This window comes from Lytechinus variegatus, chromosome 6 (genome assembly GCF_018143015.1).
Source record: "Lytechinus variegatus isolate NC3 chromosome 6, Lvar_3.0, whole genome shotgun sequence".
Taxonomy (NCBI): Eukaryota; Metazoa; Echinodermata; class Echinoidea; order Temnopleuroida; family Toxopneustidae; genus Lytechinus; species Lytechinus variegatus.
This window is the reverse complement of record NC_054745.1, coordinates 43,412,321-43,556,499: the sequence shown is the minus strand read 5'-3', so window position 1 is coordinate 43,556,499 and position 144,179 is coordinate 43,412,321. Positions and strand designations below refer to the sequence as shown.

General features: G+C 36.6%; 7 protein-coding genes and 2 long non-coding RNA genes across 9 annotated transcripts in view; all 9 read right to left on the bottom strand.

Annotated features, from left to right (window-relative positions):
* The window catches only part of LOC121417879 (MAM and LDL-receptor class A domain-containing protein 2-like), a 38,675-nt gene extending 35,302 nt beyond the window's left edge, over positions 1 to 3,373 (bottom strand). The window contains exons 1-4 of the mRNA XM_041611613.1: positions 3,368 to 3,373; positions 2,480 to 2,648; positions 1,698 to 1,832; positions 1 to 231 (exon numbers count right to left, since the gene is read on the bottom strand). The exon at positions 1 to 231 is cut by the window's left edge and continues 32 nt beyond it. Coding sequence (XP_041467547.1) covers positions 1 to 231; positions 1,698 to 1,832; positions 2,480 to 2,648; positions 3,368 to 3,373 — 541 coding nt within the window. The remainder of the gene's footprint in view (positions 232 to 1,697; positions 1,833 to 2,479; positions 2,649 to 3,367) is intronic.
* A 565-nt stretch (positions 3,374 to 3,938) lies between these two features.
* Positions 3,939 to 24,990, bottom strand: LOC121417878 (MAM and LDL-receptor class A domain-containing protein 1-like). Its single transcript, XM_041611612.1, has 21 exons — positions 24,945 to 24,990; positions 24,424 to 24,662; positions 23,235 to 23,325; positions 22,324 to 22,470; positions 21,071 to 21,327; positions 20,351 to 20,576; positions 19,360 to 19,601; positions 18,338 to 18,542; positions 17,018 to 17,155; positions 15,769 to 15,894; positions 15,166 to 15,296; positions 14,489 to 14,573; positions 13,751 to 13,873; positions 12,424 to 12,570; positions 9,783 to 10,048; positions 8,314 to 8,566; positions 7,206 to 7,434; positions 5,952 to 6,123; positions 5,110 to 5,212; positions 4,573 to 4,719; positions 3,939 to 4,188 (listed from the first exon to the last, which is right to left on the bottom strand). Exons 1-21 carry the CDS (start codon positions 24,988 to 24,990, stop codon positions 3,962 to 3,964), a joined length of 3,600 nt encoding a protein of 1,199 aa, XP_041467546.1. The 3' UTR covers positions 3,939 to 3,961.
* An 853-nt stretch (positions 24,991 to 25,843) lies between these two features.
* On the bottom strand, positions 25,844 to 27,949 carry LOC121416712. Its single transcript, XR_005970244.1, has 3 exons — positions 27,864 to 27,949; positions 26,813 to 26,945; positions 25,844 to 25,985 (listed from the first exon to the last, which is right to left on the bottom strand). It is a non-coding gene; the product is annotated as an uncharacterized LOC121416712 (long non-coding RNA).
* A 3,801-nt stretch (positions 27,950 to 31,750) lies between these two features.
* LOC121417877 (MAM and LDL-receptor class A domain-containing protein 1-like) lies at positions 31,751 to 45,253 on the bottom strand. Its single transcript, XM_041611610.1, has 13 exons — positions 45,218 to 45,253; positions 44,322 to 44,578; positions 43,669 to 43,759; positions 42,479 to 42,616; positions 41,763 to 41,963; positions 40,591 to 40,740; positions 38,999 to 39,139; positions 37,422 to 37,544; positions 35,721 to 35,854; positions 34,783 to 34,900; positions 33,525 to 33,937; positions 32,533 to 32,620; positions 31,751 to 31,773 (listed from the first exon to the last, which is right to left on the bottom strand). Exons 2-13 carry the CDS (start codon positions 44,568 to 44,570, stop codon positions 31,751 to 31,753), a joined length of 1,869 nt encoding a protein of 622 aa, XP_041467544.1. The 5' UTR covers positions 44,571 to 44,578; positions 45,218 to 45,253.
* Positions 45,254 to 46,219: 966 nt separating this feature from the next.
* On the bottom strand, positions 46,220 to 75,858 carry LOC121417876 (MAM and LDL-receptor class A domain-containing protein 1-like). Its single transcript, XM_041611609.1, has 23 exons — positions 75,855 to 75,858; positions 74,981 to 75,118; positions 73,405 to 73,527; positions 69,342 to 69,575; positions 68,335 to 68,529; positions 66,497 to 66,667; positions 64,072 to 64,254; positions 63,121 to 63,258; positions 62,064 to 62,189; positions 60,822 to 60,907; positions 59,922 to 60,081; positions 58,684 to 58,973; positions 58,196 to 58,306; positions 57,603 to 57,804; positions 56,665 to 56,940; positions 55,902 to 56,023; positions 54,015 to 54,222; positions 51,502 to 51,758; positions 50,588 to 50,752; positions 49,631 to 49,877; positions 48,745 to 48,861; positions 47,244 to 47,513; positions 46,220 to 46,224 (listed from the first exon to the last, which is right to left on the bottom strand). The coding sequence occupies exons 1-23, from the start codon at positions 75,856 to 75,858 to the stop codon at positions 46,220 to 46,222; spliced, it is 3,828 nt and encodes a 1,275-aa protein (XP_041467543.1).
* A 376-nt stretch (positions 75,859 to 76,234) lies between these two features.
* Positions 76,235 to 82,053, bottom strand: LOC121417510. Its single transcript, XR_005970364.1, has 5 exons — positions 82,011 to 82,053; positions 80,904 to 80,997; positions 80,403 to 80,534; positions 78,067 to 78,320; positions 76,235 to 76,288 (listed from the first exon to the last, which is right to left on the bottom strand). It is a non-coding gene; the product is annotated as an uncharacterized LOC121417510 (long non-coding RNA).
* A 5,243-nt stretch (positions 82,054 to 87,296) lies between these two features.
* LOC121417875 (MAM and LDL-receptor class A domain-containing protein 1-like) lies at positions 87,297 to 95,944 on the bottom strand. The gene is made up of 7 exons (XM_041611608.1): positions 95,699 to 95,944; positions 94,720 to 94,804; positions 93,793 to 93,942; positions 91,617 to 91,768; positions 89,012 to 89,210; positions 88,196 to 88,336; positions 87,297 to 87,313 (listed from the first exon to the last, which is right to left on the bottom strand). Exons 1-7 carry the CDS (start codon positions 95,942 to 95,944, stop codon positions 87,297 to 87,299), a joined length of 990 nt encoding a protein of 329 aa, XP_041467542.1.
* An 896-nt stretch (positions 95,945 to 96,840) lies between these two features.
* On the bottom strand, positions 96,841 to 131,877 carry LOC121417874 (MAM and LDL-receptor class A domain-containing protein 1-like). Its single transcript, XM_041611607.1, has 20 exons — positions 131,547 to 131,877; positions 130,733 to 130,967; positions 124,891 to 125,120; positions 122,933 to 123,065; positions 122,352 to 122,501; positions 121,558 to 121,808; positions 118,721 to 118,811; positions 116,503 to 116,640; positions 115,587 to 115,735; positions 114,623 to 114,742; positions 113,522 to 113,759; positions 111,212 to 111,438; positions 109,926 to 110,058; positions 108,974 to 109,117; positions 108,208 to 108,488; positions 106,684 to 106,774; positions 101,572 to 101,724; positions 99,979 to 100,116; positions 99,051 to 99,272; positions 96,841 to 97,457 (listed from the first exon to the last, which is right to left on the bottom strand). The coding sequence occupies exons 1-20, from the start codon at positions 131,619 to 131,621 to the stop codon at positions 97,033 to 97,035; spliced, it is 3,624 nt and encodes a 1,207-aa protein (XP_041467541.1). The 5' UTR covers positions 131,622 to 131,877; the 3' UTR covers positions 96,841 to 97,032.
* Positions 131,632 to 134,235, bottom strand: LOC121417873 (MAM and LDL-receptor class A domain-containing protein 1-like). The gene is made up of 4 exons (XM_041611606.1): positions 134,057 to 134,235; positions 133,541 to 133,672; positions 132,726 to 132,908; positions 131,632 to 131,666 (listed from the first exon to the last, which is right to left on the bottom strand). Exons 1-4 carry the CDS (start codon positions 134,061 to 134,063, stop codon positions 131,632 to 131,634), a joined length of 357 nt encoding a protein of 118 aa, XP_041467540.1. The 5' UTR covers positions 134,064 to 134,235.
* Between the last annotated feature and the right edge of the window lie 9,944 nt (positions 134,236 to 144,179).

Here is a 144,179-nt window from a genome sequence, read left to right as displayed (position 1 = left end):
CTACCCGTGCATGGACCCATCTATCCCCTTGATCCCCATTCTTAGTCCAGCTGGGACTAACAAACAGCTCTCCATCATCCTGCTTATAGACCGACAGAGTTCCTGGACCAGACCCACTCATATGGTAATAGAATGATACACATCTTGGACCGGTGTGGATGTAATCATGACTTGATAAGATAGCAGTGTCACCCACATTATTCGCATTAGTATCCACATACACGTAATGACCTGGTAAAAGAATAGAATGAGGAAAGTTGCTGTCAAGTGTAGTGTAGTAGACAATTCCTTAGAAAAAAATTATAGTTTATATGATGTTCCTATCTATCTTACTTTTGGGAGCCCACAGTATACAAGCTTTATTTTCAGTGGGATCCTTCATTTTCGCAGACTATAAATCACACACTGCAAAAAAAAACCTGTAGTTTTGATATAACACCAGCCAAGAATATATATATATATATATATATATATATATATGATAATAATAATAACAATAATAATGATGATAATAATGGGTATCTAGAGGCGCTAAAAACATAAAGTACCATAGCGTGTACAAAGTAGGAATAACAATTTAACATTTGCAATAATTACTACAATATTCAAGAGAAAAAGGGAAATATTAATTATTGAGGAAAAAGGTATGTCTTAAGGGAAGATTTGAAGCCAAGAACACCGGAAGCATTTCTTATTGAAAGAGGGATAGCATTCCAAGTCTTGGCAGCTGCTACAGCATACGGTTTTTCAGCAGAGGAGAGTTTTGACAAGGGAATGCAGAGTCTGCATGTGTCAGTGATTGAACGAAGATTACGAGAGGGTGTGTATACTTTGATGGTATTATTAAGATATTCAGGTGCTAATTGATTTAGAGTTTTTTATACATATAAACAGACTTTAAAATAAATGCGTTGGAATAGAGGTAGCCAGTTGAGTTCCTTAAGTAAGGGTGTAGTATGAGTTTGGGATCCAAAGCCAAAAATTAAACGAGCGGCACGATTCTGTATAACCTCAAGTTTTCTTCTATCTCTTGCTGACAAAACAGTATAAAAACTATTACAGTAATCTAATCGAGAAAGGATAAGTGCTCGCACAGCATGGTGACATGTCTTAAGATCATTGAATCTACGAATCCTCCACAAATTGCTGACATGATAATTACAATTACGGACAACCTGATTTACTTAAGCAGACGGTGTGAACACGTTATCACTGCATACTCCAAGAACAGTAGTTTTAGTGGAGATGGGGATGCATTGACCATTAACATTAAGCTGGAGATGTGATATTGATTGCAGATGGCGGGCAGAAGAACAAAGAGCTATGAATTCAGTTTTGCTATTATTCAGCTGGAGATCGATGAAAAAACAGACCAAAGTTCCCATCCGAGAGGGAAAAAAAATCTGTTAGCCTTTCTTGATTTCCTTGAAATGGAGTATCGTGAATTTGGGTAGCTATTCTATTCATCCACATCAAATGCTTTTTAGTACTTAATACAATGTTATTGACTACATAGGTTGCTTTACAGTAAACCATCTTGTATGATTTCCCTACGATTTCATCAAATAATACAGTGGCCTTGTTGATTAAGAATTCAAGCACAAGCACAAACTTTCAATCAGTTTAAAAACTACTGTTAGGATCGTATCATGTAGTGTTTGTTTTACATTAAACAACATTTTTATTTTGTCAATTACCTGCGTTTGTGCTTAATGTGTGATCTACTTGAGGACCCTTTCCCTGTGATGAGATTGGTGTTCCCCAAATCCAATCAAAATCATCTCCATCAACGTTCTTCCAGTCGCAGAAGCCAACCTCAAAATCACAGTCAACTGCAAACAGGAAACCAAATAGGATAAGCATTTGAAGTGAAACGACCTGTCGAAACTAAACCTTAATAAAATCCAACTCATATAAAACTTGTTGCAGAGGAAAAAGAAAAATTAGAGAAGTTGATAACAATATCGGACAAACAATAGAAAAGTTATGAATTTTGAAGTTGTAAGAATCGGTAATCACTACCCCCATTGAGACTTTAAATTGGCAGCATATGTCATGTCATAGTTATGTAAGGCAAGGTCTACTCTTGAATGACTCAAATACATAAAATGGCCAAAATGTCAATTTTCCCCAAAGTTACACTTCAAATTATCATTTTTTTTAATGAGAACATAAAACTACAACTAGCATTAGTTGAAATTGTAATGGATTAAGCCTATTTCCATTTCTTTCTTCTAATTTCATTTTGCTTAATAGGAATCCAAGGTAGAATTCAATTATGATCAAAATCTAAACTGGTAAATAAAATAACATTTTAATCATAGCAGTGTAAAAAGCTTGATTCTCTTAAGATATGTGACGCATTTACTGACTAAAACGTCCCATGAAACTTGTTCCAATCCAAATCTAGCTGATGTAACACATATTATGAAATTATATTATAACAACATTAATCCATGGAAGATGACAGTATGCTCACGTGACCCTGGACATGCGCCGGCGGAGAGGGCGGTATCATCAACAGCAATATCGCCGTAAAATTGAGAAGACCGTGTGGCTTCTAGGATAATCTCATAGTTTGAAGATGTTATGATATTCATCTGGGCTGGTAACCATACACTAGCCTGATTGCCAAGCTTATACCACATCTATAAAGAAAAACATACATAATGATAATATGATTATTATGAAAGGAAGCGGTTAGTATTTCCTTGAAATAGGAGATGAAATTGAAAATGATTACAAAATACAGGATTTATATCAGATTAAGAGAAATCCATGTAAAAAGAAGCATACGAACCAAAAGTATTCGATTGAAAAGTTTAAACTTAAAAGATTTAAAGTATTATCTATACTCTATTCCATGTTAAAAGGTGCATTTGGAATGGATGCCACTTCTATTTGTAAAGTGGGATCCTGTTTGATATTCACTGTATTGAAATTCAACTTTGGGCTTTATGATTTGATTATAATTCAATAATGACAGAAACGCAAGCCGGGAGAACAGTTTTCCCTACTAAAGTGGCTACAGTTCGTAAATACGCCTTTGCTAGTTATTACACTGTATCAACATTATTACTACTACTATTATTATCATTATCATCATTCACATTATTCTGTTAGTTTTAAATCTTGTTTTCAGTATTGGTTTGATCATTTTCTGGTGAAAAAAACACAAAGCCATACATCGTATTCACACAATGGACTATTCGATAGTGTTTTGGACATAGTCAAAAGTCAATAGTGTGTGTATCATTTCCCACTGTGGACATCTCCACAGTATGAAAGCCCACATTGTATTCAAATACTGGACTTTGAGATGTGATTTATGTTCCAGGATGTTAATATAATTTAATACTGTAGATACTTCCATGGTGAGAGTATTAATGGTGTGTTCCAATGATGGATATCAACTTATGATGTAAAGATGTGATTATGTGAACACACTGTAGAAGACATCATGGGTCACATTCTGGATAGATTTTGAGGAACACACTCTGGATACATTGTGAACATACTGTGAAATACTTAATGCATTTTGTATGCCCTTTGACAAACCCTGTGTGATACACCATTGGACACACTGTGAAACACTCTGTGTAACACAATGCACCTAACACCGTGTAAAATACCATGGGATGTCCACACTGTGACTTAAATAACACTCTATGACCAACATCGTGTGATACACAATGAAATACACTGTGAAACACTCTGTGTAACACAATGCACCTAACACCGTGTAAAATACCATGGGATGTCCACACTGTGACTTAAATAACACTCTATGACCAACATCGTGTGATACACAATGAAATACACTGTGAAACACTCTAAGCAACACAATGTAGCCAACACCTTGTGATACACTGTGTGTCACACTGTGAACAGACTGTGAATCCCTCTGCAACACTGCGTGGGTAACACCGTGTGATGCATAATGGGACACACTGTGACTACACTACTGGACAACCGTGTTGTATTCATCAGGGTTTATACTCACAAGAACCTCATCTTCGGTGTCCGTATCTCTCTTGAAAACCTTGAACGTGCCAACAGTAGAACCATACATTAGATACCAGAACGAAAGACAGTACGGTTGATCATCAGTCGATCTGAGGATACCAGACTCCAAACGAGCAAAGTCGCCATTTACTAAATAAGATGTCTCCAAATAGACATAATAGCCTAAAATCAGAGAAAAATAGGAGGAAGATAAAACCGTGGCATGTAAGTAAAGCAAACATATTTGCTAAAGCCACCTTGATTTAACCTTAAACATATTTTTTACACATGGGTCACGTGTATCAAGGGAAGTACCTGACACCTGCTCCTCTGCACAAAATTTGGTAAGTTTTAAGCACTTTTTATCAATTTGATTGAATGGCAGAGACTACGATAATAAGATTTATTACAGAACCAGGAGTTTCACTTCTTGACGAATACAAGCGTTATACATCATTTCCTGATATTTCAGTTTGATTCCATATAATGGTAAATGTAATCAAACACAGAAAACAACTGTGCGATCAACTGATTAGGTTTTATGTCATCGGCTCCAGTCATACTTACCTAGACCATCAGTATGATCAAACTGTGGCCCAGTGTAGCCCGTTGGTGTCCTTCCTTTGAACAAGGTCCAGTCAACTGTATCGGTATCTACATTCTGGCTCCAGCCGCACAGTGTTCCTGCTGCCTCTCCAAAGTTACAATCGAGGTCTTGAGTATGGAAAGAGAAGGGAAGTTCATGATTTCATCATTTTTCCTCCTATACAGCTTTGAAGCATCTTTCAATAAAGGGAACTTCCATGTTCTTCCCACAATGCTAAAAAACGTTATATTTCATTTGATAACAGAAAATTATGTTTGAAGATTTACAAAATCAAAGATGGTTCACCTTTGATATAGAAAAAAGTGTGGTTTAGCTTAGCGTACATATGTTCCAAGTCTGTGCTAAAATACTGTATTGGCAGCCAAAAAGACGAGAATATAGTTTTCATTTTATTTTTATCATGTGTAATGTATTATTATCTAACACAAGTCGGCAATAATAGACTTTTATTATGACTTGGATAGATATTTTTTTTTCCATATTATTGCTTTATTTACCTGCTGATTTACCACAGTTAATAAACCTGATATCATCGAGGGCAATGTCTGTTGGTTCAGTTGTTTCATCAAAACCAACTCCTGGTGAGGCCTCAAAACGAGCCTATATAAATTACAAAAAAATATTTGAATAAAGAAAAGTTCAACAAAATAAACAAATGTAAATATATGGTATCCATATTTTGAAAAATTAAATTTTTAATCCATGTAGAAGACAAAATACTAAATTTGAAAGAAATAAAATTAAAACTTTGGCAATCAGTTTTGTTAATTTGAGGTGCATATCACTATCATTTTGATTCATATGATAATTGTATTATCTGTTACTATTGCTACATTGCTATATCAACACCATAAGTATTTTACTAATTTATACCTCCACTATTAGTATTACTGTTATCAGTAAGTACGATTCTAACATCTCTTATGAATAATTATAACTATAATTTTTTTGTTATCACATTCTCCTTCCCCTCCTTTTGTTCTTCCTGTCTTGTCAACTTCTTATACTTCTGCTCAATAATCAATTTATTTTCATTTTTGTTCATTTTCCCCTTTTAATTACAAGCACATAAACCCTCTACACGCTGAAAAAATTTTGCACATTCGTACAATTAAATTCAACAGCCGTAATAATTAGTGTCTTCCCTACCTTCATACTGATAGAGAAGCTAATAAATGGCAATTGTTCTTGGATAACATTTCATTAATATCAACATCGCAATGTGGATATTCTTCGTTTTAAAAAAATAACATGGAAACAATCATTATTATCCCCCTAATTAATTCAGCAAGCAGAGAGTTGATTACGATATAGATGACTTCATTTGACCATTACTTACATAATACTGCCCTGCATCGTGTGGTCCAACCATTAATGACCCTCGGTTCCAGCTTGACCCTTGATCACCTGCCATTACCCATGATGCATCAGGATAACCATTTTCATATATGATGACGCTTAAAGACCCCACCTGACCACCAAGCATGTGATAATAGAATTCCAACTCACACCTGCAATGTAAGCAAGGAGTGGTATGTCATCGATGGCAAAGCACAGTATCATGCATTTTTTTTCACAGTATCATGCAGTATAAGATTATGCTCACACGGTGCATTATATCCTAATGAAAAGAAAACAGTGTCCCACAGTATGTTCACAGTGTGGAAATATTTTCACACTGTTGAATTTGAGCATTTTAAAACTGTGAATGTTTTTTCATAGCCCACTATGTCAACACACTGTCATCAAACTGTGGGACACTGTGCTGTTTCCAGCAGGGAATACTCCAATATAACAGTGTGAAGATAATTTCACATTATCTTGACTTTGTGAGTGCTTATAGTTTGTTCACATACATGTAAACTACTATATATACAGTATATGGTTCACAATATCATATTATACAACTCCCAAGAATGTTCTGTAATATAATTGGTCCAAATCGGATCACATGATATTCAGCGAATTGCACTATTGCATCAAAAATGCACTCTGACGTCAGAGTGCAGGATAGTGCGAGATCTGGAATGATCTACAATTATCATAATTTAGATCAAATATGGCATTCGGGGGAAGGGAGGGGGTGTATCCATTAGCTCCTCTCGCACATCGTTCATTTTTTGCCCTGCATGCACGCGCTTACGTGCATTATCTGTATGCTCTGTAAATTTATCAGTAAGAACTGAAGACAGTTGAAACTACAAACGCCTTGACATTGGATCTTTCATTTGAACATTGTGAAATATGGTTCACACTATTGAAATGCTCAAATTCATCACTGTGAATGTAATTTTTTACTGCTGGCAGTGTGAGTGTTCCCATGCTAGACATGTTGTACATATTTTTTCGAAGTGCTAAAACGCCCAATTCTAACAGTGTGATGGCGATTTTACATTGTGTTGCACATCACCAAGACCCTGCAATCCACACTGTCGGAAATTGTGTTGTTTGCAACAGGGTTAGATTGACTTAATGTGAGAAAAAGGTAGTTGTTGAAAAAATGTAAACTGAACTATGCGACTTTCAAAATTTACTGTTAAGTAAAAAAAGGAATTACTGTTGAATACAGTAGATATAAACAAATTTTGAATACCTGGAGCCAGCTTCGCCAAGAACAACAGGGCTGATCAGAAGTGCAGTCATTCCAAATAATCCGTAAGTACTATCAACGAACATGTAATAACCATCTCCACTATCCTTGGTATGGTCTACGGATGGACCACGCCCACTAATTGCGTCACTCGCTTGGATTCGTGTCCACAGGTACTCTCCATTCGGGATGCTAGTGTATCCACATGTATCAAGCTCAAAGTCACAGTCACCTTTGAAATATAAAAATAAATATGCAGATACATCCTTTTTATTTGGCGGGTGGTTACTTTTATTTCAATATGTAAGTAAAAAAGGACATTATATTTGCGAATATTCTCTAGTAATGATGTGATATTAATTCCATTGGATAAGTAAGTATGCAATAACTGAAGAGAAAGAGAGAGAGACAGATAAGTGGGGGGGGGGGGGGGAGAGAATCGATTCTTTTATATGTATGCCTTTCTAAATTTCTACTCCCATTGAAGTTGAATATTGATGATCACCTAAAATATATTAACTGTTAAACCGAAAAACTTCCATTCTTTTCATCTGCTATTTTTCTATTAATTTCATTATTCATTAAGTTATACCATCTTTTGAACACCCCTTCAAATTTGACCAGTAAATTGAACACGTAAGCTCATGGAGATAATTTCCATATTCATACACAGAGGGTGTCATTGACAAAATAACGATACATAATAGAACACAAAATACACTGCCACCCCCACTCCCCCCCCCCCAAAAAAAAAATATATATATATATGAAAAAACCCAATGGCCCGTATTCTGAAGTCGGGTTTAAGTTAAACTCAGGTTTAAAGTAGTGGTTTAAGTATGGGAAGCCAAAAGTATCAAATTTGTTATTAAGTTGTATGTTTCTTACGTTTACTGTGCTCTTTCCTGATTCATCGATGGTGAAGCCAAAAATCTTTTTATACTTCCTAGACAATTATGAATGTTTTGAGAGCCAAATGAGCTGAAGTATGATATCTCTACTGTTAGTGATTTATGTTACAATTCGCTCGCCATACTTAAACCACAACTTTAATCCTGAGTTTAAGTTAAACCCGACTTCAGAATACGGGCCTATGTGTTTAGCAACTCACCGCAATTAATTTCATCTTCCCCCTCCAGGCAATCGTTCTCGAGATTGCACCTCTGTTGAACATCCAAGCAAGTTCCATTGTTACATTGGAATGTGTCGGGAGGACAGTATGGCAGGGTAGGGGGTTGGGTAGGAGCCACGGTGGAGACGGTTGCCAGGGGTGTGTCACTAAAGACACACCCAGGGGTAAAGCTTGTATCGTCAATAGCAATGTCACCGTATATACCAGCCCCTCGTGTAGCCTCAATGATTACCTATATACACACAAAAAATATATAAGAGTATGTACTGGAAGAGACTGGAAGAGCCTATGTACTACAAAGACACAACGACACACAGCAATACACTTTTGGCTCTATGTGGAAATACCCCCCACAAAATGTGAAAACAATGTTAACACAATGTAAAAATACTAGAACACTGTGCAAATACAATGTTAACACACTGCAAAAATACTAAAACACAGTGCGATCTCACTATTAACACACTGTGAAAATACTAAAACACAATGCAGATGTGTTTTAGCATTTTCATAGTAATGTTAACACACTGTGTAAATACAAAAACACAATGCAAATACCCTGTTAACACATTGTGAAAATTCTAAAACACAGTGTAAATACATTGTTAACACAGTGTGAATACTGTAAATACTAAATACACTGTAAACACTAAAACACAATGCAAATACCCTGTTAACACATTGTGAAAATTCTAAAACACAGTGTAAATACATTGTTAACACAGTGTGAATACTGTAAATACTAAATACACTGTAAACACTAAAACACAATGCAAATACCCTGTTAACACATTGTGAAAATGCTAAAACACAGTGTAAATACACCGTTAACACACTGTGAAAATACTAAAACACAGTACGAATACACTGTGAACACACTAAGAATACACTGTTAACACATTGTCAAAATACTAAAACACAATGCGTATACAATGTTAATACATTGCAAACACATTCGGAATATACTGTTAACACACTGTGAAAATAGTAAAAAACAATGCGTGTACACTGTTAACACACGGCAAATGCATTGTTAACACACTGAGGAAATACTAAAGCACAATGCGTTTTACACTGTGAACACACTACGACTACACTAATAACACTCTGTGCACACTTCTAACACACCTGGGGGCCGTTTCATAATGCTGTCCGTAAGTAAAGAGTGACTTAAAGAATGACTGGTGAACTTTTCTTACACGCGTAACCATCGCCAATAAATATACCATTTACCACAAGGATCACCGGTCGTTGCTAAAGTCGCTCTTAACTTTGAAACACCCACCTGATTGAAATCGCGCTGTGAACACACTGTGGACAGACTGTAAATTTATTGAAAAACACTGCACATGCACTGTGAAAACACAAAACACACACTATGGATAAGATGTGAACGCATTGTGGATACAATATAGCACTATGTTCTTTCTAGAAGGGATATCACGAACCTGGACAGGGTACTGAGGAGAATCAATCTCAATATCAGCTCTCAAGTAATAGTCCCCAATATCTCCTTCTCTGTTCCAGATACGTGTCAATGGACCATTGATTGCTTGCCTTGTGTACACATTCAGCTGGTCAATATCATCTCCAAACATGTGGTAATAGAATCTCAAGAAACAACCTGATGACGTCACAGAAGTGAGTGTTCTAGATGCAAGTCGTGCCCTATCGCCGGGTTGGGCGTCACTTGCTTCCAGGTAGATGTAGTAACCTATAGAGAATAACAATAATACTCATCTATCTATCTGTTTACCTACCAACCTACCTATCTATCAATGTAGATTCTGTCAAAAGGCCTACTAAAATATTACCAGTACCATGGATTTAGCTACACTGTTAAAAAACTGTGTTTATACATAAAAATGAAGATTTTGCAGAAAACAATAACATAATCATTGTGTAAATTCATAAAACATGTCAATATCATGTCCAAACATAGAACAGGTCTGTTTAAAAAGGGGAAAGGGGTGTTAAAGGAAATGTGCAATATTCCATACACCAAAATACCAATTTCCTCTAAGATTACACAATCTAGTAAGATTACAGGTGTTCTCGATACTTTGCTGCAGGAACTTCTTTTATTTTAAGGATAAACATAGTACAGCTGACTTATCCAGTGCTAAGAGAATTCAATGAATCCAATATAATTATTATCAATCAGGGCATATTAAGGTTATCAAGTGCTTAAGCATAGTATGTATAACCATTCACCACACCAGGGTTGAGTGCAGCACAATTTCGGTAATTTCTTGCATAACAGGCCATGCATGGGATTTGAACGTACAACCCTCCCATGCATGGGATTTGAACGTACAACCCTCTGATGAAAAATGAGCGTCCAACCAACTAGACCAAGACCATATTGCAGAAGATGTTTTTGAAGGACGTGACACCATTTTGGTTTTGTAAAAGTAAAAAAATCTGATTGGGTGAACGCAATAGTAGATGTAGAACTCTAAAGACAATAAAACCTGGACACCTTGGCAGTTGTTGAAAGATGAAATGTACCATTCTTTAATGTATTTCATAATAACAATACAATGATTAAATAAAATTAAACAAAGAATAAGTATAAGCAAAATGACTGGGTGAACGTCATAGTAGAACTCTAGAAACAAAGCTGCACAAGAGTAAGAATTTAATAAAAACAATGATTCCTTGGTAGTTGTCAAAAGATGAAATATCATTTTCTTCAAGGTTTTGTTATTATTGTATGATAATGAAATAATTAAACAATTGAGGTTAATTAAACATAATTAAACGGAGCATCGTGACTAAATGGATTAGTCTCCGGACTTTGAAACAGAGGGTCGTGGATTCGTGGAACAGCCTTCCAAATGATTTAAAAGAGTCAATCATTAAACATATTTAAGAGAAAATACAAGCATACTCTCTTACATACTATACTGTAGCTTACTCTGCTTCTATATCATACAGCATGTTGGTGCAAATAATTTTTTTTTCCTTTTTCTTTTAAGAGTCATATTAATCACAAAATACAGAATATTTAAGTGAAATTCTAAATGCTATATTACTTGGTTATATATATTTATACATCTGTATCAGTATTTTTATGTGTATATACGCAATAATGACCTATTGCAATACAATATCAAATAATTAACACTTGTGTGTCCCCTCCTTTGCCTGCCACTTCCCCCCCGCTAATTAGGATTTTAATTCCCTTGTTTTTCCCCCTTTCTTGCGTTATGTTTGTTTGTTTGTTTTGTTTTGTTTTTTTTTTCTTTTTCTCTTTCCTTGTAAACTGTGTAAGCGTTTTCCTGTTGTACGGTAATCAGGGGGATAGACCTCGATAGGCCAATGGCTTTCTGTCCTTCCCCCACATCCACCGTACAGTGGAAATCATTTTTATTTACTGTGTTTTACTATCTGTTTATACTTATTATTGTATTTGTTCTGCTGTATAATAATTTCGTTTGTATTTATATATTTATGTATTTCTGTGTATTTTAAAGAGGTGTAAATAAATGAATCTGAATCTGAAATTCCAGCCATGTTGTAATTTCCTTCAGCAAGGAATTCATCCACAGTGTGCTGCACTCGACCCAGGTGAGGTAAATGGCTACCGGCAGGAAGTAATTCCTAAAAAGCTGTGTGCACCGAATAGGCAACCTGGCTTAGCCGGGCAATAATAATAGCAAGGCCCACTGGGAGAAATAAAGTGGCTTCCCTGGGTAAATATACCGTTATTGTTAATATTTTCATTAGTATAAACAAAATAAAACAAAGAAAAACAAACTTAAAAAAAAATAGTGTGGGCGCGTCTTGGTCTAGTTGTTCTGACTCTCGCTTCTCAAACAAAGGGTCGTGGGTTTGAATCCTAGCCATGGCGTGTTTTCCTTCAGGAAGAAATTTATCCACACTGTGCTGCACTCGACCCAGTTGAAGAGAATAGGTTACCGGCAGGATTAATTCCTTGAATGCACCAAGCCACTTTAGCAGCCAGAGCTACAGCCGGGGTAATATATAGTGCGCCATTGAATAGGCAACTAGATAGATCGGCGCCTCATAAATGCTATATATCATTATTATTAAAAATAAATGACAAAAAAAGTGAATTGTTACCTGCAGGAAGACCAGTGGTGTGATCCCTGGCTGGCCCAGTCCATGGGGTACGTGTAATACCAGAGTAATACCTCCAGTCATATTCATCGGTAGTTAGCTGAGTCCAACTACAAATTCCATTCTCAAAACTGCACCGCTCATAGGTTTCTATCATTGTGTAATACAGGGAAGAATAACGGCAAAGGCAACAATAAAATAATCTTTAAGAATATTTACTGGTGATAAAATATCCAGGTATACACCATATCAAGTCATGAAAGTAGTAGTAATTAGATTCAGCTATTAATAATAACTGTGATTGTAACAAATGTGATACCGGTGACGATAACAAAAATACAGGCTGCAAAATGAAAATAAAAAAGATAGTACTTGCAGGCATTATTTTTGGTTTTATTTGTGATTGTAAATATATTAGAACTTTACAGATAAAGCCAACTCATGTGTATCAAAAACAAAATTCAATAATAATAATAATAACATTTGTAGGGTGCTTTATACCGGAGTTTCAAAGCGCACAGGTTGGCAGATAACAATAATATACAGTCAATCGGTCAAAAAAAGAAAGAAAAAGAAATCAAGTTATGAGAAAAGGTGAGTTTTAAGTGACGATTTGAAAATTAATACGGAGGGAGCATTTGGATATGAATTGGGAGTTTATTCCAGATGGTGGGAGCAATTACAGAAAATGCACGATCACCATATCGTGTCTTAGTGCGAGGGCCAAGAAATCCTAATACCTCGAAACAAAAATATCTCAAGAAATTTATATACCAAACTAGTCGTGATTTGTTTTCTAAGAAATATTATGAATGTGTAAAACCAAGTGTTTACTTCATTAATTTTCCATAGCGATAATATCTGCATGTATCTCCTTTCATCTGTCATATGTGTTATAAAATCAAATCATCACTTTTAACTGCCTTCGACTTGTGTATTGGGGGTGCAAATGCCTATTATGCGACAGAATTAATGTAGTTGAAAATGTCGATCCGCATTCCCTTTTTTGTCTAGGTGATAAGAGCGCATATTCCGTTATCAGAAAGGTTGGTGTGTTTGGTCAATAAACTGTCAGAGTTTCATACTAATAACATAAGACACCAGCCTTTTGGGTCACTGGCCACTAACGTACAAATAATCGCTACCGCACACATTTAAAAGAAAAATATATATCTCCTAATGCATTCATGTGCACTTGCATCTTCTTAGCTATCATAACAGAATCATAATGTGAACTCTTCTTGACTGAATTTATGGGATTCTATTGTTTAGTTCAAGGTTTAATTCATATGGAATAGACAAACTTTATATAAATCTAAAATGAACTTACCGCAATTGATTTCATCCGACATATCTCCACAGTCGTCTGTGAGATCACATAATCGATCTCTAACGATGCATCTCAGATTGGCACATGTAAACTCATCTGACGTACAACCCTCTGGAGGAGGATCTAACATATTAAACAAAAATAGTTTTAAACATTTTTAGGCAATTTATGAGTTTAAGACAACACTCAATTTCAATCCTTTGTTGATTGATTATGAGTAAGATTCAAAGTCAATTTTTTTATGACCGCCTTTATCCGTTGAAAACTTTCAGAGGCGCATCCTCTACAAATGTAAGCTAGTTACTCAAGTTAAAGTCAACAAAAATAACCCTACTTCAGCAGATTGTTGGCTATTAATCAGTTGCAAGGATTTTCTCACCGAGATAAATTTTTAAAACATTTCTGTATTTCGAGGATGACAATAATGTATGTGGCTTTTATTGCAGAATAATCGAAAAGTTGGTTGACTAAGACAAGAAGACGGTGTTTTCAATTAATCCGAATAAATTTTAAGGCGAAATTGCGTTATTCGGTAAAAGTTCACACTGGTTCAAATGCAATAAGAATTTCGGATATTCTACAATTCCCATCTCTTAACCCAGCAGACGAATACAAACAATTCATATTCTTGAGCAGCATCAACAGTATAACCCTGTTGGTTTGAACATCATGAATTGAAGTGTTTCCTTTGTTTCTACTTTACATGGGAATCTTTAATTCTGTGGGGGTTTATCTTACCTGGAAATCCACAATCCCGGAAAGTGATATCATCGATTGCAATGTCTCCTATAACATCAAATGATCTTTGGGCAAGGATTTGAATCTAATAGATAGAAAGAGAAGAGAAACATATGATATATGTATAATTTCCATGATATTGAATGAATTAAAGGGTCAAATTTATACACAGTTGTGTCATCATTTCTGATACATGATATTAAATTCTATATTTATTTTTGGGAAATCCCACAGAAACACCTAACACTGTTCAACTAAATCGAAATCAATATTCATATCTTTATTGAAAACAGATACAAAGAACTTTAAAATATAACAGAAATATGGTTGGTTCACAAACATAATGATCACTTTATTATTTAAATACTTGCGCAATTAAAGAAGTACCATGGGAAGAGGATGACATAAAAAGTTCAGATTTTATAGCAAAATTTACGTTGACTTGACGCCAAAAAAAATATATCGCATGCATATTTTTTCAAAATGTTTTCAGGTCGTACTGCCCCTCTGCCGTTATCAAATAACACGGGCCACCCAAGAAAGGAATTTAATAGTAATAGCTACAAGTGTATGTAGGAAGATCTATAAGCACGTAAAAATGACTTGAATGTACATTTGAAAGCAATCGTAATCCCTCAATAAACGATAGAGAAATATATGAATTAAAATGAATGTACCTGAAAAGTTCCCCTGATTCGACCAACACCAACAGATGATCTAAACCACTCATCTCGATTAGTTCTCTCATCCCAAAACAAAAGAGCCCTCTCTAATCCAGATACGATGTATGTACCAAGAGATCCAATGTCTAAGAAATGGATCAATAACAGAAGTTTCGTTAAAACAAAGCTACGCTTTAACACCGAAATTCAGGGGCTGGGGCGGATCTAGCCGGTTTAGACACAATATTTTTTTTAATACGGCGAGTATTCGGCATAAGCATTATGGACTATGAAATTGTATGGTTATATAATAAGCAAGCTAAATCAGTCACTGGAAACCGCTAACTGGTATAATTTAAACACGCTGTGATGATTTTGACTTTCTTAGAAAAAAAATCGAAAACTTGACAGAATCTTACGAATTATGACTCAAACCTTAGCTGATATATTGCCATTAAAACGAAATCACTAAAGGAGAAGGCTTGGGCGACATGTACTAAGGGGATGGTCCAGTTGAATACAAGTTGCCATTCAGGCATCTTTGCTATTACCTGTATTTAATCGGAGAGAGAATGTAATGACACTAACAAACGCTTAATTTCGATATTACATAAATACCTTTTCCATACATATGAATCCAGATCTCAAGAATACAGGTAGGACTAGCCTCATTCATTTCAGGGGACATTAGACTAGCTTCACTGTAACTGGAACCCTGGCTAGCATCAATGTATAGATAGTATCCTGAGGAAGAAAGAAAACAAAGTGCTTAACAAACATGGGAAATTCGAATTATATATAGCATGTTAGAAACCAGAAATGAATACAGGTAAAGGACGCATCATGAATATGTAACAATTAAGTAAATTGTATTTCTTAATGGATTAAAGCACATCATATGTGACCTACCACCCCAATACCACCAAGAAATTGCCAGGTAAGGTTCTCTGTAAATAGCCAAAGAAGTGATTTAGTCACCAAAATAATAAAAAAAATCCTTACCTGAAAGAACAATTCTTTTTTTACATACTTTGAAACTTTAAAGTCATTAAGTCAAATAAAAGAAAATTGATAGTAATAGAATTCCATAAATTCAGTTTCATGGACTTACTTTTTCAGACTGCTTGTAAGTATCACTGAGATTACACAGTATGCACATCTCATGCTTGAGTGAACCCCAAACTTCAAACCTTGTTTTCTCCTTATTTTTTCAAACTCTTGCTGAATTTCCTCTGCATTCAATCAAGTACTTGTTATGGCTATTGTTGGACTATTAGAGTATACTATATATCATGTTAAATTTACTGAAATTGATTTTCAAGCCAAATAAGAATCTCAATATTAATTTTGGGTGGCAGGTCACATTTGAATTTTGTTTTCTATACATGCACATAGTGCATGTTATGTACCACATGATTGTATGACTTGTGTAGACTTGTGGAGAGAAATTGAATTAAGACTTTCTTGAAAAAAATTTTAGTAAGATACAAACAAGTAAAGAAGGTTGTAACGAAAGGTTTTGATACACAATTCTGTCATCTATTGCAAATTTGCTATAATGTATATATATTATTTCAAAACAAAGAGAGTGCTTTGTTTTCAAATAGCATATAAATATGTACTACATAAGCTTTTTCATTATAGCTAATCATTATATTATTCAATTTCAAACCAGAAATGGGTTTGATTGAAATACTTCCCCCCCCCCCCGACATATTAACAAAATCGTAAGTAATAGTAATGGCAAGTTGTGCCTCAATCCAGCAAGTTATAGAACAAACATGTGTTGTTTCATATTTATGGTGTATTCCTTGTTCTTAACCTATCTTCATTATTATTTATTTTAGATCTTTTTCTCATTACTTACCCTCACTGGAATCTGTAGTATGATCTGTGGATGGACCGGTGCCAGCTGTAGAAGTAGACCCTTTACCTCGCTGCCATACCATACTACCTATACTAGTATCAGTGTAATTACACCAGTCTGACTCAAAATCACACGTGCCTGTATTGGGTAACAAATAGTCCAGATTACCAAAATGACATGTCATGCACAGTGAAGAAAATCAATAACACGTTGTTTAAGCGTGTCACTCTACCAACAAGTTTGTTAGTGATTGTTTAATTTGTCTAAACAAGTTGATTAAATAGTTTAAACAGTTGTTCAAAAATTTAGACAGTTGTTAAAAATAAGCAGTTGTTTACAAAATTGTAAACTGCTCTTTAAAAAGTTTAAGGAGTTGTTTAAACAATTTTAAACTGTTTTTCAAAATGTTTAAACAGTAGTTGTTAGAGTGACAGTTTGAAACAACGTGCTTAATATTTCAAACATCATTTTTACAGTCGGGTGTTGATTTGTTTTGTCGTTTTTTCTGGGGAGGGGGGGGGCATCTTGGTGACTTTGTATTACAAAACTCTGTGCAATTCTAAAAGTAAACATACTGGATTATATTTCAAATCGTAAATAGTTGCTTTAAAAGCGGAATGTAAAACAACACAACATGACAATTTTGAGGATACTTCATAAGGGAAATTTGTGCGGTCTCCCACTGACTTTGTGTTTTATATAGCAAGGACTTGCTGTTATTATCATAGAAAATATATCAACTTGCATTTGATTGTATAAAGAATAATAAATTATTTATGTTACAGTATCAATGATTATGGCTTAGGAACCGGGGCAGATTTTAGTAGTTGAGGATTTTATTTTGTAAGTACTGTTCAAGAGATGGGTGCATGCGAATAAAAAAGTGGTCTTACTATTTCAAAAGGGTGTAAACATCTAATTTCAATCTACTAGATTACTCATAAATCTTACAAACAAATAAGATTGGAGCGTTGTGGCCCAGTGGATTAGTCTCCGGACTTTGAAACAGAGGGTCGTGGGTTCAAATCCCAGCCATGGCGTAATTTCCTTCAGCAAGAAATTCATCCACTGTGTGCTGCACTCGACCCAGGCGATGTAAATGGGTACCGGCAGGAAGTAATTCCTCAAAAAGCTGTGTGCGCCTTAATCGGTTGCCTAGCTTAGCCGGGGTAATAATAATAGCAGTGCCTTTTTAAAGCGCCATGAGCACCGAAAGGTGGACCTGTGCGCTATATAAGTAGCCACCATTATTATTATTAAGATTGACAATACTTTGAATTCAAACAAATGATTATTTCATGAAATTCATATAGTTCTTACCGCAGTTGAACTCATCGCTGCTGTCTCCACAGTCATCTTTGAAGTTACAGACCAAGGTAGCATCCTTCAAACACACATCATTATCACAGTAAAACTGACATGGTGGTGGGTTAGTAGCCCCTGCACACGGGCCATCGAAGATGCTGATATCATCTATAGCAATATCACTCTGAGAGGGCGTGCCAACACTGCCTTTGACGCGAACCTTCAGGAAGGAGATAAAATATCATATACCTTACCAAGCGTATGTCAGTTTGCTGCTCCAGTTGGAGGGAAATTTTAGGAAGACTGATACCTCTTCGGGTTGTAAACATTTCTAAACGGAAAACACTACCCAATGAATTATTCGATCATGAAAAGGAATAGTGGAATGATTAATCAGTCAATTTAGTAATAATCCATCTGAAAATCTCATGTTCAAATTGTCTCTTTCACATTCAATTAACAAATCAATCAATCAATCAATCAATCAATCAACCAACCAACCCACCAACCAACCAACCAACCAATCAATCAATCAATCCATCAATCAATCAATCAGTCAAAAACATCTACATATATTACCATATCTTCCAATCATTCCATCAATGCTCCAACAAGCATTCAAAAAGAGTCTGCAAACCATCTAAACACCATAAACCAACAAACCAAACAGCCAACCTTCACTAGTCAATCAACAATTCAAATGATCAACAGGTCGACCTATGCATCTAATACCTTGCATTAATTCCTTGCATGCACTGAGCGCCGGTGATGGTAGCTCGAGCTAAAGCCGGGGTAATAATAGCAGCGCTTTGTATCCTCAGGCAAAAGGCACTTTATAAATGCAGCTATTATTATTATTATCATTATTATTAATACCAACAAACCAACCAACCGACAAACCAACAATCCGTCAACCAACCGACCGACCGACCGACCAACCAACCGACCAACCAACCAACCAACCAACTACTTGATCAATAAGTCTATGAACCATGTGACAAAGCTTACAGTAAACACATCTTTTTCAGCCTACATACCATGTACGTTGGACTAGCTGAACTCGTCGAGACTGTTGCATGCAACCAATATGCACCAGTCGAAGATCCTGGTTGATTCCATATCACGTTATCATCTGTGATTACTTCAAGAAGAGCTCCAAGGGCGCCATCTATATAGTACCAGATGGAGAGGCACTTTGTACCCTCAACAGATGGAGATATCAATATAGCATTATCACCATTTTGACGTGGTGCGGCGGAGTCAATGTACATGTAAACGCCTAAAGAGGAAGACAAAAAGGGAATGTATTTAGGTAAGACGCTGTTTGAAAATTTGCATGGTGGTATGTACAATCGGTGATGTCGTTTACGGTACACCATGCGGATTATAGAAGAAAAGAAAATGGATAGGCGAGAAAGTGGAAAATTTTCTGTTTCTACACATCATCTCAACTCGCCGACTCAAGCCACCATCTCCTCATCCATCCTACTACTCAAGCTGTTTCAACTAATCAATCTCTTCTGGTTTACAGTCGTTTTCAGGACTATATTCAAGAAAGATTACTCTTCTCTCAAATTTCCACTTTCTCCCCTATCCATTTCTTTTTCTTCTTCTATAATACTCCGCATGGTGTTCAGTAAACCACATCAGCGATTGTAATTACGTAAGCCACTTATCTGCACCATTCCACCAGTATTTTTTCTCAGATGATCCTGAGCAGGTAAGGGTGGAAGCCTACTTTTTCTCCGTCCGTGCCAAAACCTGGTATCTTACGTAAAAAGGCTCTACAATACATTACTAGTATACACAATTGGTGGCAATTTCTAGTAGTTATGACAAAATAAAGGTTTGAATTGAAACAATTGTTGGTGAATCCCATTTATCCAGCAAAAGAGATTATGCGGAAGGAAAAAGTCAGAACCTATTGAAATTGTTATTACTTAGAAAGGAACTATATTTCATTATTCAAACTCCCATAACGCAGCAATTACATGATTACACATCAATTCCACAGATCAAGTTTTGTACCTGCGGGGGTTCCTGTAGAATGATCAGTATCCGGCCCTGAATTCAAAGACGGGGTTTGTCCACTCCATCTTATCCAATCAAAATCATCGTTAGAAGGTTCATTCCAATAGGTGCACGTGTCATATTCAAAATCGCATGACCCGACTGGAGAGCAGTAGTCTTTGTTCAAGTCGATGTCATCAAGGGCAAGAACTCCATCAGAACCAACAGTCGCTTCAAAAACAATCTGATAAGTGGGATTAATGGGTGTCTTAATTAGGTTATAAAATAATACAAAGCAACATAATGATAATGATTCTTGAAAATTGATAACTAATACAGAAGAAAGTATTTCATTTTAAATTCTCACCAAATCATTAAAAAAGCACCAAGAGCATAACACACCATTGTTCACATCAAAGACTGATAATTTTCTTAACCAACCCGACCAGTATGATAATAGTAGTATAATAGTAGTAGTAGTATAATAAATAATACCTCGGAATCGGGAGTATGGATATAAAATAATCGAATTTCATTGCAGACACAGATCTACTTTCATTCCCACCATCGTCCCTATTGAAATCATCCCCCCCCAAAAAAAGAATTAAATAAAGAGGGAGAGATTGAACAAACTTCGATATTATTATTTTCTCTATGAACAAAATAGATTTAAGACACTTACTTAGAGGATTAAAAAATCAAGCTTTAACAAACTATAGTCTCTAATTCGATTCCTACCGTGTATGATAGACTGCTTGAAAGTGATGCCTCATACACAAGCCAAACATCAGCACCAGCGCCCTCATCGATACTTAAGATCTGTGTCAAAGGCGTATCCCCAATGGTCACTGTGGCTGTCAATTGAGGGGGACTGTTTCCACTTCTAAAAGCCCACAGTCTCAAGCATCTTTGAAAGGTGGAAGGGTAGACTGGTGATATAAGACGGACCTTGGCCTGGACGTTGTTCACAACACTGTCCACGTAGATGAAATGGCCTACAGGGTGGGAGCGAGAGTTAGGATAATACAGTAACAGTGTTTTCATTCTCATTTGAATGTGAAACATATCAATTAACGTTAGAGTAGTACAAAGTAATAAAGACCTCTATGGTAAGTTGAAAGCCGTCTCTCACGTGACTTACTTCCTGGGAACCGTGTGGCGTTACCTTCTACAGATCTGGATGCAGTTTCACTTGGAAAGACGTTGGTGTTTCATTAGCTTGATGAAGCCAACAGTGGCTGGTGAAACGTCGCGACCACTGATAATTGTGAGTTTCAATTCAATTTTTTTTAACGAAATTCCTTAAAAGATTTATAACTCATTAATAAGATCCGTAATGTTGACGTTGAAACAATTCAAAGCAGCCAATTGGGAAATATGAGCCAACTAAATCTTGTTTTTAATCAAAGAGGTGTCTACGTTGTTAAGACTATAGACTCGAGCGGACACGACATATTTGTAATGAATTTTAAATCTAGAACATTATTAACCCTCAAGATTTTAATTAAACAGCATGTGAAAACCCTATTATGGAAAACCACAGCGTGTCCACAGTGTGAAAATATTTCCACAGTGTCTGATTTGAGCACTATTAAAGTGTGGATAATATTTTCACATAGTCCAGAGAGGGGCGCACTGTAAGATACTGTGTTCTGTCCAGTGGGGAGGGGCCTACAATACATATTTCATATTTTAATGATATACATCAATAAATATGTATGTTTTTAAGTTATGATTGCCAATTTAATTGATAATATTATTTTAAGAAAGTGGGAATATATCGAGATTTATATTCAGGTAGTACAGTTTGTCACTTATACATCCTTGGATAAATGGATAAATGAGTCTAAAACAGTTTCCAGTATCCATAAAACAAAGTGTGCTTAAGAAACGTTCCGATGAACGTGGTGGTAATGATCTTTGAAGTCACTTCTATTCAATTAAAAATAAAAAAAGCCGTTTTCTTCGAATATCATATCGAACTGCATTACCTAGACTTGTTCCATATGTGTGATCTGTATCAGGTCCATAGGTTAAGGCCAAGGAGCTGAAATCATTAGGTTCCACATTCCAATCTCCTTGATCATTGTAATCCTGATCAAATCCACACCAATCACCATGCTCAAAATCACAATATCCTAAAGTAAAAAAAAGTATTTGGGAGGTTATTTGTTTCTTCTCCCCCTAATCCCTCCATCCTTCTGCGCCTCGGAATAGTTAACTAGATAGATGGTGAATAATTAATGCTGTGTATTATTATTATTATTAAAAAGTAGAGATGTGCAATCATACATATATATAAGAGAAATACCACCTAGTTCCTACTGAATAATGTATCTGTAGTTGCTTATATATAGTTTGAAATAAGATACTCATTTCAAAAATGTATTGAGATAACTTTGCTAACCCGTCGTATAAACCATTACGGGGATTGGTATTGTACTACTTTGGACAATAATATTCAAGCAAATCACTTCACGTAACGATATTCATTCATTCATGTTAGTCTCTTTACATCCGTTTCTTGAGGTGATAAAAGATACCGGATCAAGCACAAAGGCACAAAATTTGTCTACATGGAGTTTCCGTTGGCTACTTTTGTATATTTTGTCATAAGATATTATTCAATTGGCGTCAAAATGGCGACAATTAACACATTCTAATTTTCAATGACAGCGATGCAAACGATAAAGAAAAATGTTTTTCTTCATTGTATTTGGAAAATATCAGTAGTTGCAGCTGTAATATTTTGTTCTTCTATTAGTGGAATGCTTAAACAATTCTCGAAAGAAAACACTATTTTTTTAGTTCTAGAAAATCCATTTAAAAATGAAAATCTTGAGCATCAGAAGCATGTAAATGGCTACAGATTGCAAGCTGTGAGTGGTTAGTTCGAACTTACTTTGTGGAGGACAATTTCCACTACTGAATGAGATGTCATCAATTGCGATTTCTCCTCTGTCTCCGCTTGATCTATAACCTTGGAAATCAGCCTTTATAAGAAATGAAGTGAAATAAAAATTAACCACATTTTTTTCGAAACTGGAAAGGAGCAAAAAACCTTGATTTAGTAAATCGTTCACTCATTCATTAAGACTGGTAATTTGGTATCTATTATACTCTGTATAGGTTAGGAAAGAACTTGGTCCTGTTTCTTAAGGAATTGGTATAATAACGAATGCATAATTTTTATTACATACGCGTACTTACTAACAGCCAATCGGAACGATGTATTTTAGTAGCTTGTAACTATTATTACAAATTTGTAATCGCAACGGGTTTAATGAAATGGGTCACTGGGGACCACTTTATGAAGTTTGCCAAAATGGAAAATTTGTAACTTTCCAAAGTTGCAGTCAGAGGTCGATGTTATCTCAGGAAATTGAAATTAAAGCTTTCGCCGAGATAGTCAAAACTTGTGATAAATGCATTGCTGGCAATTCCTAGGACGCCATCCGGATAAGTTCCAGAAACAAAAATTATCATCTTGATAAAGCTCATCTGTCATGGTTTTTTTTCTTTGCGAATGTAACATTCAATGTAGGGCGATTTTCAAATACTGTATTTTTTCGTAGCGTATGAGATCTGAGACATCATAATTATTGACAATTTGCAGTGTGAATTTGAAAAAGGCTTTAGCGCTTACCCTCAAGGAGCAATTGAGAAAGAGCAATTTTTTATCAATTATATAATTTATCAATTATATTGATGTAAATATTTTCCTTTTTTACTAAAACCTAATTGCATTTTGGTTAAGGATCAAATTTCTTTGCCAATTTGCGGGTGGAAAAAAATCTTACCCTGAAGCTCTGACGAAGAATTGCTCTTTTCACCATTTTCTTTGATGTGGGCATCTTTCTTGTTTTCGAAATTAATTTTATGTAGTTTATTTTGTTTTCAAAATTCATTGCCAATTTGCGGAGTGAAATTTGAAATGGTGTAAAACCTATTCTGAAGCTGTAGGTGAGGAAGAGCTGTTCTATTCGTTAATTCGTTTGATCTAGCAATTTTTTTTAAAGTAGGTAGTTTATGAGATTTAAATTTCAATGCCAATTTGTGGAGTGAATTTTGAAAACGGTGTTAAAACTTACCCTGAAGCTGCCTGTGAGGAAGAGCTGTCCTTGCTTCCAGTCCGGTCCCTGGTGTCCAGCCCTTACCCATTCCTTGATTGATCCGTACTTCCAAACCTCTAGCCTATTGATATCAGGTCCGTTCATGTTATACCACCATAATAGGCAGACGCCATCAGAGCTTGGTGTTATTGTCCCTGATAAAAGCTGGGCATAGTCCCCGCTGCTACCAGTAGAGGTATCAAGATATATGTAGAATCCTATTGAAAATTGTTAACAAACATGCAGAATCATAGTGCAAAGGCTGATGATATATGTCAGATTGTCTTTGAAGCGAAAAGTTCGAACTTATCCCATGATTGAATAGAATGAATATTGATATCATTGGAACCGACATATTTTTTTTTCTTTTTACTTTATCATTCTTTTAGAGTAACAAGAACAAAATTATATTCTTTAGAATTATCACAATCGCCTCATCATCCCTTTTTTTCAAAAACATAATTTCATCGTAATGAACATCATCACCAACACATAATCACCAGCATCACCACTATCATGATCATATCTAATCGGCAGTGTCACCATCGTGAATATAATTAACACAAACATCAGCATCCTCTACCTCCTCCCAATCATCATCGTCATCATTATAACACTCACACCAGGGCTCCGTAACACAAAGATTAGCGATCAATCGCTAAATGAACTGACCAATCAATATCAATGTTACATGCGCATTTGGTTTAAAATACTGACCAGGGACCAATCAGTGCGGTTCTTTCATATTTGCAATCCATCGCAAACCTTTGTGTTACGGAGCCCGGAAACATTTAATCAACATTGCCAATTACAATGTAATTCAACAACATCAGTCCCCATCATTACCACATCCACCACAATCTTATGCTTTTGACACTGCATTTCCTAAACCCCATACCATCATTAACCCCATACTATCTGTTTTTGGATTCACACTGTATTTCTTAAGCCCGGCTTTGCCGGGGTTAACAGCTTATGAATATTTATGAGTTTACCAAACAGCGCACGATTAACATGCAATTTCAACTTCAGTGAATGGCTAATGCTTAGCCCCACTCTTCCTCAGCCCAGTTTCGTTTCACACTGCATCTCTTAGCACCGCAATAAGCCAGCTAACCCTGCTTTTTTGCAAGGCCAGATAGTACAGTACCATTTACCGTGCTAGACCACTTTGCTAAAACACAGTGTGAAAACGAAGTGGGCTAAGCGTAACTCCAGGAAGACCCCCCCCTCTTAGCACCACCAATTTCCCGGGATAAAGGAAAAAAAGTGCAGTGTGAAAAAATGATATTAACCACAACGCTAAATTATTATCCCCATCCTGTAAACAAATCATCAGTGTGACTTATTGTTGGTGTCGAGGTGGCCATGCATGGTGGCGGTTCACAGCTTACCTGAGGTACTCCCCAGGGTGTGGTCAACTGATGGTCCACTAAAAGATGATCGTTTGCCAGACCCTCGATTCCAGGAGAGTGAGTTCGGCGTCAAGGCTGTGAAGTCACACCAATCCACCTCAAAGTTACAGATAGATAGCACAGGAGCTAGAGTGAAGAGGAAATTGTGAAGCATTGTCATAAGATTAGGGTAAACGTGACTTCAAGTAGGTCAAAATATTTGATGCTAAATATCTGTTAGTGGTAAAGTTGGAACTCGAAGTTCATGCAGTAAACAATGTACATGTTTATAAGAATAATATACATCTATGACAGGTAATTGCAGACATCCATATAAAAAGATCAAGAAGGATTTAATGAACTTTTCGTCAGATGCTCCTTGGCTTTGGAATTCCACTTTCGTGACCTTCAAATCTGACCCAAAGACCCACCTATTCTAGCAACCTTGTATATAATGTGACATATAGGGAAGCTGGTGCCTTTGCATGTTTTTAATAATAATATCATAATATGCGACATTTATATAGCGCTTAATACAAATGTTTCTAAGCGCTGCATACTATTACCCCGGCTTTAGCATGGCTACCCTGATCGGGCGCATCGACCATTCAAGTAATTTCCTCCTACCGGTTACCCATTTACTACACCTGGGTCGAGAGTCGCGAATGTAGACAAACGCCTTGCAAAAGGACACTAGTGCTGCGGTGGGATTTGAACCCCGGACCTTGTGGTCCACAGTCCGGAGACTTATCCAATGAGCCACAACACCTCTTTTTACTGGTGTTCATCACCACCACCACCATCATCATTATCATAATGAACTGCACAAAACTATTCTGTAACAACTGCACCTTATAACGCACGTGCCAGATGCTTGTCATGGTCTTAATTGACAGGTGATATACACCTTTTAAATTTGTCAAACATTACAAGTAAATTGTAATATTATTTAGCCATCGTGAGGTGAGTCTTACCGGCAGTTGGTTTAGTTGTGGCCATTGGGGGCGCTGTTCCAATATCTGAACATCCATTCATTTCAATGTCTAAGTCATCTACTGCAATGTCTCCTTGATCTCCAACAAACCTTGCTACAGCTGAAAGTTGGATCTGTGTAATAAGAAATTCAATATTAGGATTATTTATAGCAATTTAATAAACCGAAAACGAAAATGTATCAAAAAATTAGATTTTTTACTTTATATTCTATGGCAATAGGCATTGTGCGTTAACATTCATAGCACCGCCATCTTACCGGTCAGTCCTATTGCCTTGCAACTTGCACATGTCCGACGGCTATTCCCCTACAGAAATTCCCAAGCTTGCGGGAAGCATGCGACTAGCTTGCGGCATGCTAGTAACTAGCATGCGGCTAGATTAATAAGCGTGTAATATGCGTGCAGAGTAATAGTTAAGCGATCTTTTAGCGAGCAGGGACTGTTCGCTAGCATGCACTCGCTTATTAAGCGAGCGCCCTGCCAGTCGCATGCTAGTTACTAGCAAGCGGCACGCTTAAATTTCTGTAGGCCAGGGGTTGCCTGAATAATGTGGAAGTACATTTAAACCAAGGTTTGATTATCAGTACAGTGCACAGTAGTCTCTGCATTTACTGTTTATTTATTGAAAAAAATATTCTCCCAATTGAAAATTTCAAACATATTGGGATAATATTTTTTAAGAGGTACATGTATATGTCATCTTACAATTCTTTGAGATGGTAGAATAATTATTACAGAGAGTTTCTTTTTATTTTACTCTCTGTCAAGAAGTACTGACACCCTCTCATACCCGGGTGCCATTTTATAAACTGTAAGTTAAGAGCGACATTACACACGGCTGGTAATCATTTCTTACGCGCTAAGCCATCGCCAATGAACAGTTTGGCATATACCATTTACCACAAGAAATGACCACCAGTCGTTCTTAAAGTCACTCTTATTTAAACAGCATCATGAAACATCCACCAGGCAAACCATAAACATCATATTCTATTGAAACCATAAGTTTGTTGGGGAGTACAGTGCTTACCCTAAATTCACTCTGACTGCTCAGATCTATTTTAACATTCCTCCATGCAAAATATTCCTCTCCTTCCTTAGACCAAAGATGCTTTCTTGGTTGACCGGAAGTATAGTCCATCCAAGCCTCAAGATCACCGACATCTGGGAAGAAGAGGAGGAGGTATAGAAAATAAATAAGGGAGTGATAAAATGGATTTTGAGCCAGGTTGAAAGGCGAGGGGCATGGCTTGCATCAGGTACGTGCTGTGTTCTGATACCGAAAAAGGTTATTTTCACCAAGTGGGCAATGTACATGCATACGATGTAAAGGGTAGAAAGAAATATAAAATCAGAATCATGCAACAATCAACGTCATAATTACTTACCATCTCCATACATATAGTACCAGAAGCTGAGGCAAGCGGAGTCTACAGGACTGAAATGTTCACTATTCAGGATTGCTGACTGTCCAAGATTGGATGACGTCACAAAGGAGTTCTCAAAATAGATGTAAAAACCTGAAATAAGACATTGTAACGTCACAAAGAATCTACCGTTTTGAATAGTCTACATACTGCATTTTTTTAAAGAAACTTAAAAAGAGTGTAGTATTAGAAGAGAGTAATATTTGTTTTATAACAATTTCCATATTCCCATTGATAATATGGTTCTTTGTTATTGGATAGACTTATTTAAATTGAAAGGCAGGAGCATAATATTACCTTTAATACTTTTTTGCATGGTTTGACACAGACTCAGAGTGGTGCTTGATCAAAATAATTGACTGTTTGCTTCAGGGAGTCAGTGTTTTTTTTTTTTTTTTACAAAGATTTATTAAGGTAATATGTATATATGTATTGTGCAGGGGCTTGGTTGACAGTGTTTCAATCACTGAACAGGCTACCCTGGGTAAAGAAGACAAATAAAATAAATAAAAATAAAATACAGATGACATCATCTACATACCTTCCCCTGTTCCATAGGTGTGGTCTACCTGTGGTCCTGTATTAGGACTGTCTGTTCCTCCAGATGTTCTAAGCCAATCCCACTGGTCCTGGACTACCTCTTGGGACCAGCCGCAAAGATCACTTTGGAAATCGCAGAACCCTGCAATAATGAATGAGAATTATGATATTATGAGGATGGAAGGTGGCGAACCTTTGAAAGAATCATGGGAAGTGAAAGTGGACGGCATAAGACGGAAGGGATGACCAAATATTACATGAAAATATATACTGAATCAACCCTAGTTATTCCCAAATCCGTTAAAACATGGGGGGCTCGGGCTTTTGCGCATGCTGGCCCTGTTCTATGGAATGGTCTTCCCCTGACAATTCGTGAATGCACGTCCATTGATACTTTTAAACGTTACCTTAAGACTCGTCTATTCAATGCCTCTTACTCTTAATTGTTCCTGGATCGATTACTATTATATTTGTACCTATTCTCTTTCGTTCTTTCTTTCTTCTCTCACTGCGCCTTGGGCATTCTGCCGAGTGGATTTGGCGCACTATAAATTACATATATTATTATCTATACCAAATCTTTAGTACTTATATTCAAGACTGACCCATTTCAAAAGGTTTAATAACTTCAACTGTCCATACAATCCCTCAGTGTACATGTAAGTCATATCTTATTAAATCACTGCACTATTGATGTTTAGACAAATAAAACACTTGCTTTTTGTATATGATAACACGGGTCGTGTGGTCCAGTGGTTAGAGCATATAATCGCAAGGTTTGAGTTCGAATCCCCACGCCACCATTGTCTCCACTTTGATAAGAATGCCCAGTAGTAATATCAGTCGTGTATAAGGTCAGCCAATATGACTTATTAACCTAGACATAAATGCTTCCAAGGTAATTGGTTACATACCAGCTTGGCGTTTACCAGCAAGATGCTGTCATGCCAAGTTCCTATACGGAGTTACCACAAACAGAAACAAAATGAATATAATTGAGAAACTGACCTGGAGGTGGACACGCCCCTCTGATGATCTCGACATCATCAATAGCGATATCTCCCTGGACACCATCACCACGTGTAGCTTCAATTACAGCTTTATAACGATGAGATGATGATATACTAACCTGACCAAACCTCCAGGAATCATCAGAAGGACCTAACATAATAACAAGATTTGACAAATTGATATACAGATAACAGGAACAAATCCAAAAACTATTATATTTGTGCGGAGGGATTGGTCAATCTCTTAAAGTAAATTGGTTCCAAATGGCACACAAAAAGAAAAAGCCTTCCACAGAGGTAAATTAATTGACATTTCCCTCACTGAAAATTTATCAAGCCCAAGAACAGGCAAGAGATTTCCAACGGTAAAGGATGACAAAAAAATATATTATTCTAATAATGGATATATACTTTTCATTAAAAAAAAAATTGTTTCAAGGCCTTGATTATGTAGATAATAATGATTGTATGAAATCGTCTAAATTTCAATATTTTGGATCATTTATTTTTTACATTCTAAGTTTGTAAGGCACTGGGGAACTAAATAATTACCGTATAGTCAATGAGATAAATATACATGTATTCAATGAGTCAAGGTTAAAAGTCAAATAGCACACACGCACACACACACATACACACATCCACACACGGTTTTATATCACAAGTGGAAACATGTGCATTAGGTAGTAAATAGAGAGAACAAAAATAGATGAAATAAAAGAGTAAATGAATCAGAATAGTTTGGGGCAGGAGTAAGCCTTAGTTATATTTACCATTTCTTATGAACAAAGGATCACTGTTACTTAGTGTGACTTGATCTTCTGTATACACAGTCAGTTGACCCAAGTCACTGCCATACATATGATACCAAAACCTCAGGCATTCCAAATCTGTATCTAGGTAGATGGGACTGTAGAGAAGTGCCTTAGAACCAGTAGCAGCAGTAGAAGCACTCACGTATGCGTAGTAACCTTTTGGTAGAGAAAACAATAATTGCAGACTCAAGACATTATATTACTAAAGCCGTGGTGTCTGTCCAAAGCTCACTGTGGATTAAAGAATATGAAATAAAAGATGGACAGCTATCTCTCGTGGTCCTGATAAGTCATCTGTGCTAATTTTTTCAGTCTCGCTGTCTTTAAGGTATTGCTCAACTTTGTGAGCAGCCGATTTAAAAAATTCTCAAACCAAGATGAAACATGTGTACAAGTGCATGTATTAGAACTAATAAACCCTGAAAACAACCATTGTTGAGAATGAAAAGCGAAAACTACAAGGCAAACCCCGATTTTGTAAATAGGCGTCTTATAGACACCTAAATATTGCACATAAGTGTATGGGATAAAATTGAGATGGTGTTTCCGGTCACTTTATATTTCAATTTTTGAAGCACTAAATAATTATTTTCGAACGCAATTTTTTTTTCTGGGCTTCGTTTTTGTAAGATATCACAGACACAGGTGACAAGCGTGACCTAGCTCAGATTTTTTAAAAGTCAAACCAATGTTAACCAATCACTTTAAGCTAAGATTCAAGCAAGAAAGATACCGGTAATCTTACAGTGCTTTTCAGGACTACACATTGTCCAAACCCAGACCCAAACTACCCCTGATGCTTCCAAATGGTATTATTATCTATCATTTACCAAACGAAGTGCCTGTTGAGTGATCACGTGATGGTCCAGTGCCGTCACTGGGTGTTGAACCTGCATTCCGTAGCCACTTCCACGAGCTAGATGGTTCTTGCGTCCAGAAACAAAAATCGACCTCGAAATCACACTCAACTGACAAAAAAAGGAAAGAAATCAATACATGACCATACAATTCATGCCTTATTCATCACTATTGATACCAGCATGTACTATACAAAATACCTGGCTCATCTTACCCTTTGTCCACTTGGTGAACGTTTTTTTTTAATTTGTTATACAAAATTTTAATTTACTCTGCCGTCACGATTTCCTCTGCAATTTAAACAGTTTTGTGAAATTGAGCGAACATTTAAAGTATTCCACATCCGATTTTGATGAAATTTTCAGTCTTCTGCTTGTTGGATTTTTCTCTTTTTATTTAAATAAATTTTTTGTTGGGGTGGACTTGTCCTTTAATCGTGGAATTATGGTAGTGATCGTGACATATCATTTAAGATAAATGGCAATCCTACTGATCTAAATGTTTTGATTGGTTTCATAATTTTCGCGATCCGTTAATAAGGTAAATCACGGCGTTGGGAACGGATTGCTAGACAATACGAAGGAGGCATTTCGCTGATTATATGCACTGTGGACATTTCACAGCTTATATGGATATAATAAATTATAATATAATAATAGACAGTTCTTGTATAGCGCATAACACATTATAAATAACGTCTCTATGCGCTTCCAAAGGACTTGGATATTATTACCCTGGCTTTAGCCCCGCAGCCTTTTACAGCGCTGGGGCATTTCAAGGAATAAATTCCTGCCAGGTACCCATTCACCTCACCTGGGTTGAGTGCAGCACAATGTGGATGAATTTCTTGCTGAAGGAAACTACGCCATGGCTGGGATTTGAACCCACGACCCTCTGTTTCAAAGTCCGGAGACTAATCCACTGGGCCACAACGCTCCATAATAATAAGAGGAGAACCCCGCCAAAAAGAGGAAATATGCCATACGAATACAGCCTTTTTTTTAGTAAAGAGAACAAAAGAAACAAATGTGAAAATAGGAAAATAGTACCTTGTGGAGGACATACACCATCGTATAGATTTAGATCATCCAGGGCGATATCACCATATTGACCTCCATTAATACCTTCATAGATAATCTACAGAAAAACGAAAGGATAAGAACAACATGCATCATTAAAACTCTCAGAACAAAATAATGATTCTAACCATACTTTACCGAGTCTACCCCAATCAGATGCCTCCATTAATCAAACAAATTATTTCCAACCAGGTATCAATATTTTAAACCTTTCTGATGGGGATGGCAAAGGTAGTGGATGAGAGTGCTGCAGTGGGACCTGAACCCCGGACCTTCAGCTCACATTTCTTATCGATATACCTATGTTGGCATTAGCTGGTATTTACACGTAGCATTTGATTTGAATGTATGATCGGAGAATACAAACGTCTGGATTAGGTGGTAATGGAAATTGAAGTGGCTAACTATTCTGTCGACTACCGATTACTGCTCAGGAACGACTTTTCTTGCCCTTCCTTGATAGAAGACACCCACACTGAAAAAATGTCCTTGTGTAAACCTATCATCACGCTGTTAAGCTGTAGGGCCCTTCGACGGTTTTTTTTTTTACTGAGAGTGTATATTTGAAATGTAAATAAAAAAAACAAAGTGGGTTTCACCGCAAATAATCAGATCATTTTGGTCCAGAGAAATTTGGGGGATAAAAAAAGGATTTCAGTACACAAAGTACGTTATTTTAGTTACATTCAAACTTTTGATACACCTACCAGAATTCCAGGGGGCGCTGCCTATAAAAACATAATACAAGCAGCCCCCCCCTAGCAAAAATGACCATGTTAACATGAAATCATATCTTCATAAAGTCAACTTTGTGGACTTAAAATGAAAAACATTGTTTCACTGATTTTTTTATCAGGAATATTATATTCATATCATAGAACATAAGGTAAGCGCGACCTTTGCCATGTCTCAAAGATCATGCAAACTATTAACGTTCCAATCAATAATATGCAAGCATTTACCATCCAGTTATAATTCGTGGTGATCTCTTTCTCTGCTTTGATCCATTGATTCCCTTGTGAACCATACTTGGTAAAGATGACATCATCCTCGACCACTCCTGACTTGAACAGCCTCAGATACACGTTCAATCTATCAACTTCCGCCCCGTACATATGATACCAGAACACCAAGCACTTAGGTGATCCCGTGCCGGTCGGGTTCTGTGTCGGAGCTGCAAGCTGCGCCCTGTCGCCAGGGGTACGGCTTGTTGAATCTATGTAGACGTAATATCCGTTACTGTCCCCACGGGTGTGGTCAAAAGATGGACCGGTGCTTTCAGTGTCGGTTAGCCAGAAGGTTCTTGTCCAGTCGAATTGGTCACTATCAAGTTGGGTGTATGAGCACAGGTTGCTTTCGAATGTACAGGCCATTGCTAAGAAGAAGCAAGAAAGCGATATGTTGTAATTTTGAAAAAGGATCAAAACCTGCAAATTTTATGCTTTATTTCAATGGAAAATATTCCATTTTCCAAAATGCCACATACACTGTACCTAAGGCCATATCAAAACAAAAAAATATCTATGTTCTCACTTCGATCATTTTGCAAAGTCCTTTTTTTATTATTCATCTCCTTTTTCTTCATGATGAACAATTGCAAATACATTGGTAATGCATGCATCTTTAATTTCGAACACCATGTCACTTCAACCTGGGGACAGGGGGGGGGGTGATTCTCTGGGTCCATAAGACAGGTTGTGTGTCACAGATTGAATGTGGTTGAACCATTATATGGAGAACCTTAGACTTTGAGCAGGGCTATCAAGGAACAAGTTACATCTCTTTTGGGAGGTTTATCGTTATAGAAAGGATGAAGAGGGTAATGTTCTTGCTTGTGTTGACACCTCTGTTCTGATGTGTAGAGGGGCAATATGACACAGTAGGTGAAGATCATCTTCTTACACAGTGAATAATGTGAAGCTGCACTCCCTAAATTTGTTGTATAGAAAGGAGAGACCTGCGGGTCACATTGATTCAGTTCGCTTTTTGCTTCCCAGGCAAAGGTGACGCCAAACAAAATAATAATGATAATGATTCATATTGTTAAAATGTTTGAATTCTACAGTGAGTAGATAATTTCATATTTTCCTATAGATTGTAAATACTTTTTCGGGACACATGGTGGGACATTGTCATTTTTTTTTTACTACAGTTTGGAGAAATTTATCGACTATTTCTTGAAGGAATACATTGACGATATATTATAAGTGATAAACTTACGAACTACTGGTATAGCCGTTGGTCCTCCTCCATCGCTACATTCTCCTATTTGTATATCAATGTCGTCCAATGCAATATCACCCTCCGTCCCGTCTGTACCAGTAGCCCTAAAAACAATCTACGAACCAAAATAAAGCCATAAGTTTTTGCCCGTTCATTTTCACTTAAGGCAAATTAAAGGGAAGTATGCAAGAGATAAAAAAAGATTATTATTAAACAAATGCCCATTATACATGTATTTTATAAGAGTTTTGCCAAGGAGAACATCATATATTCTATTGAACTGATTATAGGGCACCAATGGCAGTCATAGCAGTGCGATCTGCATGACTAAGAAACAATGTAGGTACATGAAGTTCGCAACAACGTGAAAGGGGCATTTGTGAAATATGCAAAGTAAGCATAAATTGCATTCTAACCAGAAAATCCCCCTGAAGCAATCTACCCCTAGTTTTGACGAAAAAAGAATGTCTTATCCTAAAGAAGAGGATTGAGAAATTAGAAACACGAATTCATTTGTTCTGGTATTTGTTCTAATATGTTTGTAGGTTTAAATCTAGAAAATCTCACTGTAAGGTTCTGTGTATGTGTCTTACAGGTAGGTTTTGAATGAAGCTCATGGCCATTGGAAGCGGGGGTACTGGGGGCGATGTACCCATCCAAAGATTTGCCTTGAGGTGCGGTGTGTGTTATTAACCATTGAGAACATTCACCTTCTTGAAATGAGACAGGCATGCTGAAAAATGGAAATTTTATCCAAAGTATCTTCAATTTGAGATTTAAAAAATATCCTTTGTTTTTCCTCCATTGTTTTTTTTCACCCCAATCTGCTTCAATTTGTATGAATAATAAACACTTACAAGTGACTGAAAAAAACCCATTCCATATTCATAGATGACTCCTGAATTTGGTAAGAAATATTTTATTGATGCGCGTACCCTGAATTCTCGACCAAACGTGACGTCAGCACTACCCATGATCCATACATCCCCTTGTGAACCTGATGTGCTCCAGATAGGGCCAAATTGTTGGTCATCTTCATCCATGGTATACACTTCTAAACTACCAACAGCTAAACAACATAATCAAACAAAAACAGAACCCCCGAAAAATTGAATATCACAAGGATCACATACATGTATTGTTTCGATGCAATGTTCACTACATGCTATATTAGCCCCCCTTCTACATCGGATGCGTGTTAAAATTGTTCCATAACATTTGCTCCCGCGACAATTGCTCAACATATTTAAAAGACAAGTCCACCCCAACAAAAACTTGATTTGAATAAGAAGAGAAAAATTCAACAAGCATAAAACTGAAAATTTCATCAAAATCGGATATAAAATAAGAAAGTTATGATATTTCAAATTTTCGGTTGATTTCACCAAAACAGTTATGTGAACGAGCCAGCTACATCCAAATGAGAGAGTCGATGATGTCATTCACTCACTATTTCTTTTGTTTTTTACTGTTTGAAATGTGAAATATTTGGATTTTCTCGTCATTGTCATGTGAAATGACGTTTCATTCTTACCTGAACACGTGGAATTCCATTATTCTAACATTTTGTGCTTCAGGCAATGAGGTCCTAATCGTCAAATTCGTAAAAATTGAAATATTGTAGAATTAAAACAATAAAAAACAAAAGAAATAGTGAGTGAGTGACATCATCAACTCTCTCATTTGGATGTAACTGGCTCGTTCATATAACTATTTTGTTAAAAATAAGCGAAACTTTGAAATGTCATAACTTTCTTATTTTACATCCGATTTTGATGAAATCTTCAGCATTGTGCTTGTCTGATTTTTCCCTATTGATTCAAATCAACATTTTTCTGAGGTGGACTTGACCTTTAGTGGAATAACCAACTTCACCCCGGTTTTAACAATATTGTACCCTATCCTGAGCCTGACCCTAAACTTAGCATAAAACCATATTGCAACCCCAACACTATGTTATAGACGAAATGTAGTTGGGAGACATTTTCGCCAGAGCAAAAGTCGTGTCACCGTTGAAAATGATAAGAGATGCAATCAGGGAAGTATGTCATAAAGAGAGAGGAGACAGGCCAAAGGTAAATTGAAGTTTTGTGATGCATCGCCACAATGTTTAGTTATTGCTAGGGCGATTTTATGAAATTTAATATTCAAGGCGAGGCGTCGCTCTGCCCCACTTTTACCTATAACATAAGGTAGTAAGTAATAAAATTCAAACTAAATATACAAATTCGCAGTTCGCACATTGACGAGTAAGTTTGGTCAAATGATTGTGCATTTATTTCATTATTTCAAATTGTAAAGAAAAAATATAACGGATGCAGATATGAAATACAACAGGTAAATATAATAGCACACCAATTGACACTTTATGTAGTTAAAATTGAGTTCATTAGCATGGTGTTGTAACAATGTTGACGAACTGTTACCAGTCGCTAGTTGACAGATTGATGTTTTTGTGGATCTAGTAAAAAAACTAAATTCAAAAGAATATATAAATAGCCCAACCTCAAAGTTGGTGTGTATCTCATTGAATATTAAACCATCATGTCACTTTAGGATGAATTACCTTCTTTTGATCATGTGCAGAATTTTCTAATCATTCGCAGAATGGAACTACGAAGTGGCTGAATACTTACCATTGCCAAACATATGGTACCAGAATGTGAGACATGATCCTGAAGACGCGCTGAGGATTTCACCGATCAGGTCCGCCCAACTATTCGATACTCCGTTATCTGCTTCAAAATACACGTACATCCCTAAAAAACCCAGAATATATAACACATGATTTGAAATATCGATAACTAAGCTGTCGTTAGCCCTTGTGTACAAATATATCAGAGATGAATTCTTGAAAATGCTTAACGTACCTCATTGTAATGGTTAACAAAGTTAGAAAATCCCACCAGAAAATTAACATTATAAAACTGTTCACGTCCTGCAATCTTTTAGATACCTAATTGTGAAGTCATGTGAGGAAATATTGCATTGAATTAAAGGGGAATGAAACCTTTGGAACAAATAGGCTTGTGTAGAAACAGAAATATCAAAGAATAAGAATAAGGACATTTTGAGGAAAATCAGACAAATAATGAGAAAGTTATGAGCATTTGAATATTGCAATCACTAATTCCATGGAGATCTTCCCATTGGCAATGCGACAAGGATGTGTGATGTCACTGATGAACAACTTTCCCTTTGGTGGACTATAAAATACCCTCAAAATGTCTCTTTTTGCTTTTTTTTATGATGATACAAACTCTCTATCCATGATGTATTCTTAAAAAAATATGCGTTACATGCCCTCATGTAGAAAGAACATATGATCTATGGATAGATGTGATAAAAGAGGCAATTCAAGTGAAATATAACCTAAGGTAATGGGTAGAGTTGTTCACAAGTGACATCACACATCTTTGTCACATTGCCAATTTGCTATCTCTATAGCATTAGTGATCGGAATATTCAAAGGCTCATAACTTTCTCATTATTTGTCCGAATTTTCTAAAACTTTCATTGATCCGTTTCTTTGACTTTTTCTGTTTTGCACACATGCTATCTTGTTCCAATGGTTTCATTCTCCTTTAAGTTTGTTTCTCAGGGCTCGCCGGACATTGTAGTGATGATGTGTACATTCAACACTCAGCGCACCAGTCACTGCATTTTCTGGTGGGGCTAAACAATTAGCACCACTAGAAATGAAATAGATAAATTCAATTCAATGCGACACAGAGTGTGAACTCCTCTCCACACTGCTGGGATCGAGCATTTGAACAGTGCGAAATCTATGATGACTTAATTTTATATGTGAACACGCTGCAAACCTCTCACACTGAATGTTTCAAGTGTGGACATTGTTTTCACACACTGTTCACACTCGCTAACAATTTAGGATTAAGCACAGTGTGGAAATGGCTCCTCCCTACTTTAATCCGAGCATTTTATGTTGTGAATTGATTAAAGAGTTCAATTCAGCAAGTATTGTATTACCAGTTGTTGAATGCTCTGTACATCCATTTATCTCTTTACTTCTTTGTATCTTCCTATTCCTTTCTCAATAATATATTAGTATTATTATCATTATTATTATCATCAATATATCAATATTACCATTTTCATTTGTACATGTAAATGATGTCTTATGTCTTTTATGACTTTATATCATAAAATTGGTTCAACCGATAAAATAGTAATACTACCTTTACACACTAACCTTGTTCAGTTCCCGTTGTGTGATCAAATGAAGGTCCAGTATATGGTGATGGAGTTACGCCGTTATTGCGTAACCAATCCTTAGTATCTGTTTCTCTTTCATCCGTCCATCCACATTTATCTTGCTCGAAATCGCAGAAACCTGGGTGAGTAGAAAAATTGTAATCACTTATCATACCTGCGATAAATGTTCGCAAGTTAAGATATCTTAAGATACCAACAGAAAACAAAAAAGTCGTAAATTATTTGGTGCAACGTCATAAGCTGAAAATTTGTGCTTACAATAAACTGGCAACACAATTTTCCAGTAAAATATATCTCACGAAATACTATTTCTCGTGGAACACCTTTTTCATGTTACATAACTTATACTATTTGTAATCATTTTGAAAAAAAACAAACAAACACAATCAATGATGGCTCTCCAAATAAAAATCATGATTTACCCCTGCTTGTCTTTTGATTAATTTATTTACGTACTAGAAATTGATACTAAAATGACAGTGCTAACACAGTGATTTTTTCTTGTATGCACGCAGGTTTAAAATTGAATTGAGATATTTATATATACATAATACGAGTCTTCTGATCTGAGAATAACACTGTCTTATGATCTCGCTTCACTTCATTACTGTACAATTAATACTACGCGAACTTACGTTTACCATGTTAAATTTAATATCATTATCATTATTATTTTATTCGGCACTTAATCGAAAAGAAAACGTACAATGCAAGATTGAGAAATATTACAAAAATACAAATAGTTTTTAGACCTTTTCTCACCCAACCAGGAAGCCAGGGTAGGGAATAGGTCAACTTAATGGTCATGGCCCACAGGCCTTCCCTCCCACACCCGATTGAGTGAAAAAAGATCATTACATATAATAGGGTTACAAAATATAAAACAGGTAGGTTGCACAAGAAAAGGAATCAACTTACGTTTAACATAACCATAAAAAACTTGAGCATTTCTAGTATGACGTATTTCAAGTTTTAAACATTTTCATAAGCAACTCCATGTATGTGGGTATTGGTTCACAGAGCCGACGATTATTGGATCGTTTGACACGTGTGAATCTCATTTTCACATAATTTGTTCTATGTGCACACAAAAAACGAGCGCTCTAACGTACATGTAGTAAATCTTATATTTTGACGAAGTATACACTGTATTATTTCTTTCACTTTTCTTTTCACTAGTGCAAGGTGCACTAGCCGTTTTAAAAAGAATACTATTTTGTCATAGCTACCTGTTCTGGAGCAGGATTCATCGAGGACGAGAGAAAGTGTGCACCAGTGATTCGTTTTTGTTTAAAACAATATTTCTTCATGGCTACGTTGGCCTGGTGCTGGATTTGTCCAGGACTAGTGAGAGTGTGCACTAGTGATTAAAAATATATTGCTTTGCCATTGATACCTGATCTGGTGCAAGATTTGTCAAGGACTAGTACAAGCGTGCACCAAGGATTTTTATTTGAAAGAATATCATTTTGCCAAGGCTACTTGGCCTGGTGCAGGATTCGTCAAGGACTAGTGCAAGTGTGCACTAGTTATATTTTTGTGTAAAAGAATACTATTCTTATTGGGTACCTGGTCTGGTGCAGGAATCATCGAGGAGTGAGAGATCATCTATAGCAATGTCACCGTAGTTACCAGTCCCGAGGGTGGCACTCACCACAATCTGGTATGGATGCGATGGTATGATCGATGCACGAGAATAATGCCATATATTCTCATGAGCTGTATAGAAAAGAGAGGACATGGCATCGAAGATGAACGAGGGGGAAAGAAAGTGGGAGAGGAGGGGGGGGGAGAAAAACATGGACAGAAAAGGGGTATAGAGAATGGAGTGAGGAGGCAGGATACAAAGGAGAAGAGAGAAAAAGAAGACAAGAAAGAAAAAGTCAAGCACAAAGAGACAAGAGATAAAAGGGAGAGAAGAGGAGATAAATGGAGATGGAACAGTAGACAGTATTAAATGAAAATAGAGAAAGAGAGAAAGGGATAAGAGAGAGAGAGAACAATTAGAACGGCGGAGAAAGTTGGGTAAAGGACAGAAAAAAACATTTTTACGAATAGTGTAGTCTTGCATCCTGATTACAGATTTTTATTCATCATTATTTAAAAAAAATCTATTTCTTAGCTTTATTTGTTTTTAATTAGCTTCGTGACATTTCTTGTTTAATGGGGACGCACAACAAAACGATGTTAAAACACTTGCATTATAGTTCCGATAAGACATGCATATACTTGCTCCCAAAAACATCATCAGTGATATTTTATAACGGTGTTCGCACTTAGCACGTCTGATGTCGACGTTTTCAGGATGGTGGCTAATATTATTCAAATGCGATCTAAACAGGTAAAATTGTTTTTACATGTATGTACTAATAATTGAGCAGTAACTAAATTGAAGTTTTTTTTTTTTTGGGGGGGGGGAATTACGGGTAAAGGAGAAATTTAGTAACGCTTTCTTGAGACACCAGATAAATTAGTGGCTTCAAAATGTACAGGAATAAGTCTGCTTAGTAGTAGATTATTTGATTTGAATTATTCATTTTCCGTTCACAAAGCACAACAAAATCAAATTACAATACAGAGTCAAATTAAAGTAAAATATTAATTGGAATAATGCATAAGAATTAGAAGGTATAAACAATGAGAACTAATGCGAAGTAAGGAACTAATGCAAACTAATTGTGTATAGCCGTGCATAAATTCGTGTTAAGAAAAGCTACATGAAAGATCATCGCAAATCAAACCTTTCGCCTGCCATATGGTAGTCGATATCTCCGAGATGGTGTCATAGATGAGGATCTCTAAAGTTCCTATTTCATCCCCATAGATGTGATACCAGAATGTAAAACATTCACTGACTGCTGCTGGATACACCGGACTGAATAAACGGGCTACTTCACCGGCGGAGCGGGGAGGCTTGGCCGTAGACACGTAGGCAAACATACCTGGTGAGGGATCGAAATTAAGGAATGAATGTTTCATAAATCTAGTTGTCCGTGAATCTATTGGTATCATTATTTGAAGGTAAAGTACTTAAATGAATGTATAGATGAGGATTGTAATTCATTAACTGACGTCAAAACAGTATCATTTAAGTCAAATTTTGTTTGAATGGCCCAATTGTGAAACAGCCTTGAAGCTGAATAAGGATTTTACCATGAATGAATAAATGAATAAATAAATCTCTCGATACATCAACCTAAGAAATTAATTAAAATCAATCAATCAATCAATCAATTAAGCAGTTAAACATTTCAATGACTGTTTATGTCCTCTTTTCATTTTAATTGGATGCATTGCTAATGTAATAGAAAGTTGTTTGTATTTAATGTAAAATAAAAGTATTTTCTGTCGTCGTATATTAGATATATTTTAGATTCATCAGCATGAAACTTGCTCTCGGCTTCGACTCTGTAGTTTACCACTAAAGTGCATCCAATGGTATATATGTAAGCCATACCTAGATTAGTTCCCATCGTATGGTCTATATTAGGTCCTGTGCCTTCCGCAGGGGATCCGTTGTTACCGATGTTCCAATCAAAATTATCATCATAATCTTGTGTCCAAGAGCAATAGTTAATCTCAAAATCACACGTTCCTGCAAACATACCAGTTACACAAATATGAAGATCAATATAATCAAAGTAACGTACATCACAGAGAGGATAATTATAGCTCATCTAAAGACGTTAAAGCAGTGGGAATTATTAATAGAATACACATGATAAATATTTATATTAACAGTTACCATAGACTACAATTTCAGCTTTGGCCTGCTACCCCAACACCAAGAAGTAAGTTTTTCATTTTTTTGCTAGATTTTTACGCATCTAGAAGAAAAGCATATCCTAAGCTTTAAAATGATATATGACATATTAAAATGGATAGAGGAAAAGGCACACAGGTTATGTATTCTACACGTTATATGCAGACTAAATTAAATGAGAGCTTGAAAGAGAAAACAAGGTTTCAAATTCGGCGTTCACTCAAGCATGATATATGCACTGTGCGATCTCTATAACACTTCCAAGCAGTCCGCAAAATAAGATGTCAAAAACCCACTCTCTTACATTTGTATCCTGCTTTATATTTATCTTTACCAGTTTAAAAGAAAAAAAAGATAACTCTTTCATTTAATTTCTGTTTTATCTGTATTATTGCTTTCTCATGACCAATTTTATATTTGGGCCGTTTACAGAGGACCTTCCCTGGCGACCTATTGTTTGTTTTGGGATGTCTGGCCACAGCCAATCTTAAACCTTTCATTTGCCAACAAATTTAAAGGACAGGTTAAAAAAAATATTGAGAGTCAAGAAGTCAACAAGTTCATCCCCCAAATCAACTGAATCATGATTAATACGTGCCTGATAATAATGGTTAAAAAAAATCACTGATTTTCCCCCAATGCAGGAAACTGATTCGTTCTGAGAGGGTATCGATTCATTGTCATTAAGGTGAAAGGTAGATGTTATTATCGAACTGAAGAAAAGTAGCAAGTTTCTTAAAAACATACTTTTAAGAATCTTTGACTTGAAGATATAACAATGTTCTTTTTCCCAATGTAGTCATCTTTAGATACTTGAAACTAGAATAAATGATAACGTGGGAAATGAGTTAGCCAAGAGCAATGAGAAAAAAAACCTGACTTACGGTGTGCAGAGCATGCGCGATCTTCAACAATGACGTCATCGATAGCTATGTCTCCGGCAGCACCAAGTCCTCGATATGCTTCAAATGTGACCTGAACAGTCGCGGAAAAGAACAGCGATATTGAATCTGAAACACTTTCATTTACTGGTGGAACATAATCCCTTGAAATACATCTGTGTCTCAATTGTAAGAAAGGCTAAAGCCTGTGTGATTTTGGTAATCAGTTATTGTTTTAACAATCTGACGAATATGTGACGATAAAAGCTATTTATTAATGGCTATTTCCAGTATCATAATTAACGTCATTATCACTATATTTGAATGTTGCTTTAATTTTTCTTCATCACCATCATGGCGATCTTTATTGTGTTATCATTGTCAAAATGATTAAATTAGTTATAAATCAATTGAAAACAATATTTTTTTTTTCATTCATGTCCCTTATTTTATCAAATGGTAAAATTTTAACTTTAAAAGGGGAAAATCACTTAAAAAATTCAATTATTTTGATACTTAAAACGACAATAAAGGTCATAATGATATTTTTACTTCATTTTATATTCGCTAAGGTTATTGCGTTTCATTAAAAACATGACTTCTTTATTAATGAAAGCAAAGGTATAAACGAAAAAGGTATAAAGTTAGTTACTGACCCCCCATGCGATGTTTGACGTCACAGTCCATTGCGCGTACTTCCACTGGTTACCCTGTGTGCCTTGCCGTTTGAAAATGGGCGTGGCCAGACTACCCTGTTGAATGTAGACATTGAATCTGTCTACATCAGGTCCATACATGTGATAATACCATGTCAGGCAAACACCGTTTCCATTGGTAGCTCGCTGTGGGTGGGATTTAAGGATTGCTTTCTGACCGTCAGCTGGGCCATCTGCTTCGATATACATGTAGTAACCTACAACCAAATACAAAAAGAAGTTTGCAGCAGTGATGTGCGCATTTCATGTTCAAAGATAAACTAAAGTAGTTGCAGTAAACGCTGATTTAGTGAGAAAGTCTTCAAAAGAAATATTATACAACTCTCCTTTGTATGGACTACTTCAACATACATTATATTACAAATTATTGTCGCTAAAAAAGTAATAATTCATGTTTTGTACACTGTTTCTTGTCAGATGATGTTGCCATGAATGTACTCTGTATATTTTGTATTATTTTCTTTATAAACTATTGATCAGGAATTCCAATTTGAATAATGATTTTTGTCATTATTATGTTATTGTTAATGTAAATATATATATATATTTTTCATAATATATGACACATAATGTTTATAATGTACGTAAATATTTATGTCATAAGTATTATTATCATTATTAATATTCTTACTGTTGTCAATCTCTTTGTTACATTAATATCAGTGTTATCATAACCATTATCATCATCAGTGGTTAAGACTAATCTTTCAATATGAAGAAAGTGGGTTCGATTGCCATGGCGTGTTTACCCTCGCTAGAATATGACGTTATCATTAGTAGTAGTATCATTACTAATTTTCACGTTTAAATTTTCTGTAAATGGGACCAAAACTGACCTGTGCCGGAAGTATGATCAAAGCGAGGTCCGGTATGAGAAGAATCTGTTTCTCCTCTTGCTCTGACCCAATCAAAATCATCTTCATCTGGAGACGAACCTTGCATGTAACCGCATAGACCATCTTCAAAGGTACAGCTTATATCTAGTTTAGAAAAAAAATGATGCAAGAATACAAATGGAAGCATGGTAAATACTAAAAATGAACCCATTCAACCATCTCAAGAACACATCTGTTTCCGTCAAACATCAGAATTTTTTTCCTTTAACGTGTATCTTATCGGAAGAAAATAAACAATTAGCGTGAATAAAAAGGATGACAGGGTAAAAACCAAACACTGACCTATTCAACCATTTAAAGAACCCGTGATTTCCAGTAGAAACATCGTGAATTCTTTTCTCACTACTCATATGCAGTTGAGAGAAAATAAACAACGAGTGAGGTTAAAAATGAAAGCATGGTAAATACCAAGCACAAACCTCTCCGATTACATGTATGTCAAGAACATAATTATATGGTCACGCCAAAACATAAATTCTTAGTATTATCGTGATTATTACGGTCTATTCCTGAATGCGTAATATTTTTTGTCATTTCTTAAACTTTGATGTAATAATAAGATGACTTATAAAGGGCCAAGTCCACTCTCTAGAGTGCTCAAGGCTCCTAAAAAGCTAAGAGTTAAAAAAGGTTTTAGAAGATTTTGAAAGTTTCGACAGAGGTACATTTTTTATGTCTTTAGGAAGGCTATTCCACAAAGTGGGGAATGCAAAAGTAAATTATCCCCCAACTATTTGAAAATAGAAGGAAGCAAGATGTAATGTGATTTTATTAATGATAATCTTCATTTTTGTGTATGCATATTTATTGATAAAGATCAGATGAGGGATATATATACCTGGGGAAACGGACGTGTTTCCAAGGCATTGGAGATAGCTGATTCCATCAAGAGCCATTGTAAAGCCCAGTCCTTCAACAGCGAACAGGTACACATGATCAAAGCTAATCTGCAGAGAGGAAACAAAATATTCATGTAGAGAGTCAAAAGGGGCCTAAGCTTTCGATCCTAGCAGAATCTTCTTCGGAGGCGAAATGACAAACATATAAAGTGGAACAACCATAATATAGACCACAGACATTCAACAACAACGCTAGAAACAAGGAGACAAAAGGGGCATTAGTGAGAAGAGATGACCAATCAGGTTAATGAAGGGGATGAAAGAAAAGGAGTATGCAGACACAAAGGGAAGTTTGTGTAAGTAAGGCCAAAGAATGACCTCAAGCTGAGAGGGATTAAGATATGAGGCAGGCAACATCAAACAGGATCTGGAACAAAACAGTGATAGAGGGTGTGAGGAAGAGATGAATGACAACAGAATTAGTGAGAGGTGGGTCAAACAGGTAACAAAGAAAGGCATAATAAACTGGTGAACTGGTGCATAAGAGTGGGGGAAAAAGGGAAAGAATGGAGAAAAAATATTCATGTCATAATATCAAGGCCCCATTACACAAAGGTTAGCGATTAATCGCTTATTTGAAAGAACAATTCTGATTGGTTCCCAGTCAATCTACTGAGCAAAATGTGTATGCAGCGATGGTCAGGATCATCTAGCGATTGATCTTCAAACTTTGTGTTACGGGGACCGGATGGGGCCACACTGGTGAAATCTACAATTGAAGTCTCGTTTCAAAATCCTCAATCAGTATACAATTGTATGTAACAAATAACAATAAACGTCAATTATTTATTTTAAAGTGACTTTGGAGAGAGAAAAGTGAAGCGGAAAAAGAGAAAGAGGCAGGGGGGGGGGGGACTGCCAGAAAGCAATGCAATATAATACATAATTCAACGATGGCATATTTTTCTTGAATTAAGATTAACAGAGAGAAAGAGATACAATGAGAAATAGACATAAAAGAAAGAGGAGAATGATATCTAATTGCATAGACCTATAGAGAAATAGACAGCAGGGGAGGAGGGGGGGGGTAGGGTAGGGGTATAGGGGCAAAAGAAAAAGTAACAAACAAAGAAAAGAGGAAGCACAAACCAGTACCTTAATTTTTTCATCGAACTCTCCAACAAAGGCAACTCCATACTCCCACGTACCAGGATTCTCCGTACCCCTCACCACAAAGAGTTGGGGTCCATCTTCTACGCGTAACCGCAGTTCTAATTGACTTGTTGCATCGCTCATATAGTAATAGAACTGAACCTGGCATGCAGACCCAGGGGGACCAATCAGAGGGGTTGTTAACGTGTTGTAGCCGTAGATGCTCTCGAGATAAAAACCCGGATCTATGAAGAAATGACACAAAATTCCTGAATTCCTCTCAATTCATCAAAATCTAGGGTAGATATTAACATAGTTAGGGTCGGAAGCAGGGTTTTTTGTTAAGGTTCAGAGAGAAAATGGTTTCGAGGTTTTGGAATAGGGCTAAGGATGGGCAGAGGTGGAGGAAGGGGATGTGTTTGACAGAAGGGACAAGGTTGGCATGGACTGATGGTACACTGCAGAAGCGCTAGTGTTGATTCAACGCTTGACTTGCATCTGTATCAGTCCACGTCAGAGACGTGTTGAAACAACACCGGTTTGGCGATGGGCCAAAACAAATTTTGCACTTAAGCATCAACAATTAGTGTTAAGCCAATATCGGTTTGATTCTTAACAGGTGTTGTTTCAACACTTCTCTGGTGTGGACCAATACAGCTGCCAGGCTGGTGTTAAATTAACACCGGCGTTTTTGCAGTGTATGGCTTTTAGGAGAGGTGATGGTCATTAAGGTACATAAACTGAGTTTGTTCGAGAGGTTTGCATAGGGAATCATAGTGTAATGGTTAGGATGTAGAGTTATTAGTTGAAGCTGTTGTAACCAATGTAGTTAGGGTAGCGAGGTGGCAAATGGAGGGCTACTGAGAGAATCCAAGCGCATTACTAGTCAGCCAGGAAGAGGTGTATAGCACTTAGATGACCGAACAATTATCGATTTGGGGGTATGCTGTATATGACCCTTTTGGCAGCCGCTAGAAGAACATCTTTCTCTTATATTTCTGACTAAATTTCTAATAGTAAGTCATGAACCTAAGAAACATTACATAGTAGTTATAAAGAGAAGGATGATACGAAATCACTCTGAATAATAAATGTGGAAAAGGGACGGGAAGGATATTGCACAACAGAGAAGAATAGCAAAGAAAAGAATTATTAGTGATATAGGTATATACGAATACATCCCATGCATTAACTCACAATCGCATTAAACAAAGATATGTGAATACGAGTAAGAGTCGAGTCATTACACTACATTTTCTACTGTTTTGAATAGTTCTTTCGGCCAGTGTTTAAAGAACCAATTGATTGGCATGTACAAACTGTTATGATAAAAAGTAAAGTCACAGATCCACGCCAACCACCATAGATGACTATTTTCGTTCCCTCTTTGGTTCACCCACGCCTCCCACACGCATGCGTAAACACACGTTCGCATTCACACTCCAACAATTACAATGATGATCATTCTTTGCCTACCTGAAGCGTTATTGAAGTGATCAGTCGGAAGATAATCAATGTCGGAACCAGCTTCTCTTAAACGCCACCCAAAGTTTTCGGACCCACACGTCTGCAAATCATCAAACTCACAAGCACCTAATACAAAATATTTTGTGGAGAAATGTTAATCAACTAATTAGTATATTCTAAATTCTATATTGTACATTGGTCACCGACACTCTGAAGACGATGAATTTTAGTGTGAAGCCAAGTTCAACTTCTACCATGGTCTAAAAGCCAAAACTAAAGTCACGAGGATTAAAAAACGTTGAAATTCTGTGAACATTCCATTTTATTCGTTCACCATGGCATAAGAAATCTATAGTAGTGAATAGTGGATGTTTGTGAACGATTTGATTGCAGAATAAAATGATGAATCGGATTTAAAGTGTTCAACTAATACTCTAACTATAGCTGTCACATTTGAAACCACACCCTCAGAACAGAATTTAAATTAAACTAGAGTTAGGATTACCAGCAAAATGATTTTAATAGTTCTATTTATATTTCTGTCCCGATAGAATGGTTTAAATCAAAGTGTGGATGATTACTCGATTGGCGTGAAGGTTTGAATGTCGTATTTATTGTATTACAGTCAAGATCGGGAAGGTTCAAGGAGATTCTTCTTCAAATAAGATTGTACCCGTAGGACAACCTCCCAACCATGAAACAAGCCTTCAAACCGAACTAAATTACATTAAATAAAATTACAGCTGGAAAAGGGATTGCGTCATAAATAAAATTATTAATAATACGCCGCAAAGAACTATGTTGTAAGTAATACATATTTGATGGTAAAATTTGGCGACCTTGTCGACCTAAACGATTAACTGAAAAAAAACTCAAACACAATTTAAAATCTTACCGCAATTTTGCTCATCTCGTCCATTGCTACATTGCACGATGAAATCACAGACTTGATCCTGGGGGATACACTGACCATCACCGCATTGGTAGTCGGAGGGTATAGGGCAAGGGGTGGGAGTGGTGGGCGGGGCTGGTGTGCTCCCACCCGGAAGTGGATTATTCGAAAGCTGACAGTTTATGAAGCTGATATCATCTATAGCAATGGCTCCGTTACGGCCGCTGCCAGCTACCGCTTCGATTACAACCTAATGGGATTCAGAATGTCAGAAAATGAGATTAAAATACCTTTATCAACGATTAATGAAACAATGTTGATGTATTTTTATGGCAGCCAAAGTTGAAATAGCTTTTTATCCCATTTAATCCATCCACTCTATGAGACTTGAAAAAAAGCGTGAAAACCAATGCCCTTTAGGCATTTTCCGTTATAAAATCACCTGAAGATGGTGTTGTTCAGTGAACATTAAGTTTTATATCACATTACCAAGTGATGTAGGGGACTGACTTCGGACAAAAGAAAAGAATAAGAAATGACAATGAAAGCAAGTTAACGGCCATGCCTACTATAGGAGTGGACGTGTCTTGATCTTGGTTTACGATCTCTGCAGCCGAAATTCCATGTATCGAATCCAACTGTGGGACAACTTTAATATTATCAAGAATTGGTCTACATTTTTCAAGTAAGCGTAAGACCTCCAGTAAAATGATTCGGATAAAAGTGGTATTGGTAAACTTTTTTAGAGGGAAAACTGCAGGGGTAAGCATGCCTCAGATAAAATAAGAAAATGGCGCCCGTATATAGTCGTGGCATCGTATTTATTCCACCATGGGCGATTAGGGGCAAAAATGCTGAACCTATATTGACCGCATAATAAGTGATTATGCCCTTTGTATGCTCACATGTCAGATCTGGGGGGTATTTTTGTACTTAGTTTGCATCAGTCAGTTTACCAACCTGGAAATCATCTAAAATGGCCAAATCCTCGTCGTAATAAGTAAAACTGTCGGTAGCAAAATTAGAGAGCGTGTCCAGACGTTCAAGAGGTCCACCATCTGACGACCGAGTGTAGATGTTGATAATCCCAGTGTCAGGTCCGTTACCAAAGAAGAAGAAACGAATCTACAGAACAATGGTAATATTAGATATAAAGAGAAACGTATTTAATCACACTCTTCCGGCTCTCTGACGCAATTTACTCGGCCAGTAGATGCCCCAATGCAATCATATGAATTAAAAAACAGTTTATTAGTGGTTGATATTAGCTAACTGATCACATATCATTTATGAGCCCAAGATCCTTAATAAGGTTCGTTTATTTTCTGACATTTTACTAGAGAGTACCTATCCCATATGAAAATGGCATCATCAATGCCATCATGTTTGCGGTAAATTTTAACTTACCCTAGGTAAATACATTCAACTTTTGCTTTATTGTCTCACTTTTTTTTCAAAATTGCTCCTATCTAGTTCTTAATATTTTCTTTTTTTGTAAACGTTTTTTCTTTTTTTGCTAGACTTAGGCGGTCTGTTAAATCAGGAATTTTATTATCATTATTATTGAGGGATTTTAACTGTTTCATTTAAATATTGGGTATAACTTGCCCTGCTTTGGAAGTGTGTTTTTTTTTCTTTCCTGTTGTAGCTTTAGCTAGTATGGTGCGCATTATTCATATTAGCGCATTTTTTGGAAATTTTATTTTCCCAGTCGTATTTAGGAAAAAATTCTTTATGATTCTATGGGGCACTCGTTACAAGGCGTGATTTCAGATTCGTCACCTGCATTTTATCCTGTCATTATGTGAATAGTGCGAAGCCTTCGGAAAGAAATGTTAAATGGGAAATTATTATTGTCGTTGGTGAATACCCACCTTACAAGTGGATGTGAGCCCTGTGCGAATGAAAGTCGGTGACGCCATGCGAGCAACATCACCCGGTGATGATCCCAATGCATCCGCGAGAAGGTAATGACCCCCTGCGGAGTTGGACGAATGATCTCGTGTGGGGGCGTACTGCTTGTCGACCGTGGTTGCTCCTGACGTTCTGATCCACAGATAATCCCCAGGTAAGTGCGTGTAGGAACATAGATTGGACTGGAAGTCACATCTAGCTGTATACTTCTCATCATCTGTTGAAAGAAATGAAAAAAAAAGATATTTGCGAAGGGAACTAGGTATATCTTTAAAGGGGAAGTTCACCCTGAAGAAAACTCTGTTGTGAAAATAGCAGAAAAAATAGTAAAAAAAAATGGTGAAGGTTTGAGGAAAATCCGTTAAAGAGTAAGAAAGTTATTAGAGTTCAAAATTTTGGATTTGTGACGTCATAAACGAGCAGCTGCCCCATGTGGTATGTAATATAAAATGTATGAATTTCAAATTTTGTATGGTTCCTGATGACTTAATTTTGTTTTCTTTTAATGATCGGGTATTAAAAGGTTTGTCTATTGATATACAAAAGTTACAGTGAAAACCATTTTCAATTTTCTGAGAAAATGACATTTCACTGATATTTTACCATTCGCTATGTAGGAATGCTGCTCGCATATGACGTCACAAATCAAATAATTGAGATTCTAATAACTTTTTAATTATTTGATGAATTTTTCTCAAACCTTCGGCAATATTTTTTATTATTTTTTCTGCTATTTTTACAATAAACTTTTTGTCAGGGTGAACTTCCCCTTTAACACATAAATGGTAACCTTGATCGAGAAACACGAACACATCACCCCTATTCTCCAATCACTTCATTGACTTCCGGTATTATTTTATCTGCCAAACTTTGAAACACAAGTATAAATTATAAAGCGCCCTACAAATGTTAATACTATTATTATTATATATCACATCAAAATATATTTCTGACAGGCCCTGAGTAGAAATGTGTCAATTTATGATTTCAATGATGTTTCTCAAGTTCTTAACTTGGTTTTAAAAAGACAGAATGCAAGAATACTAATAGCTTAATTTTATCAAAAGCGGATAATAAATTATCAGTGTTTTAACTCTTCAAAAAGCAACAATACTTGTTTCTTCGGTTTCCAAAAACATCTAGCTTTAATAGTTTTTCAATGTATAGGTCACCTGAAGTGCCCTAATTTTTTTCTCTCTAAAAATACCCTTTAAATAGTCCGACATATGAACCTGTGCCAATTTTAGTACTGGATAACATTTTTTGTTTGGCTTGCCAATTTTTTTTTATAAGGAAAATGTCGGCATATCTGTCCCACGGCTACATATTTTGACATTTTTTTGCAAATAACGCCCTCTAATAATCTGTGCAGGTTTGAAGTGACAACTGGGTCTACCTGTGGTCCGTAACATAAAGCTGAGCAAATATCCTAATACATTTTTTTCTACAATCGATTCCATTGACTACAATGTCAAATCAATCCTGAAAATCAAGCGTGCGATTAATTGCTAACTTCTGTGCAATGGGACCCTGGCAATGTTTGAACCGGTTTTGTTGTAGTCATAACGGCGAAGGCCCCGTAACACAAAATTAAGCTTTCAATGGCTAATATGAAAGAGCGATTCTGATTGGACCTTAGTCAGTATACTGAGTAAAATGCGCATGCAACGATGATCTCGACACGCCGTTTCATTTTGTATATTAATCGCTAACTTTGTGTAACAGGCCTCTGATTGACCCAAATTGTTTTGGGTTCATCCGAAGTAACTGTGGCGTAAGGATTAAGAGTCATAGCAATCACTCAAAACTTACCACAGGTGTCACGCGCGTAAAATATTCCCCATAGACTTGTGTGTTAAAATGGCACTTTTGAAAAATTCATAAAAAAATAAATGTGAAATTAGAGGGTGGAATGTTTACTACCATTGGATAGGATATATCTGACATTCCATATCTGACCAGGAAAGGGTACTGTAGCCAGCTCATTTTAAAAAAAAATCGCCATTTATGAAGATAACTATGCATGGATCAAATTCATCAACTGAAACAGTAAAATAGCCCTAATTAGTCCGCCAGTCAAAAAATAGTTCCAAGTCACTTATTTATCTTCCCAATTAAGGAGAAGGAAGTTCAGTAGTTACCATTTCTAGAATCAGTGTTAGATTTTGGATCATATTCATACATTTTTGTCAATCAGCAAGATCAAATTGAAAAAAATTCGAATGGGTTGGGTCGAACGAATATCTCTAGACCTCCTGGTGTAATTAGGCTCGTGGCACCCACAGTGCATGTCGTCCGAGTAATCACCGCAGTCAACAGCAAAGATGTAGCACCAAGATAAGATTTCACTGGCTAGTTTGAACGAGCCATTCTGATTGGTCATCGTAGTCATTCTACTGACATGACTGATCAGAAATGAGCATGCAATGGTGATCTTGATAGGCCGTTTCAAAACTTACACTCAAAAACTTACCACAATGCATTTCGTCCGAGTAATCACCGCAGTCATCAGCAAAGTTACAGACTCGGTCCATGTCGACACACGCCCTGTTCGTACAGGTGAATTCACCAACTCCACAGGATTCCTCGGCTTCACGGAATCCACAGTTGGACAGAAGAACATCGCTGACTGCTATGATACTACCTAGTCCGCCCACTCCAGGTAAACCGATTATGTTAATCTGGAATAGAGTTCATCAGGATGGTGATTATCAATAAATATGTATTACTGCATGCACACCAACATATTTGGACTTATTCGCGCTAATTAGCGATCACTCATGTTCAAGATCTGGGTCCCGTAACACAAAGCATAAAGATTGATCGCATGCTAGATTTTCATGATTTATTGTACATTGTAGTCAATGGAATTAATCGTAGAATAATGTTCTACGATCATTGCTAAGTTTTGTGTTAGGGGCCCCAGGTCCCGAGATCTGGTGATTTTTTTTTGAACAAGTGCGCAATTAGTTACCAAGAATGTGTATAACATTTCCATTTATTTGAATGCAAAATAAAAGAGAATCGTCAATTTTATACATTGCTCATGGGTACATGTATGGGTGCCGCGGTCGGGAATCGAACCCCGAAATTTCCATGTATAGTCAGGCGCCCTAAACCACTCGACGATTCACGGTAGCGCAATCACCTGATCTTCACATGTCAGTGGTAACTACTCTGGCTCCAATCAGTTAGGCTAGTTGTAATATTAACCATGACTTATCGGTCCTAAAATCTGAGCTGCCAAAGTCTTCAAATAGTTTAAAATAGCAAGTGCAAGTCTTATAAAAGTTCAGCAATGAAGATGAAGGTTAATTTGAGAATAAAATCATAATGATCATGAACTAAAATTGACTAGCTTAGAATAACGCAGAGTCTAAAAATATTGATCACATAGGGAATGCATAAGGATGCATACATGTGGTCAATATGTGCAGTTTACGGATGCAAAAATAATTTCCTACTGTGGACACCCGCACAGTGTTAGTGTCTACAGTGTGTTAGAGCACTATATGAACTAGTGGTTCACACTTTACCAATATTAAGATAATTTCACACCGTCCATACCCATGCAATGTGTGTATGCACATTGTGTTATGAAAATATGTTGTGATTTACAACGTTAACATGCTCACGTGACACACTTTGAACACACCTTGTAACATAGCGTTCAGTGCGTTCACATAGTAGACTGTGTCCTCAGTTGTGTCAAGGCGATTTCAAACTGTTTGAATAATTTCATTCACACTGATGACTTGTTCAAATCTCACATGTATAAAGGCGATTTCCATTTGTGTAGCAAAATGTGAATACGCAGTAGAATACTGTGTTCAGTGCATTCACCAAGAGGGATATGTTAATAATGTGATCCACACTGGTAACTTACTAAAATCTTACATGCGTGAAGGCCATTTCTATCGGAGTACCAAACTGAACACGCACCAGAACACTGTGTTCGCCTAGACGGATCTGTTAATGTGATCCACACTGGTAACTTGCTCAAATCTCACTAGTGTGAAGGCGATATCCATTTGTGTACCAAACTGTGAACACGCTGTCGAACACTGTTCAGTGTGTCCACCTAGAGGTACATGTTCATACTGTGATTAACACTGCTCAGATCTCACTTGTGTGAAGGCGATTTCCGATTGTGGTCCACACAATGAACACACTGTGTGAAAATGAGTTAAGTGTGTTCATATACATGAATATGTAATTCACACTGTTAAAGTCTTCAAATCTCACTTTGGTGAAGGTGATGTGCAATAGCATGTTACGAGGTCAGCACACTGTGGCAGACTTTCAATTGGGTTACACTGTGAACACACTGATATTGTGTGTTTTTATTCGAAAGACCTACCTGGAAGGGGTTCATGATTCTGCCAACATTAAATATTCCTTGATGCCAGTATCCCCTCATAGAAGTCCGATACATGATGGTATCCTCAATGGGTGAGGTCGTGTACGATACGGCGATATAGTCTGGGATAGAAATAACACACGCCATCAAGGGCATTAGCATGAAATATACACACGAAGTACCCTTAAGAACAGTTCTAACGGTACTTTTCCAGAGGTGATGAGTTTGGGTACTATTGTGAATGCCTAATGAAGTAATCTTTGTAATTCCATCATCATAAAATTGATTGGTCGATCAACTAGTCATCATTAGCTGTAATTGGCAAATTAATTGGTCATATTTTTGTATAATCGATACCAATATTGTCATTACTTACAGTAGATAGATGTTGTAACAACAACTTTAAACTTGAATCCTCTGTTGCTGCTGTTAGTAATATTATTATTGCTATTATCGTATATGGTTCTGGTTATTCACGCTGTTACAATATTTTCATGATCAGTATTAACATGACAATGATTTGCCATTGATACCATCGAAATAATCACCTAGCTTTATTTTTTCGAAGATAACAAAAATGATAAAGCTGAAAGGATATGTTGGTTATACTGCCATGCAAAGGAAAATAAAATTATCATTTTTCCGAATATCATATCTTTCGTTACTTTCAAATAATATTTTCTTACTCTTAATACTTGGCATAGAATGGTCTTAAATCCCCAAAACATGTCATCTTATGATTGTCACAATCATTATCATTTACCGTTTGACGAAAGGTAGTACGAGAACTGCATGACGCAGCTAGACCCCGCCTCCTGTATCCAGGGACTAAGGAGCCTGGGATAGGCTCCGCCCACAACAGGAATCGCAGTGTTATCCACAATCATGTATGTTCCACTAGGGCCGTCGAAGTCTGCAGGAGGAAGAAAGAGGGTGGGGGGAGGTGTTGTGGAGACTCCGCCCCCTTGCCTTATCCACGGAAACATGCCTGCAGGATCACTAGTATATCCGCATTGATCCTCCTCGAATGTACATATTCCTAAGAGATAAATAGATAAACATCGTATGAATTGTAAGAATTCGAAATGATAAAACAAGAAAATAAAGAATAGGAGCAGAACAAGATGAAAAGAAGGATGAGAATCAGAGCAATATCAATAATAATACCAAGAAAAAAATGAAAAAGAAGAAAAAGAAAAAGAATAAGAAAAAGGAGAAGAAGAAGAACAAGAAGAAGAAGAAAAAGGGGAAGAAGAAGAAGAACAAGAAGTAGTGGTAGTAGTAGTAGAGGTAATAGTAGCAGTAGTAGTAGTAGTAGTAGTAGTAGCAGTAGTAACATAATAAGAAACAGAAGAAGAAGAGGAGGAGGAGGAGATAAAAATAACACTCTTAAAATGTTGGGCCACATAGGTTTAGCCAACGTTCACTAGTTTTCAATTCATACTGTGCAGTTTTCACCCAAAGCACACATTATTCATGTTATTGGCTTAAAACTACCAATAATCAGATAAAGCTTTAACCCACCGTTGTGTGGACAGTATGTTAACCAGGATTTTTAAGAGTGAAGATGGAGAAGAAGAAACGAAGAATTAGAAGAAGAAAAAAACGAAAACAAGAAAAGAAGATGATGAAGGCGAAGCAGCAGCCGCAGAACAATGAGGGGTAGTCAGGAGAAGTCTACTAAAAATAAAAGATGCTCACCGCAATTTGCTTCATCAGACCCGTCAGTACAATCCGATCTCATGTCACAGACCTTACTTGCATCTACCATCTCATCTCCTGTTAAGCAGGTGAATGGTGGTGGAGGGGTAGTATCAGCACTACAGGCACCATTGAATAGATACAGGTCATCGATAGCAATGTCACAGAATTCTGTTCCGGTTAGTAGTCCTTCGATCATCATCTGAAATATTTTCATTTCATTTCATTCAAATAATTTCCAACAAAATACAAATGAGGAAAATACAGTTTGGTCACAAGAATTAAGTCAGTGCAATAATATATATATCATCATAAAAATAACGAAAATAACATTGTACGAATTAAATAAAGCAATTAATTTCCATTTCGCCACAAATCACTTTTTTTTCAGTTTTTCCCATGAAACAGGCGGCATCACAGATCTGTCACCAAAGACTACAGTGCACATGTGTATTCTTTTCTATTTCTTTAGAAACTCGAAGCTACATGAATCAATTTGCATTTCGTTTCGTCGGACAACATCTCTTAAAACTCCTTGGTCAAACCATCACAAGGTGAAAGTATTGCTTCCGTGCTCTACGCACATGACTTACCCTATATTCTTCAGTAACCACGAAGCTGATTTGCCTATAATTCCATTCATCTTCTGATACTCCAGTAAAAGACCATACCACGTGGGTTAAAGCTGGTGTTTCCCAGGCCACCTAAAGATAGATAACATGCTAGATCTCATCATACCACGTTGAAATAACCCAACTTATCATCAGTTCAACAGGACCTAGACGTAAAATGTAATAGCTTGAAATTGATGTCCAAATAAGGACAAAAAACTACACAATTGTATGATGACTTACTGAAAAAAAGTAATGATGAAAGCATCATACTTTAGAATATTTGGAGAATTGAGGAAGGAAAGAAGAGAGAGGGAGAGGGAAAGAGAGAGGGGGGGATGAGGATGGGAGATAACCGAATTGAAAATAGAGGACTAAGTTCACTATATTATTTGAAAATATTATATTTATCCTGCATGAAAACTAAATTCAAAGAGTTGCTTAACATGAGTTTTATTTAAACTACTCACCGTTAGTGTATTCTTGCTGTCACCTTGGCATGCCATATGATACCAGAGACTGAAGCAGACAAAGTCTTCTGGGGGATAGAGGCTTGCAGACTCTAGTCTAGCTCTGGTTCCTAGGCCGCCAAAGAAGGCACTCATGTACATATACCACCCTGAAGGTGTGCCGGTGGTATGGTCAAAGTCTGGACCACTTTCAGGATTGTCCGTCGAACCGCTATACCTTCGCCAGTCTGACTCATCACCCATCTGTGTGTTCGTCCAGTCACATGTATCCACTTCGAAATCACACGAACCTGGACACATTTATGGTAGATTAAAACGACATATAGGTAGGCCAATTTCTATGACCATTACTTTTGTTTTGATGACGAAATGATATTATTATTTTTTTATTTCATAGAAAGATTTTATTCAAAATCAAACACGAAAGCAATTCAATTTACAGAAAAATCAGTATTTGTTTGATATTTAGCAGTATAGCCCATTAAACATAAGGTTGGCCTAGGGTACATGTATGTGGACTTAAAAAAATAAAAAAAATATATATTTCATTCATATTATGTGTGTACTTTTTAGCAATGATAATACAATAATGATAACACTGATAATAACGTTAAAACAATTATCTAAAGTAGCCACTGTAATAGGTTGAGTTCAGCACAGTTTGGGAAATTTGTTTTCTTTGCTGAAGGAAAACACTCCATGGTTAGGAATCGATTTCGCGTCCCCCAGATTTAAAGACGAGAGTCACAGCCACTAGACCACGACGACTCCTACATATTTTAAATTTAGGTTGTACAATAGAAACGCTCTACATTACAGAAACGGAGTATTATAGACTTGCCTTATATAGATTCAGGACCTAAATATTATATTTGGATTATGGAATTGAATTGATACCGCTCTTAAAATGTTTAACCCTCAAGAAATTTACGATCCTCATCATCTAATTTCTTCCAAATTCCAGTTGCTAGGAAATCATCCGGGAAGCGGGCCTTTGCTCATGCAGAAACTAGCCTGTGGAATTCTCTCCCACACAGTTTGAAAACCCAGACTTCAGCGACCACCTTCAAGGGCAACCTGAAAACATACCTGTATAAAAGTGTTTATTGATAGACACTGGCTTATTGTTTAGACATGTATATGTAGTTTTTGTTGTTCTGGTCTGAAGCGCCTTGAGCATCCTATCAAGATGGAAAGTGCGCTATATAAATCTTATGTATTATTATTAGAATATATACCTAGCTGACTGCCACATTGACTGTTCCTTGCATTGAAGTCATCTATAGCCACAAAGGCTCCTGAGATTTCATCTTGGACGATCAAGGTAAACGCAAACATATTTCTACGATCAGAAGGGACCTCCAATGATGCTCTACGCCAAAAACCAGTCGTTGGATCCTAGATAAATCAAACGACATAAGGTTAACCTGATAAGGTGTCTTCTTTTTGATATTTAGCGATATTTGATTGACATATCCATTCCAATTCAATGGGAATGTGGTATAGCGCTTTCATATATAAGGCCTACATATCTTTGTTCTTGACCTCGATAAACAGTCGAAAAAATGTCTCCCTTTAGCATTAAGACTTCAATTTATGTACTGGGGATTGTTCCGCTAGGCAATGAAGTATTCGATTAACTGCGACAATTCTTCGACGGAAATTTTTTATGTTGAGACAAATATAATAGCTAACCTCCGAAACTTAACAATACCCTATGCCCTCTGAGATTATCGTGCCACACGTGTGAAAGCGTAACACAATCGCAGTAATTAAGAGCCCGTGCACACACGTTCTACAATCGTAGAAATACGACATTACATGTTTATTCTGGTATTATTACTGCGTATCTCCTGTAAATATGAACATCCAATATTTCGTGTCTTTTATTTTCATTTATAGTTAACCCAATCGCCCCCCCCCAAAAAAAAAATCAAAGAATAGAGGGAATCCCTCTATTCTTTGATTTTTTTTTTTTTTTTGGGGGGGGGCGATTTAATCCCGGATTCTTATGGGGACAAAACATGACATATTTGTAATGAATAAGCAGAGGTACTCATTCTCAAAAAAGAATACACAAAATCATATGTATAATTCTGATATATCTGGAAAGTCATTAATATAATAAAACACATTACCGAGTATATTCCTTTTATTCCACTTGGTATAATGTAATTATTCTCATCCAGATACACAGCTTCGAGGGAAAATTCACCAAACACATCTGCAAAATAAAACAGGTATATAAATTTATGTTATGTGAACATTGTTTAGATTTTCATTTAAGGGGCGTCAATAATAAAAATAAATATGACTGACTCCACGACCCCCACCCTCTCTCTCTCTCTCTCTCTATGTTTAGTTGAGAGAGGGTTTCAACACAAGCAATTTAGTCGACGAAACGTGTTCAATGCTGTTGATGTTGACGCCACCGCCGTCGGAAAAGCGGCGCCTGTTGTGTAACTCTGCTATGCAGATGAGACAAAAATAGTGACACATTCATGAATTTGGGCAAAAACACAATTTGCTCTAGATATGTAGACGAATTCACGTTTTAGAGCAGTTTAGGGTCTGGCATGCACTAACGAAGTGTTGCGTGATTTGGGAACCGCGTACGACTACCTGATCTCTAAAGTTGCGCGAAACTTAAAATTAAAAAGACAGCGAGCGACGTACGGTAAGAAAAAACAAAATCGAGCTGCGGATATATCTTAAAAAATGTCGGGGGGGGGGGGGGGTGGATCAGCCCCCAGTCTTATTAGACTGATACGGTTAGCTCATGATCAACTGTCTTTTCTCAAATGACCTTTGTGATTTGTCATTAGAAGAAGCACAATCATTTTCAAATGTAGATGTTGCGTAAGCTTTACCGATAGAATATTCAAATTCTAAGAACAAAAGGCATTGTATAGACCAGGGGAGCGTTTCATCAATATTTTCATCCGACAAGTTGTCAGATCTGACATCTTTCCATGATTTTGATTGGCTGAGAGGCACTGTTCCTGTGGTAACTGTCGGGTAAAACGTCCGACAAGTCCTTTCATGAAACGCCCCCCAGGTGACCAGAATAGTACATCAGGGATAAAGTTTTGAGGTCTGTTTTATTGTCTGCCTTTGGCACATTTGACTATTGTTTAGACTACTGCCAAATACCAGTGATTATGAAGACTCTATTGCTCTTTAGCTTGGATGTGATAAATTAATATTTTGAAAGGAATACATGAGTAATCATCAAATTACAAATGCCTGTGTCAGTGAATCTGAAAGCCCTCTTCATGGCTCATCTCAAATGACCTTTTTTCTGCTAATGGGCAGTTTACAATCGTGAACAGGCTTATTACTATCTTAATTTGTATTATCTTCAAAAGGATGTTACTTACCACTCATAACGAACCAGAATTCAGCGCATCTGAATCCGCTCAGTGGTGCTGGATACTCAGGGGTCCACAGTCTTCCCATATCATTTATTCTAGTGCGCTGTCCGGTCTTTATTCGCATATAATACCCTGAATGAAAATACAAATTACATACATCCACTAAAAGTAAAAGAACTGTCATGTGAATTTGCACCTTTCTGCCTTCATCAATGGAAATTCAATGTTTTTTTTATTATTATTATACATGTACATTATCATATGAATTACCATGTCTCAAATTGCCCCATGCTGGCTGGCTCAAAGTACCCTAGCCCAACCTTAATGCGATATGTTCACATCCACACATTTCTTATGCATCCAATATGTAAAAGACTATGACAAGAATGAAGATCCATACCTGGACTACCAATATTGCTGTTCTTTCTTTATTATTTTTCAAGACATGTGTGGGTAAAAAGTACTGATCTTTTTCCACCTTTTTTTACTTTTTTGGCTGAAATTTGTATTTTTCCCTCTAAAAATAACATTTTATTTCAAAATCGAAAACAATATGGTTGGGTAAAGGGTTATGTAATGGGTCATCAATACATGACACCACCACAATGTCTGACTCATTCATTATTGGCCTGGGGGTGTGGCTCAACTTGCCCCTATGCTCAACTTACCCCGCCTTCCCCTACACAATATGCACATCATTCACTCCCTGGGGAGCATTCCAGCGTTAATACAGGTTCATATGAATACAAATCAAGGTTTAAGGTTTTATTCATATCAAACATACCACATTTTTAACAATGTCACCAACTCAGTAAAACAATGATATTATACAAGACAAACAATAATATTATACAATACAAATTATTTTAGGTAAGCATATAAATAAATATCGTAGAATATGAAAAGTGTACTTAATATACCAATAGAAAAAAAAGGACTAAAATGCATTCTTGTAAATGGTTGTAATATAATGACAAAGAAAGAAAATGTGAGGTGTTGATATGGGGAGCCATAGGTAAAAGCACAGCTTGTTGGTCAAAGGCTCCAAGGAATATAGACCTACCTTCTGCCGTTCCGTATGTATGGTCAAGCTGAGGTCCAGTGGAAACTGATGTTAAACCACGGTCTCTAGTCCAGTCCAGTTCATCAGTATCCGAATTGATAAATCCGCACGCATCGTCGGGTTGGAAGTCACAGAATACTGGAAATCAACAAAAATCGAGCAGACAGCTTGGGAATAACTGGTTACCACTGCACTTTTCGTTTGTCCCTCTACCCCTTTACTCTGGAATAAAGCCCAGTCATGAATAATAAACACTTCTACATCAATGTTTAAATAAGCATTAACATAAGCGTTTTACATGGAGCCGGTGTTACGTTGTCAATAGAAATTTTCCTATCATCAGCTGCTTGACAGTCTTTTTAAAACAGTGGACAGGGAGGCATTTTGTATTGAGTCGTGCTGCATACGCATATTGATCACTATCCCTCTTCTTGTTTATTATTAAAATATACTATTATTATTTTCATATATTTATTATTATAATTGTTACTGTTATTTATTTGTTGTCATTATGCCAAGTGGATCAGCTCCACTCAGAAAACAAAATAAATCATAAAGAAACATGACATGTTACAGTGGATGCAATACCATCTCGCATCATATAGCACTTCTAAGTTAAGGAAAAACTCGATAGGTCGATCTTTTTTTTTTGCTATGAGACCGTTAGTATTGTTTCCACAGCCTTAAACCGCCTTATAACATTCTACGATTTCTACAAGTATTTCAAAATATGTTCATACGTCCCTCTTTAATGCATTAAACCTGGCAAGTACATGTACAAATCAACGGTAGAGTCTTTGATCCGAAAAATTCAAGGGTCTACACGGTCTGAATAAATCACGGACCAAACTGGCATGAAAAGAAAAAAAACAGAAATAAAACATCGGATGCAGAAAGTTTGAACAAGGGAAGCAAATCACATTCGAACATACCAGAATTTGATGAACTTACACAAAGCCGGACAAGATCCATAGACCATGATGATGTCATCGATTGCAATGTCACCATGGTAACCAGCGGCTGATACTCCCTCTATATAAACCTTTGGGTTTGTTTCTCTGGCAATGATGGCCACTCGTCCCAGATTCCAGTCGTAACCCTGTGTTCCCGATTTCGTCCAAATCACTGTTCCCTCTAGAAAACAAGATTGGAGTATGAATAAGTCTGAGAAAAACATGACAGCGTTTGAATCGAGCGGTTTAAGTATCCGCAATTCAACAGTTAAAGTAATCATGTTAATGGTAAGCTGCATTTTCCAGGTAGGTTTATAATAAATCCAGTCTAGTTTCAAACTAAATTGAATGTGACCGGTTTAATCTATGCATCACCTATTTTTATGATAATAATTCAATTCAATTTCAATTCATTTATTTGACATCCTTAAAAAAACATACAAACATAGGCCTATATACAAATATACAACAAAGGAGTAAAAAGAATTTAAATTACAATATAAGCAATAATACGAAAATAAAAATGGTAGAAATATAAAAGAAATGGAAATAAAATGCAGCGGATGTAGGAAGTCAGAAAGGCCATTGACCTGTCAAGCCGACTCCCTTGATTACTACATTATACGAATAAAAACACAAATAGAATAGCGGCCAAAAACAAAACAAACAATACTCGAACATATTGACATCAACCCCCCCCCCCACAAACACACACACATTAGATAGGCAGTTGGAATTATTTATTATACGTAGACAGTTGGTTGTGTTTCAATCTACGTTTCGATGATGAGAATGTAACAGATGACTTTAAAGTATCGGGTAAATTATTCCACAAGTTTGGCCCTTTATAACGAATTGTAGATTTAGAAAGCGTATAACGAAAGAACGGTATATACAGGTGTATAATGTGTTTGAATTTATCGTTACATAATTATTTATACTGCTATTAAATATAAAATAACTATTAAAACAAGATGGAAAAGTAGAATTTAAATTGAAATATTGGTACATGAATAAAATAATTTGCGATTCATAAAGTTCATTTAGCTTTACATTTTTTAGCTTAAAAAATAAAATCTGTGTATGAGCTCTAAAAAATGAATTTGTTATTACCCTTATTGCACGTTTTTGAATCACATATATCCTTTGGAATAAATATGAGGCACAGCCACCCCAGATAATAAGACAATAATTCAAATGTGGCAAGATCAAGGTATTATATATATTTACAAGGATGCGTAGTGGTAATTTTTTTTTTACTCTGTTCAATACTCCGATTACTCTTGAAATCTTTTTACAAATGTAATCTATGTGATATTTCCATGTCATATTTTCGTCAAGAATTACTCCTAAGAATTTTACTTGTGTGTTTTAAAAATAACATAATTTGTTTTTTTCGAAATTAATAAAAAGTTTATTGGCAAGAAACCATCGTTGAATTTTGGCTATTTCAGTATTTAATATAAAATTCATATTAAAAGGATCATTACCAGATAAAAATATTGTTGTGTCGTCAGCAAAAAGAATAAATGATAAAATACTGCTAACACTTGGCAAGTCATTTATATACATTAAAATAATAATGGGCCTAGATTAGATCCCTGAGGTACACCCATTTGTATATTGCTATATGCTGATGAATTATTGCCAATGCTCACATATTGCTTACGATTCAATAAATAACTTGTCAATAATAACAATGGAGTCCCTCTAATTCCATAAAAAAAACTATGGAATAAAATATCAAAATTAATACAATCAAAAGCTTTTGATAGATCTAAAAATATACTGATTAAAAATTCATAATAATGATAATTATGATGATAACAATGATAATGATAGTAATTATAATAGCAATGACGCAAATAATAATAGAATAATGAGAGCAATAATAATAATAAACACAAAAGAATAATCATTAAAGTCATGCATTTACATGTATATAGCCCAATCTATCAGAAATAATTTTTTCTAGGCGCACCGATAAAGCTAGCCCAGCGCTCAGTGCATTCAAGGAATCTGGGTGGAGAGGAGCACAATGTGGGAAAATACACTATGGCTGGGATTCCAACCCATAACCTGCTGATTGAAACTCGTGAGTCACAACCACTAGACCACGACTTACCATTGAAGTAAGTACACAAACTCACTTTACGTGCGCAAGTCAATATTGTCCCCAAAAGAATATTGTCTAAATTGAATAATGAAATTTGCGCAGAAAAGTAAATCGCACATTTGTTTTAACGATTTCGTAGAACTCCATATTGGCATGTTCAGTGTGGATACGTTTCCATTTTTCATTAAATTGATTCAAATGCAATATCAATTTTCTCACTGAGCTTGGAAATCACAGAAAACACATTCATAAATCAACCACATCAGGCAATGGAAATATACCAAATGATATTATGTACATTACCTACCTTCGTTTCCATCAGTGTTTCCATAGCCAACATTTAGTGATCCAACATGTGCGCCGTACATATGATACCAGAATGTAAGACACATTTGAGTTCCTACTGGTAGGTCATCACTGTACAGACGAGCTACATCTTCTGCATTGCCTGACATGGCATCAATCAATGCATATTTACCTGAAAAAATTTATATGAGCAATATCAGTGTGTGGTTTAGTAATGGGTGAAATATTGAAACAGGCCCCAGACATATGGCAAAGCGTAAAATATGACTTAATAGCAAAATCAACATCTAATTCTGATCCATTTTGACAAGATATTCTGAAATACAAAATTATCTTTTCCACTTTTTTTCGTTTTCTTTTGATTCTTGAATCTACCATGTCTAATTGATTGCGGAAAATGTGTCGGGTCCTGTACGCTCATGCCTGCCTACCATGTATTCGCCATTGATTTCGATTTCACCGACATTACAATTTTTTTTTTTTTTGGGGGGGGATGGGGGCGGCTTCTTTCGAGCAATGATTTTTAGTTGATATTTGGCTATGGCAGTCGCAAACATTTTTAATCTCTTGGTAGTTTATCAAACCAATTGTTTGCCATTGGGAAATAAATGTTGCGTTACGAAAAGAACAACTTTGCCAAGTTTTCTCAATGATCGATGCATTAACTAACGTCAGTAATGCCGGAATCCGAATTAATGATATGTACATGTAAGTGGTAAAACCCCATTGAAATCTAAGTTTTTTGTCTATGCTATTTCATTTTGTTCATGTATTTATTATTTTCTATTTATCTATTTTTTCATTTATGTATTATTACTATCATTGTTATTATTTCATTTCTTTATTTATTGTAAATACTTTAAACATAGCCAAATGAGTCTTCATAGCGTTCGAATAATATGTGTTTAAAGTCATTAAAGTACTCCTATTTTAAGTTAATACAGATCATTCTTTTACCTTTCATTTTGGAATGAAATCCCTCTAAAATTCAGATATTATTTAAAATCTGCAACAACATGTTCTTTGATATTGTCGGGGTTTCGATGGAATATGAAACAATATATTGTCACACATTTTCATCCTTCTGCAAACGTTGATTCTGTTACATGGTACATAGAACATAACTTCCCGACCAATAAATTGGTACTCAAAAGTAAGGGAACTCTGCTGGAAAATAAACATATTTTAGAGTCATCAAATTCTGCCATGTTTTAGATATATAATTGAGATTTCAGGTGATAAAATATTACATTAAATCACGTCTGTTTCTCTGGGCTCACAAGCTTTTTTTTTCATTGAACACACGGCATGAATAAGTAAATTTTGTGAAGAGGTTCATTAATTTTTAACACAATTGTAGATAAATGGCTGCATTTAAATGGCAAAAACCTCTATATAAACTGTGAAATCTTTTTTAAAAAATCTAATGCAATTGATTTATTGGTGTCGGCTATATATAAGCAACACATTATCATACTTTGTTCAATTACTAAAGGTCTTTAATGAAAGGTTTCTTGTTTTCATCTTTACCATATCGACATACACAGCAAAAACTGTGGTGTTAGCGGTGTACATAGAGAACCACACCAGTTATTTTACACCGTTGTTAAATAGGTGCTGTTAGTTGTACACCTACAGGTGTTATTACAACACCTTTCGTTATTACATTTACACTCTTTGGTGTTACGTTTGATCTCTAGGGTGTAATTTTAACACCTCAGGGTGTGATCCTCTATCAATTGGTGTCAGTTTTAACACCGCAGTTTTTACAGTGTACATGCAATGGCGGATTTAATTGAATTCATGACACGGGTGCAACATCATTCAAGAAATTCTTACCGTATGGAGTTTGAGTTGTGTGATCGGCCGAAGGGCCTGATCCAATAGTCGGTGTGCTACCATTTTGAATAGTCCAATCAAAATCATCGTTAGTTCCTTGGGTCCAGGTACATGTTGTACCCCCTTCGAAGGTGCAATCCCACGGGAGGGGTGTAATAGTAACTGATGGTATGGTAGGAGGGGTGGTAGGGGGTGCTGTAGGGGTAAAACGTTAAGATCAAAATCCTAAGAGGCAGACAAATTAGCAGCCTTTATTGATCAATTCTCATGAATGTTGTCTAACTTAGCCCAGACCAAATCTTGCCCATGGGCTATCTAGCTTGGCCTAGCTTCAACAAATGCAAAATTTAGCCTTCATGGGCTAGTGACGTCAAACGAGGCGTGTTAGCCCGTGGGCTAAGTAGCCCACCTTCGAGAATCCACAAAACCTCGTACGTACCGATGGAAAATTACCTCAGCCTTACAGTGCTTATCAAAACTAAGGAAAATGTAGTTCGTACCTGAGGTCTTCATTATCAATTAAGTTGGGTCATGAGTTGTGAAAGAGGTGCAAGTAGGGTATGGATAATAGCCGAATTGTTCCTATTTCATATTAGTATATTTTAAGTATGATATTCAATACTCCCGGGACTATCAGCCCTTGAAAATTGCTTTACATTTCTTTTTGAAACACACATTATAGATACGAAATACCTAGATTTTTATTCGAAAACGATCGTAACTGTAAAAAAAGTTCTAATTTATGCAGGCCACATTCCTGCTTATTGTGTAATCAATTATAACTATTTGAGCTGGTCGTGTTTTTTCGGAGTTTATCACAAATAATTAAATTGATGTACCCTTCTTTCGTTACTAAACAGTTTTATCAGTACATTGCTTTAAAATTGTCCCGTATCTTTTTGAAAAGAGAGATCTTGTAAAATATGGCATTCACTTTGTTTCTAAAACGAAGACAGCTCTTTAAAAATAAACCTGAATTAAATCGAATTGAATATTTGATTACTTACGGACATATTTACAGTCATGATCCAAATATTCTAAATCATCCAGGGCAATATCGCCAGTATAGCTTCCTTGGTTAGAATGGTCGATCGCTTGGAAGAATATCTTGTGATAGACACCCACAGATGTATCAACCTTCGCTGGTATCCAAGCTGTTCCTTGATCCCCTTCCTTACTCCAAATGAGATCTCGTTTGCCAGATGACAACTCTTCCGTATAAACATTTAGATTTCCTAGTTCTGTACATAAATGGTAATACAAATGATTTCCGTTGGTCTTGAATGATTTTTTAAATCATTTGGTATTGAGCGATTCATGTTTCGTCGTACCGGACAATTTGACATCTCTTTGACATAACAAGTGGAATGCCTCTGGCGGTCTCACCTGCATCACGCGATTTAATATAGAAGCAGTGCAGCCTTTGAAAACGTCTATAATATAATTATTTACAAAAAACACAATTCATATCATGATACAATACTACGTTCATTGACATTTGACCTTGATCAGTCAAGGAAACTCCCGCTTTTGCGAGAGCGACAGAATCTCGAATAACGGGGATTTGTGGTCGCATGACGTAATCTTTTAGGATCTCACCGAATAGCTCTCTTGTACAAAGTGAATGGGGTTTTCTGATATACCCTCACTAAAAAATTCATATAAAAAAAGCACCACGGTGGCGGATTTTTATTTTCAAATATGTTAAAGAAAACTAAATTTCTCATCTATATTCGAAAAAAGAGAATTTGCCACCGTGGTGCTTAGATGCTATTGAGGAAAGAAGACACATTTATGATGAAAAAATGCAAGGAAAAGTTCTCGTAAGAGGACGTTAGTCTCTGCGTTCAGCCTTTGTGCCGCGATACTCCGCTGCATGTTGTAGCCGAACGTGTGGTGTGTATGTGTGTCCTGCGTGTACAAAGTATGCATAGAGCTATGGTACTACCATGGACCTTCCATGATCATGCTGAAAGTTATTTTGGGTACGGCATTACATAATATCTGATAAGAAAGACTTGGAAAATATATTCGTTCCCATGGTATAACCTCTAACCAGCTCTCCGGCGGTTAGTGCTATCATGGGCTAAATGGAAAATGGACATATGCAGTTCTTGCAATAATGTTCATAATCTAAACCATTGATCTCACATCTATTCACTGCTAGCATGGATCATGTCGAATGGAAAATGGTCATGATCATAATGACATGACATGGCATCTTAATATTGCTTTTAACTCATCTGGGCTGGACGTTTGGGAGAAGTTTGGACATGGATCGAGCTGACAGGCAGACTTTTATAACGCACTTTATTTGGTGACCGCTAGCCCCAAAACTTTGCAGTATGTTTGTTTTGAAGGTGAATACAGTATACTTTTTTTCCAATTCGTTGGCTCCGTCAACCAGCCAATGATTGTTTTACGACGTACATACCTGTATTTGGCATGTTTTGAAATTGCATATCGACTTAATAATTTTCATGACTTCCGCCGGCACTAGTGGAAATAATATTATAATTCATTGATCATGGATTGTGCAGCAGATCATAAGCTGAAGATGAATGCTCAGGAATTAACATGAAAGTTGGATATTACGGATATACATGACGGTGGATCCAAAAATATGGTCTAATTACGGCACATTTAACGTCCGGATTAAGGGTAAGTGATGAACGAAAATCAAATTGAATGCTTGACAATAGATGAGAGAGAGAGAGAGAGAGAGAGAGAGGCAAATGTTTTATGCAATGCACGGTTGTATACATGCGTACACATTTTCACTGTTCTTACCGAGTATTTCGCACACATACATAAGGGTCTGAAAACAGCCGAGAAAGACTACACAGGGCGAAGGTTTTCAGCGGTGATTCACGCTTCGGTGAACGCAACTATCTCGAAAAAGGGACTTTACAAACGATCTCGGAAAACCGGGAGTTTCCCTGACTGTTGATCATGTGACCTAAAACTTTTCAGTGATACTTGATTACCCCTATATCCATATTTTATACACTATATCTATAAAGTTTGAAAGTTATGACAGCAATCTAATAATTTCCTCTAAAATGGCCAAAGTTCAATGACCTTGAATGAACTTTGACTTTGGTCATGTGACCTGTAACTCGTATGAGATGTTCAGTGATACTTGGCGACTCCTGTGTCTAAGTTTTATGAACTAGACCACTATACTTACAGATATATGATGGTAATTCAACAAATACCCCCAACATGGATAATATCCATTGACCTTTGACCTTGGTCATGTAACCTAAATCTTGCACAAAAAGTTTGATACTTGGTTACTCTTATGTCCACGCTTTATTAACTAGACCAAAAGACTTTAATTCAACAAATACCCCAAACATGGCCTAGGTTCATTGACGTTACATGACATTCACTTGATCATGTGACTTGAAAATCACACAGGATGGTAAGTGATACTTGATTACTCTTATGTCAAAGTTTCATGAGGAAGATTCATAAACTTTCAAAGTTATGATAGTAATTCAACAGATACCCCCATTTGGCCAAAGTTCATTGACCATTAATGACCTTTGACCTTAATCATGTGACGTGAAACTCATGCAGGATGCTCAGTAATACTGACTTAACCTTATGTCCAAGTTTCATGAACTAAGTCCACGTACCTTTTAAGTTTTGTTCTCGTTTCAAACACTTAACCTTAGGTTAAGATTTTGATGTTGATTCCCCCTACATGGTCTAGGTTTATTGACCCTTAATGACGTTTAACCTTGATCATGTGACATGAAACTCAGGCTTTATGGCCAAGTTTCATGAACTAGGTCCATATACATATTAAGTTATGCTCTCATTTCAAAAACTTAACCTTCGGTTAAGATTTGGTGTTGACGCCCCCGCCGCCGCCGTCGGAAAAACGGCGTCTGTAAAAAAAACCTAAATAACATATTTTCTGTTTGACGGTTAATGTCAATTATAGACAGAAGGGGAACTAGAGCCGAGTCTCAGTTGACTCAATGCTTTATAACTGAATTGAAGATAATGATATGATAATATGGTTCCCTTCTATAGTGCAAATGCATATGCTCATCTTCGCTTAGTGCTATATACCCCGGCTGCAGTAATATTGGCACTAAAATATTCAAGATTAAACCCTATCGGGTATACCCATTTACCACATTCTAAAACATTGAGTCGGAAATTATACAACACTGAGTAGAAGTGAACATGCTTATTTCTTGGGTATTTTCCCCCAATATTGGCTAATATGCATGTTTTAAGGGTAAATTTTAACGCAACATTGCGTAAAATTTACAAAATATCTTCTCTTTTTTACCAAACAAACATGCATGTTCCCATCTTACCTATTATTGGGTGAATTGTTTAGGGTGCATTGGATCGAGTGCAGCAAAGTTTAGGTAAATTTCCTGCTAAATTTAACACCCAATGGCTGGGAATCGAACCAACGTCTTTCTGATTGAAAGACGAGAGCCGTAACCACAAACCCCCACAAACAGAATTACAGAGTCGCATGGGATAATGACAAAAAGTCAAGATAGAAAAACAACAAACAATTGTTTCATTTCGACTCAACATATCATGTTTTGCACATATACAGTGATGACCTTACAAATCAATACAAAGGACTTCAATGGTCATGCCAAAGAAATAGGGGAATTTTTTTTAACAGTGAACAATTTGATAGTCATATTACGCATGATGATCAGAGCCCAATCAATCGTGACTCTACGGGAATCCATCAGTGTCATTTTTTTTCTGCAGGAAATGTGCAAAATGTCATTTATAAACAAAGGAAAACACCCCGAACTGTCAAGAAATCAATGAATTCATTGATATACATTCAAATCAACCTTTTTTTGAGAAAAAAAAATGCATTTTATACATTTAATTTGCTGGCTCTCAATAGTTACGATTGATCGGATCAATTCCAAGTCTTTTTAAGCCAGGGCACAGATGTCGCAAAACCGTAATTCTATGGAATTGCCAAATTGTACATGAACCATAAGAGAATATTAACAAAGATGTTTTTTTTCAAACAGAATTTCAGCAGTGGTTGACTCTTGGTAAACTTACCCTTCCCATACATGTGATACCAAAACGAGAAACATCCATCGATTTTTGGAGGGAAGCCAACCGACTCATATATCGCCTGGTAGTCACTGTGAGAGTTGGTTGATTCTATATAAATGTAATGACCTATAACAAGAAAAGAATACAGTACATATTTTTAATACAAAACCCCTCTAGATTCTTGCCACCTGGGGGTCTGCCTAGCGTTTCATCAACATTTTCGAACGACAAGTTGTCAAATCTGGCAATTTTCCTTGAATATGATTGGCTGAGAGGCAATGTTACCATAGTAACTGTCGGATAAGACAGGACTTGTCGGATAAAAAGTCTGACAAGTCCTTTCATGAAATACTCCCCTGATTGGATGAATGTCGGTCGTATGACATTCAGATAAATCAGCGGATGCATACTGACGTGTCTCAGCCGTGCATCACAATGCATACTACGTATAATGGTGGACGAATTTGTTCGAATACAAAGCCGTGAGGCACCTCTAGCCCCTTTCGTCATATTAAGGGGAACATAGAGTAAATGTCGACATCCCTGAATCAGAGGCCAATATCTCCATTAGGTACAATTGCCCACTTGAGTATGTAACTTGCAGCACCGACTCGTAGAATATTCTGGTCCAGCCCCCTGTGTTCATTCAAGGCCACCATTTCATCCAAGCTCTTAGCCTAATATGGCGGTGTCCAACACCTTTATTGATTAGCCGTGCCGTACAGAACAGTGTCAAAGAGTCTGAGCACAGTGTGGTTTTGAGAAAATGTTTTTCACACTGGTATAATGCTCAAATTCAACAGTGTGATGATATTTTCACACTGTGGACACATCGACAGTGTGACGGTTCCCAGTGTGTTCACATCGTCTACTGTATGTGGATATGTGATTCAGACTGTTCAAATGCACAGATTTCTCACGGTAAAGGTGTTTTCACAGTGTTTTCCGCAGGTTATGTTAAGAAAATACGAAGTAGAAATGCTTTCCATTATGATAAAGTTATGTGTTTTCATCGTGATGACGGAACATGTTTGTTTATTTTAATGTTATTTTAAAAACGAACCAAAAAAAGCCAAAACACTAAATTTGTTTCCTTTTGTCATTGAAATGTTGAAATAAGTGCCAATAAAAACCCCCATATAAATGACTCCATAGATATATGATCAGCAAATAAAATATGACACTCGAATGTCATACTTTGCTATAAAGGAGAATTTATAAAGTTATTACCTTAATAAAAAAAATTAAGAAATTTTGTTTTGAATAAGCCAGGATTTTAATTGATTGTCTTGGATAACTAATGCGGGTGAAATTTCATTCGTATGCTTTGCATGCATTTATTGGGCACAAAAGATATAAAAAAAAGACATATGGAAAATTATCAGCTTCCGCTTTTGTTTTGAATCTATATTTTTCTGTTAAAACAAAAAAAAATACCTGAGTTAAAAAGTTGTTGATACAACGTTAAAAATTGCATTTTTTAAAGTAAGCTAAATTTTTCCTTTCTATTTGCAGTGTGAGTGAACAACCTGCTCCCATAATCATGATAATAATTTTGTTTAAAATAATCAATACTTACCTAGTGGGGTACCAAGTGTATGGTCATTGACCGGCCCTGTACCACTGCTTGGTGTACTACCGGTAAGTAAAGTCCAATCAAAATCGTCGTATTCAACATTGAACCAATCACATATAGGCTCCTCGAATGTGCAATATCCTGTAATGTGCAATGTTCGGTTTGATAAATGGTTGAATATAGCGTTACTACTTTGAAAGAGGTAAAATCTTCTCTAAGAAAAATAGCACATGTAGACTAAATAAGATATCACGTAAACCTGCTTTGTTTAATACAAACGTAGTTCGTATCCTTGAACACGAACAACCGTTTTTTTCTTAAAGTAATTAAAGGAGTATAAATTATGAACAAACAACTACCTAATTCCCACTCTTGGTTAAATTTAGTTTCACATCGAAAATTGACGTCAGATACAGGGCCTTGTCCGATGTCTAATTTCACTTAATGCATAGGATTAGTCCAAGACTTTACAAATCGTGTTTTTTTCATCATCGTCAAGGTACGCCCTATTTTACGCGCGCTTTGACCGGATATAATGGCGCAGTGGTTGATTCCCGGCAGAGTCGGGAAAGACTCTAAAAATGGGACATTCTTCCACACTGTTTTGCCATTATGTTATGCATAGCCCGATAAACGTCCATTTTTTAGGAGTTGCAATGGCTATCCAGGGTAAATTCAGAAATATTGTTCTTATTAACACAGTTTGAAATGCGGCGGGAAAAGCAGGGCGCTAAGATATGGTTTTCAATGTAAAATAAACTTATGTATTTCATTCGAAAATCTGGAATACATATTTCACAGGACAAGAATATTCATGAGAAATCTCCTAGTATTCCGAATTCGAGCTGATACAAAGCGAAAATCAGCTTAATCTAACCCATATTTGACTTTCCGTATCACATGCTTCCATACGAGACTGCACAGCAAAAACTGTGGTGTTAACCGGTGTACATAGAGGACCAAACCAGTTATTTTACACCAGTGTTAAATTGGTGGTGTTCATTTTACACCCATAGGTGTTATTACAACACCTATTGTTGTAACATTTACACTGTTTGGTGTTATGTTCAATCTCAAGGGTGTTTTTTTAACCCCTCAGGGCGTGGTCCTCTATTGAAACCAATTGTTGTCAGTTTTGACACCACAGTTTTTACAGTGTGTGTGACTGCCTTTTTAATATGAAACCCTACAATCACTAAGACTTGACAAGCGATACCTACCTAGTGGCAGACATGCCCCTATGTCTATCCTAACTTCATCAAGCGCCATTTTGGATCCTGGGCTGGAACCTACGGTGCCCTTAAAAGCAGCCTGTATAGGGAAAGAACAATTCAACAATAATAATAATATGCAAATTTTTATATAGCGCTTTATACAAATGTTTCTAAGCGCTGCATACTATTTCCCCCGGCTTTAGCACGGCTACCCTGATCGGGCGCATCAAGCATTCAAGGAATTCCTTCCTACTGGGTACCCATTTACTACACCTTGGTCGAGAGTGGCAAATGTAGATAAACGCCTTGCCAAAGGACGCTACTGCTGTGATGGGATTTGAACCCCGGACCTTGTGGTTCACAGTCCGGAGACTTATCCACTAAGCCACGTCACCTCTACAATGCAATTATCATCAATTGATTGTTCCTTACAACCTCCAGCAATCTGCCAATAAACCCACGAAAATCACCCTCTGCTTATATGTGATCAGGAAAAGGTGAGTTTAAACGCAAGTCAAAATATCAAGCGCTCTATTTGGAATTACTTCCAGTAAGTATAATAGAGCCTTAAATACACTTATTATTGGGATGAAATGGATGATATATAAATTCAAATTAGCCGGAATTTTTTTATGCCACAGAAAATCCTCAACGATTGAAAGAATTATTTTTTGTACGAAAAGGCTATTTCATGTGAAAATATGAAGTAAGTAAGTATGTTTTAAAAAACGTTGGTCAAATTTTATCAATCTTTCGACTTAATGTCGAATGATATTCGCCATTAAATAATCATTTGTAATTACTTAGCATGTGAGAAAGGTTCATCAGTCGTTCCTAAAGTTCCTCTTAACACACAACCATCTGTTGAATTATATCATTGTTTCTGCCTATCAGGGTTTGGACTGGAATCATCCCCTTGAGAGAGTTACTAGATTTGTTTATCTTTCTTTTGCTTGTCCGGGGGGGGGGGGGCACTTACATTGACGAGTGGATACCCTGCGCGACAAAAAGCACGTAAAAAGGATGTCTTTTTCACGATAGGGCACGTTACGTTCGTAACGTGATAAGGGTGTCAAAAACACGAAAATTATGAAAAAAGGGTATCTATTTTGCTAGGAAAATTACGTGTTTAGGGTCGAATTTGCGGAGATGATTAAACAAAATTAAAATGTTTTATAAAGGATGTCCTTTTTTGCACCAACACTTCGTGTTTTGAGTCCGATTTGCGCGAGGTGTAGAAGGTGGGGTCGTACTAAACCAAATAAGGTAAAGCCGACGACCAAAGGACCCGTAACAATAAAAAATTCCTGTACTTGTTTAGGGGTTCATTTCAGGAATAGTCGGAGTATCGATTTGTTTCCTATACTTGTTAAGGGTAGGGTTTCACACGCCAATACTTGTTTAGGGGTGCATTTTCAGAATAAGGAAATTACGTGTTTAGGGTGCTTTTCGAGACCCCATGGTCGCGCATGGTATCCACTCGTGAATGGAAGTGCCCCCCCCCCCCGGGTTGTCAATAATGTTGAAAATACCTAAGCAGTAAGTGTTTGCTTACTAGAGGTAAACTAGACAAGGGGGTCGTTCCATAATGGTTTTTGTAACCTTTCTTACTAAAAGTGGTATTTGCCATTAAATGTGATTATTTAGCGTGTAAGAAAGGTTCACCAATCGTTCCTAAACTTCCTCTTAACTCACAAACATCTGGGGAGTGTTTCATGAAAGGATTTGTCAGGCGCTTTAATCGTCATTTACTGTTTTTTCCGACAGTTACCATGGTGACAATGACTCTCAGCCAATCATTCTCAAGGAAAGATGCCAGACTTAACCACTTGTCAGACGAAAATGTTGATAAAACGCTATCCCAGACGACCGTACCTGAAAACTATTGGCGTCGGTCACCGTACTGCTTCCGAACCTCCAGCCCGTAACACCTTCAGGGGGTGCAGCCCATAATGGATCTGAATAGGTTCCAGATTGGCGAGAATGAACGGTGAGGGCGCCAACTCCATCATGGTAATACCAAAACCGAAGACAATGAGGAATTGATGTCAGGGTGTAAGTCGGGCTGAATAGGATAGCAGTCTGGCCGTCAATAGTGTTCGTTGTGGTGTCTAGCCAAGCGTAGTACCCTATCGCAAGGCAGATACAAAAGATATTAAATAATATAATTCATCACTCTTTTGCTTAAAGAACGTCATCATTATAGAAATAGTTGTACTATATAAAACAACTAAGAGTCATGTCAATAGGATAGCAGTCTGGCCGCCAATAGTGTTTGTCGTGGTGTCAAGCCAAGCGTAGTACCCTTCCAACAAGTGTTTCAAATAATATTTTCAATCACTCTAGTGCTTAAAGAATATCATTATAAGGTGTTCAAGAACATCATTAAGAAAGTAAATGTATTGTAAGAGACAGCTTAAGAGCTGTGTCAGTGCATATGTCATACTAAATAACATATTTTTTTTAACCATGAATCATTGCTCTTAGAAGTAGTATAAAATAGTTGGTTCCCATCGATATGAATATTGCAAATGTCTAAGTATTTCATGCGATTATTACTTCTACTCTTGTTTACATAGCTCAAATATATACACCTATAATGCATTCAGAATTCTTGACTGACAGTAAAATAGTCTCGATACTCTTGATTACACAAGAAGGTGAAACTTCGGATAAACACAGTGCAAGAAGGAGGAAGAATTCTGAAGGAAAAGAAAAATAAGTAGAATGAAAAGAGGGAGAGGGGAAAAAGAGCAGTGTGAGAGAGGGGTGATGGGGAGGGGGTCAGAGGTTGGAGAGATATAGGGGATGAAAAATGCATGTATATAGGGGAGATAGAAGGAAATAAGAAAAACAAGTGGAATGCCTCTGGCCGTCTCACCTGCATCACGCGGTTCAATATAGCAGCAGTGCTGACTTTGCATACTACTCTAACTCGCACAAGATGTTCAGTGATACATGGTTACTCTTATGTCCTCTTTTTATGAACTAGACCAATAAACTTTCAGAGATATGATGGTTATTCAACAAAAAACCCCAACATGGCCAAAGTTCATTGACCTTACATGACCTGTGACCTTGATCATGTGACCTGAAACTCGAACAGGATGTTCAGTGATACTTGATTACTCTTATGTACAAGTTTCATGAATCAGATCCATAAACTTTCAAAGTTATGATGGTAATTCAACAGATACACCCAATTCGGCTAAAGTTCATTGACCTTTGACCTTGGACATGTGACCTGAAACACGCACAGGATGTTCAGTGATACTTGATTACTCTAATGTCCAAGTTTAATGAACTAGACCAATAAACTTTCAAAGTTATGATGGTAATTCAACAGATACCCCGATTCGGCCAAAGTTCATTGACCCTAAATGACCTTTGACCTTAATCATGAGACCTGAAACTTGCACAAAATGTTCAGTGATGCTTGATTACTATTATGTCCAAGTTTCATGAATCAGATCCATAAACTTTCAAAGTTATGATGGGAATTCAACAGATATCCCCAATTCGGCCAAAGTTCATTGACCCTAAATGACCTTTGACCTTGATCATGAGACCTGAAACTTGCACAAAATGTTCAGTGATGCTTGATTACTATTATGTCCAAGTTTCATGAATCAGATCCATAAACTTTCAAAGTTATGATGGGAATTCAACAGATATCCCCAATTCGGCCAAAGTTCATTGACCCTAAATGACCTTTGACCTTGGTCATGTGACGTGAAACTCATGCAGGATGTTCAGTGATACTTGATTAACCTTATGTCCAAGTTTCATGAACTAGGTCCATATATTTCCTAAGTTATGATGACATTTCAAAAACTTAACCTCAGGTTAAGATTTCGATGTTGATTCCTCGAACATGGTCTAAGTTCATTGACCCTAAATGACCTTTGACCTTGGTCATGTGACATGAAACTCTGATAGGATGTTCAGTAATACTTGATCAACCTTATGGCCAAGTTTTATTAACTAGGTCCATATACTTTCCAAGTTATGATGTCATTAAAAAAACTTAACCTCAGGTTAAGATTTGATGTTGACGCCGCCGCCGCAGCCGCCACCGCCACCGCCGCCGCCGCCGCCGTCGGAAAAGCGGCGCTTATAGTCTTACTTTGCTTCGCAGGTGAGACAAAAATAAAACAGAGAGAGACAAAACGTAGCAAACGGAGAAAGGGAAAAGGAGAGAGTTAAGATACCTGTGTTGACCCCAGTTGTACTATCAATTGGGATATCCGAATTATCTTTTCCTCGAGTTCTCTTCCAATCAAAGTCATCTTGAACAGTCTCCTGTAACCAGCCGCAATAATCCGTCTCGAAGGAACACTCCTCTAACGAATTAGTAGAAGGTAGAAGAGATGATTAAATATATACTACACTGTAAAAAATGAAGTGCTAATTTAGCGTTTACAGTGCTTGTATAGTAACTGCACTACGAGTGCTGATTTTCTAGTTTAAAATGTATGTTATTTTCCAACCAATAATAACCTGCCCGAAATGTCTGAATCTGTAATGGTGATCCTTACTGCGGGCATTTTCATCTTAGATTATATGATTATAGACCGTATCATAAATAATATTTAGAACGAGTTGAAGGTCAAATACTATATGAGAATAATTAGGCATGATTTCAAATATTTAATCACGAATCATTATTTGCAACAACTATAAACACCCTGCTCTAAGAGTTAAGTACTTACGAAGGTGGGGGCAAACCGATGTATCGTCAAAGGATATATCATCAATGGCAATATCGCCGTACCCACTGGAACCACGATACGCGTTGAAAATAAACTGAAACGAACAAAAACAGGTTAGAAACACGCATGTCAAATTTGTCATGCATGGCTTCCATAAGGAATAATGCTATAACATTTTATATTTATAGGGTTCGGGGCTAATCAAAACACAAATTCAGTGATCCTTACCCTTTCATTGACAGTGCAGGAAGAGATTCTTAATTCCAGTGCCACATTAATGTATTGATATTAGTATGAAATAAATATTATTGCCAAATCAAGAGGCAGGTGATGTTTGTTTCAATGCAAACACTGTCTATATTTCATGATAAACTTCAATTGATAACAGCCGATAATTTTTTTTTTCAAATGGTTATTTCCGAGGAACTTTTGTCAAATTCAATAATAGTAAGACCTAGAAAATGATGCGAATCAAAAGCAACTATGACCTAGCTTCTGAAATCTAAAAACATACCCAAAAAATTGATTTTTATATTAAAAATTATATTATCGTCCACATCATAACTGTTATAGGGCATATGCATTCATATTAGCTAGCAATGAATTGGAATAGTGATAGGTGCATTTTTGTGGATTTACCAAAACTATACACAAGCTTTAAAATAAAAAAATCCGCTCGCTTTCGTGAGCTGGTACTGGGGATAACCGCAATACGTACAAGAAAAAAAATATCCATAGGAGTTACATTTACTTTTGTGTATGCATGTTCTTACTCTACATTAAAATCAAATCCAACTGACACCTGGTGGTGTTTCACAAAGCTGTTTGTAAGTTAAGAGGGATTTAAAGAAGTACTGGGGAACTTTTCTTTTGCACCAAATAATCACCAATGTACATTAAATGGTGAAAATCATTTACCACAAGAAAGGATCACCAGTCGTTCTTAAGGTCACTCTTTACTTAATACAAACATCTTTTTTAAAAACCTTCTGATGTACCCTTTTTGTTCCGTTTAGATAGCACTGCACACACACTACCACACTTTCGCCACTGACGCAACGATTCAATCAAAATCAGCGCCAAATACATTGTATCTGTTGTATTTACCCGGAAGTCATAATCGACTGTGAGATCTATTTGTCTGTACACCCAATCGTTCTGTAGCGTTCCATCTTGCCGCCATAGAGGAAGCTCTCCTGTCCCGTCGGCACTGGATAACAAGAGCTTGGAGAAAAAAATGACACAGACTAGTAATTATTGCAGTTTATTATATCACAGAGAGTTTACATGTAAGCTACCTGAATACAAATGTAAAGACATTGAAGACAGTGTTAATATGTGGTTGTCAGAGTTAGAATAGAAAAAAACAGGCCGAGATATACTTTCACACCGCGAATTTTCCCCACATCGCGAGTGTTATTTGCGCGTTTGTCCGGTTCACTCTGTTAAAATCCGATTCACATTGTTAAAGTGATTAATTGAAGGATACTGTGATTATTGACTATCCACTGTGGAAATTTCGATAATTCTGATTTTTCTTTTCAAATTGTGTTCACACACTTGACTATGAGAATAGGCAATTCACACTGTTCGAAGGTATGCGGATTTTCGAATTGCGTGTCGCACTGTGAATACACTGCGAACACTCTGGCCTGTAATCTAATATCAGGTTCAACTCCGACCTTGGTCTAACTCTGAGTCTGAGCAAAAATCGTGGGAAGCCAAAAGCTAGAAAAAAATCTTCTTATATTGTACATTTCTTGTATTTACTTTTTTTTTCTTTGCTTTCATAATGAAGAAAATGTTCCAGTAATCATTGTGAAACAGTTTAACACTATTTGAGTGTCAAAAGAGTTAATAAATTGAAAATGTACTATTATATATTTGTGTTCCAACTGGCTCTCCATAGTTAAACCAAAACTTAAAGGCATGCTTTAATTTGAACCATAGATCAAAATATGGGACTCTGTAAAATAAAACTTCAATGTAATGTAAATTCGATAAAGACACAATTTTAACCCACTACTCTGAACACAAAGTGGAAAAAAGAGTGAAAATAAAATGGAAACAGACCGTGTTTCCTAAAATATGAACTCAGGTAGACACACGGTGAACACTTCACAGTGTGATGCCAACAGACCATGAACGCACTAGCCTAAACACAATGTGAACACACTACCGACACACTGGGGACACATTGTAAACATACTCTGAACACATTGTTAACACACTACTAACGTATAATGTGAACACATTGTGGATACGCATTGGCGCACTGTGGAATTTTCAGTTGAGTACGTACCTCCAGTTGTCCAATCGTTTGGCCATACATGTAGAGCCAGAAGCTGAAACATGCACCTTGGGCACTAGGGATTACTGGTGATCTGACACCGGCACTGTATCCCTGCTGTCCTGAAGTAGACTCGAAAAATAAATAGAATCCTGCAAAAAAAGAGAAGAAAATAGCTAGGATATTATTGGAATATTCATTAAGGGCTTCCTGGAATGAAGGTAAAAATATTTATAACAGATGGAAAGTTGAAGTGCCACAACTCTCTCTCTCCCTCATCATCGCCTTTCTTACATGTTTAGCTTCTCCCATTTATTTCTTATATTGTTGGTCAATAAGAATTTGAAAGTGCACAATATTAATATCCCATTCATGCATTTATTATTTCATTATTATTATTATTACAAGTAGGTGTTTCCTAAAGATGGTCTTAAGCTGCGACTGACTTTATGAACGACTAGTGATATTTTCTGGAATTAAATAAACACCAATGAAAGTTTGGTGTACCTGATTTCCGACAAGATAAGATCGCCACTCGTTCGTAAAGTCGTTCATAATTTCCGAACATCTTCATGAAAGAGCCACTTGGGGCCCGTGGACTTCCAACTGTTGCAGCTTTGTCATTATAGCAACTGCCATAAACCTTGCTTATGACTGGCTGCTGAGCCCGGTAACCATGATAGTTGCCATTATAGTAAAGCCTTAATGAAAAGGGTCCCAGGTCCAATTGATGTTGTGGAATGTGTAGGACTAAGCAAGGTCTTTCCCTTACCGTTTCCGGTTGTATGATCCTTGAAAGGTCCGGTGTTAGGCGTTGGGGTCTGGCCTCGGTATCTTAGCCAGTCCAGGCGATCATCATCAACATCAAACCAGCCACATCTATTCACTTCAAAATCACAGCTTGCTGATTCTTGTAACGATGGTTCAGCTGATGTGGGATATACTGAAATAAGAGGACAATAAATCACACGTCTATTGTGTCATATTCCCTTTTATCAAGCAGGGTATTTATAGGTCCATTAATATGCACCTTCCATTTTCTTATGAAGTGTAAAAATCCATGAAAACGTGGTGACTGTTAATATTTCATCGTTACTCTTTAGGGCACCTCTGATGATTTGTCTAATCGATTAATTCAACTCAAAAGTACGTCAAAATGGTCCATCTAGGTTTCATCTTATTGGACTAGCAGAGGAACACTAATAATTTTACCTCCCTTCAAGGAGAGATATGTCTTTTTTCCAGTTGTGCCTCTGTACTAAATTATCCTTCAAAATATTCTTTTTTGTCAGCTATAACGAAATAATTAAATTCATATATTGATCTCTGCACTTTTGACTATTGATCCTTTTTTCATCAGAGCCTAGTAAGTCCTAGATGTATTCTAAACCAAGTTTAAAGCCAATCTTTAATATGCATTCATAAAAATGAAACGGAATCTGTGCAGATCGATGGACAATAACAACGATGAAAGACGAAAAAAACAATAATCAAATTATCGATTACCTGTGCATGCCTCAGTTTCAACATCCAAATCATCAATAGCAATGTCTCCATAATTGAAGTAGCCGAGGACAGCCTCAAACTTGATCTAAAATAAGATAAACATATATAAGAAACATAATCTGTATATGAATTGGTGACAATGTAGGGAAGCTATCTTCCCCCTTTCTTCAGTATTTGACCCCCCCTCCCCTTCTCAAAAACGAAAAATTGGGGAGGCAGAAACAAATGCAGAAGTGTAAAAAAAAGAAAGAAAAGTTTGGGATCATTGACAGTCGAAACATATTGTACATGCACACCATATTTGTTTTCAAATCCATTTGATCCTAATGCTACAAACATGGCAAATATGGCACATATGGCAGTGAACTACGTTGTCTGAACTTAAACAACTCTTTCATTGCGTATGACATCACCTATAATGGCAATGTAAAATATTTTCGAGATGAAATTGCAGTTCATCAGGCGGCAAATGCATCTATTACCCACGATGAGAGAGTGTTTTTTGGTTGTTCTTTTTATTTCAGTGTTTCAGCAAAAACTCATAAACACGCCTCTCATCTCCTCATCAAAGACCGACATGGGATTTCCATCGCCAAATTATCACATGTCACCACTGGCATTAAATTGGGGAGGGGGATTGCGTGAACCTGTCATGAAAGTGCACATTTGAAAAAGATTTCCTTAAAAAAAGCGCGGCACATGCTTTAAGGCTGATACTTACCACGTAGGAATCTCCTAAAGAAGGAACTGGTGTTGTCTGTGGGGGGAAAATGGAGGAAAAACAATAAATGAGAATTCAGCAACTGGTTGGAATTCCTCACGAATGGCCGATATAACACGATTGAAGGAAACCAAAACCCAAGAAGAGAAGCAATCTGATTGGAAAGAGTCAATTGAGAGGAACAATGAAAAAAAAAAGTTTCATCAAAATCAGTTGTGAAATAAGCAAGATAAGGGAGTTGGAAAACACTTGTACTTTCTATGGGTATCCTCAAATTAGCAAACGTGCTTCAAAATGGCTGATTTTGTGGACAACTCGCCATTTGTTTTGCACACAACTTTTCAGATTTTCCTCATTATCTTTCAAATTGCATCTTGTCTCCTTCTGAGCACAACATTTGTCATGGGAAAGTATAATCTACATCATATATGTCAAGGTCCGGAGGAGATAAAGGGAAATATGTAAAAAAAAGAGGAAAATCTGAAAATATGTGTACAAAACAAATGGAGAGTTGTCGACAAAATCAGCCATTTTGAAGCACGTTTGCCAATTTGAGGATCCACATAGTAAGTACAAGACTATTTAATCGTCCATAACATAATAATGATGAAAAAAATGTAGTTTCGTTTCACCCTATAATGAGGGGACTGATTATCAATTAATTTCATCCATTTAATATTTAGAAAAAACAACAACAAAAAACAAAACATCAGGAAGATACGGTAAATTGTCAATTCATCCACTGCCAACTCGTCCACTCGCCACATCATCTATCTTCATTCTTTAGTCCAATGTCATCCCGTCCATCAACACTTCGTCTTAGAACCATTTGGTCCAATCATCACTTCGTCTAATTAACCAATCGGTCTAATACCAATTTTCTTTTCATCTATTTGGCACAATTAACTCTTTATTTTAAATAGACCAAATGGTATATGGACTAAAAATGGCTATTGGACCAACTGGTTATTAGACGGAATGGCATTAGACTGAATGCAAAAGTAGTCCACTGTGGTGAGTAGACACATTGATGATAGACCAAATGATAGTAGACGAGTTGGCAATAGGACCATTTGGTATTAGACGAATTGGAAATAAACCGGAATAATCAGCTTGGTCAAGTAAATCAAATCAACGCACTGACCATGTTAATTCGCTCTCAAAATAAATCAGTAAATGAATACAAAATAAATAAATGAATAAATAAACAAATTTTTAAACAAAAACAAATGAATAAATAAATAGATGAATAAATGAATAAATAAATAAAGAGCATCTACTCACCACGCCCTCGTCAATAAGTCCTAACTTGCCCTGCCACCACGTATACTGGTCAGGGTTTTGTTGGCCGTTCAGCCGCCAAACATAGGTTTCCTCAAGTGTTCTTTCATTGACCAGGTAAACGTTAAGTTCTCCGATTGTAGATCCATACATATGATACCAAAATGTAAAACAAGCAGCAGAGAGGTCTTCCATTCTAAACGAAGGTGATGTCAGCCAAGCTGCATAACCCGGTGCAAGAGAGTTACTCTCCAAATAAATATAATAACCTAATGAAGATAGAAAATTTGTTAGAATGAAAGAATGGAGTCATGATAATGCAGGTCTTGTTAGTTATGGGTAACGAAAGAGTCATATGCACGCTTTAATCTGATCGTTTTTCGATTTCTCCAGTTTTTCTTCTATTTCTTCAGCTTCTTCCTACTGTCCGCTTTATCCATTCCTGCTTCTCCTGCCTTTACTTTCTCTTTTTTTCATCTTCTTCTAGTTGTTTTCTCCCCCATTCTCTCGTTTCCTCTTCCTCCTCATCATTTTTAGTTTCATCTTGTTCTTGTTTTTTGTAAATAATTAAGAGCGCTTTTGTTCTTATCAATATTCATCTCGCTCCTTGATCTGTTTTTGTTGATGAAAATGAAAATCCATAATTTATTGTTCGAAATAGACATGAAATGAAATACTCTGAAAATTTGATTTGCCCAATTGATCATGGGCCCGGCAGCCGCTGTGCAGCACCAGATCGACGAGGCTTTATCCCTTTAATAGTTGAACGCCAAACAGGGTAGCAGCAACTCCCATCTTTTAACGTCTTTTGGTCTGACGCGGCCGGGGTTTGAACCCCCGACCTACCGGTTGTGAGACGGACGCTCTACCAACTGAGCCAACACACCGGTTGGCTAGTTCTTTAGATCTAGTTCTCTTTACTGTATTTCTTTGTCTAGTTATGTTTTCATATCTTCCTCTTCATCATCTTAAAAGTTTACATTATTTTCGTTAATATTGTAGTATACAAGTATGTTATCTTACTTTTTGATGCGTAGATTACATAGATTTTCTCTGTATTGTTTTTCTTAACATGGACCAAGTGCACACACAGTTCACAAGAATGCACAGAGCATTATATTCATAATATAGCATAATATGGGCTGATGGATGGGTTGGGGTGAATGAAGCAGAAAGGAAATTATTATTCTTACATTGTACTTGTGTGGTATTTATATAAATTTCTATAAAATCTAATATTCACATTGTAAAAGAGAACTGTTGCTCGGCTAGCGCGATGAGCGTCTACTGACGGTGTGTGCGCTTTACAAATATACACTATTATTATTATTATATAGGATGAACGAGCATTGGTAATTATAACCTGCCTTGCTCCCAGGCCTACGTGCCGTGGCCGGGGATCGAACCCCGGACCTTCTCATGTCTAGTGAGGTGTTTTAGACCACTCGACCACGGCACCTTTTTACGGTGATAATGTAAACCAATTAAACGTACCTGATTCTGTCGCAGTAGTATGGTCAACGTTGGGCCCTGTAGTACTTGTAACCGTCAACCCAGAGATCCGTTGCCAGTCTGAACTGTCCCCGTAAGCAACATTTTCCCAGAGACAAAGATCACTCTCAAAGGTGCATGACACTGAAACAAAATAAGATTATACACGTTGAATGATTGTACATTGTATATAATGTTTGTACATTGTTTCTCTATCCACCAGGCGCCCTCACATTACTCCTATTTTAAGATCCTTACATTGGCTCCCTGTAAAACAGCGTATTATGTTCAAGATTTTGTTGTTAACTTTCCATTGTGTTCATGGCTCATCTCCCAAGTACCTTATTTCACTGATCAAAAGTTATACCCCTTCAAGATCCATATGTTCCTCCCTTTCCAATCCTCTTGTTACCCCGAAAATTTCCAAAACCTAGGGTGAAAGATCATTTGTTTACTCATCCTTGAAGCTATGGAATAGCCTCCCTCATAACATCAAACAGTGCTTGACTTCTGAAACTTTCAAAAATTACCTCAAACATTTCTGTTCAATTCTTCTTAATTTCTTCTATAATTTCCTAAAAAGCGCCTTGAGCACTCTACAGGGTGGATTAGGCGCGATATAAGTCTAATTATTATTATTATAAACGTGACAATGGAAAAATATATATTTTATTGTTCGAAATAGACATGAAATGAAATACTCCCAAAAATTTGTTTTTAACAATTTATCTTGGGCCACTGTGTGACGTCATCGCTAATTTATGAATCAAACCCGTGGACTATCTAAGACACATGCATGCACATTACATAAAAACTTACATTCATGACCGCAGACGCCACCTCGGAAATCAACATCATCGATTGCTATATCCCCTGTTTCTTTGGTGTTGCCTACTGATGCTTCGAATACTACACGATATCTTGATAAAGCCTCAACTTCAGCGTGTGTTGAAAACCATTTGTTTCCACGGTTACCAACCAAAGTTAATAGTTCAGTTTGTGTTCCATCAATGTCAGACTAGAATGATACAGAAATATGAAGAGACGAAAAAAATAACAGTAGGTGAAGAGTAAAATATAACTGAAGAAAATATCGAACACAGTAAGAAGAGAAAAATCCATAGTATCCCCGCTTTTAAAGGACAAGTCCACCCTAACAAAAACTTGATTTGAATAAAAAGAGAAAAATTCAACAAGCATAACACATTTTTAAGTTTCGCTCCATTTCACCAAACAGATATATGCACATCTCGGTCGGTATGCAAATGAGGAACTGATGACATCACTCACTCACTATTTCTTTTGTATTTTATTATATGAAATATGAAATATTTGTATTTTCTCTTCATTGTTATGTGAAATGAAGTTTCATTCCTCCCTGTATCCAATCCAATCCAAAAGTCATTTGATATAGCGCCTTTTCCTTTCGGTTACAAAGCGCTGCACACACACTACTCCATATTTGTTTTGGCCACTAAAACAACTGCTTTACACCTCGGAATGATCGGTCTACTCCATGCAATTAATTGTCCACTTAGCAGAATAGATGGGATTTAATGGCCTTCTTGAATTGTTCAACAGAGGAGGCCATCTTCACTGCAGCTGGTAGGTGATTCCATATTTTGGCAGCAATCACAGGAAAGGACGTTTCACCCGCACTTCTCTTGGAAAGGCGTTGAGTGAGCCAGATTGACGAAGATGAATGAGTAGTACGGACTTGAGAACGACGAATGAGAATGTTATCGATGTACTCCGGGCTTCTGTGGTTGAGCGACTTGAAGACTAGCAGCAAAATTTTGAAGGCTATCCTCTGTCTCACAGGCAACCAATGGAGTTCCAGTCGGAGAGGTTCTGTGTGAGTCCGAAGGGGAGCAGAGAAGACAAGCCTAGCGGCAGAGTTCTGTAGTCTCTGAAGTCGGTCTAAGTCCTTCTGGCTAAGAACGCTGAAGAGACTATTTCAGTAGTCCAGTCTGGAAAGAACAAGAGCCCTGACAGCAGCATGACATGTTTGCTTTTCAATAAAACGTCTCACTCTCCGGAGGTTACGAAGATGAAACTTGACGTTTCTGCAGACCAAGGTGACGTGATGGCTGAGATTTGCAGAAGGCTCAAATGTTATACCAACATTGCGAACAGACTTACAAGGCTGGAAAGATTTCTCGTTAATTGTCAGTCAGACATCCTTCATGAGATCAGATGATAAATGATGTGGCGAAGCAGAGACAAAGAATTCAGTCTTTGCATCATTGAGTTTGAGCTTGTTTGCCTTCATCCAGTCATGGATTTCAGTGATACAGCAGCTAAGTTTGTGAATAGCAGTATCAACTGCCACTGGATCCGTTGGAACAAACATGGTGTAGATCTGAATGTCATCTGCATACATGTGGAAGGAAACATCATGAGATCGAAGGATATCTCCAATTGGACGAACATAGAGTGTAAACAACAGTGGCCCGATGACGGAACCTTGCGGAATGCCGTAGTGCAATGTATGTGGTCTGGAAAACTGACCCGACACAAGAACGCGGCTACTTCGATTCTCCAGATAAGATTTCACAAGTTCAAGGGCAATTCCTCCAACTCAAATGTCGTCCTGGAGACGATTTAGCAGAATTAATTCTCCTGGAGAATCATGTACTGGGAGAGTAATTTCATTGGTGTTTAGTAGCTTGCTCAGTACATGAAAGGCAGTTTTAGGGGTACAGTCAGCTAGAGCATCAGTGAAATATTCACATTTAGCCTTGGTGATACACCTCTTGACCTGCAGTTTTGCGGTGTGAAGAGCATTTCAGTACACGTGGAATTCCATTATTTTAGCATTTTGTGCTTCAGGCAAAGAGGCCCTAATTGTCAAATTCCTAAAAATTGAAATGTTGTATAATTCAAACAATAAAAAAACAAAAGAAATAGTGAGTGAGTGACATCATCGACTCTCTCATTTGGATGTAACTAGCTCGTTCATATAACTATTTTGTTAAAATAAGTGAAACTTTGAAATGTCAAAACTTTCTTATTTTACATCTGTTTTGGATTAAATTTTCAGATTTGTGCTTGTCAGATTTTTCTCATTTGATTCAAATCAACATTTTTCTGAGGTGGGCTTTACCCTTAAGCAGTAGACGGAGATAAACAGTACAGCAAAGCTAAGCATAGTATAACATTTAAACTGATAATAACAATGAGAAAAGAACTTTGATAACAACAAAAACCCCTCCCCCTTATATTACTTCAACCACTAAATGATAGCAATAAGAATAGTGATATCAAAATAATTATAAAAACATTACTAATTTCAGCCAGATATTTAATCATTACCGTTAAAAAGAAAAAAAAATAAAAACGACCAAAAGATAAAGGACATTTTTTTGGTGGGGGGGGGGCAGACTTTGCCTAATTATCTATTTAAAAATGGATTGAAGCTAACCAGAATTCGTAGTGTATCAACGCCAACACCATTCATGTGGTAATAGAATTTCCAACACGCAAACCCGCTTGGATCTGGATCAGTTATCTTGGTATACAGCTGCGCCCTATCGCTTGGATTCTGTTCAGATGAATCAATGTACACGTACTTGCCTGCAAGGGGAAACAAAACAGTAATTAAAACAAAAATGTCAAAAACAATAAAATTCAGCCAACAGCATCCGCTGAGGTATCAAATTGCTCATGGTTTCTTTATCTTTCCCAAGATGAGAGATTCGGTAAAGGAGACTTGAAATGTATGACCAATGAAATGACATATTACCTCCTTGTATACCCTTACAAAGGACCCGTCTACTATTTTCTATTTCACTGGCATACGATCAATTCAATCAAAATATATTACGTCATACTTAAACGTCGCAATCGTGAACCGCAATATGATTGACGGGTCTTCATTCCTTATTTCTTTCTGTTATGTCTTGTTTTGTCTTCCTTGTCTTGTCTAGTAACCTGTGTGTCCTTGTTCTTTGTAACGTTCTCTGTTTTCGTCCTTGTCAAGTTTTTCTGTAACTTTCTCCGAGCTCAGCTCTATTTTTTTTATTATTATTTATAGCTATCAAGTGCAACACATTAGCAGAAGAAGAAGAAGAAGAAGGTTTTTCCCTTCATGTATATAAGATAACGATAAATGTAACAGTAATCAAATGATGACTTCAAACAATACATAATGGCTTAAATTATTCAGTGGAGTAGCAATAGTTTATGACAGCTACTTATAACAAGTGGAATGCCTCTGGCCGTCTCACCTGCATCACGCGGTTCAATATAGCAGCAGTGCTGACTTTGAATACTACTCGAACTCGCACAAGATGTTCAGTGATACATGGTTACTCTTATGTCCACTTTTTATGAACTAGACCAATAAACTTACAGAGATATGATGGTTATTCAACAAAAAACCCCAACATGGCCAAAGTTCATTGACCTTACATGACCTTTGACCTTGATCATGTGACCTGAAACTCGCACAGAATGTTCAGTGATACTTGATTACTCTTATGTACAAGTTTCATGAATCAGATCCATAAACTTTCAAAGTTTTGATGGTAATTCAACTGATACACCCAATTCGGCCAAAGTTCATTGACCTTTGACCTTGGTCATGTGACCTGAAACGCGCACAGGATGTTCAGTGATATCTGATTACTCATATGTCCAAGTTTAATGAACTAGACTAATAAACTTTCAAAGTTATGATGGTAATTCAACAGATACCCCTGATTCGGCCAAAGTTCATTGACCCTAAATGACCTTTGACCTTAATCATCAGACCTGAAACTTGCACAAAATATTCAGTGATGCTTGATTACTATTATGTCCAAGTTTCATGAATCAGATCCATAAACTTTCAAAGTTATGATGGGAATTCAACAGATATCCCCAATTCGGCCAAAGTTCATTGACCCTAAATGACCTTTGACCTTGGTCATGTGACGTGAAACTCATGCAGGATGTTCAGTGATACTTGATTCACCTTATGTCCAAGTTTCATGAACTAGGTCCATATATTTTCTAAGTTATGATGACATTTCAAAAACTTAACCTCAGGTTAAGATTTCAATGTTGATTCCTCCAACATGGTCTAAGTTCATTGACCCTAAATGACCTTTGACCTTGGTCATGTGACATGAAACTCTAATAGGATGTTCAGTAATACTTGATTAACCTTATGGCCAAGTTTCATGAACTAGGTCCATATACTTTCTAAGTTATGATGTCATTTCAAAAACTTAACCTCAGGTTAAGATTTGATGTTGACGCCGCCGCCGCCGCCGTCGCCGCCGCCGTCGGAAAAGCGGCGCCTATAGTCTCACTCTGCTTCGCAGGTGAGACAAAAAATGATGGACGTTGCATGAGATCAACTGTGTCACTGGCAACAAAAACGTGAACAAAAATATTGAAATCGATTTTGGATCAAATACATCAATTTGTAACTTAAACATTTATCAAGATACAATGAATTCTAAAAAAAAGTATAATACTAGCACAAGATTGTAGGGATTGAATTCTAAGAGAATTTAAGGATAATTTTTACATTTAGTTATGATGATAAAATTTGATATTCATGTGAAATGTAAGATTATGTTTACTTTGTTATATGTTTATATGTATCTTACCGTATGTAGTCCCATACGTATGATCTGTTGTTGGACCTGTTCCTGCTGAGAGGGTACTTCCAGAGCCTTGTTTCCAATCAAAATCATCCCTGGTTAGTTCCTGTTGATACCCGCATATATCATCGTGTTGAAAATCACACGCCTGAGTCCCTGGTAACGCATAAAGCAAAGATAAAAAAGTAATGATTACATCAGGGGCGGCGGAGCGAAGTTGAAAGGGGGGGGGGCACAAGTAAAAAGGGCACTATTTAAAACAAAGAAAAAATGACTTATCTACAATGGTGTAGTAATAGACCAACAAAAAATTGAGGGGCTAGATATATCGCCTAATGTTAAAAGTTGCGAGCGAGCGATTTTTTTTCCAGATAAGCTATGTCATTATATTTCGTCTTACCTTTTCTTTGTCATATTTTGACACGAAATTCCTTCAATAAAAAAATGAATATGTGAATTTACCTGATATTCCTGGCCAAATCGCAAAGTGTGCGGAAAGGGGAACTACATCGGTGATTGTTTTTTTTATTGATTGACTTTAATCAGCAAATGATTAAAAAAATGACAAAACTTGTGCCAGTTTCCAACTCTGTTTTGTGTAAAACTCAACAAGCGATTGATGTAATTACAGGTTAAAATCGCTTCGATTTTGTTATGATGAAAAATGAAAAAAGATGGATTGAATAGATTTCAAGTTCAGTGTCGAATTTTTTGTGATGGTGTTAGGCCAATTTTCACACAATAATATTATAACACCAAGAATAAAACGAAGATGGTCCCGAAAAGTCACTCACTAGCTGTTAAGATGTCAATAATGTGACTTAAATCACTTTACAAACCCTGAATAGGTTTTGGTGCTAGGGGAAGCAATCAAAATTTCAACACCAACACCAAGGCCAACACCGGACTTGCAATCACCATGGATTGACTTACCTGGACATTCACCCTCCGTCATACCAACGTCATCGATTGCAATGTCTCCAGTATAACTACTCCCACGGACCGCTTCGTAAACAACCTTAGGACAAAAGTGATGACCATAAAATGCTCATTATTATGAATTTTGGGGCAACTTAGTTCATGCTCTAACTCTGTGTTAAAATCACTGGAAGCCAAAGATGTAAAAATAGCATTTGAATGATCTATTTCTTATCCGAACCAGGCTCTTTTCTTCTGTTCTAATGAAGAAAGATACTGCAGAAATTATTCCCAGTCGCCTGTGAATGAATTGTGCGTGAAATAAGCTGTCAAGGCGAACTTGTACACTTGCACAAAACCTTTATACCAGGGAGTAAAAATTGATTCGGAGACCAGACTTCGGGACATTGAATTTCGGGCATATTCACTTGCACTGAATGTCCAAAAGGCTGAGGCACTTTTGAACAAAATTAAAAAGCCCCTCCACCAAAAAGGGCCTTTCTTCACTCCCTATTAATAATAATCCCCCCCCCCAAAAATGAAATATTAGTTTTGCCTCTCAAGGGAGGAGGTGGGCCAGATTTGCCCCTACCAATTTCGGCCACTGAATCATTGGTCTACATCGTACATGTCGTACGTAGTCAAATGCAACGTTATGTAAAATACACTACAAATGTGTTTTAATGCCGGTATGGGTCTTTAATAGCTTTGTCTACAAACTTACTTGATCTTAATCTGGTTCATAAGACAAATCGTTTGATTAAACAGACAAACTGGAGTCCAAATTATAGATATTAGAACATATGGTTAGTCGGATGTGAAAAAAACCCCGAAAAGTAAAGGTATACTGATTTTAAAACAAAATCTACAATTTACAGACAGTATCTGAAGATACTTGGTCTTATCTTAACGTTAAACAAAGTACAGGGGTGCAGTAGTAGGCCTATTAACATTATCCTAGATTGTGGCAGCACATGTAGCAAAGGTCACCTACCCGAAATGTGTAAATGTCCACCACATCGACATATGCTTCCCTCCAGCGATTTCCACTAGAACTGGTCCTGGTCCAGACCGGCAGGTCCAGAGCCGACTCGTTCCTCTGAAGGTATACGTTTAGAGATCCAATCGTCTGGCCAAACATGTGGAACCAGAAACTGATGCAGTATTTTCCCGGAGGTGCAAAGGTGCTAGCAAGTCTAGCGCTGTTCCCTGTCTCTCCTTGTGACGTTTCTAAATACATGTAATATCCTTTCGCTGAAAGCATAAAACAGATTTAGTATCATCTGATATTCAAGCTCTAGGTAAGCAAGATCTGTTTAACGGTTACATTGGTAGAATCGTTATGTTGCATCGCCGTATGCAGCCATTTGATTTTGTGAGGAGATAGGCCTATGTCGTCAGGGACTTTTAATGTAAGCCGAAAGTATTGCGAATGGTAAAAAATGTAACAAATTCTTTACAAAATATATGTAATTAGCCATCCCAAATTGACAATATGTTGCTTTAGAAGGTTCCCTGCAAATCCCCAAATTAGCAAGTTGGTCTTTGAAAAAGACGAGGAACAATGCAATTAAGCTCATCTGAAGGAATAGTTGTCATTCTTCAGACTGTACAAAATAAAAACAAAACTGTAAAGTGAAATACATAAAAAGTACTGACAACACAGGATGAAATATATTCTTTGAAACCTATTCGTTCAGACTGTTTGGCAATTTCATCTTTCATGTTTGATTTAACCGAAACTTGAAATCTTGGATCTCATTATTGTTTCCAGATCCCGCCGAACTTCTTAAATACAGTAGCTGTAACCCTGGTTCTCCTTATTGCTTGAATCTTCACCAAATTTCATCTTACTTCGAACTCGCGTGGCTTATTAGTGATCAATTTGGCACGATATACATGTATGTTTCAAGCTTACGATGGACTCTTTCAAGTTCAACACAAATCGTAAAATTAATTTGTTGCTGGATTTGAGGGTTGCAATTAACAAACTGTCATTGGGAAAAAAATACAAATTTACGGATTTAACTCATCTGTTTTACTGGAAGATCATTTACTAGGTGCCCCATAATAAAGTTATAATTAAAACAATAAGTGATGATGTCATCACTTTACTTCATTCACTAACTTCTTTAGTCTCACTATCCATGTCATCCCCACCCCTCGAACAAATAATTAAACAAAGGTGACATCATTGCTGAACAGAATACAGGGTCATAAAGTTTGTTTCACGGTGTCCACACGGCATGCCTACATACATGACCTATTAGACAATAAGTCATCTTAATAATCATTTCGGAATCGCTTTTTACCGCGCAGATTTTTTTTTCAAGAGCCCTTCATAATAAAGCAGCATTTGTCGAAAATCAATGATTCGATCCAACATTGTTGTTCGTGACTCTGGACAAACGAAATATTTGTTTTTTGTGTGGTCCAAATCTTAGGACGAAGTGCCGACACCGTCCTCAAACTATCAACAATGACCACTAATCTATTCATAGGACGTGACGGTAATTCCAATAGATTCTGAACGTTGCAGAAAGTGTCTGAAAAGTGTATGCTAAAGTTGTTACGTATTGTGCCACATGTACGGAAAGAAGAATACGTACATGTTCCTAGTGTGTGGTCAAAGGAGGGCCCTGTAAGACTTGATGAGGTGTCTCCACTTTTAGGTGACCAGTCAAATTCATCATCATCAACTTGTGTATATCCACATTCACCGTCCTCGAACGTACAGTCCCACAAATTAGGCTCTGCCAACAAAGATAACAAAATAATAATAAATAATCGTTTTTTTAACCAGCATAACAAAGGATAGTTTTTCATACATGTCCTTATCAGTGATATTTATTTTTGACAGAGAAATATTTCCTTCAAAATCAAATGCAGCTTATTTAATCTATTCCATGTAAGAACATTCCTAGAAAGTATTTTCTTGAGTCGCACATGTATGAACCTAAATCATCCACTTCTTGGCTCCTTTCCTTGTCAGTATTGAGGCACGGTTTTCGTTGAATTTCATGTACTCTGAGGAATTTGAGGAATTTAAGTAGAAGTCAAACTTTGCAGATGCATCCTCTATCACGTATACTGCAAGGAGTACGTGTAGTTCTTGAGCATCCTTCAACAGAGCAGTAGGCGATGCTATTATCATCAGCATAATTTAAATCAGTCAAATGTCTGTGTTGGCCCCTATTTGTTTACATAGGTTTGATCTCCATTTATTTTCTTCTTAAATAATCTAATGAAAGTCTTAGGATGTAATAGATAGGGTGCCAAATTGTCACCCTGACTGAAACCGTTGAGTAGGTCTGTCTACAAAATACGCGCACATACCCCCCTCGCTCTCTCTATATATGCATATAGTCCTACTTACATCTACTTCTACTGCTAATATACTTCTACTCAAAATACTAATAATACTACTACTGCTGCTACTACTTCTACTTCTAACGCCACTGCCCTTGCAATTGTTTCGAGTACTATCTCCGTTGCGACTTTTATTTCCATTCTTACTCCTCCTCGTATATCTACTACTACTACTACTACTACTACTACTACTACTACTACTACTACTACACTACTACTACAACCATATAATTTGACTTATGATTATTACTACTAGTACTGCCAGTACTGATTACTACTCCGTCTACTACTAATGGTACTGTAACACTTCTGCTACTAGTACTAATATTACTACTATTACTACTGCTGCTGCTGCTGCTACTTCTACTATTATTGCTATATACTCCTGCTTCTACACTCCCCCTTCTCCCACCACTGTTACTACTACTACTACTACTACTACTACTGCTACTGCTACTACTACTACTACTACTACTACTACTACTACTACTACTACTACTACCACTACTACTACTACTACTACTACTACTACTACTACTACTACCACTACTACTACTACTACTACTACTACTACTACTACTACCACTACTACTACTACTACTACTACTACTACTATTACTACTACCACTACCACTACTACCACTACTACCACTACTACTACTACTACTACTACCATTACTACTACTACTACTACTACTACCATTACTACTACTACTACTACTACTACTACTACTACTACTACTACTACTACTACTACTACTACTATTACTACTACCACTACCACTACTACTACTACCACTACTACCACTACTACTACTACTACTACTACTACTACTACTACTACTACTACTACCACTACTACTACTACTACTACTACTACTACTACCACTACTACTACTACTACCACTACTACTACTACTACTACTACTACTACTACTACTACTACTACTACTACTACTGATTGAATCCTGAGTTACCTTCGCATGGTGATGTGGTGAGAACTGTATCGTCTATAGCAAAGTCATCAGTGCTAGGCAAGCTTGCTTGGAACAAAATCTGGAAATCGGTTGGCGATTCAACGTCAAACTGACCTCTTCTCCAGAATTCACTACTTTCGCCGCTCGCTTCAAACATAACCTGAGGATCATGAACTGTTGGTGGGGAGTACTGGCGGAGATATACTGTGAGCGGGGGCGTTGCTGGAATGGAACACAAAGAAATTCAAAATGCCAATCACTGCCATTTTCTGACCTTTACAGTCAATAAAATCAATCTTGTAACTGTTTTTTTTTGCCAGAAAAGATTCTCACCCCATGGTAAAATAGTCAGCGGGGTGTTCTTTTAAAGCTATTCGTAAAGTAAAAGGTAATATAAAGTAGTTTCATGATAAAGTCTTTAAAGTCAAGGTTAAATGTCACCATATTACCATAGATCTAATTTTGATACATTGATATAATCTTATATTTGTACAATTTTGGCTGTAAACCAATAAATCTGATAAACACAAAAAAGGGATATTTTGGACCGCGTAGTAGTATTGTTTTGGAAAAATACCCGACACATTTTTAAGTATTCCGAATTTATTTTGATAATTTCTCAGCAATTACTTTTTTCCACAGCCATATTGTTTTGTAAAAATACCCGACACTTTTTTAAAGAATTTTGTGCATACTTTGGTAATTACTCACCAATTACTTTTTTCCCACATCCATTTGGCATATAATTGTATTTATATATAAAAACACGTGGGGTCATTTTATTTTATTTTCGCGGACAAATAACTGAAAAAAATAACCAATAATTCTTCAAATTGAAATGATTTACCATTTTCAGTGATCATTTCTTGGTCAGAAAATAAATTAATAAAACAATACATTATAAATTGGTAAAATGTTCAGTTCTTACTGACGACAGATGATTTTAGCCAATGATACCAGAATGAGAAGCAACCACCGCCAGCGGTCGTCTTGTCGAATATCTCGCTATACAATGTAGATATGCTCCAAGGAAAGGTGAACGAGCCGTCAACGTACATATAAAATCCTACAGCGATATAGAAAAGGATCGATAAATCGAAATGAAACGATGTGTCAATTACAACGTTTAAGAGCCAAACCGTGTAAAACGGGTTGCAGCTTTTAGATTCATGATAAATTATTATTAAAAAAATAGTTGGAATTTCCTTAGGTATGTAATTTTAAACATGGTGATATCACTATTTCTTAGATATTGAAACATTACTAGATACTTAAATCCTTACCACGTAAATATTAACGTCATTTATTAAAGTATAATATTTCGAATTTGTTGAATATCCTTGAATGAATATCATTTACAAATACTATTTGCTTAAATAAGAACATAAATTTATACATCTTATAATTAAACTTCAATGATTATCCTTAAAACCCTTTAAAACCCTAATTGTAGAATACTAGATAATTTGAAGTATAGGCACCGCTAATAAATACACGATAATGTGATGTATGATTGGCCTATATGATTGGTGGTGATTTGTTTACCTGATTGCTGAGAAAGCATGAATGCTTTTAAGCAACCAACCAGAGGACCGACGGCTTAAGGTCCTCTCCGAAGGACCTGGTACTGAGGATTAATGCCTTACCAAAGGGCATGCACTAGCGCACCAAGTGGGAATCGAAACGCTGTCGCAGCTCGCGAGTGCAGAATCGGCTCGCGTTGCAAAACCTGGAATGATCGGCGCATTTACATTATACGTCATAAAAAGACAACGCTGGATCCGTGCGCTTACAAGTACGTCATTATGGTAAAGGAAATGAATTGCAAGTCAATTTCAGATGCAGAATCGGCTTTCTGTTTACAGGTAGAAAAATAGCCGATTCTGCATTAGCTCACGGTTCTGAACCTACTACCTTTTCATGCCTGCTTAACTTATTTTTTTTTGGTATAATTATCCTGCTGTATTATCTCTGTTATCTTTCTTTATCTCTTTTCATTTTTATTTTCATATCCTTTGTGTGTGCTTCAATTGTTTGATTGTTTCTTGTTCTAATTTGTTCTGCTGTTCTCTGTTTTGTAAACTTGTCTGTCTTCGTAGGCAATTCTAAAATAATTATTTAGAGGGGTCCATACAATACAAGCACTGCTTTTTAGTGGATCCCTCTATTTTCACAGAATTTTTATTTTAAAATGGTTATGATATTTGCTTATATATATTCTGTTTTGCTTCGTTTTATAGATAAATATCAAATACTGTACTTGCCTGAATTTATTTTATCTGTATAAGTTCATTGTTACTATTTTGATCACATTACTTTGTTCTTCTGTTGAAAATGAAAAATAATAAATTGAAAAAAATAATGAAAACCTTGGTGGTGCAGATTGCCGATTCCGCACCGAGAGTCGATGCAAGTTCATTGCGTTTGCACACAACAAAAAAGTGGATTCTGCATTGGCTCGCGGTCTGACGAGCGAGCCGATGCAGCGTGTAAACGCGGTAAGAGTGACCAGCTGGCTTACCTTCTTTTGTTCCTCGGGTGTGATCATTGGTCGGGCCTGTGCCTGTTGATTCAGTACTTCCTGAAGCTCGTCTCCAAGCAATCTCATCATCGTCAATACCATCATCAGCAGCGTTCCTCCAAGAACACATGTCATGATCAAAATTGCAGTGACCTGCAAAGCGAAAAAAAAACGAGTTAATGTATCAAATATAATTGGATTGTTCATTGCGTTCGGCTTGCTTCGGAACCTTTAAAATGCCATTGAGTGAACGAGAGGTCATATACTCTATCTTGCATGCCGACTTAATAACCTTATTATGCTGATGTGCCGTAGACTATCGAAAAAATTATGTTGACATAGAGACTAATGTTGTTTTGTCAAAATGACTTATAACATGTTGCATGTCGACTTTCGCGGTGTGGTCTTTCTCCGAAAACTAGCGTCTTTTCTCCGGAAACAGATGATTGTGTATTTTTGTTCCCGGAAAAAGGGCGTACGGTATTCATTCTTAAGATTGGAAAGTGTGTAGAATGTTTTAAACAAAATATCAATAAAGGACAGAATCTTGCTTTGTCAGGACATAAAATTATGCACTAGCTGCCAACAACACAAAAATGAGGTATTGTTGAATTCACCGAGCAGTTATATAAACTCAGTGAGTTACATGTAGATAACTCTGCGAGCAAACTGCTGAAGTACGATACGGCTAAAAAAGGTTAAATTTTTTTGTGTGTTTTTACTAAAAGGACAAGTCCACCCCAACAAAAATTTAATTTGAATAAAAAGGGAAAAATCCAACAAGCATAACACTGAAAATTTCATCGAAATCGGATGTAAAATAAGAAAGTTATGACATTTTAAAGTTATGCTTAATTTCACAAAACAATTATATGCACATCTTGGCTGGTATGCAAATGAAAAGAATATTACTTTACCCACTAACTATTTCCTTTGTATTTTATTATATAGCATATGAAATGTTATAATTTTCTCCTCATTGGCAAGTGATACAACGATTATTTCCTTCCTGAATATGTCGAAATAGCATTGTTCAATACTATATGATTCAGTCAAGTTGGTCCTTATTGTCAAATCTATAAGAAACGAAATATTGTATTTTTCAAACAATAAAAGAACAAAACAGAAAAAAAAGAAATAGAGAGTGATAGACGTCATCGACTGACTCACCTATTTGTGCATATCACTGTTTTTTATGAAAATCAGCGAAACTTAAATGTCATAACTTTCTTTTTTTACATCCAATTTTGATGAAATGTTCAGCACTATGCTTGTTTGATTTTTCTCTATTTATTCAAGTCAGCATTTTACTGGGGTGGACTTGACCTTTTAGTTATCTTTCACCATTGGCCAATGCATGACTTGAATATTCATCAGTTTCATTCTTCCCTCATCATTGTTGTACCCGTTTTTAGTTGTCCAATGTCGACTTTGCGAAGCAACGTATCACATTCTATCAACGATATATTTTGTCTTGCCAATTCGACCATAAAAAATGCATGTTGGCATGGTGATAAGTTATATTGCCAGACAGACCATAGTATTATGTAAAAATGGCGAGATCCTTTATCTTGCAAAGTCGACTTATAAAATGGTTACATATCGGCGAGATGCGTTATAAGTTTTTATCTTTCCAAGTTGACTTTTCAACTGGAAGAGATAATTTCGTCCGCTTCATTCAAGAAGGGACTTAGCACGCATGTGCGCAAAAGTATACATTTTCAAGAAAACACAAATTACATTTTGACCTCATTTTCGATCTGAAAAAAATGACAGTTTAATAGACGCTTTTTAATGAAGAACAAGATATATATCCAACAAATGATTATTTCAAGTCTAAGAAGCAGGCGCGTACGCAAGGGGGGGGGGGTTTCGGGTTCAACCCCCCCCCCCCCTTTTCGTTTCCTTTTTTTTTGCTTGTCTCCCCAGAGGTCGGTCTGGTCAAGGAGTTATCGGGCAAGAGCCTGATAACTCCTTGGTCTGTTTACGGACAGTTCCCCTACAAAATAATGTATATGACAGCAATAATGAACAGAATCTCATGTTTCCGACGAAAAACACAGAAAAAATTTCCGCTCGCTTCGCTCTTTCCATTTTATTATATCTCTTATTTCCGCATGTCGCCGACATGATCACGGTATCGCCATTAACAAGGCCATACATGATTATCATGATGTATACTTATGAATACAAGTGAACCAAAACAAAGACATACGTTTTCTTACAAAATATGTTTTAACAATATGAAAACCAAAGTGACGGAAAACGCTAAAATGTCGGTTAGCTCGCTCCGCTCGCTCGTAATAATTTATGAAATTCCATAAGTTTCTAGTCTCCTGTTCAAAGCCGTGTTATGAGTGTTACGAATAGAAGGACATGTAGCATCGACTAATACTTGATTTACTAACAAACTATTGACAAGAAATGTATGTTTTGACGGGAAAACGCGAAAATTTCGGCTCGCTCACTCCGCTCGCTCGTAATCATTTATGAAATTTCTTAAGTTTCTAGTCTCTTGATCAAGGCCATATCATGAGACTTACGAGCAGAAGGACATGTATCATCAACTAATATGTAATCATTACCAACAAGCTATTGAGAAGAATTGTATGTTTTGACGGAAAAACGCAAACATTTCGGCTCGCTTGCTCCGCTCGCTCGTAATTATTCATGACATTTCTCAAGTTTCTAGTGTTCTGATCAAGGCCATATCCAGGCGCGTAGCCAGGGGGGCGGTCGCCCCCCCCCCCCCAAACGTCCCCAAAAAGAAAAAAAAGAAGGGAAAAAAGGAGAGAAAAGGAAAAGGGAAGGAAGGAAAGGGAAGAAAGGTAGCTTTGTGTTTTTTCTATTTATTCTTTATTTTTTTCTCAAAAGAGAAACTCCTTCACTCTTCTTGCTTTAAATTCATATATGAATTTTGCTTCCGCGCTGCGCGCGGTTAAATGACAATATTGCAGTTCTCCATTGTTTCCCCACCTTTTCTCTAACGCTGTTTTTCCACCTCAGCTATGTGCTTCTTGCCAGTTAAAGTTAAAATTGTATACATTAGGGCATGAATTTGAGTAAGGTTAGGCCGGAGTAAATGTATGAAGTTATCTTTTTTTTTCAATTGATCGCGCAACTTCTGGTCTGGTCGGCTCCGAGCGGGTAAAATCTTTATATCAGTTTCTGCCGTCACCTCCATAAAGTCAGCTTCTCCCGCTTTTCAGCTCATTACTATAAACAACCATAATTTGGGGGCAAACAGGTTCCTAATTTAAAAAGAGGAAGGTATGGAATTCGTGTTGTATTAAATAACAAAGTACAATATTTTTTTATCAAATTGTATTAAAATTCATGTCATTTCCCTGTATACATTCATCTCCTGTCCTGTTTTGCGCCCTCAGTTTGAAATTTTGAATGACACTTAAGTTTCTTTATATTCAAAATGAAGCGCTTCAGGATAAGTCAAAAAAATTAATCATCCTTTATTATATAGATAGATAATTTCAATAAATCACAGAAGTTTCAACTTTATGCGCACTATTTTCTTGGTAATGAAGTTCAATAATCTTAGAAAATCAATTGAATTAGAGACGATTGGGTATTACAGATATCTACATTTGATGAAACGTCCGCCCTTTGAAATTTCAGAGTTTCATTGCTCATCGCGGGGAGGAATATCTTCCTCTACCAATCTTCTCCTCTGTTTTGCGAGTTAAAGATATGCACTGATGCTAAATTGTTTGTAATCAAATCTGATCTTTCCAAAGAAAGTTTCAATATATCTTTGAGAATACCCTTTTCTCGGGACCTTTTTCACGGCAAGAAAAATTGATAAATCACTTTAGCTTCCGCGCTTCGCGCGGAGTTATTATCATTTTAACTTCCTTCATTGTATACCTCTTTTGTGCGTTTACAATCAGTTTTGAAAACAAGGTTCAAAATCGCAATATAGTCAACCGAATTGGAGGTACTAGAGACAAGAGAAACGGCTCCTTTTCATTTTAATTTATGAAACACTAAAAGCTTCGCGCGGGAGGGGGAAACTCCCCCTCCCTCCACCCACCCCCAAGGGAGCGCGCTTCGCGCGCTCTTTAAGTGTTGGCACGCTTCGCGTGCATTTACCGCCCCCTCCAAAAAGAAATCCTGGCTACGCGGTTGGCCATATCATGAGTGCTACGATCCGAAGGACATCTAGCATCGACTATGATACCAACAAACTATTGACAAAAAGGTTATGTTTTCAACGCAAAAACGAGAACATTTCTGCTCGCTCGCGGGTCATGACCGCACGGTTACATACCCATCCCCACTTAAATGATATTGTCTTATTTGCAGCGCTGAAAAAAAAGAAAAAAAATTATCACCCCCCCCCCCCCCGCTCATCACTTTTTAGAGACTGGGCGGGAGATTTAAAAAAAAAATCAGCTCGAAACCCCCCCCCCCCTTTCAAAAATCCTGCGTACGCGCCTGCTAAGAAGGATTTATTTTCAGGTTTAGAGCTGAAAACATTCTACTTATTCCTACTTATACCTATTCAATCATGATTAGTATGGATTTTTGCTACATAAATGATGCGAGCGCGAAGGGCGAGCTGAAAACTTTTATATTCCAATCTTAAAAGCGGACATTTTGAGCACGATTTTAAATAAAGAACGGGTTGTGTATCTCAATCTAGATTTCTGATATTGTGTGTGTATGGGGTAGATATGTTTACCCCCCCCCCCCCCCCGGATCGACGGCTCTGGTCCCTTGTAGCCAGTGGAATTATACCACACACACACAAAACTCAGTATTCAAGTATTTTTGGCATGCATTCATCTTTAGTTCATCTTAGTCTAAATTTCAAAGCATGCAATGAATGATAACGATGATGATGACGAACATCATTTGTATTGCGCCCTTTATCTGTAAACAAATATTCAAAGGCGCCAGCTCTCCAATTAGTCATACATTTTCCAGTTTGATGGAAAACATGTGTCTTTAGTTAAGATTTGTAGGTCACAATATTGTTACAATTACGAAGTTCGATTGTATATTTATGCAGCCTTTGGTAATATCGGAGGCTGACAGTTCTATTTTATTTTGATAATTAATATAATATAAACATAATGTCGACAGAGTGGTTACCTTTAGGATCACAAGGTCCTGTCCTGAATTCAACATCATCTATTGTTAATCCACCGGTGTCTCCCGCTCCCATCTTACCCTCAATGACAGCCTACAGTGTATAAAGAAAACAGTTAAATATTAATGCAAGTAGAAAAGGAGAGATGATGGATCCCTGACTGCATGCCATCTAATATGTCTCCACTATTGCAATTATGGGCCCGTTTCATAAAGACGTACAAGGAAGGTCAATATTGTCATTACGGGAACTTCAATTATAATTGGGCTCAGCTTCCTATCACAATTAAGACTCCTATGGGAGTTACCATAACTACAAAGATATAATAGCTGTTTTTTATGAAATGGGCTCCACTTGTGAATATCTGCAATAAACATTTTTTATTTTTTTATATCTCTCTCTCTCTCTCTCTCCCATTTCGTTACCTTGGAAATAATAATTCGATCAGGTACCCACAATGTGCTGCACTCAACCCAGGTAAGGTAAATTGGTACCTGACAGGAATTTATTCATTGAAACGCAGCGCGCGTAACAGCTGCACTGCTAAAGCCAGGGTAATTATGCTGCATGTACTATAGAGCGCTTGAAGACTTCTGACAAAGTAAGTATTAAGCGCTATATAAGCAAGTATAATTACTACCCAGGAATAATCGCTTAACTGTCATTAACATACACGATACACGCTCCTTGATTTACCATACTGACTACAGTAATCTTTTTGGATTTCTCGCTGCACAAGGGGTGCTAGGAGCATGATCAATTATCGGAGTATTTCTATCTCAGATTTTACTATGAATAATAATATTATATATATATGTATATGTGTATATGTATATATATTTTGAAAATAGGGTTCGTAACGATCGGAGCTAGATTTTCGTTTTTAAGGGGTTATGTGATCATTGCAAGTTTGATCGCAATGTATTATGTAAGGAAAGGTTGAAATATACCCTTTTATCAATGCTTTTCAAGTAGAGTCAATATTTGCCACCTTTTGTCCGCAACGAACTATTTCAGGTTAATCTTCCAAATACAAAATTCTTTTAGATTCAATTTCCATTTTCGCATGTAACTGCATCAACTGTGGAGCGTCGTGGCCCAGTGGATTAGTCTCCGGACTCTGAAACAGAGGATCGTGGGTTCGAATCCCAACCATGGCGTAATTTCCTTCAGCAAGAAATTGATCCACCATGTGCTGCACTTAACCCAGGTGAGGTAAATGGATACCTGGAAGGAATTTATTACTTGAAACGCAGGGCGCATAACAGCTGCACTGCTAAATTAAGCCAAGGTAATTATGCTGCATATACTGTAGAGCGCTTAGAGACTTCTGACATAGTGTCAAGCGCTATATAAGCAGGCATAATTATTATCAATATTATGCTCCTAAAATTGAACAAGGGCTTTTATGAAGTACTAAAAAATGCAAGGTTTACGATCTTTTCAAATAGGTACTGAGTGACAAAAATAAAAACAGGAGGGCTACCATTACGATTGCGCCCTCTCCGTATAAAGGCATTAATTACCTGATACGGAAATTTGCTAATGAGAGTCGCCCCTCCAAACCACCAATGATCCCCTTTGTTACCGATGGTCGACCAGAGCGGGTCGTCAGTGATGTATGTTGTTCCATTATCAACCCACTGCATGTATATATTAAGGGACACGGCTTCCGCATCTTGGTGATACCAGAACGTAAGACATTCAGCCTGGGCATCTCTTGGAGAAGACCTTTCCCAGCTGACCAGTCTGGCTCTATCACCCGGTTGGTTCCTCGCATCTCGCATATCAATGTAGGCGTATCCACCTGCAGACAATTAAAACCATAATAGAAGAATTTATTTACGTTTATTATTGATATTTTGAATTGATAGATTGTGATTATTGATCCATATCAATAATTATTGATCGATTCTGATCAATTCTGACTGCTAACGAAAAACATCTTTTAGGAAGCGTTGTCGAATTGTTATGAACCGAAGTAACAGCATTTCATCATAATTGAGACAGATTAAGATTTAGATTTATTTATTTCCGTTCAACATTTTTTTTTCAAAATAAATTCAAAGTAACAAAACATATCCATTGTAATACAAACAGATCAATGAATTTTCGTAACAAATGTTGAATATAAATTAAACAAAACTACAATATGTTATTGCAACATATCAATAATTAGCAAAAGCCAGAACCCCCCAAGAAAAAAAGTCTACAGTCTAGTAGTCTACACAGAAATTGGTGTATACTTTTCAAGCATTACATGGCCTCCATCAGAGGGTTAATATCATTTACCTTGAACGGTTCCGAATGAGTGGTCAGGAAGCTCTTTATTGTTTCCGTAGCGAGTGTCAGCACCAGAGCCAACCAACCAATCAAATTCATCGATTTCATCTTCTTGCATCCAGTCACAAAATCCCGATGTGAAATGACAAACGTCTGCAAAGAATGAAATGAAATACCCGATAAGAAAATATGTTGAGTATCTGGATATAAGAACGACCCCGGTACATTTTTTGACGAAATTGAGTAAAATATGGAAAATTGTTCCATATACAATGACTCATTTGTGTATAAATGATAAATCTGAAATCATCTCAGAAATTTCAAAATAAAGAACGAAAATCTGGTATGAGTGAAAGAAAAGCCCAACTCAAGGACTTGGGCTTTTCTTTCATTAATATCACAGCGCCCTCTCTCATTAATACCCCTTACTACAGACGTCTACCATGTATATGAATGTAAGAATGACCCAAGTCCACAAGGCAAAAGGCCCCAACCACAGGTAACGTGAATATTAATGTGTATAAAAAATGTACACATAAATTTGTTTCATGATGTTCTCTGATGTCATTTGGCTAAATTTACTTGAATTGCCCAAATTGGAAAACAATATCCATTTTTTTTCGAAACGACCTTTTTTTGGACTTGAGCCTTTTTAAATTCATATACTCAATTCTTGGACATGCCACGAAAAACGAATGAAATATTTCTATTCTTCCAATCAAAGCTGATTATTCATTTTAATGAGGATATGGCGTTGCTCAGTCGATTGCAGCTCCGGTTTCGGAAAATCAATTTAAAAGACTTATCTCTTTGTCTTAGATTGTTTGCTTTCCTTTAATGACCAAAAATAGCTTCCTTCTATTCTTTTTCTTTTCCTTAAAAGAAATCGCCCTCAATTCTTTATTAAAAGTGTATGGTGCACTTTAACTAAAGAATTGAGAGAGATAACTCTTCGAATTACCTGTAAGTCCTGTACACTCTCCGGGGTAAAAAGCAATGTCATCGATGGCGATGTTAGCTTTAGCATCAACAGCCCCAACACTTGCGTTGAAAAGGATAACATACGCCTCTGTGTCGGTGATATTTAAAGAAACCTAAAACGACATAACAAGAAATTATAATTATTTGTTAGTGTTTTGAGAAAAAAAATTATCAATCACCAAATAGGGGGCAATGTCGTTCTTGCCAGGAATTTCCAGTCAGTATGAAATCAATCAATGTCTGCAGTATTTTTTCACCATAAAAAAAGCAAGAACGCGTTCATTAACATATCGCTGGTTGGCTGTTAAAACCTTTCTTTCTTTTTTTCGTTGAGATTTTGAGGTTAGCTCAGAGGAGGATGTACTTAAGAACTATAGCAATTTGGGGTCTCATATTGTGTAGAAGCAGTCTCCTTCTAATTTTCATGTGAAGAACTCTTTCTAGGCAAACGAAGTTTTCTATTCTCGTTTTCTATTCTAACTCTGAAATCTAGCTTATTCTGAGCTGTCACCAAAAAAATAAGATACAAGGTTCTATCAGCTTTCCTACGATAGACGGTTAAGGGATGCTTCAACCCCCCCCCCCTTTCTGTAGCCATACAGTAACAAGTCGTCAAAAAATGACAGTAATGTTTTTATTTTATTGCATGTTCACCCTAACCCACACCCCAATCTCAAAATCCCTCCCTATCAGCATGACCAGGGTGTATTATCTGTCATACATAACTGGATTGGCATTAAATATTGCATTTGTTGCATGCGGAGCGTTGTGGCCCAGTGGATAAGTCTTCGGACTTTGAAACAGAGGGTCGTGGGCTCGAATCCTAGCCATGGCATAATTTCTTTCAGCAAGAAACTGATCCACAATGTGCTGCACTCAACCCAGGTGAGGTATATGGGTACCGGTAGGAAGTAATTCCTTAAAATGCTGTGTGTGCTATGAACGCCTAGCCTAACCGGGTAACATAGGAGCGCTTTGAGCACCTAGCAAAGTGGATATGTGCGCAATGTAAATACCCTATATTATTATTTTCATTAAAAGATAACCTACTTCACTCACTCGATTCAACATTCATTTCCAAAGGTAAAAGTATTGATACTATTTCAAAAAATAACAAAACATTCGTGGTAGCAAATCTGCAAGCAGAATTTATGCTGAGTGCATCGTGACATATCGACAATGAGTTATGGGAAAAACCTGTTCATACAAAGTACCTTGTATCTTGTGTTCAGGGAAAATGAAATTATAATTCGAAAATGGACCCACCAATGATTCTTTCCAAGAAGGTCCTTGCTTCCCCTCAAGGGATAAGACAACTTCACCAACTGTATCCGTGCTTGGCAGGACTTGAACGTCCAACCTACCCGTAAGCTCGTCGTTTAGGTAGGTGTAAAACTTCAAACATTGGGTGGAGTCCGCCAGGAATTCCGGCGACTTGAGAATTGCATAATCCTGTACAGAGTGTCCCGGTGGGGAAATTATTGCATAAACGCCTGGAAAGAGATAGAGAGATCGATGAGTATGAATATTCCAATTTGAGGAGCCGCAATAGCTCAGTCGGTAGAGCGGGGGTTTCGGATTCCCTATCGGTGCCCTGGCGCCCTTTGGTGAGGCATTTGAATCCTCATTACCAGGTCCCTCGAAAAGAACCTTAAATCGCCGGTCCACTGGTTGTTGCTTACACGTAGTTTTGCTTTCTTAGCAATCAGGTGAAAAAAATATTACCACTTCCAACAATATGGGGAGTAAAAAAAAGACGAACAGACGAAGATTATATTATTGCTAAAGGTGTTTGTATTAAGGTAGACCCCCCCCCTATGATAATAAATGTGCCTCAATAAAGGTAAATCAACAATACACAAATACACAAAAGAATTAATTAATCAACCGATAAAAAATAAATGAATAAGATTAAACAGGTTCACAAATAAGTAAATATTTTTTTAGCTAAATGAAGAAAAGAAAGAATAGAGCCCCGCCCGAAAAAAACTTATTTTATCCTTATAGAGTGACATCATTGAGTTCTCCGTCTGTAAGACGATTTGGATGACTTTGGAAAGAAGGGGATCGAATAATGATTGTGCTTTCGAGGTGATCTCTTGCCACATCACAGATCATTTTCCCCAGATATTAAGAATATTAAAATGCAAGTTCTGATAACGATTTCCAAAATGTGCTCGAGCAGAATCCAATTAAAAGACCATCCAAGTGTTTGTTTTTATCAATAAGAAACATATACCAAATATCTGTAGAGAAAATGTTTCGATAAATGAACAAAACAATAACAGAATTCCATCAAATGTCAGGGGGTTTATTTTCAAGCAATATTAGAAGACTTTCCCAAACATATTTTAATGTATTATTAATCATCCGATTTATCGGTTTTCAGTTTAGATTTCACGACTCCACAATAATAAGTTTATGTTCATGTACTGGATCTAGATCTATAATAATATATTGAATCTTAACCTCGATGTTAAGACATTGGCCCGTATTGTGAAGTTAGGTTTAAATTACACCACGGTCTAACTCCGTGCTAAAATCATGGGGGGGGGCAAAAGTTTAAAAATTATGTTTATGTTGTATATTTCCTATGTTTGTTATTTTGTTTCCTTTTGCTTTCACAATGAAGAAAAGAACTTTAGTTATCATTCCCAGATAATTATGAAAAATTTGGGTGTCATATGAGTTAATAAATTGAATGTGTACTGTTAGCGATTTTTGCACCAATTGGCTCCCCATAGTTAAACCACAACTTTAAACCAGGGGTTAATTCAAGCCCGAGTTCATGATACCGATCATTGTCATTAAATAATTATTGTTTGCCGCAGCTACATAAGTGTACCTTTATCTAAGCCAAAGTGAAAGTGACGGTATATCCCTTAGGTATCGCAGGCCTAATTCATTTTCCATAGACTCGTGTGTTAAAGTGGCACTTTAAAAAAAAAGAAGGAAATTCGAAGGTTGAATGTTTACTACCAGTGGACAGAATATATGTCTGACATTCCATATCTGACTAGAAAAGGATACCTCGACCGGCTCCTTTTAAGAATAAATCGGAATTTGTAAAGACTACACCTGTCAGGATCAAATATTCACTGCTGAATGATACGCGCCGTATAAGCTAGAACAACAACAAATTCATCACTTGAGAGAGTAAAATGGCCCCAATTCTTCCGCCAGTAAAGAAATAGTTCCAAAGTAGTGATATATCGTTCCGATTTCGAAAAAAGGGTACCTTCCCTAGAATCAGTGTTAGTTTGTCAATCATATTCATTCATTTTTGTCAATCAGCAACATCAAATAAAAAAAGAGCAATGGGTTGGCTCGAAAGAATATATATCTTTGGCCTGCCAGTTGTAGTTACTAGTTAGGCCCGCCTGACCCTTATCCACGACTGGGCGTTGTGGCGTGCGCCTGTAATCCAAGCAGTGGGGAAGCTAGAAATTGATGCAGAGGTTCGAGGTTCTAGCCCTGGTCACGTCTTTTAGATGGTGACGTTAAAGGTCGGTCCCAGACGTAAAAAATATTTACTGACTGATACAACTCTGACAAAACTCAAACGCACACACTTACCCTCTTGGTTTGCCTTCGTATGATCTCCGTAAGGTCCGCTGTCCGCCCCAGTACCTTGTAATCCTCTATAGAGTATCCAATCAAAATCATCCATATCAACCTCATTCTTCCACAGGCAGAACCCATCTTCGAAATCGCAAGTACCCGGTACCGGACAGGGTCCATCTTCTACTTTAAAATCGTCAAGGCTTACTGATCCATCGCTGAATATGTCAAGACTCTTCACGAGGAATGTGATCTAAGGAAGGATGAATGGCAATGTGACAATTGAAATAAAAGTGGTATAGTCTTATAAAAGAACATTACTTGGTGGTTCCCCCAAGTGGGCTTTTTAACCTTGATTGTCGATAATTCAAAAATGAGATTTTAACTGCTAAAGAATATTCATAGTAGTATACTCAACCTCTGCAATTGTATTCATTTATGTATTTACTTTCGATTAATTTAGTGTATTCATTTATTTCACTTTATTTTTATTAATTTATGTATTCATTATTTCATTATTATATATATTATTTATTCATTCATCTTTTAATTATTATAGTATTTATCAAGGGGGGGGGGTGGTACCGAACCACGCCTTAGTGTATAAGCGCCACGGTGTAGCGTTCTGACTCTCGCCTTGTAATCAGAATCTGGAATGTTCGAATCCCACCATTGCCTAGCCTCCTTTGACAAGGCGTCAGTCCACACTTTGCCACCCTGTCTCAGGGGCTGATTGGGTACCGGTAGGAAACAACCGTCATTGTGGTTGGTTTAGCAAGTGTGCGCCTAACAGGCTGCTTGAAACGCTATGGGTCCAGTGACCGGGTTATAATAACTGTGAAGCGATATGAGCAGTAATATATAGATTGATAAAGGGCTATATAAATGCAAATTAGTATTATTATTAGCTCTATTTTTTTTTAAAAGCACATACCGTTAGGGTATTAGCGCATCACGCAAAAACGGAAAAAGCAAAGGAAAAGGGTCCTTACTGAACAAAGCAGATGCGTGCTTAATATTTTTTTTCACGAAATGTGTCTTTCTGTTCTTCATTTCTTGCCACATGATTTAATAGTTTGAAGAGTATGTTTATTTGCATACAAGAAAAAAAAATACCTTGAAGTTTTCATCGACCGACAGTTGGATCTGCGACACGAGCCACTCATGCGGTAGATCTACCCCAGAATAGGATATAATAACCTTGGCGCTCCCCGAAGGAACACCTACTTGGCTTACCTATTATCAAAAAAAAAATGCAAGATTATGGAAAGTTTGGGTACCTTTAAACCAATGAACACATTTTCATCAATAATCACACGCGCACACACTAACCATGTCATATAACATTTTTTTGGAATACTCAAATACTGCATATATGTATACTTCAACTTGTACAAGTCTAAAAACGGAATTCTCCCTGATTCATTTTAACACCCACGCCAATACCTATGAACAAAACTAACCCATAAGACTACTTACTATTTTAAGAAATACTTCATGTAGTTAGTTACCAGATCGCAAAAAACCACATACATGATATCCCACGTTCAATCACAAGCAAACACACAAGCCCCCACAAGCGGGCGATTACATGTAGCTTTCAGAATTATTCCTGTCAGAGTTCCTGGGCCCACACCTTACTCACTCATCCATTTACTATCATAATAAAAAGTATTAGATTAATTCAGGTAGCCTCTTTGTCCTTGCATTCACTTTATCATGTTTTTAGGCTTAATCGTATAAGCGCTAACATGCTATTACACGCATTAACTAATTCGTTCACTGAAAAAAATGAAGTGCTAATTTAGCACTTACAGTGCTTGTATAGTGACTACACTACGAGTGCTGTTTTTCTAGTTCAAATTTAAATAAGAAAATCAGCACTCGTAGTGCAGTCACTATAGAAGCTTTGGAAGTGCTAAGTTAGCACTTAATTTTAACAGTGTATATTGTGCAATTTCGTACATTTACCAAACAACGGATTTTTTTACTATTTAGAAAAATTCATTTTCAAAAATAAACATCCTTCACACATATCTGCTTTAAAAAACGACAACAACAACAAATAAGTTGGACTTACCGTAAGGTCAATATCCATGGAAGTGTACATATACATCCATACTGTAAGGCAACGATCGGGGTTTAGCCCTTGGGAATACACACCAGACTCTAATAACCCAAATTGGTTTACATTTTGAACATCAGTTAGATCTAAAAACATAAAATGCCCTGGAAAAGGAAATAAAATGGAGTTGAAAAAAATGACATAAAACGGATTTATTTTAAGTTCTGGGGGACATATCCTTGCGCTTCATCAGTCGTCATGTGTCCACCCCATCCCCCTGGGCCAGGGGGGGAATCAAATGATGTATACTATTGTAGTGTTTCATCGCAAGATTTACACTACAACTGAAAATGTTGAATAATGCAATTATACATTTTTAAAAACAATATTCGCATTAAGACTCAGCAGGAAATAATGAAAGGGGGTGGGGACTTTGTTCCAAATGAATATTGCAAAAAAATGTTTAATATGAAAAATGCAATATTGAGAAGAAAAATGTTACAGTATCTAGACCAATAAAAAGGGACTATATGTCAATAAAATGTGAGAATCATTTTGTATTTTGTTTCACCAAGCGCCATGAGCACTAAGCAAAGGTAGATACTTGTGCTATATAAGAATCCATCATCATAATCGTCATCATCATCATCATCCCCATCATCACCATCACCAGTATCATCACCCTCATTATCATCATCACCATCATTATTATCATCATCAACATCACCAAAAAGATCATCATCGTCATAATCAGCATCATCATTATCAGCATCATCACCACCACCATCATCATCGTCGACATCATCATCAACATCATCATAATCACCATGTAGAAGAGTTTATAACAATCACTCATGCCTTTGCCGCCCCGTCATGGAACCAGAATTTAAATTGTGGAATGACGAAAAGAAGAGCTGTGTTCACTTCTTACCCAAAGGTAGCTGAAAAGTTGAATCATAAGGCGGTATGACTTGGGATGAACTGGAATCGGAGGAGGAAAGTTGCCATAGCAACGCATCACTCGGCGATTGATTGAAGCCACATTGACCATTTTCGAATCCGCAGTAATCTGTAAATGATATGAAATAGTAATTATCAAAAATGTTATAATTGTTGAAACAGAACTATTCTGATGTACATCGACCTTCAATGTGACGATTATGGCTTACACCCCCCCCCCCCACAGAAAGAGATACAAAGTGTATTTGTTTAGTTTATTCATTCATTCCTTTTTTTTGGGGGGGGGGGTAGTGATCCTTGTTCATAGACCTCCAAGTCACAATGTTGAACTGCTTTATCTATGAAATAATGTATAATGTCTGCCTTGGGCGTGGCCAGAGAAGATTACTGTGTTGTTACTGGCGTGCTAAATTGTCACAGCACCCTCAGTAACAATACACTGCATATAATGCTCAGCGGACAGGACCCTGATCACTTGATAACAAGATAACTAATCTTTCAGGAAGATGCAAAGACGAGTCATTCGAGAAGCTAGCAAACGTATAATGTGATGAAAGGCACATGTGTAAGTAAATATTCTTCTTTTTTTCAAATTTAAGATCAAGTCGACCAGACGCGTCTTTATTTTTTTTCGACTTTGGGCAAGGGATCTTGATATTCAACCGTTAATGCGCACTTTTCATACAAATCGAATTACTCTTACTAATAAGATAAGTCTATATATATATATCCCTGAGTTCGAAATACATGCAGCCTCTTAATTAATATTTGCCCAAGTAAGATCAAAACGTGAACATAACAAGGTAAATGTTGTGTGCTATAAATATTTTGTAAATAGTTTCTGTTTCAAATAAAACTATTTAACTGTAAAAGGAAATCTGGACTTTTTCTCCAAGAAGAATTGCCCATATCCAAAGACTATGACATTAACTCTGTTCACCATTCAACCACGAGCCAAATTGTTTCACCTGTCCCAAGTAGTGCATATAAATGAAATAAAATGACAGACACGCCCTTTCTTCTTATATTGGCTGTTAGACGTACGTTTCTATGTTACGAACGATAACTTAAAGAGAAATGCCAGTAGTTGCAGTAGACACTGATTTCACGAGAAAGTCTGTAAAACAAGGCTTAATTTTCACTATATCTGGTACAGTTACATAAACTGAATTTTGTGAAATCTTGAAATCTACGCTGAAAAATGGTCACACCGAAGATCACCAACACAGATAAGCGCACGTTGGACAGTGTATTATTATTGCTGTGAATGTCGGGCCGACGCTTGACCCGAATCCTATGCTTATTTGCTGATTTCTCAGCAATTACGCAATTTCTTCCATAATCCTTTGGCACATATGTTTTACTTATACAAACAGACACTTTGGTGGCCATTTCATTGACTTCTGTACGAACTCATTTTGATATCGTTACCAAAGTGGCAGTTACCTTTAATGTCTTGAACAAAAAACAAATGCTCCATTAGGCATAGTATTTTGTTTCCACCAAACTGAAAAGAACACAGTGTCATGCAGTTTGGCTCACAGTGTTTGTCACAGTGTGGTACAGTGTGATATCACGATCACACTATTTTATCCGTGTATTTTATCGGCGAATCACATATTCAAATAGTCAACCACGTGAACACGCTGTGAGCAGACACACTGTCGAGGTGTTCAAAGTGTGAAAATATCATCACACTGCTTGAGCATTCAACAGTGTAGCTAATCTGTCCATGTAGTCCTTTATGTAAACACACAGTGATCACAATGTGTGAGACTGTGGTCTATTTAGCCTATACCTCGATGTTCGTTAATCCGAAAACGTAAAAGGGTTCTTTAATCCGAACATTTTTGGCCTTATTCCGACGGTTCGTTATTCGGAAGGTTCGATAATCCGAACGCGAAATAAGGATCGTTGTTTCGAAGGTTCGTTAGTCCAAAAACGAAATAAGCTTCGTTAATTATTTTATATTATAACGAACCTTCGGAATTACGAACCTCATTTCGTTTTCGGATTAACGAACCTTCGGATTTACGAACCTCACTTCGTTTTCGGACAAACGAACCTTCGGAAATACGAACCTCATTTCGTTTTCGGACTAACGAACCTTCGGAATATCCGAACCTTCGGAATAACGAAGCTTCGGAATTACGAATGTATGCGTATCTAGCAGGGCAGTTTTAACTTACTTGGTATCTTACATTCACCAATTGTGAAATCGATGTCATCTAAGACTAGTACCCCATCGTAGCCTTTGCCATGAACGCCTTCGAAAATAACCTTTTGAGGGATTTTTTTTAGGAAAAGAAAAGAAGAGAGAAAGAGAGAGAGAGAGAGAAAGAAAATAACATCGTCATGAAATAAGTCAATTAATTCAATTCTAAGGTCACTGCCAGCAATGTCAATAACCTTGATGTCAGTCTACATAATAAATGTTACGGAAAGAAAATAAAATTCTTAATTTAGAAAATATATTGTTTTGTTGTTGTAGAAATTTTGTTCATCGCTTGGCCGCTCTAAAGGTTGTAGTGATTATTTTGTAGCGACTTGCATTGACCCAAATGTAAATTTCCGTCTACATTTTCTTTCGTCTTAATCTGTAAATACAATGGCCTATTCCTTTGGCTAACCGCGAACATGTGTACCTCGTAAACTTCACGCAAGAGTCGCATATTTTCTTATTGTCAAGTTTGCGCGCCGCATTCCCAGTCTTGGTGCGTGCCTCGCTGTGTTAGATAGCCAATCCGGCAATGTTTATATTCAAGTGACCAATCATCATGATTTGTCGAGGTCAAGAAACTTTGGATCTACCAATCATCATTGGAACGATCTCGTGGTTAGTTTTCATGGAAGTGATTTCTTCACTTCTCCTTGCGAACTCGTCATGTACACTTCATGCTTCCCGCACGTTTTGAGGAGTTAGTCAACCTCTGTACTACCCACGCGGTCCTTTTCTACTGCCTTATTTTGGATATTAATTTACTCACGGAATATCATTTTCGGATACATTGCATTTTCATGTCGGACCTTTAGTTACGTATTATTTTATGAGCTCATTTTCGCGATCGAGAAACGCGACATGTTTATTTAATTTAATCTACCGGGATTTGTGCAATATACTTGGACTTCACTTTCGCGGTGATAAAAACTGTTTCACCTGAGCGCTTTACGCCGTTCATCGCTCAGCTATCATTGCTCCGAACTTTTCGCGGACACTCATCTCGCGTCTCAGTCCAGTTGGTGGTCATTCGCCTTCGATCTACAACTCTTCGAACTTCAGTTTTCCGGTGAGTTGGAAAGTAACTTATTTTGAAGTTAGCTTTATTTCAACAACACACAGTTATACTTTCCACAATTGTTACTTTTCACAATAAATACCATTGAAGGAAAATACTAACCTAATATGAAACTTTCACAGTTCAGGATGCTTTTCTTTAACTGTCTTATGGAGCATTTTGTCCTACCTTAAAGAATTTGCAGCAGAATTCCCACAAAATACCACCACTATTCTGTGAGTCGCCTACTTATCTTGTACATGTACATTCAGGGAATTATCGTTATTAGTATTAGCTCGTGCGTTGTTAATCTCGTATTTATTTTAAAAAAATGCACATCAGCATTATGCTTACTTGGTTTTTAGTCCAAACTCTAGGTCTAGAAAATAAATCAGTTCTAGGACCATTGATATTTTGTTTATGACGTAACATTTATATAAAGATTCATTAACATTAAAGATACCACTTTATTCAGTTGAATTTACAAATGGCTTTGATTAAATATGCAAGTTGTTTGAAATTAATAAGATGCATATTCAATATCATTCATCAAAATACAATTGACAAGCTTGGTCATGCCTTTCGAAACAAAAAAGTTAGAGAATCACTGATTCATGGTCAGATTAAATGGTAACAACCTGCAATGTGTCGAGAAAAGTAAAATATATTAGGGTAATACTTGATTCACAACTGACATTGACTGGGCATAATCATAAAATAATATGAATACTTAGATATCACGTAAAATCTAATTTATTCGTCGCAAAATAAAAAAAACCTTAACATCCCATAATACTCTTGTAAACTTATGTTCTGTTTTAATTTTACCACATATTGATTATTGTTGCACTACATGCATGACCTGGGCAAAACGTAAAAAAACTGTTAAATACGAAAAACTTCTGCAAAAAAATAGAATAGATGTGTGAGATTAAATCCTAATAAGGATTTATAATACATCACTATGCACAAACCTAAATTGGCAATTTGTCGAACAAATACGTAAGTATCATTACTCGTTTTGGTATTCAAACCAATGAATATAAAAGCCCCAAATTATTTAAAATCGCTAATTACTCATCGCACATTTAACACTGGACCCGCTGTGCTGTAAATTCTCTCCTTTAAAAAAGTCCATTCCCTAAAGCTGAATTTGGAAGGAGATCCTTCTCTTTTCAAGCAAGCTCCTTATTAAATAAACTCCCATTTTTAGTTCAATCCACCAATTCTATCAATTATTTTAAACGAGGATAGCAATTGGCCAAATATGTATTATAAAATAAACTGAGATCTGCTATTTCTTCCTCCTTTTTATTGTTTTCATTCATAGATTGTTGCTTTGTTATATTTAATTTTCATTTTCATTATTGTATCATCATTTATGTATCGTTTACCATGTTCTATAATTCTCTTTGCAAAGGCGATCGAGGGCTTTTTTGTAAAGCAGGCTTTATAACTGAACCAGACTGCCCTTCACATTATTTTAACATTTCTTATCGATAAAATATCAATTAAATATAATAAAATAAACAGATAAATAACTAAGTGAATACATAGATTTCTCAAATTAAAACTGTTACATAGACTCTCATTCACGCACATATGCTCCCCCGCGTTGTCCTACACACACACACACACCTCCCACAAAACCCATGTGCGTACAATACTTCCTACGTCATCATGGTCATGGCGACCAGGATAACATGGTTTTTGGTTTTGTCTAAGTTTCAAAAGCGATTTCTGCCTCTTACCACAAACTCTCCAGATTGACGAAGCTTAGCTAGCCCCTGGGTCCAGTGAGGCCCCATAGGCTCTGTTTCTTCCCATACAGTCGTAAGTCCATCCGATGTCTGTACATAGACAGTAAGCCTGTTTCCACTTGGCCATCCATAACTCTGATACCAAAACTCAAGACAAACGTCATCCTGGCTTGTTTGAAGCATTCGTGATGAGGTCAGCTGTGCCCACTCACCGTTGTAGCCATCCAGGTATACGTAGAATCCTCCATTATGAAACAAAAGTATACGATGACAATATTATAGAATAGTAATTACAACAGCAATGGAAATAACGATGATGATGCTGATAATAATAACGATAATAATGATAATATTGATAATGATACTTACTAATCATAAAAAATGATAGTAATAGTAGTGGTAACAATAGTTGGATATTAATCATATAAATAACTTTTTTGTATGATGGCACAAAGCGCTGTGATTAGTAACCCCACTTCAGCGCTCAGGGCATTCAAATAATCCTACCAAGTACCCATTCACCCCACCTTGGTCGAGTGCAACACAGTGGGTATTTTTTTGCTGAATGAAAACACGCCTTGGTTAGGGATTCGAACCCTCGACCCTCAATGTGAAAGGCGATAGATCAGAACCAATAGACCTAACCACTACTCGCCCACAGTTGGAAGTTAGTCCAGATAAAACACGACAAATGTGCATTTTGATGGAAAATATACAAAGCATTTCTACTTGTCAACACATGGGTTACACGATGACACTTAAACCGTTTTCGATCTTTCACTTACCCCTTTCGTCTCCAAATGTATGATCCGATCCTGGGCTTCTGTCGGTTTGCATTTCTCCCGACGCTCGTATCCATCCACTGAAACTACTGCTTTTCCCCTGGGTCCACAAACAGAAGTCGTTTTCAAAATCGCAACCCTGATTTTCTGGAGCTGAAGAGAAAGAAAGAGAACGATAGAGGGGGGGGGGGGTTAAATGATAATTACTTTTGTTTAAAGTGTCTGTCATATTTTTTTCTCATGAAAGACCCGGTCTTCATCAGCCTTAACTCAGTCTCAACCGAGTCTTTTCCGGCACTACTCGGTTTGAGTCTCACGTACATATGTAGTCTAAACCAGTCTTACACGGTCTTACACGGTCTTACACAGACCTATTAAGTCTGACCAAATTTTGTCCGGACTAACTCAGCCTCACCCATTCTTAAGCAGCGTGACGAAGTCTTCGTCTTACCACATCTCACCCAGTCTCCTTCAGTCGTACCTAGCCTTACTCAGTCTGAGTATCACGTCTCGTTCAGTCTTACACATTGTTATCAAGTCTTATCCTGTCTTACCTAGTCTTGCTCAGCCGTGCACAGACTTACCTAGTAGATCAGAGCAATCACGGTCCTCGAGTGTTATATCATCAACGCACTGTTCCCCATCCCCTCCAATACCAATGTGTGCGACCAATAAGATCTGGTACGAGTAGGCTTCTTTGAATGGTAAAATAGGAACCTAAAATGTAACGACAAACAAAATCACATGATTGTTCTTTACTTAGTTTTTATTCCTCATCAATTTAATTTGGGCTTCTCTACGGTGCCGAGAGATGTTAGCGCCACCCAGCGAGCCCCTCGGCTGTAAAGCACTAGGAAGTTTTACAAACACTACGCAAACGCTTTCTTGCAGTAGAGAATATGTTGTAAAAAGCTTTCATGGCAAAGCAGTCTGCGTCAAAAATCTCTTAAATTTTGTCCATGATTTTTGGGGAAACGACATATTTGAATTTTTTCGTCCGCTCTGAATCTAAGGAAGATTTGCTGTCTCGGTTAACGAATTTTCTTCAAAGACCGCTCAGCCCTTCATTGCAAATCAATCGGCATTTTCAAGCATTTTGTATGTTCTAGAATCCGCAACTGATGCAATTGCGAAAACTCGCAATTGTAAATTCCCGACAGAGTACTTTCAATAATCGTATTGCAAAGAACAATACTTTGCCTACGAAAACATAATTTTAATCAAAATTTGTAAAGCTGGATGAGATTATATGTCAATGCCATGATTAGATGGTATTTGTGTGACACCTGAAGTAATGTTATTTTATCATATCATTTTATCTCACTATTTTAATTTTTATTCTTCTTCTACTCCTTCATTTTCTGGTACCTTGATGCCTTTGTAAATGTTGGTATATCAGTGTATGTAATAAACATGTATTTTGTTTCCACAATTTCTTTCGCTCAAAGTAACAACTTATATTTTTTCCCAATGGGAGCCCAATTTTCAGCAAGCTCTGCTTTTTAATTGTCTTCTCCCCTTTTTTGCCACATTTTGTAGTGTACCTTATTTAAATATTTATGCTAGATAATTAATTTGATAATTGATACCCTATATGTTTATGAATACATTTGTTACGTATATTATGTTATTTGTTTTGAAGTGGAATGAATAAAATAAAAAAATTGAAAAATAAATGAACAAAATATGATGGATATTACTCACATAAAGTAATATGGGAATTATACCAGCAATCAACACAAATAGTATCAGATGAATGGCACGACACACTGGACAAGGATCTGCAGCAGTGGCGGACCGTGACCCGAAGGTTCTTTATTCTGAAGGTTCGTAATTCCGAATCACGTAAATTGCCTATACCTCGATGTTCGTTAATCCGAAAACGTAAAAGGGTTCGTTAATCCCAACATTTGTGGCGTTATTCCGAAGGTTCGTTACTCCGAAGGTTCGATAATCCGAAAACGCGATAAGGTTCGATGTTCCGAAGGTTCGTTAATCTGAAAACGAAAAAAGGTTCGTTGTTCCGAAGGTTCGTTAGTCCGAAAACGAAATAAGGTTCGTCAATCATTTCGTTTTCGGACTAACGACCATTCAGAATTACGAACCTCATTTCGTTTTCGGATTAACGAAACTTCGGAATTACGAACCTCATTTCGTTTTTGGACTAACGAACCTTCGGAAATACGAACGTTCTGAATAACGAACCTTCAGAATATCTGAACCTTCGGAATAACGAAGCTTCGGAATTACGAATGTATGCGAAGGAGACAAGCATTGGATCGGGGCACTGTATTGTTTGTGAACAATGTTGTGCCCCTCCAATACTTTGTCTCCTTCGGTTCACGGTCCGCCACTGGTCTACAGGCCATTCTTCCCGAATCCGGGCACTATTAGAAATACTCTTCTGAGGCCTCAGAGAATGTGTCTTTCATTCGTTCTTACCCATCGGTACACGGTGGTGGAAGAAAGATAGTTGAATACATATAGAAATCATAATAAAGGGTTTCCACGCTGGGTTAATTCATAAGAATAATCCACCTACCAACGCCTGCTTCCATCCAAAGATCGAGTCGCCTACTAGTGTTTTCAGACTCCATGGTGTTGGAGAGATATCCGTAAGTACCTGAATCTCGATGCTCCCAACATTATAACCGAATAGAACGTAATAGAATCCAAAGCAGCGTGAGACATCAGCAGTGAAGACAGTGGATTTCAAAATGGCTGTAATCGGACTCGAATCATACTCCCAATGATACACATGAATGTATATACCTTGGATACAAAAAATTAATCACATCGTTTATCAGTACATATTAATCTAAATTTAAATTAATATAATTCATCTAAAAATACTTTGCCCGCCACGGACAGACTCGTTCCTGCGCCACGTTAATTTCTTTGTGCAAACTAATGAGAGTTTTGCACATAGAGATATACAGTGCGTATCAATAAACGTTTACACTTTGAAAAAGCCGTGGGAATTAAAAAATATTCAAAATGTGGGTAATTTTTTCACATATAATCTTAAAGTTGGGTCTCATTTATCGAGTGAAAGTAAAAGTTTTGACAGAATGTTACACTTGAGTAAGCACTGTCCATTTTTGTAAAGCTCGCAGAATTCTTTTTGAGAGTAAAAAAGGGGCCTAAGCGTTCGATCCTAGCAGAATCTTCTTCGGAGGCAAACTGACAAACATATAAAGTGGAACAACCATAATATTCCTATATTATGGTTGTTCCACTTTATATGTTTGTCATTTTGCCTCCGAAGAAGATTCTGCTAGGATCTAAAGCTTAGGCCCCTTTTGACTCTCTAATTTACTCCATTGGCTCTATTTTTAGATAAGCAGTTTTCAGCAGCTTTTTTTTTGCCAGAAATCTTTTTGCGCAGAAATGCTTCTTTTTCACGTTGTGTCAAGGGGGAAGGGCGAAATCAAACGTACCCTGCGAAACATGTCTCATTGAAATAAAACGGATACATCCAAGCATTTTGTAACAATTTTGCCACCCAAATTAAAATTTCAACAGTTAATAAGCACAACCTTAACCATTTTTTTGTGACAGCTGGATCTGAGGACAAGTGAATCTGATTAAAAGTTTATATCAGACATCTCCAGCATTTTTTCACTAAGTTTTTATCATTTAATGTGGGTTTACATTCCATTTTCATTTTTCTCCACACTTTCCCAAGCTTGGCAATGATTAACGAAATGAAAATCAAGCCTAAGCCTAAATCACAGCTCAGTGTAAAGCAAATATCGTCACGATGGCCTTGGTGTGTGGGGGAGTGGGGTGGGGTGCAATGCACTCTTTAAAGTGTTTTTGGCAAGGAAACGGGTTTAAATGGGGGAAAGATATCTTCAAAATAATTTTAATAGCTAAATTCCACGTGTTCTTCATGAGTAAGGTCTATTTTTATTCGCATAACTATTTGAAAATTCTGCGCAAATCATTTTTCACTAACTTTTCAAAAGTAAGTGGTGCTCACTCAAGCGGAAATATTTTTTGACAGTTATATCGTCATTTGGTTAAATGAATCTGTACCAATGTTAATATGCGAAAAAATCTTCAGGATATTACAGATGTATAATTTTACAGGATATTTTTCTAAGTGTAAACTTTTTTTATACGCACTGTATAACTAGTTATTAGTCTGTTAGTACATATCTTAATGGTTTTGCATGGACTGTGCTTATTCAGCTCTTTTTAGTTTATTGTACAGAAAAGCCGTGTGTCCATACACTAAAATGCGATGCACAATTAATATTGTGTACGTGTGTTTGCAAAATAGACTTAAAGGTAAATATTTAACTTTCTGAGCAGCCGATGTAAAAAAAATATCACACCAAGATAAAAAATGGTACAAGCATATATTAGAACTGGAAAAAACTGAAAACAATCATTATTGAGAATGAAAAGCTGAAAATACAGGGCAAAACCCAATTTTGTAATATGGCGCCTTGTCAGTAGACACTTAAATGGAACACATAAGAGTATGGGTTGAAATTAAGATGGTGTTTCCGGTCACTTTATATTTCACTTTTTCGAAGCACTAAATAATGATTTCCGGACGCGATTTTTTTGGAGGGCTACATTTTTGTAACATATTACACGCAGAGGTTATAAGTGTTACCTTCTTGCTCAGATATTTGAAAAGTCAACTCAATGTTAGCCCATCACTTTAACGCAATATGTGTCTATTGTGAATCGAACGTGAATTGAGTCGAACTTTGCAGTTTGCTGTATGTGACTCTAGTCGAATAAAGCAGACAGAGAAAAATATTCATATTTGACATGTTTGATATTGATCAAAGTCAAATGGGAGCACACACTATATATATCTCTGTGACTGGAAATCTATATAACCTTGCTCCGTAAGACTCTACACTTTACAAAATGAAGTGCTAATTCAGCTCTTAAAGAGCGTGCATAGTGACTGCACTTCGGAGTGCTGATTTTTCTCGTTCAAATTTGAACTAGACAAATCAGCACTCCTAAGTGCAGTCACTGTACACGCTCTTTAAGAGCTGAATTAGCACTTCATTTTGTTGAGTGTATTAAAACGAATGGAGCATATGGAATGGAATTTGCAAGGTATTGTGATAACTTTTTTTTCACTTTTAAAAATATACATTTTAGGTATCTTTTTTATTCGTATTTACAAAATATCACAGACACAGGTAGCAAATATGACATCAAAGCTCTGGGTTTTAAAATCGATAAATGTTAATGTTTCCAGTGCCATGAAAGTTATACAGAAGAACTAGGATGTAGCTCAGGGGGGTATTCTGAAAAGTCTCGTAAGTTTCCACTTAAATTTCCTTTTAAGTTACCCATTTAATGGAGCGCTAATGTACCTCCAAATTCGTATTCTGAAAACTCTATTAGCGCTCAATTAAGTCCCTTTAGGCCACTCCCTTACTGAGCCGAATTAGCCAATCAAATGCACTCTTACAACGTAAAATTTTCTCCTAGCGCGCAATGTCTCTTCACTTTGCAGCCTTGCAGCGCAGCGCCCGGCTGCTGCAGGTGCACTGCACCACGATCTTGATACAAAGAATTTTTGCTGAAAAATAATGCTTAAGCATATTTGCATCGGAGATTAAAGGTTCGTTATGTTGTTGAAATTAACTGTTGTCTTTCCCCTTTCTCTCTTATTTATTGTACCTTTGTGCTTTATCTCTTTTTTTCGAACGCGTTCTGCTTTTCACAACCCCCTATCCATTGAATCCATTTGTAGCTTTTTGTTTTTCTTTTTTTTACAATATTTTATTTGCCTCTGTCTCGGGGCCATGATAGGGGGGGGGGGGTCTTCTTTAACTTAATTCCTACTTATTTTAAAAACTACATACTTTTCATTTATATGAGAAATCTTCTCCAACAAAATTTGAATAAACATATTTTAAAAATCAAACAAGCATAATTTAAAAAAAGCCGAAATTTTATTGAAATTTGATATACAAACGTTATGACATTTATAGGTTTTTATAGGTGGGGAAAACGATGGCATCACTATTTTTTTCTTTTGTATTTTATTCTATATTCGTTTAAATACTAAAGGGTCTATATGCTTATTTTTTCACTGTCAGAAACAAGGTTTAATTCACCCCTGCACATTGCTGCATCTACCGTCATTTGGCAATTTCATTATTGTCAAAAAAGTGTGCAAAAACAAAATAGTTTATGATGCTAATAATAAAAGGAAATATAGAAAAATAATTGTCATATTTTTCCTATAAGTACACAAATATTTCTGTCTCCTTTTCCCCCCTTTTTTGATTTATTACCAAATTTAGTCCCTAGGCCCTATTCCTTATTTTACATGTTTCTATACACCACCTTTTCAGCCTTTATTCTATTCCCTTTTTAGCTCTCTTCCTTCCTCCTAGTATTAAACCAATATGATGATATTTATACGAAATGAAAGCCACATTTAGCAAGATGTGATGAGACTTAATGGACCTCTTATCACCATTATCTTTCTCCACTGGAAAGTCCGCTAATTGAGCGCTATGAGACTTTTCAGAATACCAAAAGTCTCGTTACTACTCAATTAAGTCTTCACGCGGTCATAACGCGTACTATTGCAAGTGCGCGCAACGCAACCCTGTCAAATAAGGAAAGGGGCACTTAAGTGACTTTTCAGAATACCAAAATGCTAATTGACCGCTAATTGAGCTTTCAAAATACCGCCCCAGGCAAATAAAAGGAGATACCAGTAGGAATGTCCCGACGATTATATTGTGTATTCCGCGTCCCTACACTATTACAGTTCATAAACAAAGTATTGTTAATGTGATATATGTATGCTACTCGAAAGTCAAGACGCCTGTTTAGGAGACGGACTTGAGCCAAAATTCGGAAATCTAATTGGCAGATAAAAGTTTATTGCGCATTTATCCCGATTTAAGAAGAGCCTCTGGTGTGACGCATTCATGGCGCACTATCTTATGACAAACCAACGCTATCCGGTATTAAGAAGTTTGCTGAAATATTAAAAAGTGATGAACTAAGTGAGATTTGAGTGATGATCCTTAGTCAAATAAAGCATTTGGATAAGTCTTTCTTAAATTGAATGCCAATTTAAGATACAAGATTTTGTTGATAACTTTCCACTGTGTCCATGCCTCATCCCCGGTACCTCATTTCACTGATCAAAAGTTATACCACTTCAAGATCCTTACGTTCCTCCTCTTCCAATTCTCTCGTTACCCCTAAAGTTTCCAAACATGGGGGCATCATTAATACCATGGTCACATTTGCTCTACGGCGGCCGTACGGCGAGTCGAAAACAGCCGTTTTATTCATTTTTATTCAAACCACCTATATTTAGCTGGTACAAAAATGTTAAAAACGGCTGTTTTTGACTCGTCGTACGGCCGCCGTAGAACAAATGTGACCATGGTATAACTCATACTCCAAGTTATGGAATAGCCTCCCTGAATACATCAAACAGTGCTTGACATTTCTCTTGAATTCTTCTTAATTTCTGTTATACTATTTATGCTTTTTAGTGAATCTCCCATTTCCACAGATCCTTTTTTCCTATTTAAATCATATATTATAATTTGTCTACAAAATGCACCATATTTTGTATATATCTTTATATTCTAATTATCATGGATGTTTTTTAATATGATTATAATGACAATGATTTGTATCGCAATTATTTGTTATAAAGTAGGAAAATAATTTGTATCAGTTTCTGTTGGAAATAAATCTAAATCTGAATCTGAATCTTAAAAAGCGCCTTGAGCACTGTACAGATCGTATTTGGAGCGGTATGAGTCTAATTATTATTATCATAGCAAAGCAATATCAAACAATTAACCTAATCTTCTTTCTTCACATCATATTTGCAAGGAATTGTAATGTGACAAATATACTATTTTAAGTGTTGGTTCCAAATCCAGTTTGTAGTTCCTTTCTGCGCATGATCAAAAGATTCAACGCATGATCAGAAGAATGCCATTTGTACTAAAGTGACATGGTGGTTTAAAATCTAATGAGATAAGCACCAAGTTTGATGTGTTGATTATTCATATATTCTTTTGAATAGTGGTTTTCATTTACATCCACAAAAAACAACTATGCGTCCATGAACGATTGGTATTTCATAGTTTGCCAAGTACATTATGCAAAATGCTATGATATGCATTCAAATATGAATGCACTCAATACCTTAATAAAGTGTTCATTGGTGTGCTATTCTAGTCACCTGGTCTATTCAATCTCTTCATCCTGCTATGTAAGGCAAGCTTACGTAATATCTTGCTTTGAAATCTGCCTATCATGATGAAAGAAATGAAAGGTCACTTGATCAAAATTGTCCATGAGTAACTACAAACTGGTCTATTGAGGAAAATGGGACGAATTATGTAACCCACCATAATCTGTGTTATAGGTATGGTCGACGTCGGAACCGGAATTTGGCCAGTCTGGAGACGCTCCATGAAGTCTGTACCAGTCTTCCCCGTCGGTTAGATCGTTCTTCCAGGTGCAGAAACTGTTCTGGAAATCACAGCTCCGGTCCAGAGGGCATGGATAATCTTTGAAGTAAACGTCGTCAACGGCAATTCCACTGACCTGCCGATAATCAGTCGTGCTCGCCTCAAAAGACACCTATTGCAATTGAAACAGAAAAGACATTACAATGATAAAGTCTTGCCATATCTGGTCGATATGCATATACACCACAAATGAATAAGTAAACAGAAAAAAATGAAGCCATCTGAATTTCTACTTTTCTGTATGTAATCATGATCTCTAGAAGAAATGATAGCTAAAATACTAATGAAGATTCTTAAAATATTTAAAATGAATGGCGAATAAATATATAAACAAAGATGGACTCAGTCTATACAGCCTACCAGTCCCCGCCAAACGTTCACTAGTATTACACCAGAAAAGGGTCTGTTCTTGGAGGAGGAAACTAAAAAGAAGAATGTAGAGCGAACTTAATCCACTGACGAAATTACAAAATGCGCGTACATGACTGAAACATACTTAAACATTTTTTTTGTTAGAATCCGATTTCATTTGATAGATTCTTGTAAATGAATTATGAGATCTGCAAAATGCTAAATTTGAATAACTGTTTGGTATATATTCGATACTGTAACCGGGCTTCCAAAATTCAGCACATATTCAAAGACGTTGTCACATTACATTTTGTCTTGTACATAAATACGAATAAAATACCTTCATCCTTTCACTGGTACTAATGATGTTTGTTTCTTGAACATGCCACTCATCCGGATTGCTGACCTCATCCATTTCCCAAAGTTTAGTGCGTTGACCCCCTTCTGTAACCAAATAAACCTGTAAAGGATAAAAACAGAAATGTCCATCCCATCAATACACATTCTAATATCCGCCCATATCAAAAGTCCGACCAAGAAAGGAAGTGCTTGAAAAATAATTAACTTTATAAAACTATACCACCCCCTCCTCCATGAGCGTTGGGTTTTCCTTGAAGGCGATCTTACAACTATATTTTTCTCATATGCTATTTGCTTTTGTTGCTCTCAAAATATAACGTACATGTTTGTTATTTTTTTTACAAAACATTTCAATCATACATACAGAAAGAAAAGTGGTTTTCTTTATTATTGTCTCCTATTTCATTGTTTGAATTACACACAATCCCAGCCATGGCATAATTTCCTTCAGCAAGAAATTCAATCACATTACGCTGCACTCAACCCAGGTGGGTTGAATGGGTACCTGGCAGGAAATTTATTCCTTGAAATGAGTGTGCGCTGTAATCTTCGTAATTTCGGCTCCTAAGCGACGGCTGTCTGGCTGGGGTAATAACATTCAAGTCCTTTGGAAGGGCATAGAGACATTATTCATAATTGGGATATCCGCTATACAACTGTTTATTATTATTATTATTATTATAAATCTATTTCTACATCCAGACACATTCTTTCTGTGGTTTTTCTTTTGTTACCGAAAACAATTTCCATCAACCTACACAGTAAAAACGCTGTTTAAGATTTTATTCAACGCTGTTAACTACATGAACCTTACAGTATTTGTTTCACCGTTTAAACAGTCATCTAAACAAGATCTAAACAATTGTTAACTGTAAAAACTGTGGTGTTGAAACTGACACCAATTGGTGTTAATAGAGGACCACACCCTGCGGTGCTAAAATTACACCCTAAAGATTGAACATAACACCAAAGAGTGTAAATGTAAGAACCATAGGTGTTGTAATAACACCTATAGTTGTAAAACTAACACCACCAATTTAACACAACTTGTGTGGTCCTCTGTGTACACCGGTAAACACCACAGTTTTTGCTGTGTTTAAACTGTTTAAACTATTACTATAAGGTTCATATAGTAAACAGCGTTGTATATTTTTTTTACTGTGTAGTGTATAACCAACCCTCTGGAAGCTTACCTTTAGAATGGCCACTCGGCTTGTCCCAAGGTGGTACCAGAACTGAAAACATCTACCGTTATCGTCTGTAGGATCTAGCAAACCAGTCTCAACTATCCCCAACTGGTCGTTTGACTGGACTGATGACATGTCAGCAAAAATCATATGACCTGGTAAGATGAGGGATTAGAACAGAAAAGTGAGCTACATCATGTACATGGAGAACTCTTATTCACGTAATAATTTTAGATCGCGTGTAATAACGTGAAAATAACGTCAAGGTTTCCATAAACCCCGGCCTCTCATCCGGGACGGCAATATATAATGAAAACACACCAGTTACTGATGAGCAAAACATTTTTAGGTGGATAGATTTGGAGTATCGTGCCAAAATCTCAACATTTCTGTTTTAAAGATCCAGCTGTGTTGAAGATTTAGACGTAGATTTAAAAAAATTATGTTATATGTTTCACTTCTATTCTTAATTTATTTTCATTTTGTTTTTATTCGTGGGTTCTATTTTTATTATTTTTTTTTTTTGGGGGGGGAGACGGTAGGTGGGACAAGCGACCTGCCCAGCCCTACATCCCATCTGTTAGCAGACATGGCGTACGGGTAAAGTTTTGGCACTTTTGATACAGCAGTCAAAAGTTGTGACATAATATAACAGTCACAGAATCAAAAAGCAGAATAATAACAAAAATCACTAATTTTCATTTCTCTTTTACCCTTTCCGAAATGATCGTTAGCATTTTCGGTCGCCAAATCCATCTGTAAACCAAAGGGGACAATACTTATTTACCTGCACCACTGTTGTATGACACATCCTTTGAGGGCACAGGGTCGCCCGAGTTTGCCTGTACCACAGTCCAAAAGAAGTCTGTCCCAGCACCAGGGGAATAATTGCAGTCACCATTCTCAAAATCACATTTATCTATTGGAAATAGAAACAATGTGCAATCATTGTATACATGGTATATGTAGGCCTAGAGTATTGCTACTATCATGGAAGCCAGGGGAATAATAATAGCATGGCCCGCTGGGAGAACATTTTTCACAACTGAAGTGTCTTCTCAGGGTAAATATACCTACATTATTATTGTTATTATCATCATTATTATTGTTACAAAGGCCATGAATTAAAATTCGAGAAATGATGAAAGATATTGACATCAATTTATACCGATGACCATGATAAAACGTTGGCAAAGCATGGTAAGTGGTAATTTAATCCATAATAGCTAGGAAAATGACACCATATTCAATAAGGCCCTACTTTAGATTGAAATTATCCGTTAGAAAATATGCTTTCACTCACTTGGCATAGGGCATATCCCGTCGTTAAGAGTGATGTCATCAATTGCAACTGCCCCGTCGCTGACAAAATCTCTTGTTGCTTCAAAGGTTATCTGCAGTGGTCAGGTTAAAATTGTATGTATGACAATTGCTTAAAATAGATCTAAAGATCTTTATTTTGTTCATATAATTTTCTGTTTCTGTTTGTGGTAACTCCCGTAGGAAATCGGCAGGACAGCATTTTGCTGGTAAACGCCAAGCTGGTATAAAACCAATTACCTATGAAACATTTTACGTCTAGATTAACCAGTCATAGTGGCTGACGTTATAGACGACAGATATCACTCTCGGGCCTTTTTATCAAAGTGGAGACAATGGCAGAGTTGGGATTCGAACTCACAACCTTGCGATTATGAGCCCAATGCTCTAACCACTGGACCACATGACCCGTGCTCATTTAAGAATGGATCTTTTGTTGTTTCATGCAGGGGTTCTTGAACTTGCTCACGACCTCATGATCGACTTCGATCTTAGAATACCTGCATGGTCGATGACAAGGTGGAGTTATAATGATAATAATATCAACATTGATTATTTGTTACCAAATGTAGTGACCTCAGTATACAGCCCTATCCGTGTGTCACATACATAGGCGGCGGAAGCGGGGGGGACGTGTCCCCCCCTAAATTTGAGGATGGGGGGACGGTCCCCCCCTAAATTTGTAGTTGATGACCTTTTTTTTTTTTTTTTTTTTTTTTTTTTTTTTTGCTTGTCAATTTATTTTCCTACGCGTCTCCCCTAAAATTTTTAGGTTGAGAACCTTTTTTTTTTTTTTTTTTGCTTATCAAATTTTTTTTCTTGGGTTGTCCCCTCCTAAAATTGTTTGCTTCCGCCGCCAATGGTCACATAGTAGGCGTAGCATAATATCTTACTCTTCGCATCAAAAAAAAAAAAAAAAAAAGGTCATCGTCATCAACTACAAATTTAGGGGGGGACACGTCCCCCCCTAAATTTGAGGATGGGGGGACGGCCCCCCCCTAAATTTGTAGTTGATGACCCTTTTTTTTTTTTTTTTTTTTTTTTTTTTTTTTTTTGCTTGTCAATTTATTTTCCTACGCGTCTCCCCTAAAATTTTTAGGTTGAGAACCTTTTTTTTTTTTTTTTTTTTGCTTATCAAATTTTTTTTCTTGGGTTGTCCCCTCCTAAAATTGTTTGCTTCCGCAGCCAATGGTCACATAGTAGGCGTAGCATAATATCTTACTCTTCGCATCAACAATATCAACGCTGGGCTGCCCCATCGAACCGGACCCCTTCACCAAAAATGTTACAAAGAAAAGGGAAATGAAAAATGTAATTTTAGCAGAATTTATCAACCCCCCCCAAAAAAAAATGCATTTCTCAAGGGACGGAATAACAATAAGACGACACAATATAGTAATACCTTCGTGTCTCTTACCTGAAAATTATAAATTCTAGGAACGATTATTAACAAAATAACTTAATCATGTCCTGATAGGATTAATGAAATCTCAATGTTGCTCTTTAAACTTATTTGTAATACCAACGTTCTTTATCATGATGGATATTTTGCGTACTTTTCACCATTAACTCTACACGTTTACAGCCCATAAGTAGTGTTTTTGACCGACTAGGCAATCAAAGCGAAATAGGCTACAACCAAATAAATCACACAAATACGGTTTCCGTTTGGTGAACACTTAGTCAGTAGGTAAGTCTCTTTTTTGGAAATCATTTCTAAATATGCATAGTACTATTTCAAAAACAATAGTCACATTTTTTTACACAGAAACGCAGGTTATATCGATTCCGTCCTCATTACATCACGTGATCATATCCTAGATGTGAAGAGGTGCAACGCAACCCATTTCCGTTAATACCTAATTTCAAATATTTAAGACTATTTCTTAAGAATACTAAGCCGATAGACTGTGGAAACTTGAATCTTCTGCTTAGAACATTTTAGCGTTCATCATTAATGTAGTTTGTTATTCGAAAATGGCAATTTTTCGCTTCCGACATCAAATGATCTTAAAGGAAAAGTTCACCCTGAAGAAAACTTTGTTGTAAAAATATCAGAAAAATTAGTTAAAAATATTGGTGAAGGCTTGGAGAAAATCCGTTAAAGAGTAAGAAAGCTATATAGAGTTCAAAGTTTTGGATTTGTGACGTCATAAAGGAGCAGCTGCCCCATGTTTTATGTACATGTAATATTAAATGCATGAATTTCAAATTTTATATGATTCCTGATAACTCAATTTTGTTTTCCATTCATGATCGGGTGTGAAATGATTTGCCCATTGATATGCAAAAGTTACAGTTAAAACCATTTTCAATTTAGTGAGAAAATGACATTTCATTTACTTTTTACCATTTGGTATGTAGGAATGCTGCTCGAATATGACGTCACAAATCAAATAATTGAAATTCTAATAGCTTTAAATTGTTCGATGAATTTTTTTATCAAACCTTCGGCAATGTTTTTTATCATTTTTCCTGCTACTTTTACAATAAACTTGTTGTCAGGGTGAACGTCCCCCTTAAAGCAGTTACAAACAAAATATAATAAATACCGTGTATAATTGTTTCTCCGTAAAGTGTATGTAGACCTGATGCCACCCAGGACCACGTGACTCCTCCTTCTGCCATTTTACTTCCTGGTCATCGCTTGGACCCATGATCCATTTAAGGACCTTCAACACTATATCATATGTATTATCCATGTGATACCAAAACTCCATACACGCGCCTAAGTCATCAGTGTTCTGAATAGTATTGGATACCAGTCTCGCTCTTTCTTCATCAAAGTTGGTTGACTCGGCCACCATCATGTAATAACCTGTGAATAGATGTTGAGTGATTTACTTTCCTTTAGTACACTCAATAAAAATAAGATACAATCGAATCACGTGTTCACTGGAATTACACTTTTCCACTGTAGATTGGACCCTCAGGGGTGGTCCAGGTTGACAATATTCATAATTTACTAAATAGAGTAGAATTCACTGAGCAAGATGCCGAAAATTTCGTCAAAATCGAAAAACAAATAGCAAAGTTATTGAATTTTAAAATTTAGTAATATTTTGTAAAAGCAGTCGTCATGAATATTCATTAGGTGGGCTGATGATGTCACATCTCCACTTGCTCTGTTGTATTTTATTACATGTATATGAAATTAGGTTTATTCAATTTGTTTCCTCCAAGAACTAGAAAAATTGGATTGACAACTAATTTAGTGCATTAGATATTTATTACTGCAACTTATTTCATTATAAGGGAGACATATTAATCACACGAGTATCAAATAACGAAAAATATGATTTTTTGTAATAACATTAAAAAAGGAAAGTGGAAATGTGACATCAAAGTCTTCTGAATTTGAAACAGAGGGGCTTGGGTGCGAATCCACGCCATGGCGTAATTTCCTTCATCAAGGAATATATCCACATTGTGCTGCACTCGACATGCTCGACCCAGGTGAATGGAATGGGTACCCGGCAGGATTAATTCCTTGAATGCATGAGCGCTGAAAGGCAGCTCGAGCTAAAGCCGGGGTAATGATAATGATAACAACGCGCCTCGGAATAGAATATTTGTGATAAATGGCGCTACATAAATGCCTATTATTATTAATATTTGTTTTATTATTATTATCATTATTATTATTATTATTATTATTGTAATTATTATTATTATTATTGTCATTATTATTATTATTATTATTATCACTATTATCATTATAATTATTATTATCATTATTGATATTATTATTATTGTCATTATTATTATTATTTGTATTATTATTATTATTATTGTCATTATTATTATTATTATTATTTGTATTATTATTATTATTGTCATTAATATTATTATCATTATTTGTATTATTATTATTATTATTATCATTATTGTCATTATTATTATTGTCATTATTATTATTATTATTATTACTATTTACCTGTTTCATCTCCCCGTGTATGGTCAGCCGGTGGTCCTAAAGGATTGGGGTTGATTGCGTTCGATACTCGATCCCAATCTATATCATCCCTGCTAATCTCCTGGTGCCACGAACAGAGATCGATCTCAAAATCACAATCATTGGGACCAGGTGCTGAAATCAAAACAAAAATAGGCCTACGGTAAGTTACAGAGGCGGACCCAGGATTACCCAAAGGGGGGGGGGGCAATTTTTTCTCCGGAGGAAAATTTTGGCAAGCCCCCCCCCCCCCTCAAGAAAGAAAGGTTTCAAACACATATTCCGTGACATAAATATTAGACAAGCCCCCCAAAAGGTCTTCAACATGTTTAAATGGCATTTTTACGTTGCAAATTGTAATTTTGCTTCTCAAGGGGGGGGGGGGGCACGTGCCCCCGGGATCCGCGCCTGTCAAGTCAGACCAGGGATGGATTGTGCTTTTAGAAAGGGTTGCAAATTTATAATGATAAACTGGTGTCAATCACTGGGATGTCTTTCATGAAGTTGTTCGTAAAGTTATGAACGAATTTACAAACGATTGGATCTAATTTCAGGTCCCAAATCACAATGGCCCGTATTCTGGACCCAATATTAATATTTATATGTATATAAGGAATATTGACTTTTTTATCTAATCGGTGGGCGATAAGTGAACATTGCAATCATTCACAATGACAAAATGCAAGTCACGATGACAATTGTGTATGGGTAAGTACATATTCATGTTTATTTAAATCAGCCCCCCACCGCCACCACACAGACTGACTAAGCTTGAAACCCCGAAAACTATTTCAAATATTACCTCACCAGGTGAAAACGTTGAAACTCCCGTAAACATGATCCATTATGAGCTTAACATGGCGTGATTTTCGAGAAAAAATATTTTAAAACAGCATCAGAGGATTCATCAGTTTGAAAAAATTGTTTGATGTTTTGGAACTGCAACCCATATCGTTACGTAAAGAACATTTAGACATGTCTTCTACCAAGAAATTAAACAGATTGATTTGTAAATACTTTCTAAGATTTTTTTCTCGTTCAAGATTTTTTCGGTTATTTCTCGACGTTTCACATAAATTCTTCCTGTATCTCTGTCATCTTTTTATCATTTCTCGCTATCACTCACCATCTTATTATTTCAAATATTCTATTTTAACTTATTGTATTTACACCTGCGAATGAGTCCAATTTCTCAGATGTTTGATATACTTTCTTAGGGGATCCACGCTCTACAAGCAATGCTTTTTAGTGGATCCCCTCATTTCCATATCAGATTCTGTTAAAACTATTTTACAAATATTTTGTAACTTCTAATTGATTTGTAATCATTGTTATCACATTTCATTTGTTTTTGTCTATATTTATAATGTATGTTTGATTTGTATTTGCTTGTAATGTTGATAATGGAAATGGAAAATAAACTTGAACTTGAACTTCTTATTTAACGCATTTCAAACAAACATAAAGATGCTTAGAATGAGTTCATATATTGCGCAAGTTATTAAATGCATTGATTCTAAGAAACAAGAACAAAGATAGAGCTTTGATACTTGTCTTGTGTTTGTATGAATATATCAACAATTTTATGAACCATAAAATTATATTGGTAAATATTATAGAATGATATTAAAGAGAGATTTTAGTGCCACTGAATTTTATACATCTGATGCGATTGGTCTTTGCCGTTAAAGTACAAGTGTGCGCCTCCCTTTTTTTCAATGTCATCTTTTTACTAGGGGCCGCGGAAGCGGGGAAGGGGAGACTTCTGCTTCCCCCACTTTTTTCCAAAACCGTGTGCAAAAACGTAAAAAAAATTAACATATGATTGTGATTTTTTTTGCACGGTCAGCCCCCCCCCCCTATTTTAAAATCCGTTCGGCGGAAACTCTTTAACTATGAAGAGTATGACACTATGAATCTGTAAAATTAGCATTATGCTGATATTATCAGCATGAGATTCGTATCGTAAACTCACTCTGTCAACATTGTCTAATTTTCTTATCTTAATTGTGCGGGTAAATACCGAGCTATGAAAAGGCTTATCACAATACAAATTATTGAAGGTCAAGAAGACAGCACGGATTCAGAGCGTCTAATAGTGTGATTGATAATTATAACCAAGCATTTCTATCTTCAGAATTTTAGTCTTGCTCTCAATATATATAAAAGAAAAATATTTTCTGCATTTGTAGTAGGGTTCCATTCATGTATTTTTTAATACTTTATTATATTTTTACACCTTTTTTTATTAAAAAAAAGAAACCTTTTCCTTGTTCGAATAAACTCCGTCCAAATTCAGTTGGAACGGAAACGAATGAGTTCAAATAATGATTTTGACATTTGTAATGCGCCAGCATCAATGATAAAAATGAAGCTAACGGAGCAGTAAAAAGAAGTAAAGAAAATAAAGGACATAATCATAAAGGGGAAAAATATGATTACTTTAAAAATTGTGTGAACAAATGAAATATTTCAAACTTACATGCGTCTTCGCATATTAGGCCGTTTTGGATCATGACGTCATCAATAGCGATGTCAGAGTAGTAGTCTCCACCAATCATAGACTTGATGTAAACCTGTTGAAACATTATCCAAGTATCATGTAAGAAAAATAGATACGGAAATATGTATACCATGTATAATACAGTTCTATAAACCTTGTTTTTTTTTAATCATAATTTAAAAGCAAACAGAAAAAGGGGTAGAATGCGTTACAATATTAGCAGCCGATCGATCCGCCAGTCCAAATGCGTTCAAAGGTACAGTAAAGGAGCAAAGTTATAAATTTGTACTTAAAATCAAATAATTATTTACAGTAACTTGAAGATGTTGATTATTTAATGAAAACTTAATTTAGGCGATTTTTATCATCGGAACTATTCTCTTGATCAGTTACATTGACAAAACGAAAAGTGTGTACTGATATTTATCAGCGGTGTTTCACTCCATTAGTATTATTCACTCCAGAAAAAAACCCCAGATATGTTTAGCAAAAGCTAATGCGCTAATATGTAAAGAAATGACCCGGTACTGTCTGCTTTCGGGAATTAATAACAGCACCGAGTGCCTGGGGCAAAGGCTAAATAAGGATCATCTGGGCGTTGTGGCCCGTGCCTGTGATCCAAGCTGTGGGGAAGTTACAAATTGATGCAGAGGTTCGAGCCCTGGTCACGTCTTTCGGATGGTGAAGGTCGGTCCAGACGTAAATAATTATATCTGATTGATACCTGAAAACAACTCAAATACACACACACACACACACTTCTTGCCAACTTGAATTCGTATATTGAAAAAAGAAATGACGATGTTTTACCTGGGTGTCTGAAACGGACGGTTCTAACCAGACATTTCCCTGCAGCCACATATTACCTTGGTTACCCGTTTTCTTCCAGCGTTCATTATTAACTGGATTGTACACCGTCAATGTTCCTATGTAGCTACCGAGCATGTGATACCAAAACGTCACGCAAGCACCATCCACCCCCAGTGGAGGAATAGATGGAGACGTCAAGGTCGCCGTTGCTCCATAGTCCATATCACCGGTTTCAGTGTAAATATAGTATCCTATATTGAGGTTTTAAAATCGGAAAAATAAGCATATCAAATAGACTCTCTTCATTCAGCAAAAGTAAGAAAAAGTCATATTAATAATGATTCAATTGATATATAGCGCCCTTTAAAGCTGAGATCAAACTATATATACAGTGCGTCCCAGAAAAAACGAAACCGAGATTTAGCGATCATTTATCATTACTTAATCATACATGTAAATAAAATAGACAAATGACCTACCAATGTAAAGCTTAGAATCTCCTCTTTCATCTGATATTACTAAGATCATTTTTCATTCACGCATGAGTGAGCAAATACAATTTGAAGGAAGGATATCAAAAATTCATTGTGCGGGGGGTATCTGGGTTTCAAAAAGAAAACCACATTTTTGAAAAGTTCAATATCTCTTCTTTAATTTGATACCTAAATTACAGAAAATGGTCAAGAAATAACAAAGTTCTGGTCATTTGAAATAAGGCTTGAATTTCAATAATTTCATAAAATGAAGAGGTTCTCCAGGCTGGCTTTCAAACTCACTCGACACTCCGTTTTGTTGACGATCAGCCATGCATTAAATCTTTTGTTCACCGTGCGAAAGCTTCTGTAGGAAACCGGTGAAAACTCGTTTATCTCATGAAATTATGGAAATACAAGCCTTATTTCAAATGACCAGAACTTTTTTATTTCTTGACCATTTTCTGTAATTGAGGTACCAAATTAAAGAACAGATATTGAACTTTTCAGAAATGTGGTTTTCTCTTTGAAACCCAGATACCCCCCGCCAAATGAGTTTTTGGTATCCTTTCTTCAAATTGTTTTTGCTCACTCATGCTTGAATAAGAAATAACCTAAGTAATATCAGATGAAAGAGGAGATTCTAAGCTTTAAATTGGTAGGTCATTTGTCTATTCTATTTATGATTAAGTTATGATAAATGATCGCTAAATCTCGGTTTCGTTTATTCTGGGACGCACTGTATATATATAGAGAGAGCCAGCCACCCCAAAATTATCGATAAGTCGCAAGGGAAGGTTCTACGTAAATAACAAAAATGGTCTAAAAATAAAAATATATATACACAAATCTCTTTTATATAAAAGCAATCCTTCTCATTCACAATGTAAAACTAAATAAATAAATGAGTTGCAAAGTTCAATAAAAAAAAGTTGTCAACGCCTTGTTTTCTTCTATTGTTTGATGACCTTGCTGAATTTTGTCTGCACTTGATGCGATTTATTGGGGTGCTTTTTTGTCAGTTTTTAAGTGCTTTTTCATGATCAATATAAATCTTAATATCAGACCTCTGAACAAAAAAGTTTAATCAATAATAATTGTCAATTAATCAGACAAAGGCATTATTTTTATATGATCAATCTACAATAACAATTAAATAGGTAAAGTAATGCAATGACATAACATGCATAATGAGCCAAACGCTTTGAGGGGCAGGCTCTGGCTGTTTGGCGGATGGCGGGAACGAACAAACACAAACGACGACCTTTTTTTGGGGAAAAAACATTTTCATGAATATTCATCAACAAACATCCTTTCCCTTTTCCTTTTCTCCGTTCTTTTACGCCAGACCTGCTTGCTCAGCAGCAGAGCATCTCTCTTCTAGAAGATTGTGTTGGTTACATACGTGAATGGATGCTGCATAACAAACTTATGCTAAATGACAGTAAAACAGAATTACTAGTTATCGGCACATCTAAACAACTGAATAAGCTAGATTTTGACGGGATATCAGTTGGCAGTTCAGTCATAGAACCAAATTCTAATGTAAGAAATCTTGGAGTATTTTTGGATTCGCAATTGAATATGGAAGCACATATTATAATGTGGAAATATTCATTTCATATGATATACAACCTCAGACGTATACGAAAATACTTTGACAATGAAAGCATGAAAACAATTGTCCATGCATGCATTATTAGTAAGGTAGATTATTGTAACAGTTTGTTGTATGGGCTCCCCTCATCTCAAATTGGGCGTCTTCAGCGAGTACAGAATGCATGTGCACGGCTGATTTGTAGTCAATCTAGATTTTCAAGGATTACCCCTGTCTTGAAAGATCTGCACTGGCTTCCAGTTCGCCAACGAATTTCTTTTGAAGATTTTGCTAATTGTATACAAGGCACTAAGTGGTCAAGCCCCCAGTTACATTTCTGAGCTTTTACAAAGAAAAGTTCAAAGACACTCTCACAACCTGCGTAGTTCTAATGATAATTTGCTCCTTCACATCCCCGCTCGTAATACAAAGATAACTTTGGGAGATCGCGCTTTTGCCTGTGCAGCCCCAAAGTTATGGAATGGTTTGCCGTATGTTGTGAGATCCTGTCCATCAATAGAAACGTTCAAACTTAAATTGAAAACCTATCTGTTCAAATAACTCCCATACATTTCTTTACCCCCTTTTTCTAATTTTGTTTTTCAAGCATTTCACCAGCTCTAAATCTCAGCGCAGTAGAATATATGCACATAGTTTCTGCGCTATATAAATAAGTATATTATTATTATTATTCTTTGTTATGTTGGTGAGCATTAGGGGTGGCCACCCCCTCCCCCTCTTATCAGAACGCCAGTGAAGTAATGCCTC

What these genes read in the sequence shown, in the direction of transcription:
- LOC121417878 (XM_041611612.1), bottom strand. Translation starts at nt 24,990, where the DNA reads ATGGTGACACTGCCGATTAGATATGATCATGATAGTGGTGATGCTG. An exon ending in TTCTACAGGAACCCCCGCAG is followed by an intron (nt 19,602 to 20,350) that starts GTACAAAACTTG and finishes CTTCCTCTTTAG; the next exon opens with GCGTTTACATGTACATTGAC. An exon ending in GGAAGATGAAATTAATTGCG is followed by an intron (nt 7,435 to 8,313) that starts GTGAGTTGCTAA and finishes TATATTTCAAAG; the next exon opens with GTGACTGTGACTTTGAGCTT.
- LOC121417877 (XM_041611610.1), bottom strand. Translation starts at nt 44,570, where the DNA reads ATGTATATCGAAGCAGATGGCCCAGCTGACGGTCAGAAAGCAATCCTT. An exon ending in TACGATGGGAACTAATCTAG is followed by an intron (nt 41,964 to 42,478) that starts GTATGGCTTACA and finishes ATCCCTCACCAG; the next exon opens with GTATGTTTGCCTACGTGTCT. An exon ending in AACGGCTATACCAGTAGTTC is followed by an intron (nt 33,938 to 34,782) that starts GTAAGTTTATCA and finishes GCTTCTTCTTAG; the next exon opens with CAATGGCCTGTACATTCGAA.
- LOC121417876 (XM_041611609.1), bottom strand. An exon ending in CACAACTCAAACTCCATACG is followed by an intron (nt 66,668 to 68,334) that starts GTAAGAATTTCT and finishes AAATTTTTTCAG; the next exon opens with GTAAATATGCATTGATTGAT. An exon ending in AAACACTGATGGAAACGAAG is followed by an intron (nt 64,255 to 66,496) that starts GTAGGTAATGTA and finishes CTTGTTTTCTAG; the next exon opens with AGGGAACAGTGATTTGGACG.
- LOC121417875 (XM_041611608.1), bottom strand. Translation starts at nt 95,944, where the DNA reads ATGTATTTAGAAACGTCACAAGGAGAGACAGGGAACAGCGCTAGACTT. An exon ending in TACGTATGGGACTACATACG is followed by an intron (nt 91,769 to 93,792) that starts GTAAGATACATA and finishes TTCCCCTTGCAG; the next exon opens with GCAAGTACGTGTACATTGAT. An exon ending in TTGATACACTACGAATTCTG is followed by an intron (nt 89,211 to 91,616) that starts GTTAGCTTCAAT and finishes GTATCATTCTAG; the next exon opens with TCTGACATTGATGGAACACA.
- LOC121417874 (XM_041611607.1), bottom strand. Translation starts at nt 131,621, where the DNA reads ATGGATGAGGTCAGCAATCCGGATGAGTGGCATGTTCAAGAAACAAAC. An exon ending in TGGTGAATGTAAGATACCAA is followed by an intron (nt 116,641 to 118,720) that starts GTAAGTTAAAAC and finishes TATCATTTACAG; the next exon opens with ATTACTGCGGATTCGAAAAT. An exon ending in AGGACCTTGTGATCCTAAAG is followed by an intron (nt 101,725 to 106,683) that starts GTAACCACTCTG and finishes TTCGCTTTGCAG; the next exon opens with GTCACTGCAATTTTGATCAT.
- LOC121417873 (XM_041611606.1), bottom strand. An exon ending in GTCATACAACAGTGGTGCAG is followed by an intron (nt 132,909 to 133,540) that starts GTAAATAAGTAT and finishes TCATCTTACCAG; the next exon opens with GTCATATGATTTTTGCTGAC. An exon ending in GGTTGGTTATACACTACACA is followed by an intron (nt 131,667 to 132,725) that starts GTAAAAAAAATA and finishes TATCCTTTACAG; the next exon opens with GTTTATTTGGTTACAGAAGG.